The sequence below is a fragment of the Leucopleurus acutus genome (genome assembly GCF_964270905.1).
Source record: "Leucopleurus acutus genome assembly, chromosome: 9".
Classification (NCBI taxonomy): Eukaryota; Metazoa; Chordata; class Mammalia; order Artiodactyla; family Delphinidae; genus Leucopleurus; species Leucopleurus acutus.
Genome location: NC_139144.1, coordinates 59301120 through 59445298, shown reverse-complemented (window position 1 = coordinate 59445298; position 144179 = coordinate 59301120). Strand labels below are relative to the sequence as shown.

Here is a 144179-nt window from a genome sequence, read left to right as displayed (position 1 = left end):
GCAGGTGGATTCTTAACCACTGAGCCACCAGGGAAACCATGTTTTTCTTTTTAAACCTTGTCCATAAACATAAATGATCTGTATAGTTACAGTTTACTTACTTTGTGCTCTTTTTTTATTATAACTTTACTATAAACTTATTAGCACCTACTCTTTCTAATTTTCGTTTTTAATGACTATATACTAGTTTATCAGCTTGAAACACTATTTTTATTTAACAGTCCCTTATTGTTGGACATTCAGATTGTTTTCAAACTTTTGATTTTATGCTATTTTCGTTGCTGTGGATGCAGGCCTAATAACATTTTGGCTAGTTTTTGAAGTCCAGGATTAGCCTAAAAGGCATGTTCTTGTGTTAGTCCAGTGACCAACCACAGCTTCATGATGACATGGGACATACCAGATGACCTTGCAAAGCAGGGCCTTTAACACCTGGAGCTATAGCTGGTCCCAGTATCAGCACAATTAGGAGAGGCTAGCAAGGGCCTAGGTTGGGCTCACGTAGTCCCTGCATCTCTTGATTTACCTCTGCCACAAGAAATGGTCTTAAAACCCACTGCCTCTAAGACCCTCTCTAAAGACTCCCCATCATGTAGAGTTACCTATTAATACCACCAACCCCAGCCCTACCCCACCATGCTTGGTTGTACAGATTTTGCTCTGCACAACCCTAGGGGGTGCAATACAATGGGATACTCCCATTCTTACCACAAATCCAATCCCAAACTAAAATATATAGTTATGAGCTCAACTGTTAAATTATCTGTGTGGCCCCTACCTTGCAAGGAAATTAAAATCACTTAGAAATTTTTAAAAAAGCAGTCATGAGTAGGGGTTATGTAATAGGTGTTATCTATTTACTAATACAGACGGTCCCCGACTTAACGGTGGTTTGACTTATAATTCTTCAACTTTAAGATGGTGCAAAAGTGATACGATTCAGTAGAAACCATACTTTGAATTTTTTTTATTGAAGTATCGTTGATTTACAATGTTGTGTTAATTACTGCTGTACAGCAAAGTGATTCAGTTATACACGTACATACATATTATACATTCTATTTTTTTAAGTTACTGAATTTTTAAAAAAATTAATTTATTTATTTTTGGCTGTGTTAGGTCTTCGTTGCTGTGTGCGGGCTTTCTCTAGTTGTGGCGAGCAGGGGCTACTCTTCATTGCGGTGCGCGGGCTTCTCATTGCAGTGGCTTCTCTTGTTGCAAAGCACGGGCTCTAGGCGTGCGGGCTTCAGTAGTTGTGGCACGTCGGTCTCTAGAGTGCAGGCTCAGTAGTTGTGGCGTGTGGACTTAGTTGCTTCGCGGCATGTGGGATCTTCCTGGACCAGGGCTCGAACCCGTTGCCCCTGCATTGGCAGGCGGATTCTTAACCACTGCACCACCAGGGAAGCCCTAAATGCATTTTTGACTTAAGATATGTTCAATTTATGATAGATTTATTAGGACATAACCCCATAAGTTGAAGATCGGTACTTTATATCTTTAGTGTGTCACAGACATCTTTCTGTCAGTTATCTGTGATTTGCCATGGTGATAGTTGAGTGGGCAAGGAAAGGTGTCTTATTTTGTTTCTTTTTATTATGAAAATGATATGTGTCATGCAGAAAACACAGCGAAGAGAATATGGTTGTTAACTCGTTGCTTGTTTAATATATAACATGCCCTTGTGCTAAATACATTACCTGTATTTTTTCATTTAATCTTCACATCAATCTTATGAAGTAGGCACTGACATTATTAACATTATCCCCATTTCATAGATTAGGAAACTACAGCATAGAGAGGTAAAGATTAACTAGCAGGCCAAAAGTTATATAGTTGTTAAGTGGCACAGCTAGAATTTTTAACTCCAGACCTACTGGTTATATTATCCTATGAGGAAACACCTCCTGCTCTACCTGCCCTACCAAAAAATTCTCCTATAATCTCACTCCCAGTGACAATCACAATTAAAACTTCATGCATACCCCTTTTCTTCTTTAATGTATATTACTTAGTATTACATTACATATTCTATATATATATAGTGTAATACTCTATAGGTATAGTTCTATATTAGCAGTAGATCCATAACGTTTCTCAGTTTCAATGTTCTTCATCGAAATTCTTTCAAATGGTTCCATGAAAAGTCCATAATATATCTGTGTCATAATTTACCATTCCTCTGGTGTTTGACATTTTGCTCTTCATGTGCCATTTGAATTTTATTTTTATACCTCATTTAATAGTTTTATAGAAGTAGAAGTTCAATGTACAATTATTGAGTGAGTCGCCAACCCCCTGAAGACAAATGAGGGGAAGTACATAAGTGTTTTCTCTCCCCTTTATCTCAGCAGACATGCTCAACCTAGCATAGTTTCATGGGTGTAATGAAAAATTTTTGAAGATTATACAGATGTTAATACTTCATTAATAAAGAATAAACACTATAGGAGCCATCTAATGAGGTAGTATTCCTCCTTAAAGGATTATTCACTTGCTTGATTTTTTTGTCCTAGGTTTATTTATTTTTTCCCATGCTGATGTTCTGCTAGATTAGCAAAACTAACTTCATCCAGTTTTCTTAGAGTTCTCTCTGTGAAAGACAAGGAAGTCATCTGTATTAGTTATCTATTGCTGCATAACAAATTATTCCAAAACTTAGCAGTGTAAAACAGCAATCATTTATTATCTCATACTAGTTTCTGAGAGTCAAGGATCCGGGAATGGCTTAGCACAGTGGTTCTGAGAGTATCTCCAGAAGGTTGCAGTAAAGGTGTTGGCTGGAGCTGCCTTTATCTCCAGGCTCATCAGTCCAGTCAGAGAATCTGCTTCCAAGCTCACTCACGAGGTTGTTGGCAGCCCTCAATTCCTCACTGGCTGTCGGCTAGAAGCTTCAGCTCCTGGCCAGGAGGACCACTCCGTAGGACTGCTTACCACAGAGCAAGTGATCTGAGGGGGCAAGGGAGAGGGGTAATTTGAGAGCACCCAGACAGAAGCTTCAATCTTTTATAACCTGATCTTGGAGGTGGCATACCATCTTTTCTACTGTATGCTCTTGGTCACACAGACCAAGGCTGGTACAATTTGAGAGAGAACTACCTAAGGGTGTGAATGCCAGGAGGCAGAGTCCTTGGGGGCCATCTTGGAGGCTGGCTACCACAGCACCTAACCAACGCTTCCTGTCTCTGCAACCTGCCTATGCCTCATGAAGATCAGTAGAAACAGGGGAATATAATTTCACTTTTAAACAATGAGCTTCCTACTCAGTCACCCTGGGAATTGTAAGCTTACCCATGGTTCACCAGGCCCTATCTGGTTTGTAGAGGCGTATGTTGCTGGGAGTGGAAATTTCCTTGCTGTCTTGGTGGTATTTAATTGGCATTTTGTGCTTATCTGACACCCGGACGTTGTATACAATGTACTGTTGGTATTCGTTATTTTATCGTAGGTCTCTATTTCCTTACTGGAGAAACTAGCTTTATATAACATTTTACCAGTTCTTGACTTATAAGATTACTGGTGTTTTTTTTTTTTCCCAGAAGCTTTCTACCTTTATTTTAATAATTATGACATCTTTTCATAGAGTCTTTGTTTTACTGTGAGCTCAAATTCACATATTCCAGCATGTTTTAGAAAAGAAACACACATACCATTGTGGACATTGTGGGCATGCAGCTATATAATTTACTCTTATAGTTTCCTATACATAAATAAAAGCTTCTATTAGTTAACCTACAATTTAACTTAAAAATCTGTGGATGAGGACTTCCCTGGTGGCGCAGTGGTTAAGAATCCGCCTGCCAATGCAGGGCACACGGGTTCAAGCCCTGGTCCTGGAAGATCCCACATGCCGCGGAGCAACTAAACCTGTGCGCCACAACTACTGAGCCTGCGCTCTAGAGCCTGAGCGCCACAACTACTGAGCCCACATGCCCCAACTACTGAAGCCTGCGTGCCTAGAGCCCGTGCTCTGCAACAAAAGAAGCCACTGCAATGAGAAGCCTGCGCACCGCAACAAAGAGTAGCACCTGCTCACCGCAAGTAGAGAAAGCCCACACGCAGCAACGAAGACCCAATGCAGCCATAAATAAATAAATGTTTTTAAAAATCTGCGGATGAAAGGTATTTACAACTAACATTCTACAAAAAGGGATGAGAGATCATGGGAAAAATGCTAATACTTTTGCTTTCTCCTTGTGTCATAGGGTAATAGGCATTCTGTTTCTCAATAAAGGATACAAATGCCCAATAAAGGATATTAACTGTGATGGTAATGGTGTAAACTTAGGTAACTGCTCTTTACAGTTAAAAAGGAATTATAGATAGATATCCACATTTTATTTGTTTTATGGCTTAGTTTTCTTTTGCTTACTAGATTTTTGCACAATTCAAGCATTTCTGCACACTGTCCAAGGACGTACACCCACTGTTGCAGGACTGAGGGGATTCCTTTCTGGGCCGTTACGCAAATTGGAGGAATGACGACTTCTGACTTCTTTTCAAACAATAAGCTGTCCTCATTCCGGAGTTCTGGCTCACAGCTAGGAGTGTGCTGCTTTCTGCACTGGGGTGCCGAGTAAGATAGCCCACTCCTCAGAAACAGCCACACTCATCACTGACTTTTGGCCTTTCTGCCTCTCTCCCATTCCTACTTTGCGCAATAACATTAACAACTTCATCGCCCCTCTGCTCCACCAAATCCTCCAGGTGCGGGTGCCTGCTTTGGTCTTTTGCTTTGGTCTCCTTCGTCCTCCACATCCAGGCTCAGCAGGCCCCACCATCCTAACCCACCTGAGTCTAACTCAGATCTTCATTCCCTCTTCCCGAAGCCTCCATTGAAATGCAACTGCCTGCAATAGTGTTCTCACCAATATAACGTTCCTCTGACTCCAAACTCAGTCTGGCCCCTCCTTATGGCACAGCTGACACAGTTCATGCCTGTCTTCCTGCCACCACAGCGCTCATGTCCTCACTTACTATGATGGACACACAGCTTGGTGCTGTGTTTCTTGTATGTCCTCTCCCGTAAACTAAACCAGTCTCTTCAAAGCAAGAAGCATTAGGGAATAATGGTGGCCAGGGACTGTGGCAGACACTTTATATAACACCAGTAGTCCTCAACCAGGGGTTGTTTGTGCCCCCCAGGGGAGAATTGACAACATCTGGAGACATTTTTTGGCTGTCATAGCAGGAGGGGCTGTTACTGGCATCTAGTGGGTAGAGGCAAGGGATGTTATTTAACATCCTACAATGCACGGAACAGCACCCACAAGAAGAATTATCCAGCCCCAAATGTCAATAGTGGCAAGGTTGAGAAACCGTGCTATACACTGTCTCGTTTAGTCCTCACAGAAGCCCCACAAGGATATTATCCTCTTCTTCCAGATAAGGAGGTTTTCCGCTCCTCAGTTTCCTTTTCCAAGAAACTGAGGCTGAGAAGTTTTTGCCCTAGTTTCACCCTGTGGTGGGAGGAGAATTTGCATTCACGTCTTAGAAAAGCTATGGTCTTTTTTCTACTACCTCCTGCCTGGAGCAGGGCTCTCCTGACTGCCAGTCAGGAACAGCTGGGCAGGACTGAGCATGATCTATGGCAGCATTGTTCAAACTGCAGGCTCCCATCTATTAGTGGGTTGTACGTGAAATTAGTGGTGGTCTGGGACCAGCAAAATAATAATTATAATAATAAAAATTAGAAAACGTATTGTTTTGTGAAACTTTAATTTCAGGTATGTGTGTGGGTGGGTGTGTATACTTATGCTCATGTGACATTTATATCTTACTAAGATTTACCATCAAAATGTTTGAGAGTTGCTGAGTTGTGGGTGTAATATAGTTGCTGAGTTGTGGGTGTAACCCATTAAGGAATCCTTAGCTGTGATCCCTGAGGATCATGAAGCCAATTGGATCTAATCCATGAAGGATAGGAAGGGAAAGGTAAAGTTGGGTTAATTACATACTGGAGACACTATCTCCCCAGTAATCATTGGTTCATCAAATATTTACTAAGCATCTGCTCTACCTGGGCTTATTCTAGGTGGTAAAGGTACAGTGGAGAACAAAACAGTTATGCTCTAACAGAGCTTACCTTCTGGTGGGGGAAGGCAGGCAACAGGTAGACAAAAAGTAGAAATGACCCACCTAGTACAGACTGCAGTCACTTTCAGAGCTGCTATCTTCCTGGGAACTTCCCCGCCCCCCAAACTCTCCAGTCAGCCATTCCATTCACAGGCTCTACCCTTGTTTCTAGTGATTCCAGTTCCTATCTCCCTTCAGAATCAATGCAGTGATCAGCCTCAGCACACACAGAATTTAGAGACAGGAAAAATTAAAAGAAAAGGGCTGAAAATGAGTGAGAGATCGGATAGTGTAATCCCCAAACCTTATTATTTACTATAGCTTTTAAAATACTGTTAGGATGCTTCAGAGTTGCCATCAGGAGATGACAATAAATTGTAGAGCTTTTAGCCCTCTAGTTAAAAATATTATAAATTCAAGCAATTTGTCCTCCCTCCCAATTTGTTTTTTGAAGAGTGGATTTCTTTACAGCTTTTTGGGCATCTATTTCATGCTTATAGATAATGAACAATGGATTCTGTACATAAGAGCAAGTGAGCTATGAATTATTGATATGGAGTCAATAAATAATCAGACTAGTGCTTCCCTTGTTGCTGTGATACAGTAACAACTGTGTGATATAGATGTACTGTTACAATATGTTGGACATATTTGGAATTTCATAAGATGTTGTGTACATACATGAACTGCATCTGTCTAGGGCTGGAAGTGTCTGGTTTGTGAAGTGAGTTGAATTGTTTTGGTCAAAGGCGGGTAAGGACATTATGAAGAATAAACCTGTAAGTTTAGACGGAAATGGTCTTTAGGCTCTGGGAGCATGTGGATGTGTGTGGTGCTTGAACAGGGGTAACTGGTTGAGATTTTATTCACATCTTTGTCAAATGGTTAATAAGAACCAGTTGTGTGTGTGCTAGACTGAGGCTCAAACAGTGACCAGGACACAGTCCCTGTCGCCTAGGAGCTTGTCATAGGAAAACAGGCAAATGAACTAGCAATTACAATACCATGAGAGGTAAGAGGTGTGATGGGGGTAGAGACAGGAAGCTCATGGCAGGAAGTCTAACTCATAAATTTCTTTTTAGGGGAAAAATGTAAATTAGTAGGTAGAGGGTAACTGAAGGCAGAAAGAATCTGGTAAGAAATGGAGGAGGTAAGTAAAAGAAGGGAGAGATCACAGAATGGCAGGGCATGTCTAAGTCTATATGAGCCTTCAAAGGGGCACTTTGAGTCCTCTAGCCTACCAGTAATTCCAACTTTGTGTTTGGGTATCGTTTTTATGACACTGTTAAAGTGCACACATATTTAAAGGATGAGGAAGGAGGGCCAAAGTATTTCCTTAGTTTGCCTAAATACTGTGGAAAAACAGTATTTTTGGAGGAGGGGAGTGGGGAATATATAACTTTTTTTAACATAGTAATTGAATTCCACCACAGAAGACAGTGCAAGATTATTTCCCTCTTTTCCATTTAACAAATACAATTGAATAAAAATACTTTCTTTTGCAAGGAGACTTCCTTTCTTCCTTCTACGGATTTCATGGAAGCCCCCTGCGCCCACTCTGATGTAGCTGCAGCATCCACAGCTCCAGCTCCAGCTGTGTCCATATCCTCCCACACAAACCACCTTTCCCCTTTACGGAGAGGGCTGCATCTCATTTAACATGCCTGCAAATGTTACTTAGACATGGTTCTGAAAGATAGGAAACAGGATCTGTGGGTTTGCAAAATGCCGCAGAAAAGAACTGAAACAGTAGTCTTGAACCAACTTTTGGTTGTAGAATTAATTGAGAATATGTTCCAATTATGGGCCACTTCCCCAGACACACACACACACACACACACACACACACACAGAGTTTTGCATTAAATTCATGGGGTCTCTGGCATCAGGTTAAAAAGGCCCAGCTTAAAGCACAGGTGTGGATAGTCCCCAGTGGAGGAGAGCCGGGGCAGCTGTGGAGGAACCAGTGAGGGCACGGGGAATCTCGGGAAGTGAGGAGGAGGGACTCAAATAGAAATCTCACGATTTTCCAGACATTGGCCCTGGAAGGTAATAGTGTACGATGATTAAAAAAAAGCTATGCCACGCTGATAATGTAGGGTAAAGATTCTTAGCCATTCTTTTAGAGAGAAGGTTTATCCACACGCTTAATGCTGTAGAACAAGCATTGACAAACTACAGCCTTCAGGCCAAATCCGCCCGTTTTTCTGTGACCCAAAAGCAAAGAACGGGTTTTACATTTTTAAATGGTTGGGAAAATATCAACAAAAGAATATTTTATGACTTGTGAAAAATATATGAAATTCAAATTTCAGTGTCAATAAAGCGTTTTATTGGAACACAGCCACCCTCGTTCATCTATGGCTGCTTTCCTGCTACAGTGGCAGAGTTGGTAGTTACCACAGAAATCATATGGCCCACAAGAGCCTGAACTATGTACTATGTGGTCCTTGATAGGCAAAGTCTGCCATCCTCTGCTTTAAATAAAGCTAGTAGGCATCGGAAGACCTAAGCGATGATGTGAATTATTTGGGGCTAATATCAATGAAATAATTATTCTCATAAAAACAGATCATTGCACTTCTTATACACCAGTTGGACTAGAGAGATATTTTACAAAGATCTTTCTCATGTACTCACATTCATATTAATCCTTAGGGAACATATCACTAAAGCTAAGACAATTTAAAATATGCAATAAATCTACATATGAACTATTAATCTAGGGTGATTCCTTATTTAAAATATAGGGGAAAACCAAGGGATATAAAATCAAGGTATAATTTTAGAGTTAACTCACTTCACCTTCTACCCCCTTACTGGAATTGTCTGTTCACTGATTGGTATGGGTAGCCATTCTGCCAGACTGCAGTGCGGTCCTATTTATTTTAGCATCTCTAGCAACTCTCTATGCTACAAATACAAGTACTATGACAATCACAACTTAAAAAAATTCGTCTAAAATTTAGTTGACCACTTTAGTACAAGAATCCTTTCAGTGAGCATGAAATGTGACACCTCTCAGGAAAATTTCAATCAAGGACTCTTCTATGATCTGCAAACTTCTAGAGCCTTTATCCTAAAGAGATTTATTTCTTGTGTTTGAGAATTAAACTCCTGGCTTATTGCTGCATAGGAACAAATTGGTAATAATAGTTAACTTGACACATTAGGAGAAATTATTCCAAAAATTCACCAGCTTTTTTTAGTACTTTATTGTAGGGTTTTTCTTTGGGTTACTTTAGAAATTGCTTTGCATGTTGATTTTGGAGTTTGGTTTGGGGGAGGGGGTCAAGGAAAAATCAGTAAAAATCAATCAGTAAACAAACAGTAAAAAATGGGATATTTTTTAACTTTCTGTTGAAAACCTGCCAAAGCTCAAGAATTGTCAAGCCTACCTCAGCCTTTTCTTTAAAAGAAAAATAAACTATTGAGATATAATTTATATACCATAAGGTTCACCTGCTTAAATTGTACAATTCAATGGCTTTGAATATATTCAACTGGAGGCATGACTCTTAAATGTGGCATATTCTTTCTTTCGGCTGGCTGAACATGGTGTCACAATTGCATGTCTTTTATTCAATGCTTTATTTTCAGGCCAACCTGATTGGGTATTCTCACCAGTGTTCATCTTAAAATGTAAATGCCAGCAGGAAGAGAAGTATGCCTGTCTAAAATAGACCTGGGTCCAACACCTAGGACAGTACCAAGCAAGAACAGAGCAAATGGACACCACTTATTTCATAATAATTATACCATTTTTAACTGGAACCTGTTTGTTGGAAGGGATGATAGTGATTTCTGTGGTGTGTTCCAAGGACAAAGAACAAGATAAACTCAAAAGGTCGGAACAAAGAGTTACAGGACTCCTATTGCTCTGTCACAATGAGACCATTGCAATGTCCCAGAGCCCTCCGAAGCGGCATGCCTTGCTCCTTTCCCATCCCATATAAGGGTATTCATCCCACTGGAAACATGCAGACCCTACCCAATCGGCAGGTGACTCACAAGTCCCTTTGTTCCCTGGCTATAAAAAGACAAGCAACCCATGCTCATCATCGACTTTGCCTGGCTACCAGGAAGGTGACCCGCTGTTCTTGCAGCGACCGTTCTCTTTAATAAACTCTATCTTCCTTACATTCTGCCTTGTGTCTGGAAATTCTTTTCCAACCTGCGCTCAGACCATGACAGTTTCCACCATTGATTTAATTCATCCATGAAAATGAACATGTACTCACAATCTCTAAGTTCTTCTCACTTCTCCTCCTTCCTCTTACTTCTTTCAGGTCAAAATAGGACGATTTGAATCCAGTTTTCTTGGAATATATATGCTGAATGGGGAATGCATATTTGCTACGGAAGACAAATACGCTTTAGTTAGACAAATGAGAAGTAATAGAAGGAGAAATTATAAACAGTTTAAAAACACTGATAAGCACAAGGAAGGCCATTACAAATTACATGGGAGTAAATTCAAGTAGGCTTCATGATTCTGTAAAAAAAAGAGTGAACATTCCCAGATGTATTTTATTAATTCAGGCACTTGACTCACCCAAACGACAGCACTTTAAATTTTAAAATATATAATTTTGCCCTTTCCAGCCTTAATATGAGGTCCGTATACTGAGCTTGCTCTATTTTAGGGATTTACTTTATTTTTGCCTTTTTAAAATTTATTTATTTTTGGCTGCGTTGGGTGTTCGTTGCTGCGTGCAGGCTTTCTCTAGTTGCGGTGAGCGGGGGCTACTCTTTGTTGCGGTGCGTGGGCTTCTCATTGCGGTGGCTTCTCCTGTTGAGGAGCACAGGCTCTAGGCACGCGGGCTTCAGTAGTTGTGCCACATGGGCTTCAGCAGTTGTGGCTCACAGGCTCAGAAGTTGTGGTACACGGGCTTAGTTGCTCCGTGGCGTGTGGGATCTTCCCAGACCAAGGCTCGAACCTGTGTCCCCTGCATTGGCAGGTGGATTCTTAACCACTGCACCACCGGGGAAGTCCCTGCCTTTTTAAAATTAAATTAAATTAAATTTCTTTATTGAAGTATAGTTAATTCACAATGTTGTGCTAATTTTTGTCGTACAGCAAAGTGACTCAGTTATACACATACATACATTCTTTTTTTATATTCTTTTCCATTATTCCAGGAGATTGGGTATAGTTCCCTATGCTATACAGTAGGACCTTGTGGTTTATCCATTCTAAATGTAATAGTTTGCATCTCCTAACCCAAACTCCCAGTCCATCCCTCTCCCTCCCCTGCCTCCCACTTGGCAACCACAAGTCTGTTCTCTACGTCTGTGAGTCTGTTTCTGTTTCATAGATAGGTTCATTTGTGCCATATTTTAGATTCCATATATAAGTGGTATCATATGGTATTTGTCTTTCTCTTTCTGACTTACTTCACTTAGTATGGTAATCTCTAGTTGCATCCATGCTGCTGCAAATGGCATTCTTTCATTATTTTTTATGGCTGAGTAGCATTCCATTGTATATATATGCTGCATCTTCTTTATCCATTCATCTGTCAATGGACATTTGGGTTGCTTCCATGTCTTGGCTATTGTGAATAGTGCTGCTATGAACATAGGGGTGCATGTATCTTTTTGAATTATAACTTTGTCTGGGTATATGCCAGATTGCTGGATCATATGGTAGTTCTATTTTCAGTTTTCTGAGGAACCTCCATACTGTTTTCCATACTGGCTGCACCAACTTACATTCCCACCAACAGTGTAGGAGGGTTCCCTTTTCTCCACACCTAGTTTACGCGTTTACTCTTTTGGCAGATCCATTTTCAGTTTTTGAATGGTAAAAACACTATATTACAAGCCCAAATTTAAATCCAGGGCCCTCTCTCTCTCCATCACTCCCTTCCTCAAATTGATGCCAGGCCCTCTTGTAGGTACCAGGCACACTACAGTGGAAAAAACAAGTACTTGCTCCCATAGCACTTACATTCTAGAAGGGAGAAAGTAGAAGTTCAGAGTCCTCCTCTGCCCTCAGTTGCATAACACCCACCTGTAGAGAGATCAATATTCTATTTATCTATGATAGTATGAGAGAAGTGTAATTTAAGAATCCTCTCCTGTTAGGTGTAATGTTCTGGTGCTAGAAGGTTGCTGAGAGTGGCTTTCTCTGGAGAACAACTGAGATTTCAGAGTAAAACTGAGTTTTTCATTGTGTTACCACTCTGTATAGCAAACTGCAAGAAAGCTACAGCACTCGCTCTGCAAAATTTACAAACACTTATCCCTTTCAGCACATCAGAGATAAGTTTCTAGTACTCCGAAAGTTTTCCTGGTGTAGAGGAATCAGATATCCATGAAAGCTAAATAGAGAGACCATAGGAGTGAGGAGGTATAATAGGAGCCTCATTGTGACACTATTTGCTAGAAAGATGAATTCACTTTAAAGTGAGTCCACCTTGGGATCTATCCAAAGGTATTCAGTTTCTGAAATACCGAAAAAGCCTTGTTAAGTGCTAGCCTGGATCCTGAATGTAATATGAATCTTCTTTGGCTTACCAATCTCATTCTCAAATTTCTCCATGCCCATTCTCACCTAGATTTTTCCCCTGGATATCTGCCCCTCGTTTCTCTTCCCACTTGATTCTCTCCTACTGCTTATCAAAATGGCTAAGAGCTTTGAGATACTAAAAGTGACCTTGGAGCTCTAAAAATATAAGCTTAACTTATACAACAACCTCTTCAGGACATTGTTTTAGGGTGTTATCAGTATCCAATAAAGGCGTCAGGGGAAGAGGTAGGTAGGAGTTGGTGGATACCAATGAGCTTGATCTGTATAGTCACACTGAAATATCACAATAATGAAAAAGGTTGCTGTGCAAGGTCACAATATTAGTTTCAGTGTCATTATTTTCTCCTTTAAGAAGGTAAAATGCAGGACTTCTGAATAAGGATAAAATGTTGAATGTATGGTTTTATTTTTAAAAAGTGAGGAATGACGTCACCAAGATGGCAGAATAGGTCATTCCTGACTTTGGTCCCTTCACAAGAAGAACGACTAACAACCATTCAAGAACAAGACATCACTGAGAGAATCCTAGAACATAAGGCCCCTGCACCAGAGGGCCATGCTGAGAGGTCTCCCTTGAACCTCTAGTTCCTGCAGTGGAAAAAAAGAACCCAGGGAGCTAGTGGAGGGAGCTAACCCCTCTAGCCTTGGGTTGCTTTGTGGGACCCCCAACTCTGATTCACTCCACGAGGAGTGCTCAACAACTGTGAGACTCAACCACTGGGAATCTGTGATGGAGAAGAGGGAAGGGCTTGCAATAACCAGTACACAGATCTTGGCAGACCAAGTTCAAACCTGAAGTGCCCAAGTAGTAATCCCAACCAGCAGCTTTGCTCATATGCAGAACCAAGTCTAGGGTGCACTCTGACCAGGGAACTCAGCAGGGTGCAGCTCTGCCTGATTTGGATCCTCAAATGAGGAGTTTTGCTGGCCGTAGAGCTTGGTTTGCCCATGCCCAGGCAAAGAGCCTCATGCACTGTGAAGAGAGTCTTCCAGCTGCATCTGACCAGAGGGGCTGGTGACAATTTCCGGAAACTGTGTCCCAGTGCTGTTGGAGCTGAGAGGTGGGGGAGCACAGTCAGTTGCCTCCAGAGCAAAAGCCAGTACAGGGAGGGTTCCCATGCTATGAGTAGGCAGGGAGATTAATCCGTAGCCAAGGCTAAGGGTAGCTCCTGGCCCCTTCCAACCAGAGAGCTGGTTTGGGAAATTGAGAATAGCCTGGAGCAACCCCTCCCCCTCACACCCAGGAAAGGAAGCTGAGACATAGTCCCACTCACTGTGGAGAGTGTCTTCTGGCCCCCTGACCAGAAGGGCTGGTGACAACTCCTGGAAGCTGTGTGGCCCAGCAGTGCTTGAGCCCAGAGAAGGGCAGGCAGAACAGATAGTTTGCCAAGTAAAGCCGGTGGCCTTATCCCGCCAGGGAACTTGGGATTTGGGTTGGCTTAAGTTAAGACAACAGACAAAACTCTTCCTCAGCTTTAGAGATACTTCTCCTGTTGCACTGGGCAGGGAATCTAATTCACAGCCCCACTCATTGCTGAATACAGCCTTCAGCCTGTTTGACCAGGGAACCTAACACAGTTAGCTGCATAGGCCATTCAGCAGCCCTGTGTACTGTGGCACTTGAACAGAAAGCACAGCCTATGGCTTCCCTTGTCTGCAGAACAAAACCGGTAGCCTCACCCAACCAGGGAATTCAGTGCACACTTTGGCCTGATTGAGGTTCCCAAACAATGAGCTGGACCCTATCCTGTTGCCCTGCAAGGGCAAGGAAGCTAATTCATAGCCCATCTACTACTGAATATAGTGCCCAGTCCCAACCATGTAGTAAGCCTGACCAGAGAATCCAGGCAGCCACAGAGCTCATGCTGCAGCATCTCTTGGGTATGGAACCAAGCCAGCAGCCCTATTCAACTGTTCTCACCAGAGACACCCCACCCCCATCCTCAGAGCTTGAACAGTTGCCTTGCCCCAAAACAGACCATAATAGCAGGTCCCACCTGCCGAAGGACATTACCAGCAGGCATACCCAGAAACCCATACTGAGCTGACTGGTGTAGAACGGTCTCTGCCAGAGCAAACCAGTAAAGTCTAAAAGAGGAGGCTGATCATGAAAAATTAGGTAAATAGGACACCTCCAAAGAAATCTAATGAAACTCCAATAACTGACCCTGAAGAAATGAAGATCTATGAACTGTAGGACAAATAATTCAGAATAATCCTCTTAAGAATGTTTAGTGGGGGCTTCCCTGGTGGTGCAGTGGTTAAGAATCCACCTGCCAATGCAGGAGACATGGGTTCGAGCCCTGGTCTGGGAAGATCCCACATGCCACGGAGCAACTAAGCCCGTGCGCCACAGCTACTGAGCCTGTGCTCTAGAGCCCATGGACCACAACTACTGAGCCTGTGTGCCACAACTACTGAAGCTCACATGCCTAGGGCCCGTGCTCCTCAACAAGAGAAGCCACCGCAATGAGAAGCCTGTGCACCACAACGAAGAGTAGCCCCTGCTCGCAGCAACTAGAGAAAGCCCACGCACAGCAATGAAGACCCAACACAGCCAAAAATAAATAAATGAAATAAATAAATTTTAAAAATAATAAAAATAAAAAACTAAAAAAAAAAGAAAGTTTAGTGAACTACAAGAAAATACAGACAACAAAATTAGGAAAACAAGGCATGAACAAAACAAGAAGGTAAACCAAGAAATAGCAACCATAAAACAAACAAACAAAAACAGAAAACAAAAAAACAGAAGTCCTAGAGTTAAAAAATACAATTACTAAACTGAAGAATTCAATAGAGAGTTTCAAAAGCAGACTCAATCAGGCAGAAGAAAGAATCAGTGACCTTGAGGTTAGGACATTAGAAATCACCCAGTCAGAGGAGCAGAAAGAAAAAAGAATGAAAAAGAGTGAAGAAAGGGCTATGGGGATTATGGAACACAATAAGAAGAAACAATATTCACATTATAGGAATTCCAGAAGGAGAAGAGAAAGAGAAGGGGACAGAAAGTATATTTGAAGCAATAATGGCTGAAAACTTCCCCAACCTAGGGAGAAATGGACATTCAGATCCATGAGGCCCAAAGAACCACAAGTAGGTTGAACCTCTATAGGGCTACACCAAGACACATTGTAATTATCAATAAATTGCCCAAAGTCAGAGATAAAGAAGATGTCCTTCAGATACACAATATAAAAGACATGTAAATTGTAACAGCAATAACCTAAAATGTGAGGGGAAGGAGGAGTAAGAGTGCAAAGCTTATGAATTCTAGTGAAGTTAAGTTTTTATCAGTTTAAAATAGGATGCTATCAGTTTAAGATGTTTTATGTAAGCCTCATGGTAACCACAGGGAAAATCCTGTAGTAATTATCCAAAAGAACATAATAAACAAGTCAAAGCATACTTATACCAAAAGAAATCAAAACACACAAAGAAAGACAACTGGACAGGAAACAAAGAACAGTGGATCTACAAAATGACAATAAATCAATTAATAAAATGGCAATACAGGTTGTCCCTCAGTATCATGGGGAGTTGGTTCCAGGACCTACTGCAGATATGAAAATCTGCAGATGCTTAAGTCCCTTTTAAAAATTGGCATAGTATTTGCATGTAATGTACACACATACTCCTGTATACTTTAAATCAGCTCTAGATTACTTAACACAATGTAAAAGCTATGTCAGTAGTTGCAGTCCACTGTCAAGTTTGCTTTTTGGAACTTTATGGAAAATTTTTTTCCAAATATTTTTGATCCACATTGGTTGAATCTGTGGATGTGGAACCTGTGGATATAGAAGGCTGACTGTAGTAAGTCCTTACATATCAATAATTAAACATAAATAGATTAACTTCTCCAATTAAAAGACAGAGAATGGCTGATGTATATTAAAAACAAGATCCAACAATATGCTGCCTATAAGAGACTCACTTTAGCCTTAAAGACACATGTATTCTGGGAGTGAAGGGATGCAAAAACACATTTCAAGTAAATGGTAACAAAAAAAACCAGACAAACAAAAAAACACAGTTAGCTATACTTATGTCAGAAAAAATAGACTTTAAAAATAGTAAAAAAGAAACAAAGAAGGTCATTATGTAATGATAAAGGTGTCAATCCATCAAGAAGATATAACAATAGTAAATATTTGTGTGCCCAACGTTGGAACACATAAATATATGTAAAAACTAACAGAACCAACAGGAGAAATAAACAGTAATACAATAATAATTGGGGACTTTAATCCCCACTCTCAACAATGGATAGCTCATTCAGAGTATCAATAAGGAAACAGAGGATTCAAATAACATTATAGACCAAATGGACCTAACAGACATATACAGAACGTTTTATCGAACAACAGCAGACTACACATTCTTCTCAAGTGCACATGAAACATTTTCTAGGATAGACCATATGTTAGGCCACAAAACAAGTCTTATGTAGCAAATTCAAGAAGATTGAAATCATACCAAGTATCTTCTCTGACCACAATGGCATTAAAATAGAAATCAACTACAAGAGGTAAACTAGAAAATTCACAAATACATAGAAATTAAATAACACTCTTCTGAAGAACCAAAGGATCAAAGAAGAAATTAAAGAGGAAATAAAAAGTTTGAGACAAAGAGAAATGGAAACAGCACATCAGAACAAAATGTGTTGAAGCAAAAGCAGTTCTAAGAGGGAAGTTCATAGCAATAAATGCCTACATTAAGCAGGAAGAAAGATCCCAAATAAACAACCCAACTCTACACCTTAAAGAACTAGAAAAAGAAGAACAAACTGAGTCCAAAGTTAGCAGAAGAAATGAAATTATAAAGATTAGAGCAGAAATAAATAAAACAGAGAACAGAAAAACAGTAAAAAAGATTAACTAAGCTAAGAGTTGTTTCTTTGAAAAGATAAACATTATTGACAAACTCTTAGCTAGACTAGCCAAGGGAAAAAGAGAAAGAACCCAAGTCAACAAAAGTATAAATGAAAAAGGAGACATTACAAGTGATAACACAAAAATTCAAAGGTTCATAAGAGGCTACCATAAACAGCTATACACCAAAAAACTGGAAGACTACCAAGACTGAATCAGGAAGAAATAGAAAATCTGAAAAGACCAATTACTAGTAAGGAGACTGAATCAGTAATCAAAAATCTCTCAACAAAGAAAAGCCCAGGACCAGATGACTTCACTGGTGAATTTTACCAACCATTCAAAGAAGAATTAACACCAGTCCTTCTCAAACTCTTCCAAAAAATCTAAGGGGAGGAAGCACTCCCAAACTCATTTTATGAGACCAGTATTATCCTGATACCAAACTCAGAAAATAACACTATAACACTATTAGAAAAGAAAACTAGAGGCCAATATGCCTGATGAATATTGATGCAAAAATTCTCAATAAAATACTAGCAAACTGACTTCAGCAGTATTTTAAAAGGATCATTCATCATGATCAAGTGGGATTTATCCCTGGGATGCAAGGATGGTTCAACATATGCAAATTAATTAATGTGATCCATCACAGTAATGGAGTGAAAGAAAAGAATGATATGATCATCTCAACTGATGCAGAAAAAACATCTGACAAAAATCCAACATACATTCATGATAAAAAGTCTTAACAAATTAGGCATAGAAGGAACATATCTCAACATAATAAAGGTCATATATGACAAGCCTACAGCTAACATCGTACTCAATGGTGCAAGGTGGAAAGGTTTCCTCTAAGATCAGGAACAACACAAGGGTGCTCACTCCCACCACTCCTATTCAACATAGTACTGGAAGTCCTAGTTAGAGCAATCAGGTAAGAAAAAGGAAATGAAAGGTATCAGAATTAGAGAGGAAGAAGTAAAATTGTCTCTGTTTTTCTTTTTTTTAAATATATTTATTTTATTTATTCATTTTTAGCTGCACTGGGTCTTTGTTGCTGCGCATGGGCTTTCTGTAGTTGCGGCGAGTGGGGGCTACTCTTCGTTGCGGTGCACGGGCTTCTTATTGCGGTGGCTTCTCTTGTTGCAGAGCACCGGCTCTAGGCGCATGGGCTTCGGTAGTTGTGGCATGTGGGCTCAGAAGTTGTGGCTCGTGGGCTCTAGAGCACAGGCTCAGTAGTTGTGGTGCATGGGCTTAGTTGCTCTGCGGCATGTGGGATCTTCCCAGACCAGGGCTCGAACCCATGTCTCCTGCATTGGAGGTGGATTCTTAACCACTGCACCACCAAGGAAGCCCAAAATTGTCTCTATTTGCAGATGACATGATTTCATGTATAGAAAATCTTAAAGACTCGACCAAAAAACTTTAATCAATGAATTCAGTAAAGTTGCAGGATATAAAATTAACATAAAAAATCAGTAGCATTTCTATACACTAACAATGAATTTTCTGAAGAAGAAAGAAATTGATCCCATTTACAGTAGCACCAAAAACAATAAAATACCAAGAATAAATTTAACTAAGGAAGTGAAAGATCTCTACTCTGAAAACTAAAGGACACTGATGAAAGAAATGGAAGAAGACACAAAGAAATGGAAAGGTATCCTGTGTTTATGAATGAGAGGGATTAATATTTTTTAAAATTTATTTAAGTATAATTTATATGAAGTATAGTTGATTTACAATGTTGCATTAATTTCTGTTGTACAGCAAAGTGATTCAGTTATACATATATATATTCTTTCTCATATTCTTTTCCATTATGGTTTATCACAGGATATTGAATATAGTTCACTGGGCTATATAGTAGGACCTTGTCGTTTATCCATTTTATATATAATAGTGTACATCTGCTGATCCCAAACTCGCAATCCATCCTGTAATACCTGAAACCGTAAGACTCCTAGAAGAAGACATAGGAGTAAAGCTCCTTGACATGGTGTTTGTAGTGATTTTTTGGATATAACATCTAAAGCACAAGCAACAAAATAAAAAATAAGTGAGATTACCTAAAACTAAAACCTTTCTGCACAGCAAAAGAAACCATCAACAAAGTGAAAAGACAACCTATGGAATGAATAAAAATATTTGCAAACTATATATCTGATAAGGGGTTAATATCCAAAATATATAAAGAACTCATAGAGCTCAATAGCAAAACCCCACAAATAACCCAATTAAAAACTGGGCAAAGGACCTGAATAGACATTTCTCCAAAGAAGATATATGAAAGACCAACAGGTACATGAAAAGATGTTTAATATCACTAGTCATTAGGGAAATGCAAATTAAAACCACAATGATATCTCATTGCAGTTTTGATTTGCATTTCCCTAATGATTAATGATGTTGAGCATTCTTTCATGTGTTTGTTGGCCATCTGTATGTCTTCTTTGGAGAAATGTCTATTTAGGTCTTCTGCCCATTTTTGGATTGGATTGTTTGTTTTTTTGTTATTAAGCTGCATGAGCTGCTAATAAATTTTGGAGATTAATCCTTTGTCAGTTGTTTCATTTGCAAATATTTTCTCCCATTCTGAGGGTTGTCTTTTGGTCTTCTTTATGGTTTCCTTTGCTGCACAAAAGCTTTTAAGTTTCATTAGGTCCCATTTGTTTATTTTTGTTTTTATTTCCATTTCTCTAGGAGGTGGGTCAAAAAGGACCTTGCTGTGATTTATGTCATAGAGTGTCCTGCCTATGTTTTCCTCTAAGAGTTTGATAGTTTCTGGCCTTACATTTAGGTCTTTAATCCATTTTGAGCTTATTTTTGTGTATGGTGTTAGGGAGTGATCTAATCTCATACTTTTACATGTAGCTGTTCAGTTTTCCCAGCACCACTTATTGAATAGGCTGTCCTTTCTCCACTGTACATTCCTGCCTCCTTTGTCAAATATAAGGTGACCATATGTGCGTGGGTTTATCTCTGGGCTTTCTATCCTTTTCCATTGATCTATATTTCTCTTTTTGTGCCAGTACCATACTGTCTTGATTACTGTAGCTTTGTAGTATAGTCTGAAGTCAGGAAGCCCGATTCCTCCAGCTCCATTTTTCTTTCTCAAGATTGCTTTGGCTATTCGGGGTCTTTTGTGTTTCCATACAAATTGTGAAATTTTTTGTTCTAGTTCTGTGAAAAATGCCAGTGGTAGTTTGATAGGGATTGCATTGAATCTGTAGATTGCTTTGGGTAGTAGGGTCATTTTCACAATGTTGATTCTTCCAATCCAAGAACATGGTATATCTCTCAATCTATTTGTATCATCTTTAATTTCTTTCATCAGTGTCTTATAATTTTCTGCATACAGGTCTTTTTTCTCCTTAGGTAGGTTTATTCCTAGATATTTTATTCTTTTTGTTGCAATGGTAAATGGGAGTGTTTTCTTGATTTCACTTTCAGATTTTTCATCATTAGTGTATAGGAATGCAAGAGATTTCTGAGCATTAATTTTGTATCCTGCTACTTTACCAAATTCATTGATTAGCTCTAGTAGTTTTCTGGTAGCATCTTTAGGATTCTCTATGTATAGTATCATGTCATCTGCAAAGAGTGACAGCTTTACTTCTTCTTTTCCGATTTGGATTCCTTTTATTTCCTTTTCTTCTCTGATTGCTGTGGTTAAAACTTCCAAAACTATGTTGAATAATAGTGGTGAGAGTGGGCAACCTTGTCTTGTTCCTGATCTTAGTGGAAATGCTTTCAGTTTTTCACCATTGAGGACGATGTTGGCTGTGGGTTTGTCATATATGGCCTTTATTATGTTGAGGAAAGTTCCCTCTATGCCTACTTTCTGCAGGGTTTTTATCATAAATGGGTGTTGAATTTTTTCAAAAGCTTTCTCTGCATCTACTGAGATGATCATATGGTTTTTATCCTTCAATTTGTTAATATGGTGTATCACGTTGATTGATTTGCGTATATTGAAGAATCCTTGCATTCCTGGAATAAACCCCACTTGATCATGGTGTATGATCCGTTTAATGTGCTGTTGGATTCTGTTTGCTAGTATTTTGTTGAGGATTTTTGCATCTATGTTCATCAGTGATATTGGCCTGTAGTTTTCTTTCTTTGTGACATCCTTGTCTGGTTTTGGTATCAGGGTGATGGTGGCCTCGTAGAATGAGTTGGGGAGTGTTCCTCCCTCTGCTATATTTTGGAAGAGTTTGAGAAGGTTAAGTGATAGCTCTTCTCTAAATGTTCGATAGAATTCGCCTGTGAAGCCATCTGGTCCTGGGCTTTTGCTTGTTGGAAGATTTTAAATCACAGTTTCAATTTCAGTGCTTGTGATTGGTCTGTTCATATTTTCTATTTCTTCCTGATTCAGTCTTGGCAGGTTGTGCCTTTCTAAGAATTTGTCCATTTCTTCCAGGTTGTCCATTTAATTGGCATAGAGTTGCTTGTAGTAATCTCTCATGATCTTTTGTATTTCTGCAGTGTCAGTTGTTACTTCTCCTTTTTCATTTCTAATTCTATTGATTTGAGTCTTCTCCCTTTTTTTCTTGATGAGTCTGGCTAATGGTTTATCAATTTTGTTTATCCTTTCAAAGAACCAGCTTTTAGTTTTATTGATCTTTGCTATCATTTCCTTCATTTCTTTTTCATTTATTTCTGATCTGATTTTTATGATTTCTTTCCTTCTGCTAACTTTGGGGTTTTTTGGTTCTTCTTTCTCTAATTGCTTTAGGTGCAAGGTTAGGTTGTTTATTCGAGATGTTTCCTGTTTCTTAAGGTAGGATTGTATTGCTATAAACTTCCCTCTTAGAACTGCTTTTGCTGCATCCCATAGATTTTGAGTCGTCGTGTCTCCATTGTCATTTGTTTCTAGGTATTTTTTGATTTCCTTTGATTTCTTCAGTGATCACTTCGTTATTAAGTAGTGTATTGTTTAGCCTCCATGTGTTTGTATTTTTTACAGATCTTTTTCTGTAATTGATATCTAGTCTCATAGCGTTGTGGTCAGAAAAGATACTTGATACAATTTCAATTTTCTTAAATTTACCAAGGCTTGATTTGTGACCCAAGATATGATCTATCCTGGAGAATGTTCCATAAGCACTTGAGAAAAATGTGTATTCTGTTGTTTTTGGATGGAATGTCCTATAAATATCAATTAACTCCATCTCGTTTAATGTATCATTTAAAGCTTGTGTTTCCTTATTTATTTTCATTTTGGATGATCTGTCCATTGGTGAAAGTGGGGTGTTAAAGTCCCCTACTATGAATGTGTTACTGTCGATTTCCCCTTTTATGGCTGTCAGTATTTGCCTTATGTATTGAGGTGCTCCTATGTTGGGTGCATAAATATTTACAATTGTTATATCTTCTTCTTGGATCGATCCCTTGATCATTATGTAGTGTCCTTCTTTGTCTCTTCTAATAGTCTTTGTTTTAAAGTCTATTTTGTCTGATATGAGAATTGCTACTCCAGCTTTCTTTTGGTTTCCATTTGCATAAAATACCTTTTTCCATCCCCTTACTTTCAGTCTGTATGTGTCTCTAGGTCTGAAGTGGGTCTCTTGTAGACAGCAAATATATGGGTCTTGTTTTTGTATCCATTCAGCCAATCTGTGTCTTTTGGTGGGAGCATTTAGTCCATTTACATTTAAGGTAATTATCGATATGTGTGTTCCCATTCCCATTTTCTTAATTGTTTTGGGTTTGTTATTGTAGGTCTTTTCCTTCTTTTGTGTTTCTTGCCTAGAGAAGTTCCTTTAGCAGTTGTTGTAGAGCTGGTTTGGTGGTGCTGAACTCTCTCAGCTTTTGCTTGTCTGTAAAGGTTTTAATTTCTCCATCAAATCTGAATGAGATCCTTGCTGGGTAGAGTAATTTTGGTTGCAGGTTTTTCTCCTTCAACACTTTCAATATGTCCTGCCACTCCCTTCTGGCTTGCAGAGTTTCTGCTGAAAGATCAGCTGTTAACCTTATGGGGATTCCCTTGTGTGTTATTTGTTGTTTTTCCCTTGCTGCTTTTAATATGCTTTCTTTGTATTTCATTTTTGACAGTTTGATTAATATGTGTCTTGGCGTATTTCTCCTTGGATTTATCCTGTATGGGACTCTCTGTGCTCCTGGACTTGATTAACTATTTCCTTTCCCATATTAGGGAAGTTTTCAACTGTAATCTCTTCAAATATTTTCTCAGTCCCTTTCTTTTTCTCTTCTTCTTCTGGAACCCCTATAATTCGAATGTTGGTGCGTTTAATGTTGTCCCAGAGGTCTCTGAGACTGTCCTCAGTTCTTTTCATTCTGTTTTCTTTATTCTGCTCTGCAGTAGTTATTTCCACTATTTTATCTTCCAGGTCACTTATCCGTTCTTCTGCCTCAGTTATTCTGCTATTGATCCCATCTAGAGTATTTTTCATTTCATTTATTGTGTTGTTCATCATTGTTTGTTTCATCTTTAGTTCTTCTAGGTCCTTGTTAACTGATTCTTGCATTTTGTCTATTCTATTTCCAAGATTTTGGATCATCTTTACTATCATTATTCTGAATTCTTTTTCAGGTAGACTGCCTATTTCCTCTTCATTTGTTAGGTCTGGTGGGTTTTTATCTTGCTCCTTCATCTGCTGTGTGTTTTTCTGTCTTTTCATTTTGCTTATCTTACTGTGTTTGGGGTCTCCTTTTTGCAGGCTGAAGGTTCGTAGTTCCTGTTGTTTTTTGTGTCTGTGCCCAGTGGCTAAGGTTGGTTCAGTGGGTTGTGTAGGCTTCCTGGTGGAGGGGACTAGTGCCTGTGTTCTGGTGGATGAGGCTGGATCTTGTCTTTCTGGTGGGCAGGTCCACGTCTGGTGGTGTGTTTTGGGGTGTCTGTAGACTTATTATGATTTTGGGCAGCCTCTCTGCTAATGGGTGGGGTTGTGTTCCTGTCTTGCTAGTTGTTTGGCATAGGATGTCCAGCACTGTAGCTTGCTGTTCGTTGAGTGAAGCTGGGTGCTGGCGTTGAGATGGAGATCTCTGGGAGATTTTCGCTGTTTGATATTATGTGTAGCTGGGAGGTCTCTTGTGGACCAGTGTCCTGAAGTTGGCTCTCCTACCTCAGAGGCCCAGCACTGACTCCTGGCTGCAGCACCAAAAGCCTTTCATCCACAGGGCTCCTTGATTTGGGATGATTCGTTGTCTATTCATGTATTCCACAGATGCAGGGTACATGAAGTTGATTGTGGAGCTTTAATCCGCTGCACCTGAGGCTGCTGGGATTTCCCTTTCTCTTCTTTGTTTGCACAGCTCCCAGGGGCTCAGCTTTGGATTTGGCCCCGCCTGTGCGTGTAGGTCACCGGAGGGCGTCTGTTCTTTGCTCAGACAGGACGGGGTTAAAGGAGCCGCTGATTCGGAGGCTCCGGCTCACTCAGGCCGGGGGGTAGGGAGGGTCACGGAGTGTGGGGCGGGCCTGCGGCATCAGAGGCCAGCGTGACGTTGCACCAGCCTGAGGCGCGCCGTGCCTTCTCCCGGGGGAGTTGTCCCTGGATCCCGGGACCCTGGCAGTGGCGGGCTGCACAGGCTCCCGGGAAGGGGGTGTGGATAGTGACCTGTGTTCGCACACAGGCTTCTTGGTGGCGGCAGCAAAGGCCTTAGCGTCTCATGTCTGTCTCTGGGCTCCGCACTTTTAGCCGCGGCTCGCGCCCGTCTCTGGAGCTCTCTTAAGCAGGGTTCTTAATCCCCTCTCCTCGTGCACCAGGAAACAAAGAGGGAAGGAAAAGTCTCTTGCCTCTTCGGCAGGTCCAGACTTTTCCCCGGACTCCCTCCCGGCTAGCCGCGGTGCACTAACGCCCTGCAGGCTGTGTTCACGCCGCCAACCTCAGTCCTCTCCCGGAGCTCCGACAGAAGCCGGAGCCTCAGCTCCCAGCCCCGCCCGCCCTGGCGGGTGAGCAGACAAGCCTCTCTGCTGGTGAGTGCCGGTCGGCCCGACCCTCTGCGCTGGAATCACTCCGCTTTGCCCTCCGCACCCCTGTTGCTGTGCTCTCCCCCGCGGCTCCCAAGCTCCTCCACTCCGCCACCCGCAGTCTCCGCCACCCGCAGTCTCCGCCACCCGCAGTCTCCGCCTCCGAAGCTCCCCCACTCCGCCACCCGAAGTCTCCGCCCGCGAAGGGGCTTCCTAGTGTGTGGACACTTTTCCTCCTTCACAGTTCTCTCCCGCTAGTGCAGGACCCGTCCCTATCCTTTTGTCTCTGTTTATTTTTTTCTTTTGCCCTAACCAGGTACGTGGGGGGTTCCTTGCCTTTTGGGAGGTCTGAGGTCTTCTGCCAGCGTTCAGTAGGTGCTCCGTAGGAGTTGTTCCACGCGTAGATGTATTTCTGGTGTATCTGTGGGGAGAAAGGTGATCTCCGCGTCTTACTCTTCCGCCATCTTCCCGGAAGTCTCTACAAGAGCAGTTTTAAATATCAATGCTCTTGTCCTACTCTCTCAGGTCAATTTTTCCCCCAATACTTAAATTTAAGTAAAAGGGCAGATTTCAACCTTCATTTGAAAAGTAGAGTTGGTAGGAAGTTCCAGGGTGTTCTAATACACTGAAAATATTCACATTAGAAGTTTTCTAAAAGGCAAGAAGGACAGAGGGTATTTTAAGAAGGTGTTTTCAAATTGGCTGAAATCCTTTGCATTAGTTATACATTTTGTTTATATAAAATATCCACCTTTTTTCTGGAAAGCACTCTTCCGGTGATTGATCCAATTATATTTCTCCACACATTTGGTTATAGTTGATAGTTCCAGGGAGGACATCTGACCCAAGCCTAACAGACCTCTTAAAGGATTTTTGAATTGGACGTCAGAGAAAGAAAAACTCATCGTTTCTTTAGAGGCAGATTTGGAGATCTGGGAGCTGTCAGCACTTCTGTTTTTGATTTGCAGAGATCAGTTCCAGAGAAGAGAGCCAATAAACCAGAGATGGCAAGTCTTGGGGTTGTGCCAGTCCAGGGTTGCAGTCATCCTGAGGTTTACAGTGGAGATTGGTAATAATATTTATCTGGTCCTTATTAAGTACTGGAGATTCAGCTCTGGGTGTTTTTTATTTGACCTTGAAAATCCCATGAGATAAATACCATCAAGATCATCCTCCTAGTTTTATAGATGCAAATATTGAGGCATAGGGGTTAAGTAACTACAATAAATAGCTGAGCTGGGATGCAAACCCATGGGGTCAAACTCCAGAGCCCATGCTCTGAACCAGTTATTATTTTTTAAATAAATTTATTTGTTTTTGGCTGCATTGTGTCTTCATTGCTGTGCACAGGCTTTCTCTAGTTGTATCGGGTGGGGGCTACTCTTCGTTGCAGTGCATGGGCTTCTCATTGCAGTGGTTTCTCTTGTTGTGGAGCACGGGCTCTAGGCATGCGGGCTTCAGTAGTTGCTGCGCACGGGCTTAGCTGCTCTGCGGCATGTGGGATCTTCCCAGACCAGGGCTCGAACCTGTGTCCCCTGCATTGGCAGGCGGATTCTTAACGCTGTGCTACCAGGGAAGTCCTGAACCACTGTTATTTTGTCTCTAGGCCAGCAGTAATTTCCCTTATCAAAGCAGGTTTGAGTTGGTTATCTCCTACTTCTGGCCAAATTATGTAATGTGTTGTAAGCATACTAAGTAATATACTAATCAAAGGAATACCTCAGTATATGTCCAAAGCCACTTTAATATCCTCCCCTTCAAGGTTTCTCCTAGGTTCCCTTTCTCACTAAATCACATTTTCATCCATCCCAGAAAAAATGAATACTTGGGAGTCATTCTGGATCCCTTTCTTCCTGACCTCCACATCACCTCATTTTATATCCCAAACCACTTTATTCTACAAGCACATATTTGGGACTTACTATGGACAAAACCCTATCCTCAAACGAGTCCCCTTCTCTTTATTCCCGTAGTTAATGCTCTTGTTCATACAACTGACCTTGACCTTCTTCAGCCTTTTTGTGCCCTAGTTTCCTCACCTGTAAAATGGGGTCAATCATGCCTACTCTAGAAGGCTATTTTGAGGATAAATAAAATAAAATATAAAAAAGTATTCATCAACTGTTATTTATTCTACGAATGAAACAATTCTTATGTGTGATCATGGAGATTTTCATACTGTTTGCTTTTACAGTAAAAACATGGGCTGTAATGGGAAAATAAAGATTCCAAATGACCAGTTTCATATTTTTGTATTTTCCAGCTGACATGATTGCCTGCAGAAATCTTTTAACGTAATATAAATTCTTAAAACCCCACCAAAAAACCCAACAGCCCTAAATCCCCCCTCCTTATTCGCTATTAGCAGATATGCTGATGACTGTCATGTATCTGAATAGTGCAACACATTTAGAGGAGATACTACATCCATAAGAAGAATCAAGCTATGAAGATTGGCATCTACTACAATTTCCTTGATTATACCAAATCACCTACTGGAGCTTTAAGTTGTTAACATTGCTCTCCTTAATCAGTGAATACTCAAAGGTACAAATTCATTTTTTCAACAAAAGATGAAAGGGTCTATGTATCATATAGGTTACATACAAATATACTATTCATATTCAGCTTTATGTTAGAGATTTTTATCTTTTGCTCGATGCCAATATTTGTCCAGGTATTGAACACATTTCAGGCCTTTTATGAAAAAGAAAAACTTCAGTTTTATATGTTGGCCAAGTCTTTTTGTAGTGGCATAATGATTATCTTTGATCCATGAGATTAGGGAAACTGCTACCTACACATCTACTTCTTCAGAGGCACTGATGTCCATCTTGGGAAACAAAAGTCAGAAGCCTTCACAAACATATTCAACAAAATCTCAGATTAAAGACCTGACTATAAAAATGAAATGAAATGAAGAAAATGAAAATAGAAGAAATTTAAAAAGACTATCCATGTAACTTCAAAATGGGAGAGGTATTTTGAAACAAGACATGAAATCCAGAAGACATAAAGACTGACAAAGGTTGACCACATAAAATTTGGTACGACAAAATGGTTATCATAAATCATGTCAAAAAACATTGGCAGAAAATATTTGCAACACAAAAAATTAATAATTACATAAGGAACTGCTACAAATTAAAAAATTTGTAAAATTGGCAATTCATTTATAGATGAGGAAATGCAAATAGTAAGCATGAAAAGAATGTTCAATAAAAATATCACAGACATGCAAATTAAAACAAGATGCCATTGAATTGGCAACAAAATCAGTCTTAGTATTATTAATCTGCAGTACAACTAAGGATATGGGGTAATGACTACTGATGGAAGAATCATACACCAGTACAAGGCCGACTTCATTAATTTCTGGAAATCCATCTGTATCTACTTAAGTTTCACTATGTATTATGTAAAAGAATGTTCACCACCTTGCTCCCCTGGAGTCCAGTGGTTAAGAGTCTGTGCTAGCAACGCAAGGGGCACCAGTTCAATCCCTGATCTAAGATCCTTGGAACTAAGATCCCACATGCCTCATGGCATGGCCAAAAAAATAAAAATACCTAGTAATAAATCTAACCAAGGAGATGAAAGACCTGTACTCTGAAAACTATATGCCACTGGAGAAAGAATTGAAAAGACACAAAGAAATGGATGTTCACCACATTAATCTAACAGCAAAAAACTACAAACAACTTAAGTGTTCATACCCAGCAACTGATTAAGTTGGGGAACCTCCATACAACAGCCTACGGTGTCCCTACTAAAAATAGGTAACACACGTTGTTATTACCACATACAAGGCATTGTTCTAAGTGTCTCATATGCTTATATTTCATCTTGATTTACGTCTATTTTATAGATGAGGAAACTGAGGTAGAGAGAGGTGAAGTAATTTGTTGAGAGACTGTGCTATACTGGTTTTGAAGATGGAAGGGGCCAGGAACCATGGAATATAGATGGCCTCTAGGAACCAGCCTTAATACCTTGACTTTTTAAAATTTTTAGGCCATGCCGCATGGCGTACGGGATCTTAGTTCCCCGACCAGGGACCAAACCTATGCTCCCTGCAGCGGAAGTGTGGAGTCAACCACTGGACTGCCAGGGAAGCCCCAATACCTTGACTTTGTATTTTGGACTCCAGAAATAAATAAATTTGTTGTTTTAAGCCATTCAAGTTTGTGACAACTTTTTATAGCACCAGTAAGAAACAGATACAACATAAGGGGTATTAAAATACATGGACAACAGTTTCCAGAAATGCTCTCACTAAGCTAAAATTCAAGGTACAGTCATCAATTTCTGATCTGAACAAAAGGTTCTGTATTATTTACAAACCCACTGTTGAGAGCAGTGCTAGGTCTAAAAAAAATTGATAAACAGCTTAGTATAGATGATTTCCTTTTTTCTGTATAGATTTTGGAAATTAGAAGAAATACATCACAACAGGATCAATCCTATCAGAATACCTGTTTTTTTTTAAGATGGCAGCTTCAACAAACTAGAGTCTGGGTATCAAAATTTCACTTTAATGAAACAAGTTCCTCTTAGGCATCACCTGAAACTTATTTTTTTAAATAAATTTATTTATTTTTGGCTGCGTTGGGTCTTCATTGCTGCACACGGGCTTTCTCTAGTTGCGGTGAGCAGGGGCTACTCTTCGTAGCAGTGCGTGGGCTTCTCATTGCAGTGGCTTCTCTTGTTGAGGAGCACAGGCTCTAGGCACACGGGCTCAGTAGTTGTGGCACACGGGCTTATGTGCTCCGCAGCGTGTGGGATCTTCCTGGACCAGGGCCCAAACCCGTGTCCCCTGCATTGGCAGGTAGATTCTTAACCACTGAGCCACCAGGTAAGTCCCCTGAAACTCATTTTAACAAGAAAACCTTTTTGTGTTAATACATGTTCTACTTGAAATTCCTAAACTCAAAGGATCTAAAACAGGTACTCTAATGCCTTAGTGATATCACACTATTTACAAATATGAAGTTAATACAGTGAATGTGTTTCTACTCCCACTATAAAGTCATCAGATTAAAAAAAAAGTCTAATCAATCACATAAAGGAATATAAAACTATTTATTGACCACTGTTCACCAGTATTTACAATAAAGTAAACAATATACAGTTGAATAACATTCTGATTACTACAAAGTTATTGTTTTTCCTGGCTTCTGCTGAACCAGTAACCCAAAATACTGAGAAGACTGAGCCTACATGTAAGGAATGGGTTGGGGTAAAGTTTGAAAAAACATGCAGGTCAAGTTTAGATTAGAAAACTTTGTTCACTCATTTATTCCTGCAGATCCTAAACTGCCAACATCTCTAACCATCTGATTAGGTTTCCATTAACAAGTCTGAGACATTGCATGTATTACAGTCTTTCATTAAATACAGCACACGGATTTCAACTTCTTAGAATAGTTTGCCAAGAGGAAGCTTTAAATGTCCATTTAACTAAGTCTTGCTTGGCTAATGAAAACATACCAGAATTTTTCTATTTTTTTCATTTGGGTTGACAGAGATAAAATTTTCCTTTCAGGGAGGTTTTACATATAAAACTGCATTTATATGATGGTAGATATGGATGCAGATTCTGATAGGGCTGCTTTAAAAAATTATCCAATTTAAATTGTTTAATTTGTCTCATTACTTACAAAATTATTTAATTTGAAAGGTTAAGACTTAAATTTTCAATTTAAGTTGAAGTGATTTCTTATATTGCTCAAAATGATAGAACCCCAGAAACATGGGCTCATCCATGGTTGTGAAAGGCTGTTTTTGTTTTGGTAAATGTGTTTAAACAATAACCAAAAAAACCCCAAACCATTTACATATGTATTTTATGTATACACATACAGAAAACCCAGAATGGTCCTTAGGCATATATGAGTTAAATGCAAATTCTAAATTCTGATTGAGTAATGACTATGGAGATTTTCCCCAACATTTAGAAAAGCTGTTCTCTAATGCAGAGGAAATAATATACCATGGTATATTATTCTTTTCTGCTAAAGGAAGCAACTTTAGCTTGCTTTTCTTTTCTGCTAAAGGAAGCAACTACAGAAAGCTTTTATTTGTTCAAAGTAACCAGTGCTACAGATGCAAAAAAACCAAAAACAAAACCCCCCAAAACCCCCCCCAAAACCCAACAACTTCCCCAATACTACTTCAAAACGAACATATCAAACTTGACTTTCATTAGAATGTAGTTATTTCTTCACACTAATAAATCAAAAAACCAAGAACCAGATTTTATATATATATATAAATATATATAAAAAGCAATGCAAACAATTATTGAGCTTCATCTTCTGGACAAGAATGCCAAGTTAGTCTCTCCTCATAAAAAGCAATTACAATTTGAGGACACCTCATATTTGCCTCTTTTGCCAGCACCAAGTCCGCCTCATCTGAATCTTTCCTGTTATGAGGGAAAAATAAATTCAGTTAAAAAGTCTAAACTGTTTTTTGTCAATTGATAACCATTCACTTAAGGATCATAACTCAATCAAAAGGTATTGCTTCAGGGTTATGTGGTTACTTGTGGCTGTGTTCCAATAAAACTTAATTTTCCAAAACAGGCCACAGTTTGCCACTTGTTGCTTTAGCAAAGTAACTAGAATCATCCTTCTAGCAGATAATTACTCTCTACCTAATGATGGTCAACTATTTATAAAACCTAGGTAGATATGTTTTCTAAAAATTCACAAGTTTTAAAAAAACATTATCTATTCTGACTGTAAAATATAACAGAAATTACCCACACACTTACCATTTCATGAGAAACATTAATTCTCCACTGCTGTCTGTGGCACCAATTATTCGCTCTGGGTCAAGACCTCTGGCAAAACCTCTTGGTTTATCAGCCTATTTAAAAGAGGTTAAATGATTATTTACATAAATGTTCCCACACATTTTTTTCAGAGAGCAAACTAACAATGTTAACTTCCAATTTGTTTTCATGATATATAACTTTTAAATAAAAACCTTCTGATGGTGAAACAAATGACCAGAGCAAGAGCCCATACTTAGTACTAAAACACATATTAATTTCCATTAAACTTACAAGCAGAAAAAACAAATCTGGATGTCTAAAATATTCTGAATCATAAATTAAGAAAACAGACAAAACTTTCTTCATTCAAAGACACCAAAAGGCAGGAAAAAAACCCCAATCTCTTTTTTTCTGGTAATTCTAAATCAATTAATAATTATAAATTCTTGAAAGTCAGTATTTCAAATTACTTCTAGGAATCCTCTAAATTACCCACGTTATTTTTTAAAGCACACAGAAACTATCAACAGCAAAGTAATAAAAACTTTAAAATGAGACTAATCAGTATTGTAATCAATCTGAATTACAGTAAACCTTATAAAATACTTAGTATAAACCAAAACTGTGGCCTGAGGGACTCCTGGGGATGCCTGAGACCTTCTGGAGTATCTGTTTATCTGCAAGATCTCCTCTTTTCATGTATCTGTGACTTTAGATTGTCTTTGCATATTTCCACCAAACAACATAGCACAGCAAATCGAATACAGGACTAATGCCTTATTAAGACAGACACTGACAAGATTTGCAAAAATGTAAAATGCCACTCTTCTCATTTAAAGTTATTTTTCATGAAAAGTTATGAATAACATGTAATAGTATTCGTCATTCTTAACTGAATATACAAAACTGCATAAGTTTCTACTTTAATTTCTAATGCAGTTAGTACAGATAGTTATAATCCATATAAACAAGTTTTTTGGGATCCTCAATAATTTTCTAGAGTGTAAAGGGGGCTTGAGACCAAAAAAGAGAAGTGCTTACATAACAAATCCTTTCTCCCCATGAGACTTTTCACATCATTACCTCGAGCTCTGGAGTCAGACTGCCTAGGTTATAATGACGACTCTAACCTTCACTCGCTGTGTGGCTTTGGGCAAGTTAACCTCTTTGTGATTCAGGTTCACTTTCTATAAAATACATACAATTAATACTATCTGTTTCATAGAAAATTTAAAGTATATGAAAAGCAAATTAAGTCATTTAGAACACTGCTTGGCACATTACGAGGGCTCAATACAGGATGACTATTGTTATTAAACAGTGCTTCTGTTGAGCATGTGGTTGACTTCCAATTTACTTACAACTGATTCTTAAGATTGTTACCTTTTTGCCTTGGCTGCTAAAGTGTTCAGAACCAAATTTGTAGCTCACTTCTGTAAAAAATGAGGGTAATACCTATGATCTTGATAGAACTGTCATTAAGAGTTATTGGACTGGGATGTCCCTGGTGGCACAGTGGTTAAGAATCCACCTGCCGACGCAGGGGACATGGGTTTGAGCCCTGGGCCAGGAAGATCCCACATGCCTCAGAGCAACTAAGCCCGTGTGCCACAACTACTGAGCCTGTGGTCTAGAGCCTATGTGCCACAACTACTGAGCCTGCACGCCTAGAGCCCGTGCTCCGCAACAAGAGAAGCCACCGCAATGAGAAGCCCACGCACTGCAACGAAGAGTAGTCCCCACTTGCCGCAACTAGAGAAAAGCCCGCATGCAGCAAGGAAGACCCAACACAGCCAAAAAAATAAATAAATAAATAATGGACTGCGAAGTACTTAGCATCTAGTTCAAATGATCAAATTTTTTTTTTTTTGCGATATGCGGGCCTCTCACTGTTGTGGCCTCTCCTGTTGCGGAGCACAGGCTCCGGATGCGCAGGCTCAGCGGCCATGGCTCACAGGCCCAGCTGCTCCGCGGCATGTGGGATCCTCCCAGACGGGGGCATGAACCCATGCCCCCTGCATCGGCAGGCGGACTCTCAACCACTGCGCCACCAGGGAAGCCCCAAATGATCAAATTTTAAATCCAAAGTCCTTATCAATAAATCTGTACTGTATGTTTAGTCCCTAAGCCTAGATGTAATTTAGACCCAAGACCTTTTCCCAAATTGCCGTGTTAGGCCAAAAGGCAGGACAAGTATGTTTTAAAGTTGAGGGTAAAAGCAAGGATTTATGTAATTTGCTCAAAGCCACAAAGAAATCAACGAAGAAAAGATTGGCTCAAAATACACATGCAGTGAATGAACCAATTATCTCATTTTATGCTAATAAAAATTAATAAAAAAATTATTATCCAAGATTATATACTTCAAAATCAAAGTACTGTTTGGCAATACAAGGATCATGTGCCAAAGTTTTGGTCACTACCACTCACTAATGATCTATAATCAAAATGTGCTATGTAGATTGTTTTCACTGTATTGTAAGGGATTTTCAATGATCAATTTTGTATTGTTTTTACTTAAGACAACTGGTCTAGATCAGAGGAAATTGTCTGATCTGAAGTCAAATTCATCAATCTATCCAAAGTAACACTAGCACAATTTTAAGTGGTGTAAGCACTTACTAGACATTTACACAATGTAGGGTAAACCATGCCTATCCTTTCTGTCCCAAATATTAAATATTAAGTATTTAACAAAGGCCTTTTAATGATATTTTTAAAGTACTTGAGTTTTAAAAAGCATTTAAAAAATCAAGTCATCCTTTTACAAAAAGCCAGTTTGCTGGCCAATGTTTTATACGTACAGCATCTCTTTTCTTCTTTGATTTGCTATCATCAGATTCACTGTCAGATAAAGATTTTCTTTTTGTTCCATCTTTTTCTTTACCAGCTTTTTGAGAATTAAGAAATGCTTCAATTAACTCTGGACAATCTAAATTTTCTTCGGGTTCCCAAGTATTGTCTGCACTGTGTTCAGTTAAAAAAAAAAAATTCATTCAATTAAACATGGTTCATCACCATCATCCAGATCCATTTAATATATACCTGACAAAAAGTCCTCTGTACTGCAGATATTAATCATTTCCCCCCTCCCCTCACATTCTTTTGAGGAAATCTATACTTCCTTTTGTGTCTACTTTCACAGTTGATACTAAGTGGGCAACGTTATTACCTCCAAGGTTAACTGAATCTGACTCTAGCAGAATAACTGGAACCAATATTTTTCCAAGTTATGCGGACAACTCACTTTAGAATTCCTCTGGAAGAGCCTTTAAAAAAGGTGGATTCCTGGTTCCCACCTCAAATTACTTTATCAGATTGTTCTTAGGGTTGAGGCCTCCAATACTGTGTTTTAAAACACAGCAATTCAGAGGCGCTCTCAAATGTGAGACAGTATTTTCAATTTCTGCTGGGTACTCAAATTGGGAAGTGATATAAAACAGGGGTTGGCAACTCAAAGTCAAATCCAGCCTTTTGTATGGCTGGCAAACTAAGACTGTTTTTTACATTTTTAATTGGTTGGGAAAAAAATGTCACAGTAAAAGTCATATGGAATTGAATTTTGGGGCCCATAAACAAAAGCATTATTAGAACACAACCATGTTCATCTGTTTAACGTATTGCCTATTGCTGCTTTTGTACTGCATTCTCAGAATTGAATAGCTGTGACAGAAGCCCACAAAGCCTAGATTATCTACTATGTGACTCTTATTAAAGTCTGCCAATCCCTGATATATGGCAGAGATGACCATTTCCATGTGTTTTTCAGAAGGGCTGGAAAGAAAATGAATATCAATTACCAAATGTGAAAGTAAGATCACCCTACACCACTAGTTACAAGATTGCTAACTTTGTGTGCTCTGATCCAGAAAGCCTTTACAGAACTAGACAGAATGAAATAAATCATTTTAGAGATGCTAGGAAAGATACTTTTAACCTCTGATTACAACTTGGTCTATTGATGCCCAGATTCTACTTCTTAGAGATTAAGATACAGTAAACCTAGTGTAGGATCTGAATCATGATGAGCACTTCTGTTTAAGACCTACTAGTATACCTTACATAGCTTCATTATTTTTTAATGTTCTCTGTAGGAAAACCGTGTACATTAGGTATTCTTGGTAGTACAGTATCCAAAGACATTAAAAAGCAAACTGTACTCTATATTATATAAATTTGACTCTCCAAGGTAATCAACTAGACTCAAATCTGCTAGGTTACCACTGCAGGCAAAAGACATGGATGGCTCTTTTTAAACATACCTCAAACAAGATACCCTGGGTTAAAGGTGCTTTTAAATTTAAAGAAACTTACAGAAAATGGATAAAAACATCTTAGACTAAAAACAAATTTTAAATGTTACTTAAGTGCAGTTAAACATATAATAAAAGCACTGAGATCTCTTACTCTGTAAATCCCTTCCACTTCAGGAAATACTCCACCTTCCCATTCACTACACGTCGGTCCAGTACTTTTTCTACCACAAATTCTTCAGGTTCTGCCTCTTCGACTTTTTTACTTTTTCCATTCTGTTTCTTTCCCATTTTTTGCTAAAACAAAACAAGACAGATTTAAGAAATGTCTTTTTTTGATTTTTTCAGTACATTTTAAAGGCTGGAGTACTTATATTACCGTTGCATTTGACACCTAAATTTCCACTTCTATATCCCAGAGCAGATACCTTCTGAAAAGGTAAAAGTTAACAGATAATAAAATAAAGGAATTCTTGATTCTGTGGGTTTAACTCAAAACTATCACCCACCACCCTTCACTGAAATAATACAATCAAAAACATTCTTTGAAAGCACTGTTTTATCTTTTCCTGGTCTTATTTCTATGTAGTCTACAAGACCAATTTTTGTAGAGTTTTCACTCATTTTAACCACAGGACAGCAACAAACAACTATTAGAAACTACTAGAGAATGATACAAAGGAGAATAACTAGTAGTGACAGGTCTTATTAGTGAACCATAGACCCATTAAAACTACAGCCCCCAAACACTAAGACCCCCTTTCCCAATTGAAACACCGATGTTAAAAGCCTCGACAATTTAAGAGAAAAGAGAACTGCAGAACAAAAACATGGTTCAGAACCCTGATATCAATTGCAGGGTCAACCAATGAGACCATAAATAGGTTAAAAAGGACAAGATCATTTCCCCATAATCTCTGCACATAATGTCACTGACCATTCGGAACAAACCTATAATGCTGTCACTTTAAGAGGCCAAAATGCTGGATCATTTTAATTATCTAATGTGAAAAAATCCTTTTCTTGGCTTCTCAAGAGAAAGACTCTAAAGTGGTAGCCAATGAAACTAACTTACAAGTTTTTAGGTTAGATTTTTTTTTTTTTTTGGTATAACACTCTTTGAGAGAAGCAGGAGACCAAGCTCAACAGACAAATAACTCAAAACAGATTTGTTATTGAAAATGGATAAACTTTCAAAAAAACCCGGAAATGGTTATTAAGAGATTAAGGGGGGAAATCCCACATGTTATGTTCATCTTGGAATCATTTCACCTTAAAACAGGTGCTATTAAAAAAAAAAATTAATTGCTCAGTCACTAAAGTCATCCCTCCTAAAGCATGTAAGCAGAAAAATTAACAGCTATGCCTCAAGACTGCAAAGGACATTTAAAAATACGTAATCATTTAGAGGTGTACACACACATGTAAGAAATAAAAATCCTATGAAACTTAAATAATGCAGCAAACACCTGATTTTGTTGGATACCATTCCCCATGTCAGGTCTTATAACTTTCATTAGTCAAGATACTTGGGTACTGCACCCAGTCAAATAGCCTTCTGCCTCCGTACAGTACAAGGAAGGTAATGATGGTGGTAGTGGAAAGAGTGAAGAAAAACTGGTATAGACCAAAGCTTATCAGACACTGATCCTAAATGAAAAACAAAAAAAGTAGGTCCATGAAACTAAGAGGCTAACAGGGTAAACAGGAAAACAAAAACAAACACAGAAAATGAAAGCTAAAAAAAATTTGGTCAAAGAAATAAAGTATTTACTACTATGGCACCCATAAACTAGTTTCAAATGCTCATCCTTTTCTTTTTAAAAGAAAATCCACCCACTTTCCCATTTAAATTACAGCACACATTATCTCACAACACTAACAAAATTATTTTAAAATGCAGAGTTAGGTAGATTCTGAAGACTATCAAACTGTATGCAAAGCAATTTAATTTTAATAGAAGCATCTATTTGCTTTCTGTATCTATACTCATCCTCACAGTCTCAGGGACAGCTATTTCGTTTCCCATCCAATACTTCTGATACTGGTGATTGTAAAGCCAATTTAATTATCTACATTTTGGTTTACTGATTATGAAATTTGAAGGACAGTTCAATCCTGAGGAAGCACAGATTATGCTTTGTGCTTTTTCCATTGATGGCTTTGATGGGAATAAATTATGCCACCAGACAGGCTTTATATTTAAATGTTTCTCAGGATGTTTGACTTTAAAGTGCAATCTAATGATGAAACAAATTAAAAATCACCAACGTGCCCTTTATATTGCAAAACTCAAGGGGAGAATACACAAACCAAAACCATTTTGCTTTATTTAGATGTTTACACTCACCTTTATATACTTGCAATTGTTATTAACGCAATGTGTTAGAATTAAATACCGTGGGAACCATAACTTTGAATTTCGTGATTTTTATGTGAATATTCCAATGACTATGTTAAAACTCCAAAGTTGACATGGCTGAATACATACATGTCTACAGGTTTACAGAAGTTTTAATGAAGCCTAAGAATGCAAACTGTGGGTTTAAGAAAACTGCTGGAGAGAAGATGCAGAAGATCTAGTTTCCTCTTTCCTGGACGCATGTGTGATGTTTTTTCATGTCGTGTATTAAAAAAACCACACTGCAATGATTTAAAGACCCTTCTGTATTTTAGAATAAGCAAGTTTGAAATATGACAGTGACCAAAACAATTCGAAACATTCAATGACTTTTGTCTCCATCTAAGCGTACAAGGTAACCGTTCTTTAAACAGGGCAATGCTGAAAATACCTGCTTTCTCTAGAATTCAGTAGTGATTTCGAGAATAGTATGCCAATCAACAAGGGCTTTACTGCTTTGTCTGTGTATGCTTCTAACATTCTTCCAGGTCACATAACTTTTTGTATCTTTATTTCAAGATAAGAATACTTGGTAAAAATTTATTTCGTGCTACTCTCCCAAGATTAGGTTTCCCTAAACGAATCAAGACACTATTAAACCAAGTCAATAAATATCTCAATGTAGTAATTTCCTTTTTGCTCCTAACTCTCCCCATAATAACAGTGGGGAGAGAAGGGACAGTAAACTATATATGGATGTAAATTTCTCAACCACAGAGATGCAAAGTTATAATTTTTGAAGAAAAAGTTTGTGTTAGATCCTTAAATATTTTAGGTTGTCATTAACTTACCAATGTAGTTTTATTGGACGCCATTTTTTATTGCAGACTTGAAGAGCTATTACTAGAAAAATGCATGACAGTTAAAAAAGTTTGCAAGACACAAAAAAGTAGCTAAACATAAGCTTTGTTTGGATTCCAACCCCCACCTAGGTAACTCACGTTATCAAACATGTATACAAATCCACAGAGAAGCAGTTTTGAGATTCTGCACAAACTAGTGATACATGCCTAAGAGTATATCAGTGTTGTAACCAAGTGTACCTAGATAACCTTACCGGGCACGTTAGTACCCGAGAAAGCTTTAGGTAAAAAACAGACAATTTTTTTTTCCCAGTCCAAATCCCACTTATAACCATAGTCAGAATTTTAAAAAAATGGCCAAATAGTTTGGTTCAAAATCAAACGACTGCCCGAACGATCACAATAACCAATTATTGTGTATTTCTCCGCTACACTTAACAGTCCAAAGAGTCGCCTATGTAATGTAATCCCAACCTGGTTTCTTCTTAGCAACCCTCCCTTTCCAATCACTAGTTAAAAAATTAAAGGAAAAACACACCGAGATGTTCCAGTCCCATTTCGTGCCACTTTTGAAACCAAATCACTTCTTTTCTGCACTTTCATCCGCTCCCCTCAAGCCCCTGCCCCACTCGGCTTAACAAGGCCTTAGCGCCCGGCCCCCGCCCCGCCCCCTCCCCCCCCCGGGAGCGCGGGCCTCGTGGTCAGCGCACACGCGGGGAGAAACAAAGGCCGCGGCGCGGGGGCTCAAGGGCACTGCGCCACGGGGCCCGCGCCTCCCCCGACCAGGCGGCGGCCACGTAACGGAGCGCCCGCCGCAGCCTCCGGACATCGGGCCGCGCGGATACGGGAGAATGCACCGCCCTCCCTGGAGGCCCAAGTCGCCGACCGAGGCCGGGAGGGGAAGGAGAGCCCCTCTTCTTGATCCGGGATGGGGGAGGGGAGAAAGAAATGCGCTTTGTCTAGAAATAAGGCAGTTGTCGCCACAGCTTTCAACCTTGGGGAGGAGTCTCGTCCCCTAAACCAACTACAGACGCCGGCCCAGCGCCAGGCCCGCCGCGGGGTCTCTGTTCGCTTCTCCTTTCCTTCCCACCAGCTCCTGATTCAGGGTCGGGCGGGGAAGGGATGGGAAGCGGGGGAACTGGGGGCCTCTGGGGCGCATATGGTATCTTAAGCAACACCACCGAGTGAAAGCTAGAGAAAAAGAAAGACACCGACTTCACCGCCTCCGAGCTGCTCCGGGTCCCGGGTCTGCACCGTCTCCGGCCCTGCGCGCCTCAAGCTCCAGCCACATCCGAAGGGGAGGGGGCTGGGGAGCTGCGCGCGGGGCCGCCGCCGGGGGGAGGGGAAGGTGGCACCGCCCACGCCCGGCGGCAGCGAGGGGCGGGGTGGGCGCGCGCCGCGCAGTGCCCGCCGGGAGCCCGAGCCCGGGAGGGAGAGGGAGAGGGAGAGGGGGAGGGGGTGGCGACGGTGGCGCTTACCGTTCGTGGCGTGGCGCCTGGTGGTCCCCGGAGGGAGGGGAGGGAGAGGGAAGGTTGGGGGGGGGTTTGAGGGCCGTGACCGAAGTCTCGGCGGAGGTTTTTCCTGGTTTGCAGCAGTGGTGGCTGGCGCCAAAACAGGACTCCGCCCACTTCCTTGCCCCTGGGGTTGGGTGCCTCCGAACGCTGGGGGTAGGTGGCGGGGGGGAGGGAAATCGGGAAATAAAAACGAGCGCCCCTTTCGACTACCCGCGAGGTCGACCCCAAAAGCGTTGGACAGGGTTGGGTTGGTGGAGCGTGAAGTGTAATTTTTTGACTAGAAGCCGCTTCGGGTGTTTCCGGAAGGGGCCGAGTCGGTCCTCCGCGCAGAGGAGGAAGGGTGGGGGAGGGAAAAGGCAGTAGAGAAGGCTACTAGGTTTTTTTTAAGACGAGGGTGGGGGGAGATTATCAAAGTGTTGCTATAAAGACCACCTCCGGGGTTGAGGGGGCTGGACCTCTGGGCTGAAGATTAAGCTCCTCCCAACAGCGTTAATTTCAAAATGCGCGACCGTTTCTCACCTGCCCTGCGCTAAGGCGGGGGCTGGACCCAGTTCCGAGAGTCAAATACGCAGAACTCGAGCCTTCCACAATTCACAGAGCCCTTTTACGCAACTGACGTCAAGCACCACTACTGGCCGCAAGGGGGAGGGGCACGTAGTTGGCGCAAGGAGGTCGTAGAGCGTTCCCGCCATTGGCGGCGGTTAGGGCGTTTACGCAACGGCCTGACGTAGGGGAGGACGCGTTAGTCGGGGGGAAGGTTCTAGAAAAGCGGCGGCAGCGGCTCTAGCGGCAGTAGCAGCAGCGCCGGGTCCGGAGTGGAGGTGCTCCTAGCGGTGTTGTTTCTCGACCAGCGGCAGTTCTCACTACAGCGCCAGGACGAGTCCGGTTCGTGTTCGTCCGCGGAGATCTCTCTCATCTCGCTCGGCTGCGGGAAATCGGGCTGAAGCGACTGAGTCCGCGATGGAGGTAACGGGTTTGAAATCAATGAGTTGTTGGAAAGGGCATGGCGAGGCCGTTGGCGCCTCATTGGAAGTCGGCCATCCGCCTCCGTGGGAGAGCGGCAGCGAAATTGGGCCACTTCAGAAGCGGCTGGTCTCAGGATGTTTTTGAAGCGGGGTCGTTAGTGGAGGCCTGATTGTACAGCGCTTTCCCCACCCTCAGTCTCCCGGCGCCATTTCCCTTTGCTGGGGGTGGGGGATGGGGAGCTTCCACATGGCGGACGCAGCCCCACTTTAGTGAAAATGGGGCGCGGAGGCAGGAATTCTTACTCCCTTTTTACAGCACGCTGGTTTGGGGGCCCCGGCGTCTCCGCGCTTGAGCGTTTCGGCGGGCCTCGGGTCCTCGCGAGCGGGACTGCGGAGCTTCCCCTCCCCCCTCCCGGGAACCGGATTTGGCGGCCGCCATTTTCATTTCTCTCCTTCCTCGCAGTGTTTTCCTTTTAACTCTCTAAGTTCAACTAGTTTGACTCTTTTAACAAAGACTAGAACTGGTTAACTATTTTTTTTTTCTCGGACTGTTTTCATGCCGTTTCGAGGTGGACTCCTAGTGTCTCGTGAGCTCGGGTCTTTTAAGTCTTGCGCACCTCATTAGAGGCTCGCTCCCTTCCCCTCGATGAAATGGCGCCATTGCGTTCAGGAGCCGCACCGAAGGGCGGGGGGAGGGGGCGGCGTTCTCCAGGGCGGGTTCGCAAGGCTTAGGAGGTAAAACCGTAGAGGGTGTCGGGCCCGGTTTAAGGCGAGCGGTAGTATGAAGACCACATTTTGTTTTCCAGCCCTTGTTTATTTGAGTAACGGTTTTATCTGCGTCTGCGGTAACTAAAAAGGCAGTTGAATCGTAGGAAACTTAAGAAATGAAGAATCAGATTTAGAGCCATCAGCTTACTACCGACTGTGTGGGAGGCCGTGGGGGAAGGAGGTCTGTGGGGGGCGGTATTTGGTTCAGAATCCTTTATTTTCCTGAAGGATTCTCTTTGAAATGTAGTATTTGTATTTTAAATATTATTTTTACTGGGCAAGACTACAGGTATTTATTAGTGATAAGTTAGAAATCATGATGAAAATGAAATAAAATGACTTTATAGTTGTACTCTGGTTAAAACATGGTTCAGTCCTTCAATGCGTGTATTGCTGTATACAAAACTTTTAGGCTGGGCCCCTATGTTTTTGAACTTTGTCACTTGCTTTTCTCGTTTATGTTTGCAATCATGGTTGATGATTACATTGATAAGCATAAGGTCTCAAGCGAAGGGGGTCTACCTGGGTATTTTCCTTGACCCTAAGCACGCTTATAAAATAACTTTGTTTGTAATCGATAGTGGACAGCGGGTAAGTTTGGAAAATGAGGTAAGTAATGAGTTTTTGCCTTTGTTAGTGATTTGTAAAAGTTGTTGTAGATGTATTTTTTAATCTATTTAATTTATTTGGGTTTTAAAAGGCCTATTAACTGACAATATTTGGAGTAAATAAAATTTGCTTAAGAGTCCAAATATCAGTATGCTAAGTAACTTCTATAATTGTTTTTTAAGTGTCTCAGGAGCTAGTTTGATAATTTGTTTTCAAAATTTTCAGAATCCTGAAAAGTTATATAGGGAAAAAACTGAATTGCTTATCGCTGTATTTTCTGAGCTGTTGGGAGAATGTCATGCATGGAGAGAGGAACTTCATAGAACTATGGGTTGAAAGTTGTAATGCTGTTTGATAACAGTTGGTCACGGACATTGTGACTAACTTTCGTTTCTGAATATTCTTAGTTTTTCAACCTAGTCAACTGAAAACAATGACCCAGCCTGCTTTAACTCATAGCCCCAAATACAGAGCTGTTAATGCAACTTATTTGCTTGCTGGTTTGTAAGGATTGAGTTTTCAGCCCAGGCTCTTTTTCTTTTCACATGTGAAAGTTGTTTATGCTGTGTAATTTGCCAGAAGACCACTAAGTTCAACATGGTGAAGTGTAAATTGTAGTACTTTGTAGCTACGGGATAGTCACAGTGGTCATTTAAATATTTTTATGGCTTTGAAAAGTGAGATGATCACAGTGTCTTAACTATGTTTCAGCTTTTAAGCTCAGTAAAGGTTCAGATTGTTTCTGTGTTGTCTACATGTCAAAAACTAGCTATGTTAAAACTTTATTAAGTTTTAGGCACCGTTAATTATGAAAGTTATTCTGCCTTGGTCAGAAGAGAGGTAAATTTTACGGATATTTTGTTACCTACATTTGAACGCTTAAAATTTTCTGTAATGGAGAGTTGGTATATGGGGAGAGAACAATACTAGGTTTTTGAAAATTGCGTTGCATTAGAATCACCACCAGAGGGAGCAACGAAGAGAAACTCATTTTTCAAATAACTGAATCCTGAAATAAATGGCAACTCTTGGTTATAAAAAAGCAACAGTTTTTATATTTTAAAAATTTATATTTAAACGGAATATTTAAAAGTTCTCTGTTCTGGGTTATAGGATTGAATGCAGATTTTGATAAGAATCTTAACTTTTCAGTCACCAGGGAGTAGATTTGCTCCTTTTTCTTCAGAAAGTTTTTTTTAAACTAAGTTATGCTAGATTTGTTTAAAATAATTTAATGTGAAGTAAATTTAGATCAAGCGTTAATGATTTTGAAACTTGTGTAGTTCAGCTGAGGCAATTTTTTTGGTGTAACACAACTAATGCAGTTTAACATATGGTTTAAATTTGATGTAAGTTTTTTTTTTCCCCCCCAGAAAACTTTAGAAACTGTTCCTTTGGAGAGGAAAAAGGTACTCTGCCAGCAGGTCACCTCATATTTAAGAATTTAATTTCCTGCATACAAAGAGAAAATGTAAATAAAAATTGAAATGATGTTTTCCTTTGCAGAGAGAAAAGGAACAATTCCGTAAACTCTTTATTGGTGGCTTGAGCTTTGAAACTACAGAAGAAAGTTTGAGGAACTACTACGAGCAATGGGGAAAACTTACAGATTGTGTGGTACGTTAAGTGTGGAAGTGCTTAGGGATAGTCCTTCAAGTGTTGGGTTTCTCTGTTTAAAATAAGTGAATCATGGAGAAAATCACTTTAAAATTCATATTTATTATTTTAAAATGCTGTAAGTGATGAGATTAAATGGTAACATCACTCCTTTGGATTTAAAGGTAATGAGGGATCCTGCAAGCAAAAGATCAAGAGGATTTGGTTTTGTAACTTTTTCATCCATGGCTGAGGTTGATGCTGCCATGGCTGCAAGACCTCATTCAATTGATGGGAGAGTGGTTGAGCCAAAACGTGCTGTTGCAAGAGAGGTGAGCAAATACATAACTTGTTTGTTCAAACAGTTTTGAGGAAAATTCTATTTCGTTCTTGCTCAAGATTAGAAGTGACTTTTGAAAGAACAAAGTTATCTGTATTTAGCTCAAGGTGTTTTTGTTTCTTTAATAGAGCTTCGTTGGGTTTCTGTACTTATAATTTCCTAGACTTAAGTTATTTCAAAGATTAGGTTCTTATTCATAAGTTGCCTTAGTATTTGGTCATAGGGTAGAAGCCATGTATGTTACTCAGATAGTGTGCCTTCGTTTATGTTTGTGGTTTCTTCAGTCAGGATGATTTTTTCTGTTTCAGGAATCTGGAAAGCCAGGGGCTCATGTAACTGTGAAGAAGCTGTTTGTAGGTGGAATTAAAGAAGATACTGAGGAACATCATCTTAGAGATTACTTTGAGGAATATGGAAAAATTGATACCATTGAGATAATTACCGATAGGCAGTCTGGAAAGAAAAGAGGCTTTGGGTTTGTTACTTTTGATGACCATGATCCTGTGGATAAGATTGTGTGTAAGTGTCCATAAGTGCTAGGGGTGTGGCTTTTTCACGTTTTAAGTTTTGAGTATGTTAACACCTAAAACTTTGTTAAAGTAAAGTTTAACTTGTAACTTGGCTAATATTATAGGATGCTGACTTAATGGACTCTGAACTTTTCATTCCAGTGCAGAAATACCATACTATCAATGGTCATAATGCAGAAGTAAGGAAGGCTTTATCTAGACAAGAAATGCAGGAAGTCCAAAGTTCTAGAAGTGGAAGAGGAGGTAACTTCAATTCCATTTTTTTCTTAAGATTTATTTGTATAAGTGTTTGTTACTAACCAGGGTATTTATTGTAGGCAACTTTGGTTTTGGAGATTCTCGCGGTGGTGGTGGAAATTTTGGACCAGGACCAGGAAGTAACTTCAGAGGAGGATCTGGTAAGTCCGTCTTCTAAGTTTAGAAGGGTGAATGTGCTTGAAAACTATGAGTGAGTTTTAATTAGAATCTAGGAAATCCAGCCTAATTTTTAAAAAGTTATTCTTAAGGTCTAATGTAGGTTCTGTCCTGATGGGATATTCTGATTTGGCTAGGCAAGAGGTAACATTTTAAAAGTCCTGTAGTTATAGTCAAGGGCAAATAATTGCATAGATCCTTTATGGTTTTCAGTTTCTGGAAAAGTTAAGATAGTGCAGCCATCTTAAATTTATGAGGTATTCCTGAATAGTCGGTGGAAATACTGTAGAGGCTTATATGTGTAGGTTTGAAGAGGTCTGTGTCTTTGGTTTTTGCTTTGGGCTTTATATGTGGGTTAATCTGAATTAAAGTAGTGGGGTGCCAACAGAAATACTGCCCCTGTCCATTGTCATTCGTTTTCATAAATGAATATCTTAAGTGGAGGTTTGCCAAGTGCAAGCCCCAAATCAGGCAGTTATCCTGATGATGAAATGGAATCACATACTTTAGTGTATTTTTAACACTAAAATACAACATAAAATATACAGTAACACCAGTGTACAGCTTAAGGGGAATGGGTTCCTAATAATTCTTATTCATAGATACTAATAGATAACGTGGAGGAAGGGAGGGTAAGGAATTGAGTGGCATGAACCACAGGAAAATAATCTTCTTTTTCCTGCCCATAACAGATGGATATGGAAGTGGTCGTGGATTTGGGGATGGCTATAATGGGTATGGAGGAGGACCTGGAGGTCAGTTTCTTCTACGCGTCTTAAGGTTTAATCACACTGTGTTGTCCGTTTTTGAGTGTATACATGAAATTTTTCTTAATGTTTTACCTTTTGTAAAGGGATTAGGTGATAATGGTTCTGTTATTTGGATTTTTATTCTGATTTGCATCTTGTTGTAAATTATAAAAGGAAAAATATGGTTTGTAGGTGTTTGTACTTTTGCAAAATCAATTGGGTAGATTTTAAATGAGAATTTAAAAATGCTGTTTAAAGCTGTCCTGTTGTTTTTCAAGCAAGAGAATTGGAGATAGATGTGATATTTTGTATATTGTTTTCCTGAAAAAGTATAGAAAAGTGGTTACGAGCAAGATCAACATGTAAGGGGAATGTATATAAGAGCCCTGTGTTGTCTTAGCTCTTACCAAGATGAGTCCAGGAGGATAATGTTCCAAAAGTCCCCGAAGGAACTTTTCCAAAACATACACAAGTGTGCTTCTGTGTCTAGCTAAGGTGGTGAGCCACTGTTAAATTTATCAAGTGGTATGTTTTGTTGAAGTACAGAAAAGAGTGATACTTGCTGACAAATGTCTTAATAGAAAGGAACAAGACATTTAAAACTGATCTAAATAATAGGCCTTATTTCTGGTTTTGACCTCATTAGGCATGACTTAGGAGTCACATAAATCTCACTATTTCCAATATTGCTTTGAAATCCAAATATTGATTTGGTTTGAGAAAGATGAGTTTTTGTACTTATTGCAAGCAATCTGAGAATACCAGTTTAAGTTTAATTACATGTGCAAGTTTGCTAATTTCTGGTCCTCCCCCCCATTTCTACTCAGGAGAAGGGTGGTGGGCATTTTATTTAAGAGACATGGTAATTCACAAGGAAACATGAGTTGGGAACTTAATCTTTTGGACCAGCAGGAAGATGTGGTACTTCTACTTTGTTCCATTAGTCTACACATCTTGTCTGCCCCACCCCACCTACAACCTTACACAAAACATAAATAGGATTTCAGGATACCTTCCAGAGAATCCATGATGTGTCTTTAGTTTTAGGGGAGACCTGTGGCATTACAGGTATTTGTTTCTAAAGGTTTTATCCAGTTGTTAGTGGGTAGGCACTCCCCACCCCCAACCGTTTACCAAGGATGGATATTAGAATCTGCCCTTGAGGATTTTAGAGATTTTGTAGAACGAATATCTTACTTAAAAAATACGTGTTTTGGAAAGCTGGAAGTGGGTGTTCAAATGGCATTGAAAATATTAAGTAATTACTTAAAGGCTTATTTTATAATAGGTGGCAATTTTGGAGGTAGCCCTGGTTATGGAGGAGGAAGAGGAGGATATGGTGGTGGAGGACCTGGATATGGCAACCAGGGTGGGGGCTACGGAGGTGGTTATGACAACTATGGAGGAGGTAATAAATTCACCTGCATCTTTATGTGGGAATTTGGATTGGAATTAATGATTTTCAACACGTGAGATTTTTCATTTCATTGTTGTTGATGGTTGTGTTTTTAAAAAGTAGAATTGTAGATAGGTGTTTTGCATTTATTCTGATCTGTTTCTGTGGGAATTTTAAGTACTTAGCATGTACCACTGGTTTAATATTTGGTTGTGTTATGCGGTTTATTGTACAGAAATTTCCAAATTTTTTACAGGAAATTATGGAAGTGGAAATTATAATGATTTTGGAAATTATAACCAGCAACCTTCTAACTACGGTCCAATGAAGAGTGGAAACTTTGGTGGTAGCAGAAACATGGGAGGACCATATGGTGGAGGTAATTTATTAGATTTTTCAAATTTGTGATGAAAATATTAAGTGTTCCATGACTTTGAAGAAAGATAACTTTCAAGTTTATTTATGCTTGGGTAACACTTCCCATCAAATACAGTGTTATTGAGAGTAAATTTTTGGGAAAAGAAAAATATAACATCACTTGGGGGGGATTGTTGTGGTGGGATGTTCAGTGATATAAAATATTTTGGGGTTAGTGAAGTGGATTAGATGTTTTCAGTGGCTTTGGCTGATTAAGAAAAAGCCAGATAAAATTGCTGAGCTTATTGCAAGTGGTGTAAATTTTGTATGACTCTTAGAAAGCTAATTTAGTAAATCTGAACTTTTCGTTCAAATCATCGTTGAGAGTTGTTAGTGGGACAGAAATAGATTCCTTATGTTTCTTATGCTGGGTATACTTTCTTAAAAAATCATTTAAATGATCATGGAAGAGAGCCCTCTAAAGGAGAAGCAGTAGTAAAATGTTTTCAAGTTTAAAGGAAAAAATTGAAAAATCTGTGAATCTGGATAATTTAATCTTGAGTTAACGATGCTAACTAGAAACAAGTATGGTCTCTGATCTGCATGTTTTAGGGAGTGTATGGCTGTAAAATAAAATCAACTGTAGAACTTGGGAAATCAAAATAAGTTTGCTTTCTCTTGTTCTAATAATTCTAGGAAACTATGGTCCAGGAGGCAGTGGAGGAAGTGGGGGTTATGGAGGGAGAAGCCGATATTGAGCTTCTTCCTATTTACCATGGGTAAGTAGCTTTTAAGTTTCACGTTATTAATGTCTTGGGAGACCTAGCTGCCAGGAGTTAAAAGCTTTTTAGGATCATGTTATCTTTCCTTAAAATCTGGTTAGATGGATAATTTCATAACCTATTTTTTTTTTACTCTTTACTTCTGTTGAAACAGGCTTCACTGTATAAATAGGAGAGGATGAGAGCCCAGAGGTAACAGAACAGCTTCAGGTTATCGAAATAACAATGTTAAGGAAACTCTTATCTCAGTCATGCATAAATATGCAGTGATATGGCAGAAGACACCAGAGCAGATGCAGAGAGCCATTTTGTGAATGGATTGGATTATTTAATAACATTACCTTACTGTGGAGGAAGGATTGTAAAAAAAAAAAAAAAAATGCCTTTGAGACAGTTTCTTAGCTTTTTAATTGTTGTTTCTTTCTAGTGGTCTTTGTAAGAGTGTAGAAGCATTCCTTCTTTGATAATGTTAAATTTGTAAGTTTCAGGTGACATGTGAAACCTTTTTTAAGATTTTTCTCAAAGTTTTGAAAAGCTATTAGCCAGGATCATGGTGTAATAAGACATAACGTTTTTCCTTTAAAAAAAATTTAAGTGCGTGTGTAGAGTTAAGAAGCTGTTGTACATTTATGATTTAATAAAATAATTCTAAAGGAAATTGTGTAATTATAGACTTTTTATTTTAAATAAGTTAAGGAGTGGGTAGTATAATTAAGGTCCATTGCAAAGCTGTTGTTATATTTGTGTAAGATAAATGCTGGTCAGATACAAGTGTGTTGTCTGCAATTCATCAGGATTAAATTATCTAGATAACTTAAGGGATATCTCTGCAAGGAGAAACACCTTTTTAGATCTTTTAGATGCTGCTTCTTCAATGCAAGGAAAGGAAATAACCCCAGCGAGGTACTCTTCAGGGATACAGGTCTAGTACAAGAGAACTCTTGACGGCTACTAAGTTCAGCCAGTCTTAAGAAACTGTGCTGTTTCTACAAAGCTTTAACTACAGTAGTTTATAAGGATGCCAACGAAAGCTGAGGGTGTAGAGCAAAATAGTTCTAAGCTTCAGTTAAACTTCTTTAGGTAAGATCTCATTTACTTTTCCTTTCTTAATTTTCCTCCCCAAAAGATAAACTAATACTCTTTAATGGTCTTTCAGTATAGTGGTTCTCATGTAGTTTAACATAGCTATAAATTGAGTTTAACAATTTATAAACTCAAGAGAATAATTTTATAAACCCTGTTTTCCAATCTGTCATTTACTTAAATTATTTTGGTTGTTTTTTTCCCCCTTTTTTTCCTTCTTTCCCATCCCCCTCCCCCTCTATGAAGATTCAGGTGCTTAACATATCATTTTTTTCCCTGCTGGAATTTTAGCATTGATATGAACCATGGACACGTATATTCTGCTGCCACAAAGACTGTAAAGTGCTTCATTTCAACAGCTGAGGCAAGCCAAGTGATCATTAATAAAGCTTTTCTTGGTTCCTTCAGTGGTGTTGGTAGTGAAATGGTAGGTAAAAGTTAGGCTGCAAGTTGAATGAATCATGAAATTTCCCATCGTTACACCCTTGTGTATTCACATTTCTTGGATCAAGCATTTTGAGTGAACTAGGGATTTTTTTTTTATTAAAAATAAAGACGTTTTGTTCTTCTGTTATTTTGATACGGTTCTAGCTTTACATGCTTATCAGGATCAGGCTAAGGAGAAGGTAGGGCAAGATGGTTAAATCTACTTTCAGATAATTTATATTTATGAATAAAAGTGTCTACATTATAAATCTTGTATATATCCAATTCTAAATACTTAGGTTTAAATGTGGTAATTCTTTCCCAATCCCTAACCTATAGGAGAGACGTAGGTTGGCTGCTGAAGTTTCATTTCTTAGATGTCATCAGAGATTGATTGCCTGGCTTTATTGCCTTTTCAGGAATGTGATAATCAGGGCATATTCTACTGTATGCACCTGTGAGTCTTCTTTGATCCTAAGACCACCACTGAAATTATTTAGGTTCTTTGGACAAACATGATAAACTTCTTCAGATACTTTTTTTTTCCTTTGGCAGGAAGGTGTCTTGCTGCAGGTAACTAATGAAGAAGTGGTCAACCACAGAATCTTCAAGAAATAAGAAATTCTGTACCATCTGAAAGTAGTTCTTGTTGGTGCCTTCATTTTAAAAAGCACTCTTTAAGATTAAAGGGAAATGTTTTCTGATAAAATAACAGACTTCATTTAGTACAGGTTCTTAATATAAAACAATTACAAATTGAGTATTGTTTGTAACAGAGTAACATCAGTTCAGCTAGAGAGAGAAATGTATCGTGTTTTGAATTAGGTTTTGTGAGTAGACAGATTAAAATTCTATTTTAAATATAAAGTTTATTAAAATAAATACTTTTGTATTCAAATACTTGGTGTAATGTTTACACATAAAATGTGAATCTTGTTCTATGAACATTAAGTTGTCTAAAGGATTGCCATCCACTAGATTTCTAAAGCAGTTTCACAAAGCAATGCATATTGCCATTTTCCTTTCAATATGGATAGACAAACGAGAAAAGCACTGTGGACATTATTGGCTGTCCCTAATAAAATGCCATTCTTTATACACTGTATATTCAGCGTTTGAATAATGCTACAGATTTCTGGCTTTGCCTTGTATGTTTAACATTGCTGGTGGTGTTTTAAAAGTCATTACAGATTCTAACCAGCTAAAGTGGTCCAACCAAGTTTAAGTGGCTATGCAAAAGGCACTGAGACAAAATCTGTCATTAGTTTCTCTCAAATGTGAATTAGCTCTGTTTCGTTATACACTTAGTATCAGGTGGTTGTCTTGAAGGGTTAAACATGGTGGATAAAATTTAATAGCAAGCAGTGAGTTTCTTACTTGGATATTCACCTGAAATGATGAAAAACCAGAAAAATAGTAGGGGACAAAGTAAAGTTGACTTGTTCTAACTATCTCTTTTGGTTTTGATACGAGGTATCTCACAGGTAAGTCAAACTAATGATGGCTAACGGAAGATGAGCTTTGCGTCCATTGTCAGCTATAAATTTGTTTACATTTGGCTGTGGATTTACTAGGAAAAAATAATTCTTAATGTCTTAAAAATGTCTAGCTCTTCAAAGAAGTTAACTTCTGAAGATAAATCAAGTTGGTATAATACAACCCTAAAATACCCAGCATTTAACACTAGCACAAATAGGGGAAGACATCTGTATTACGTGTTGACGCGAAATGACATAGTTTATTGAAACATGCAATAGGTAATGTTGAGTATTTTGTGTGTGTATATGTTGTGTGTGTTGAGCTGCTAATTTTCTTTTAGAAATTGAGATTTAAGGACGGTTTTGTTCTAAAAGGAAATATTTTAGAGAACTTAAATTTTCACCTCACTGTTTTTGTAGGTCAGCAGTTTGGAAACAGCTTAGCTGTGCGATTTCTAGCTGAAACTTAGGGTTGTGTGTAAGTCAGGGAAAACATGACTTGGGCTGGAATATTTGAATCCAAAATGGCCTGCTGACAGGACTGAAGGTTGGTACTGGCTATTTCCTTTACCCATAGTGAAGCAACAAAAGAATCTTCAAAATACAACCAGTGTTTTTGTAAGTTATCATGTGATCACAGTGTGGGAGGGGAGGGTTTTACTCACATGACGACCAAAAAGCACGATATTGGGAGCCATCTTGGGGGATGGCTCCCATACCTGGAGTGTTTTCCTCTTTCGTAAAGGCTTTTGAAATTGGATCTTCTGTGTGGTTTTCAGTATTGCGATTAAGTGCATGAGTATGTTAAAGTTGGTCTGAAGTGATTCTTAATATTTAAAAGTACTGAGGCAATTAAGGGAGGCTTTAAAAGAATCGTGTCTTGGTTCCTTAGTAATGACAATTACTAGTTCAAACGTGTGGATATGTGGTGCCTTTGCAGAAGGTAGAAAACATCATTAATCTCAGTATACCCAAAGTGCGTGTGTACATTGTGGCTTAGTTATATTTTAAATCAGTCTAAAGTTCGGAACAAATATTCTCAGGTGGTATACCCAATGATTTTTTGTTTTTTGGCGGTACGCGGGCCTCTCACTGTTGTGGCCTCTCCTGTTGCGGAGCACAGGCTCCGGACGCGCAGGCTCAGCAGCCATGGCTCACGGGCCTAGCTGCTCCGTGGCATGTGGGATCTTCCCGGACTGGGGCACGAACCCGTGTCCCCTGCATCGGCAGGCGGACTCTCAACCACTGCGCCACCAGGGAAGTCCCCCTACCCAATGATTCTAATGCTGCTCTGCTATTACTGCAACTAAACTATTTAAGTGAAAAATATTTAAATTATTAAGCACTAATATGTACTCCATAGGATGACTTTGTTCACTTTGTTGTTCTGGCAGCTGGGCTGACTTCTTAACTGCTCCTGTATTCTAAAGGTCAGTGCTGAACTGGAGCCAGCCTAGAAATGGAACCCAGATATCCAAATCATATTGAGCACACGTTGCTTGAAGATTACACGCAATAGTTCTATTTCCCTGTGAGGATTTCATCATGGCCTGTTGTTAGCTACGAAAAGTAAATAAGGTTTTAATAGGAAAAGGACAAATGAGATGCTGAGCGCCTGTCGGAACCAGATTTCACTTTTAATTCTCAACTGATGTAATTCTATGACAAAGGGATGATTTCAGGAATAACAGTATTTTCTATAGGTAAGGAAGGTAAGACTGCTTTTATGTTGGGAGTAGCAAAAAATGTAAGTTTGGGCCAGTCCACTGAAATCAGGAGGGAAAATGATGCCTAGCAAAAAACATGCTTCAAAGAGGCCGAAGGCCAGTTATACAGACTACCAGATTTACAGGTGTAAAAACTGCTGATCTTACCTAGTTCTGTGGGTCCTTTTGCGGCTACAGTCTGTATTTAAACCCCCAAATACTTAGAGACACTTGGGAACTTAAGTTTATCATCCCCCTAACCTTGATTGATGGAACTGTTTCTCAATTCAAGTAAGTCTTGACTGTTTATCCATGTCTTGTTCAGATTAGCTGAAGAGTGATTTCACTATTTAAGGAATGGGTCAGATAGCTAACAGCTGTTCAACAGTCAGTAAAATTAAAATGCATATGGCTTCCATTAGAACTTGACATTTTGATCTGTTTATAAAAGCTTGAGAATCAAAATTTCTCAACACTCCACCTATTCCTTTCAACTGATAAAACCTGGCTTTTTTTTTTTTAAAGACTACTGAACTAGCAGAATATTCAATCTTGGTGTATCTTAATCTGTAAGTAGGGAGCTTAGGCTAAAATAGTGGTGTGAAAATTTCACTGCTGACATCAGTGATGGAAAGCAGTGTGGTATTTGTTCAAAGGGACTGTCCAGAAACTAGCCTATGGCAGATGAGATGAAACTGGCTGGTGAAAGCTGCATTCGTTGACCTTTGGTCACAGTGCACCAAATACCTCATGGATCTCAAATTTTCAGTTGCTGCAAATGTTTTGAATCCCAGTTGTCTCTGCTGTGCGCCTCTTTTTTGCCCGTTTGATGTTCTGGATATTTTCAGGGATTGGGGAGAATGGTGAGCCTGACAAGAGCAAGCACTGAAATTGAGCAAATTGGGATGCCTGCAGTTTCAAAACTTATAATTGGTTGTGGCATTTTACATTGTATGTAGACTTGAAAGAATGTGCCTTGAAGCTCTGTATTTAAGAAGCTAAGACATCTGAGGTGGGCTCCCTTGCAAAAAGCCAGCCTGTCACCATTGAAAAAGTGGTTATTGCACAAAACTGGTCAGAAGAGCGAAACTTGCATCTAGAAGCATTTTGCTACTACGTGGGGCTTGGAACAAATTCCTAGCTCCAATTTAAAGTATAAAGGTTTACTATAAAAACCCACACCCTGCATTTCTGTAACCCAAAATAACTTTGACTTGTGACATTTACGTTTTTCGGCAATTATAACCGCAGAAACATGTGACAACCTTGATTCTAATTTTGATATTAGACTATTCATGTTAATGTTCTCAAACCGTGACAGGGCAGTTGTCTTCAGAAAATTCTTGAGGTTTCATTTCAAGTGCCATTCCTATTGTCCTTTTTATCAAATGGCTGTCTTTTTGCCTCTGAATATCTTTCATTTTGCTTCAGTATTTTCATTTCTTTACAAAGTCTGTGCTTATCATCCCTTAGTGGTGGTCTGAGTTCTTGTAGGGCCTCCTGTACATGCTTGATTAAATCTTTCCATATTTAAGCAAGTTAGGGTTTTTTTTGGTGTGAGCCGTCAGTGTTCTAGATGTGGAGCTATCCCTACAGGCTGGCTTTTACTGTCAGGGAATTAGTCCTATTTTTGTATATGCAGGCAACTCTAGTTATGGGAGGCAGGGAGGCTCTTTGTCTTCAGGTGTTAAAGCCTAATGCAGTAATATTTTAAAGCTTCAGTTTGTTTTGTTTGGGCATCCTGGTGTAGAGCTTGGTCTATTTCATGTCATGTTTTATGTGTTAGGTCTAAGGGGGGGGGATTTCACTTGTCAGTTCAGTGTTGACTATATTCGGTTTGACTTGAGTCTGATCAATTTGTGTAGTTTTTAAAATTTAACACTGCTGCCTGATTTGCTAGATATTCACCTGTGTTTTTAAATGTGGGTATTTTGGAAGAGAAGTTTGCTTAGGATTTCTGTATAAAAGGGGAAAGTTAGTACTTTATAAAATCAAATACAAAATTTATTTCCACAGAAAAAGCTACATAAGTTTTCATCAATTAAGCTAAAACAGTTCTTGAAAACTCTAAATGAAAATATTTTAAATCATAAAAACATGTTTTGAAATGTGTTTGCTCTCTTTGAAGGGACCATCACGTCACCCTATTTCTACATTAGTTCATGAAACAGGCCCCCAAGTCTGATATTGAAGTCCTAAACTGGTCCATATAAGCTTCAAAATGTAGCCTTAACTGAGTGATTCAAGTAGCAGTAGATAACACTTGAGCTAAACTTCGAAGCAGATTCAATGGTTTTTGATCAGTTTCTGAACATTACGACTTTATGCGTATGGATGGAATCCATCTTCAATTTCTTCTCTCACTTTTTCGTTTTCCTTTTTGGTTTTCCTTTTTTTGGCCTGGGGTCACCAATTCCTTGGGTACAATCAAAACACTTCCATCACGGCTGCACTGAAGAGCATACTGGTTTGGATTGACTGGCCTACCTTCATCATCTCTTAACCTACTAAAAACATCATGATAGAGATCGTGCAGTTTCTGTTTCATTATATTTATAGCTTTGTGACACTGGGATCGCTCTCTCTTAAGGGTTTCCTTCTTTGCTTGCAAGTTACATACGTCATCTTCCAGATTCAAAATTACATCCAGTTTGCGCCTACGGCAGTTCTGAGCAGCAACTTTATTCTTCCCTCTTCGTCTAATATCACGGATGAGCGACACTTGAAAATCTGTCAGATAGTACCTGCTTAGCATGCTGTTGAAAGAATCTACAGGCATCTGGACAATTTCATCCACAGAAAAAGGGATGTGCAGAGCTTTAGCACGCCGTTCATCACGGCTTAAGTTTCTGTCTGTGTCATTGAGGTACCCACGCCTTATTTTCTGTGACTTCCCAGGCCATGAAAAAGATTCATAAGTGGATTCTAGTGCCCTTGGCTGTAAGTGGTAAGTGTGGTTATGTAATACGGGTTGAAATGCAAAGTCCCCATGAAAATGAGAATCACTTCTGTGATCCATGTGACAAAGTTTAGTGGGCTCTGGGTAGTAGCCTCCTACAGCCCCTTCTAAGTCACGGTGGGAAAGAGATTCACTACTAGAAAGTGAAGCACCTTCACATATAGAGTGCGAGGAGTTAGACTTGGTGACAGAGGTGCTATTGTGGCTTGAGTTTAAGGAAAGCCCAGAATCAGAATCTGGTTCTTCAAAAAGCTGAGAAATTTCCATTGGATCAAAACCTTCTTCTGTGGCCAAAGACATTAAATTTATCTCGTCAAATATGTTTACATCAAGGTCATACAGAAGGTCTTGGTTTGTTAGGTCCCTCACCTGATTGTCAAATGGAAGAAATCCTGTCAAATTAGTTCCAGAAAGGGTCTGTTCAGGATTGGTAAGAGGAGAATTTAACTGCAGAAATAGTTCTTGTGGCTGTGAAGTCCTTGCTACTGGATCCCTTCTAAATGTATTGTCAGGACACAACAACATGGCCTCATGGAGATTTACATCGTGACTTACAGCCTGGCTATAATTTGCATTATAATGTGTAGGAGAATTCATGCCATCATCGATACTTCCTGGGAGAGGACTGTCTCCCAGTGAGATGCCCTGAAAAAGGAAAGGAAAAAAGAGCACTATAAATAACATAAAACTATTTTAATAGCAGTTCTAGTACCTAATACAGTACTTGTTCTTCTCGTGTTAATTCCTCTATGTAAGTAAGGATATGCTGTTGGCTACGAATAACTTCCCTTAGTTAAATAATGCAGGCAATAGAATACATGATGTGAGCCCAGGTGAGAATATGCTATGTCAGGAAAGACCTGTTCTTTGAACATCATGGGAAATTAGATTTATGTTAGTGTGAAAGCAGGTCTTGTTATTCAAAAATTCTAATACCTTACTAGTGAAACAGTCTTAACTGCGAGGTATCTAAAAGCAAATTGGACCAGCATAAAGTGTATTGCTGCCAGAAAAACTAAGGTGTGCCTTAGTTTGTCAAGTTGTGTACTGCCGTTTTGATTCGATATGGATTTTATGAATTTGATTATATCTTTGTGATTATTTGGAAGGGGGAACTATACATATTTGGCTAATTCTCCAAAGAAGTGTTTCTATAAGAAGTAAATCTTAAGTCTGTGCTTAAATAATGCACTAGAAACCGTTATCTAAGTATTAGTTTAAACTGCTGTGTATCCTAGGTAATAAGGTTGTGTTTATTCACAGAGAGAGATCACTGCAGATATTTTTCCTGCAAGGAAAAAAGCCAAGATTCCCATTACCTCCAGTGGATTTTCAGGCTGTGATGAAAGCAACTGAAATAAGTCTTCCAGAGAGAAAACTGTGTCTGTTCCATTTCGATGTATCTAGAAAAAGAAGGTGCATGGTTCACTTAAATTAAGACTGAAGTGGTTGACTCGGGCTTTTAGGCTTAATCTGGAAAGGGTAACCAGGTGTTATATCCATGCTGGATTTTTATCTCTAGTTTTAAATTTTTACGTTCTATTCCTTTTTTAGTACTCAGTATTTTAACATCCTGCTGTAAACAACCTTTTAACTTGATGACTTCTCCATTCCTGCCCTAACCGTTCTTCATCTTATGTCTTTAGCTTATATCTTAGTTCCACCTTATTTGTCCCTCTCCAGCCAACTTTCCAAATTGATTACAAGATATTTAGAGTTACCAAAATTCTATCAACTTGTTATTGCTTTGTCTCCTGCCTTAAGGGTTTAAGTTTGTTGAAATAATTAAAGTGATAGTTTATCTCTCACGCTTAATGTTTTCCCTCAGCCCTGTCTTATGGCATTTATTACTAATATGCTATCGGTCTGTCATTTTATAACAGCTAATCTTTTTTTCCCTTGGGTAGTTTTAAAGATTTTTTTCTTAGTCTTTGTTGCCCTGCCATTTCACTGTGATATGTCTGGGATTTAACTTACTTACTCTGCTTGGGACTCTGTATTCCTCTAATCTGAGACATAAGATCATTTTAATTTTGGATATATTCTGCCATAAACTCTTTGAATACTGCTTCTCCTTCATACTTCCCTGCCTCTCCTGGGACTCCTATTAGAAATAATTTAGATTTTCATATTCTATCACTTTTTTCTTTCTTTATGTAAAGGTGAGCTCGTCTTTGAGAACAGTTTCTATAGCGATGACACATACCAAGGGTTTATGAACTAGGTTTTATACTTTTCTCTGCAAGGACCAGTTTTTGTATCATTTTCTAGACCTTTTCTTGACTCAGGATTCCCAATGGTGATGGTAGTCGGAATCCACACCATTTAGTGTTCTGATTTCTAAAGGTTGGATGGACAGCTTCCTTGCTGTCTCCTCGCTGGTGGCTAGGATTGTTCTATTCCTCATTTCCTGAACCAGAAAAGGCTTTAAACATTGAGCTTTAAAGCAGGGAACTCTCCAACTCCAGCCTCTGTCATGGCATCTGGATACAGTTCAGCCTTGGTGCCTGATTGTCTTAAATTCTGGATTTGAGTTCCCTCTTTGCTGCTTGTATCTGTAGAGTTCTGTGTCTTGCTTTTGAGTTCACTTATACATTTGCAGATACTATCCATTCTGTCTTATCCAGGATTTGTGCATCTGATGTGTCAAAGGGATGTCTTTACATGTTAGCAAGTTCAAATTCCTGACTCGTGCTGTGTGTAACTCCCATCCCCAACTTTTTACTTTAGGGGTTTCTCTGTCTGCAAAATACCTTGGGTTCTATGAAGCCATGTTTTCAAGGCTTCTATTTCTATGGATGCTATAGGACTTACTTAAGGTAAACTGGTGAATAATAAGATTTCTTGTTCTTCTTTAACTGGCAAATGACACATTCTTAGTGGGTAGCAGACTTCTTCACCAGTTGGATTATTTAAAATGATTCCTAGTTAAGAAATTTCATAAACCTGATTCATCAGTCCTGGCTAGCCATTGACCAAAATCTGCCTGATGGTCACAAGTGTGTGAGAATGAATAACAACAACATCACAAATCTGCATTCCTGCAAAAACAATCCTTAACTGTAGGTAAATAACACTTTGTAGAAAAGAAACCCGAAACCCTTAATATGCAGAATATGATATATGAAGATCATTCTGCTTAAAATGAATTATGGACTTATCCTTAGCTAGTCAAAGATGTGTTTTATTAGATACCTGTTTTCCTCTTCAGTGCCCCTGGAGATAGAGGTAAGAGATGGGAGGGTGCAAGGTGTGACAGAGTCCCTTAGACACCTCATCGAGCTGTATTTCTCCCCAGGTTCCTTTCTGCTCTTGAGGGTGGTATTGGCTGTGGTGGCTTCAGGTAACTGCTAGTCTATGGGGGGGCCTCCCTCTTCCTTTGTGTTTCCCTTAAACCTGCCTTCACCTCTTAAAAAAAATCTCATTCACTTCTCTTCAGAATCTCACGGGCTGGATGCCTTCTACTTGAGGGCTTTAACTATGGACAGCATTCTGTTTGCAGTCATCCTCCTTCCTAAATCTTCACATAAAATACAAACAGTTCTATTTTTCGTCAAGAATTCACTGCATTTTGAACAGAGATCACTAGGAGTTTATACCTTTTAAAAGATGAAGCAATATATAAATTCAGCTTGTCTTTAGTGAGAGGAAAGTATCTTCAGAGCAGTATATATATATTCCTATATATACTGTGTATTTTACTTCATTAACAGGTAGCCAAGTCCAGGCTTGCAGTGGGGCTAGAAAGAACTTACTGTTAAAGAGTGAATTATGTCAGTCATCCTAGGTATTTTCAAATGCTAGTGATTCACTTTGGTCACAGACAACTCCCTCCTAAGTAACATATCTCAGTAAGAGAGCAGACGCGTTGTTAGACGCTTCTACAAGAAATGTGTGTAATTGTCATGTCATGTTCTAAGTGATGTGTTTCTAGAAGGTTTTGTTCAAATTGATGTTTGTCTCAAGTCAAATTTTAAATTCTGAGGAAAGCTCCCTACTTCATCTATCTCTTCATTATTATTTAACCAGTGCCTGTTACCTAGCAGTGATAGTAACTACCTTAGTTACTATAGGTAATTCTAGAGAACACAGTTGCTACTTTTCTGGGAAGTCTGGTGAAGGGGTGTAATTGCAAAGACATACCCAAGAGAAAAATGAACCAAGAGCATAAATCTATACACAGTGAAGTGGTAAAGAGACTGGTAAAAAAACATCTTTTGCCTCAAAAAAGATAACTTGGGAGGCATTCAGGAAAGTGAGCTGAAATGTCTCCTTCAAAACAAATACGGTTCTTTCAGTGTTCACTGGCACTGATGTGTGTGTATAAGCAGGTGGTAAAGCCACAGGAAGGTACATGAATTACAAGGAAAACACAAGGCCTGGGGAGAACAACAGTGGGTAAGAGCAGAGGCAGATGGAAACACCTGCATTTCACAGAGAAATGCCAGGCTGCAATGGGATCCTCAACTGTAGGTCATAAAAGTGTTGAACAGCCTGAGAGGTAAAGTGAAAATGGGAGGGTTCCTTGGGGTGAGCTCCCCACTGTGAGACTAGCAAAAAGGGACTTAGAAACCACATAGAAACATGGTGTGTTTAGGTAACACAGCAGATATGCATCCAGAGCTTGCCTGAAAAATGAGGGCAAGAGGCCAAGCAAGGGTTAGGGAAGTGATTGGACTGATAAAGGAGGTGAGGTGCAGGTTTCCAGGACCAGCACGTGGTTGAGAGGCCACCTGGAGGTGGAGGTGTATGTGTCCTTGTGAAGAGAAGGGCAGGTGAAGGACTCCCAGCTGGGCGGTGGGGTGGGGTCTCCAAAGAACCTGTGAAGTGAAAGAGCCCATCCAACAGAGAAGCAGTTTTAAATAACATCCTACAGTCCAGGGAAAACAGTTTCAGGCTGGCACCAGTCAAGGAACACCTTTCCTAAGCTCCTACTACCCATCACACTCTCAGCTCCAAGACGGCTGGCTGTACAAGCAAGGGAGGAAAAACGGGGGAAAAAGAGAAGCTGGCCACACACACCCCTTTCCACTCAGCCAGGCTTTGAGGCTGCAGCAGGGATAGCAGGGGAAAAACTAAATTTCATTTCAGTTTTTGAGAATTAACACTGGCTATATTTATCAACTGCTGCACTGGGATGACGGGAGAGAAATTTTTGTCTGATTATCTAGAAGTCACAGGGTCTGTCCCAGGTTTCACCCAGCGTGTAGGGGAAGAACTAGTTCCCTAGAACAGCTTAGAACAGGCTGGAGGGGGTGGGGGCGTGGTGGGTGGGCAAAGGGAGCAGAGCTGTTTTCTGACTCCACTGTCAATCATGTGATGTTCGGTGTGATGTTACATAGGTAATAAGGCTACAATGATGGTGGGCTGTCTGAGAAGGGCCAAGGCATGGCCCAAATGCCACCTGGGGCAGTTCAGGGCTGAGAGAGACCCATCAGGGCAAGAAAAACCTGCAAGGGTGCCAGGGGAAGTGTCAAGTGGCTAAAGGTCTGTGGAACCTCCAGACCCGTCTGGAGCATGTTTGCCAGGCTTGTGGGCTAGGACCTCAGCAGGGCTGAGCAGAATTATGTTCCAAGTGAAAGAAGGGAGGAAGCACAGGCTACAGGAAGAATCCCTCCCTTCAGCCTAGCTTCTGGAGTTCATCTTTCTACACACCCTTTTCACTGCTGATGAGTGTGGTTATAGAGAGGAGCCAAGGAGGTTATCCTATTCGGCCTGGTCAAAGATGCAGAGTGGGCTCCTGGACTGCCCCTTCAGCATGGCATACCAGGAGACTGACTGAGGACTTGCGCCCGAGTCCCAGCTGACTGAGGGTGATAATGCCTGCAGGGGCCAACCTGGCTGCTTCTGCAAATGGTTGGTTGAGGATTCCTGGGTTCAGGATGCCAGCCATCTCTTTATCCCTTGCAAACACAACAAAACCTGCTAGCAAGTTTCTGGATGGGTGTCTGTGAGTTTAACCAGATACAATGTTCTGTGGACTGATTCCTTTGTCAACCAAATAACCACATCCACAGTTTTAAAAAAACATGTATTTTCATATATCAGGTTTACTTAACGGTAAGGCACACATATACAAAATTCATTCTCAACACAAACTATCAAAAGCCGTAAAATCTACCTTAAAGCCAAAATGGTACGGCCAGGATATTCTAACTTGCTTACCTCGTTTCTAGGTTCAGAGGTCTTTTCTGCCTCCCAGGCAGGTTTATCTGCTACTTTATTTTCTTCATTCTTCTGCTGTAGTGATTTCTCCCTCTGGGTTGATGCTCTTTGCTCATTTTCCTCATGCTGGGAACTGTGATCCACAGCTCTTAGTACCTCATTCTCCTATAAAAGGACCCCAAAATGTGCTAAGTACAAATCCACGTTTCATCAATTAAGTCAAATCTTTAAAACCGTTGTGTACTTAACTGCTCAGTGATCAGGAAAACCCACAAGTCAAAAGCTACATTATCAAACATTTAATTCTGAAACAAAGGTCAGTTTTGTGTCCTGTCCTTTTTAAGAACTCACTGTGAGACAGGCTTTTCTGATCTGGATAATTAAAATTATATGCATTTATAAAGCCCCTGGACTTCAGGGTGGGTTAGAAGAGCTGACTTCACTTTATACATTTCTGTACTGTTTGAATATTTTACAACAAACATGTATTTCTTTTACAATCAGGAAAAAGGTAAATATATTTTTATTTTGAAAAAATAAAGTTAACAATAAAGCTTAAACTAGCATCTCTGATATTTTCAACTATGCTTATTTACGCAGATGAGTCCTTCCACCTTTAACTGAGGAGACAAAAGGCAAGAGAATTTTTCTGAACATTCAAATAGTTATCATTTAGCATATACTGTATATTCTGATACTTTCAATTATATTAAAAGTTCTCTGTATAATGTTTCCCTATAACATAACATCAAGGCCTCTTAAATCCTTTCAAAGGATCTATTTTTAATTTCTTCCAGCAACAAAACACACTGGACTAATAACTCAAGGACAGCACCACTGCCCCCCACTCTAAACCACAGAAATGTTCATCTTAAAAAAAAAAAAAAAGCGAAGGTCAAAGAAATGGAAATCCACAGATGCCAGAAACAAGGAGAGAAATCAAAGCAAGAGCAGAAAAGGAAGTTGATGTGCTGGTGGCCCACTTGGTTTTACTTGCTTCTCTGTTCACTGTACCAAACTATACAACAAACTCAGCCTCCCTCTTGACACTGTGGATGCTAGTCTTCCTGCCTCAAATGATCTCTCCGTTCAAGTACTTGATCACAAGGAGAGCTCGTGTGCTCAAGAACATTGCTTCTGCTACCCTATCCTCTTTTCTGCGTCAAGTTGTTTTTTGTCTATCAGCTAATTCCCATCAGCCTACTAACACACAATAACACCTCCCATCTTGAAAAGTCCCTCCCTTGGTCCCACATTACTCTTTAGATCCCATCCCATTTTTCTGCTCCTCCGGAGAGCAAAATCCTCTAAAGAGTCATCCGGACTCTGCATTCTCTCTTGAACCTATTTCAATGAGGGTTTGTCTCCACCCCTCCACTGAAGCAGCATATCAGAGTCCCGCAAGGCTACAGTTCTCCGTCTTCAACCTATTTGACCCATCAGCAACATTTCACTGAGTTTACTCCCTTTTTCTGGAAACAGGTTCTTCACCTGGCATCCAAGTACCTTCTCTCTCTACTCTCCTGTCTCACCGACTACTTCTCCTTTGCTGATTCTTCATCTTCACCATATAAACATGGCAAATGCCCCAACGCTCAGCCTCAGGCACAGCAAGCACTCAACTTCCTCCCCCATTTCCCCGTTCCTGCTGCTTGTAAGGTGCTCCCTCTGCTCACCTCCCCCCATCTCTACCCCTCCCAGCGCCCCAGCCCCCCTTCCTTCAGGTCCCTATTCAAGTATCACCACCTCACTTTTCTTTCCTAAGTACTCTATAAAAAAGCACACCCCTCCCATTAATATCAGTCTCTTTTATCTTGCTTTATTTTTTTTCCCATAGCATTTAGCGCCAGCTGATATATTTGTTGTCTATCCGACTAGTATGCAAATTCCCTGAGGGCAGGGACTCTGTCTGCTTGGTTCTTGGTTCTTGCTGTATGCCCACTGCCTACCCCTGAGCCTGACACACAGTAGACCCTTAGTAACAGCTGTTGAATAGATGAACTCCCAAACACAACACCCTAAGACTTTGGTAGGGATCTGATTTCTGATGGGTGAGATACCACAGTCTTGCTCTTTCCTGGAATTAAAACACTGATTCCTATCTAAATTCAGGGAAGAAAGGAAAAGGTAGACTGGTCATCACTCTTTAACCTCAGTCTTTTGCCAAGGGAAGGTTTCTTTTGTTAAACCTTAAGAAAATCTAACTCAAAATTCCAGATTCCTGAGGCAGCTAACTTTGTTTACAAATAAATTTGCTGTTGGTGGGCACTGGAGCTGCTTATCTCTAATTCACATGATCTATTTTAGAGCCATGAAGCAGGGTCCCCTTAATCTGTAATATTTGAGTTAACACATGTGGAGACACACATGAACTTGCAAACATAAGAATGTTATCTTTAACAATATATAAATAAACAATAACAGAGGGAACAGGTGGCTAATACACAACTAGATCAAGCCCATAAGGAAACTGATCAAACTTTTAGAGTGTATGAGAGTTTGGTAACAAAAGTATGTAAGATGGGCCTGCCTAAAAACTTGGGAAGAGGAGAACGGAAGGTAGAGAAATTCTGTACGACTACAAATCACATGGCAAGAAGCAGTTAAAGGACTTGCCTGGTGGCACAGTGGTAAAGAATCCGCCTGCCAATGCAGGGGACACGGGTTCGAGCCCTGGTCTAGGAAGATCCCACATGCCACGGAACAACTAAGACTGTGCGCCACAACTACTGAGCCTGTGCTCTAGAGCCCGTGAGCCACAACTACTGAAGCCCGCACACCCTAAAGCCTGCATGCCGCAACTAGTGTCCCCATGCACCGCAACTGCTGAAGCCAACATGCCTAGAGCCCATGCTCCACAACAAGAGAAGCCACTGCAGAATAAGAAGCCCATGCACCACAATGAACAGTAGCAGCCCCCGCTCACTACAGCTAGAGAGAAAAGCCGGCGCGCAGCAACAAAGGCCCAACGCAGCCAAAAAATAAATTAAAAAAAAAAAATCATAAATGAACGCTAAAATTAGGGAATAAAAATTTGATGAAAATAAGATAAACAGTCTCAAAGCGTCACTCCACATATTACTTTTTAAACACAAAGAAAAAGATAATAATACTTTAGGAGAAACCTGGCAAACACCATCTAAACCAAGTGGTCAAATCTATCATCGCAATATGGCGATAAACCAAGATGCCTCCTGATACAATATGAAGGATACAATTCCACGTCTGTGGTATTCATCATCCCAATGTAATGAGGAAACATCAGATTTATCAAAATTGGGAGCCACTTTACAAAATAACTGATTGATGCTCTTCCAAAACTTAAAGGTCAAGAACTGAAATACCTTTTCCAAATTAAAGATGACTTACGAGATTTGAGAACTAAACGCAATGTGTGATCCTGGGTTAGATGCAGACTCAGGAGAAAAAGTAGTTTACACAGGACGTTACTGGGGCAATAGATAAAATCTGAATATGGACAACAGATTATAGTCTTAAGCTTATATTAAATTTTCCTGATTTTGATTAATTGGTCATAGAAAAAATCATTTTGTAGGAAATACTATACACAATAGCTTCAATTCATCCTTAAATGTTTCAGAATGAAATAATTATATGTGTATAGAGATGTAATTATAAATAGGTAACTCAAACGGGGCAAAATGTAAACAATAGGTAAATCTAAGTAAGGGATATATACTATTCTTGCAACTTTAAAGTTTGAAATTATATCTGATTAAAGCTATCCCCAAAATCCCTACACATAGCAAAATCACTTTGGCCAGGGCAACAGCAAAAGGTAGACTCAGGAAAACTATTCTTCCATTATAATTTCTGTTCATCTTTATTTTTCCTCCAAAGTATATATAGTCATATCAACTGCTTTACTAATTATTTTCACCTCTTCCTTCCCAACATTTAAATTTATTTCATTTTCTTGTCTAGTTGCTTTGATCATGCTTCCAGAATACTCTTCAATAACAATGATGATACCTGACGTAAAAGAGAACACTCTTCGCCCCTCTATTCTCAGTAGTCTACTACTTCACTACTTCACTTCTGACACCGGATGTGTGGGTCTTCCATACACCTAGCAATTCTGTGACATCAGCTGGGTGTCCTATAATTTAACTCAGTTCTGACACCATCTAATTGGGGATAATATCAGATCCCACAGCTTAAGGGCTCGGTCTCAAAGACGCCACCTCCCCCTTCAGAGGTCAATTCCAAGTCCAGGTTGTCACCTGTGCCTCCCACCAAGTGCCTATAAATAAAAGGTCCCCACAATCCCTCCTCCTCCAGTTTAATTTGCTAGAGTGGCCCACAGATCTCAGGAAAACAGTTTACTTACTAGATTACCATCTTATTACAAAAGGACAAAACTCAGGAACAAACAGATGCCTAAGAGCAAGGATTGTGGGAAGGGGCACAGAGCCTCCATGCCTTGCACCACTCTTCCAGCACCTCCACGTGTTCCCCAACCTGAAAGATCTCCAAACCCCACCCTTCCGGTTTTTTATGGAGGCTTCATTACACAGGCATGGTTGATCAAATCATTGGCCATTAGTGACTTAACTCAGTCTTCAGTTGCTTCCCCAGAGGTCTGGGAGGTGGGGTTTAAAATTCCAACCCTCTCATCACTTGGTTGGTTCCCCTGGCAACCAGCCCCCATCCTTAGGGGGCTCTCCAAAAGCCACCTCATTAACATAAGTCAGGTGTGGTTAGAAGGGGCATGTTATGAATAGGAAGACACTCCTTTCACTTTTATGGCTCTGGAGCTATTTCAGGAACTGAGGACTGAAAGACCAAATATTGTAACAAAAGTTGCTCCCATTGCTCTTAATGCTTAGGAAATTCCAAGGTCTTTGATAGCTCTGCCAAATGGGGACTGGGGGGGAGATGAGGACCAGATACACACTAAAATCACATTACCACACCTGACATTCTTTATTTCTATTTTAATGTTTCACCAATAAGGATAACATGCAGTTTTATTTGAGATTCAACAGTCTTTTTTAAAGTCGTTCATTCAATCAATACATATTAAGTGCCAAATATTAGGTTGGCCAAAAAGTTTGTTCGGGTTTTTCGTAAGATGTTATAGAAAAATCCAAATAAATTTTTTGGCCAACCCAATACTATGCTATTGATAGATGCTGGGGATACAATAGTGAAAAAAGAATTCTAGACTGCCCCTTCAGAGCTTACATTCTAAAGGGAGAGGGAGCTCAAAATACAAGTGAACTAAGAAAATTTGCAAGCTATGGCAAGTGAAAGAGAGAAGAGGGGGCCCTCCTTTAAAAGACTGGTTAGGGAAAGCCTCTCAGGGGAGGTGATATTTTAGCTGAGATCTAAAAAAAGAGAAAGAGCTGTGTACAGAGGAGAGAAATGAATACATTCCTGTTACCATAACGTATTTGATTAGTTTCTTAATGATGGATATTTAGATGTTTCCAGTCATTTCTTAAAAAAAAAAAGATACTAAAATATCCTCACACATACTACTTGGCATTCATGTGCAAGTAGAATAAATTCCTAGAATGTATGCTAGGTCAACAGATAACTTGTATTTTTCATTTGATGGAATGTTTGTGGTAACTTACAATAATCCTACCAACAAAAGTGCCAGTGTGATAGATGAAAACTGGCATCTCGCTGTAGTTTTAATTTCTATTTCTCTTATTATGAATGAGGTTGAACATCTTTCACAAGTTTGAAAGCATTTTTATTTCCTTTTCTGTGAACTATTTGTGGTCTTTTCCATTTTCCTATCCGGGTCTTAGTCTTGATCAGTAGTAGCATAAAATTTTTACTCACCTTCTCCCATTCAGTCTCCGATCGATGCACATATGAAACAAGTGGTGACTATGAAGACAGTAGGGGAGAGAATGCCTGAGTACGCCTAAGGATGGAGGCATGAGGAGCAAACGGGCCAAGGAAGGAAAGTCACAGTCAGAGCAGGAATCTGAGCTTCCTCTGCAGCCACACAGCAAGGGGCAGAAGAGGCAGCGTGAGAGCTGGGGCGAGTCACCCCAGTGCTGAAAGCCTGGTTTCAGAAGAGGGCCCTTTCTGACACTCCAAGCGACCGTGAATAAGTGGCTATATGATATATCACCCAAACCAGTCCATTTCTGAGAAGGTAAGAGGGTGCTATTAACAATTAAGCTGGACAACAGGCAATAAACCAAGACTGTCACAATGGCCACCCTACCTCCGAGGGCACAGGGGAAGACGACCGCGTGACTGTCAAGAATCTTGGTGGAAGAATAAAAAGCACTGACAATGCCAAAGCCCTGGGGAAGACACATACTTTAACTTGCACAGCCTCAGTTATTCAGTGAGTATTTTTTTTAGCTAGTCCTTCACTTATTCATTCAACAATCATTTACTGAGAGCCTACTATAAAGCCAACAGAAACAGGTGTAGTAAGAAGTGACGGACGAGAATTTCCCCAGGTCAGTGTAACGCACATGGTGCTGTGCAACCCAGACAGCCCTCAGCTGGGCCTTTACGGAATGTCTCGCCTACCCAGGGCCACCTCACCTAGGGCCACACACTTCCCAAGGCACCCACATCCAAGGACTGAGCAGGGAAGGCCCAAAGGCCTGGCCACCTCGGCCCATCACAGGATAACTGTGATATGCCACTTTAGCCCCACAGCTCCTGGCTTTGTCAGCCTGCTCCGCAGCTTCACTTCTGCCTCTGTCCAATGTGCTTTCTTATACTTCCTTCCACAGCTGTAAATCCCAAAGGTATTCCCTTAGAAACATCCTGCCCACTAAACTTGGGCTCAGAGTCCCCTTCCCAGAGAACCCAATTTGTGACAGTCAGTAATCTGCAGGGGGGAGAGGGGTGCAGACACCAGGATCTCAGCGCAGGAAGGGGTGGAGGGTCCAACATTATAATATTTCTATTTAGAAAGTGAAAACGGCCTATTGCACTTATAGTATAATTTGCACAGTCTGCAAGGCCCCACGAAAGCCTTGCGGCTAGGAAGGCTCAGGTCCAAAACAGGCTGAGTAAAAGAGGCCCAGCTATGTGACCTTGGGCCATTCTGACCCTCAGTTTCCTTGTCTGTGATGTGAAAGGGTAATATTTCTGATTCACATTTTAAGAAATTCGTTGAGGAAAAGCATTTTATACATTTTAAGATGCTATATAGACATTAATCACTACTCCTTTCTACTGCTTTTTGATTCTGAAGAGTTGCAATTAATGACTAACTGGTGACAACTCAATCAAAACCCCAAGAGAAAGTGAGTCCAGCCCTTAGTAGCCAGTAATTACTACCTCTTCGCTCTCTTCTTTTCCTGTCTTCCTCAACTCAGCGACATGGAGCTGAAATAGACGGTGCATGTGTTTTATTAGCACTGTTGTATATACTGGAGATTTATGGCCCATGCCCTTAAAGAATGGGTTAGCTAAACCCATTATTAGGTTACTTTTTATTTGTGTGTAGGTAGGTGATTTTTACTCTCGTGGGGCTGGGACTCAATTAAAAACAAAGGAGAAGAAGAAAGTTTCCACGCTCACCACAGGAAGCCATCATAAACTTGTGAGCTGGGGTGCTTCATCACAACTAAACACCCAGGGACTTGTACTGAACTGGCAGCTGCTGGTAAGGCAGGCCCTGCCCACCACAGCCCTGGCTGTTGGGAGCTGACCCACCCCATCCTCTGCATGGATACAGAACCTTCTCAGTTTGGGCCCCTTAGCTAAAACTGGGTTCTTCTGTCTCTAAAATCCCATGGCTTCTAGGGTTTCTCCTATGACATTTCTTCTACTCTATGTAAAATTACAATTATTTGGGTCTCTTCTTTCCTACTGGGCTGTAAACAGCTTTAAAATTTTTTTATTTTATTGGGTTGGCAAAAAAGTTCATTTGGTTTTAGGTAAAAATAAAACACACTACATTTTCACCAAGAACTTTATCGAACATATTCATTAACCAAACGAACTTTTTGGCCAACCCAATATATTATAGTTGATTAACAATGTTGTGTTCATTTCAGGTGTACAGCAGAGTGATTCAGTTATACATATACGTGTATCTATTCTTTTTCAAATTCTTTTCCCACTTAGCTTACTACAGAATATTAAGCAGAGCTCCCTGTGCTATACAGTACGTCCTCGTTGGTCATCTATTTAAAATATAGCAGGGTGCACATGTCAATCCCAAACTCCCTAACTATGCCTCCCCCCACCCTTCCCCCCTGGTAACCAGGGCTGTAAACTTCTGACACCTGTCCTGCAGCTGTGAACTCACCTTTGCCACCAACACAGGGAGCAGAGCTGAGCCTGGCATGAAGGTTTTCTGAGACAATGAAGGTAGTGGGAAGGTGAAGAAGGAAGCAAAGCTGGGCTTTTCTGCTGTCTTTGCTAAGTCTCTGAAGCTCCTGATAACTGACAACATGATTTCTGAGTCTGTACTTACTCTACTGTATTGGGACCTGAATAGTATGATGGAGAATTTGACCCTGAAAACACTCTTTGTGAACAGTCCCAGCTGGCTTAGCTGGGTCTTTCATTTAGTCATCTGGGGTAGGAAGGACTGAGACCTGCTGTGACCTTCAGGGCTGGATGAACCTTCAAAGACAAACAACAGTGCGGGGCCTATGAGAAGGATGACATCAGAGGGACAGGGGTGAAGGCCAAAGAATTCTCAGGCCCATCTCTAGGCTGGAGGCAAGCTGGAGTCATCAGGTCTAGAGAGAAGCAAGGAGCCAGGTAAAGAGAGACTGTGACCTGTTTGGCCCGGGTGGTATCTAGCAGCAGTTTATAATAATGAGAGCTCACACTTACTGAGCACGCACTGTGGGCCAGGCAACACATACATGATCTCACTTAAGTTGCTTGGCATCCCTGTAAGGTAGGTACTGTTGTTATGTCCTCTTACAAAGGAGGAAACTGAGGTACAGAGAGGTTAAGCAACTTGCTTTAAGTCACAGAGCTAGTAAGTGACAGGACCAGGGTTTGGCTGCAGGTGTTTTTACTTGATAGCCAGTGCTTGGACACTGTACTGATTCTTGTTTGCCCCTCCAGGTCCCCGCGTGTACCCCAGAAGCTGACCCCTGCAAACTCCAGGGCTCCCTGCAAGTTTCACCAATGGCAGGCTGTAGCAGGACACTGGAGGGGGCTGGGGAGAGGGGGGAGAAGACCGGGCATTCCTCCCCGTATGCCGGGCTCCGGTAGTCACCGGGTGTCCCAACATCCCGGTCCGCTCCTGTGAGGAGTCATTCACTGAAGACTCTTCATTTGAGCCACTGGGGTGAAGCGTGCCTTCGGCGGGGATGCCGACTGCACAACCACCCATGCTGGCTCCCACTTGCTTCACACAGTTGAGAACAGCAGAGGTGGGAAGAGCTCATGCCGCCCAAATAAAGCAAGTTCCTCTCTGTCTGAATAGCACCTCATCAGGCAGAACAGCTAGCAACAGTGCAAGGCGCTGATCTTACTTGGATTGCGTGTCCAACAAACCAATTGAGAAAAAACGTATCATGAGATAATTGGGGTTAAATACCGACTGGATATTTGGTGATAACAATTTTTTGTTGTCTTTTTTAGATGTGGTAATGGCATTGTGGTGATGTTTAGAAGAGTCCTTATATTTTAGGGATATACACTAAAATATTTGTAAAAGATTTTGGGAGTTGATGAAGGTTGTGGGAAGAGTGAGAGAGGAACAAAACCAGGCTTTCCTCTTCTCTTGGCTAAGTGCCTGCAAAGAGCTGGTACAAGAATCACAAGAGGGCTTCCCTGGTGGCACAGTGGTTGGGAGTCTGCCTGCCGATGCAGGGAACGCGGGTTCGTGCCCCGGTCCGGGAGGATCCCATGTGTCGCGGAGCGGCTGGGCCCGTGGGCCATGGCCGCTGAGCCTGCGTGTCCAGAGCCTGTGCTCCGCAGCGGGAGAGGCCACAGCAGTGAGAGGCCCGCGTACCAAAAAAAAAAAAAAAAGAATCACAAGAAATCATGTCTGGGACTTGTTTCAAAATAATGGGGGGCGGGCCGGGGGAGTGACGGTGAGCTAAGACTGTTAAGCTGGTGACAGGGACGGGACTCCATTATCCAATCTCCATTCTCTCCCCTTATTATATGTGCTGGAAACTTTCCACCATAACGTGATATAGACTAAACTCACTTCTGAAGGTCCCTGGAGAAGACAGGGAGGCAGCTAGAAAACCGACAGGCGTCCTCCACGTGGTCGAAACAGCCATGCAATGTGACTGCCCACCAGGAGAAGCTGAGTATGAAAATAACCAGTTTCTAAACAGGAGCCTCAACACCTAGGACACAAGGGCATGAACGCCAACCTGCAGGCTTTGATTTTAAAAGGAGCTGCTTCTCCCGCAAGTCACCCCTGGTGCAGGCTGAGGGACCGGGAGAGGGTGGGGCAGGGGAGCAACAGAGATTCACTTATGATTCATTTAAGGCTAGATTACTCCAGCAGGCAGGACAGGCCAACTGGCTTTCAAAATGCATGATGTTTTTGTATTTTCTTTATAATAGAAAATTTCAAGCACAGAAAATAAACAGAAAGCAGAATACAGTAAGCCCTCCAGGTGCCCATCACACCCAGTGGCAACAATTAACTGCCATTCTTATATCACTAATACTGCCACCCCGTCCCCATCACTCAATTATTCTTTCACTTTTTAGGCAGGATTTACACCGGCCAGAAATGCATAAACTTTAGCTGTACAATTCTGACAAAAGCAGGCACCCATTTAACTCCCACCTCAACTGTGAGGTAGAACATTTCTACCTCCCCAGAAAGTTCTCTGCTATTCTTACATTTTTACCTTAGCATTACCTGTTCTAGAACTTAAGCACGAGTTAATTTTAAACTGCACTGATTTGCAAGTTAGTTCTGCATTCATAATTAGTTTTGGGGGCAAGCTAGTTCCCCAACCCCAGCAAGGAACTAAAGAGATCTGGCTTTAACTTTAAAACAACAGCTGGCGTCTCGCAGTGAGAGACTGAGCGAGGAGGCTGGAGCTGCTGCTGGACTGTGCGCTTGAGGGATCTTGGTTCCCAGGCCGGAGGTCGGGCCCGAGCTCCTGTGGTGGGAGCTCCGAGTCCAAACTGCTGGACCAACAGAGAACCTCAGACCCCAGGAAATATCAGTCGGAGTGAGGCCTCCCGGAGGTCCTCATCTCAGCACCAAGACCAGGCTCTCTCCAACTGCCTACAAACTCCAGTGCTGGATGTCTCAGGCCAAACAACCAGTAAGACAGGAATACAGCCCCACCATCCCCCCCCCCAAAAAAAAAAGGAGTAACAAAAAAATTTGTCACAGATGAAAACAGCAAGGTAAAACCCTATAAGACCAAATAAATGAAGACAAATAGGCAACCTACCCGAAAAAGAATTCAGAGCAATGATAGTAAAGATGATCCAAAATCTCAGAAACGGGGCTTCCCTGGTGGCACAGTGGTTAAGAGTCCGCCTGCTGATGCAGGGGACATGGGTTCGTGCCCCAGTCTGGGAAGATCCCACATGCCGCGGAGCGGCTGGGCCCGTGAGCCATGGCCGCTGAGCCTGTGCTCCGCAACGGGAGAGGCCACAACAGTGAGGGGCCGCACATACTGCAAAACAAACAAACAAACAAACAAAATCTCGGAAACAGAATGGAGAAAATACAAGAAACATTTAACAAGGATCTAGAAGAACTAAAGAGCAACAAACAGTGATGAACAACAGAATTACTGAAATTAAAAATACTCTAGAAGGAATCAATAACAGAATAACTGAGGCAGAAGAACGGATAAGTGAGCTGGAAGATAAAATGGTGGAAATAACTGACAGGGAGCAGAATAAAAAGAAAAGAATGAAAAGAATTGAGGACAGTCTCAGAGACCCCTGGGACAACATTAAACGCACCAACATTCGAATTATAGGGGTCCCTGAAGAAGAGAAAAAGAAAGGGTCTGAGAAAATATTTGAAGAGACTATAGTTGAAAACTTCCTTAACATGGAAGAGGAAATAGTCAATCAAGTCCAGGAAGCACAGAGAATACCATACAGGATAAACCCAAAGAGAAACACACTGAGACACATATTAATCAAACCATCAAAAATTAAATACAAAGAAAAAATACTGAAATCAGCAAGGCAAAAGCAACAAATAACATACAAGGGAATCCCCATAAGGTTAACAGCTGACTTTTCAGCAGAATCTCTGCAAGCCAGAAGGGAGTGGCAGACCATATCTAAAGTGATGAAAGGGAAAAAGCTACAACCAAGATTACTCTACCCAGCAAGGATCTCATTCAGATTGCACGGAGAAATCAAAACATTTACAGACAAGCAAAAGCTAAGAGAATTCAGCACCAACAAACCAGCTTTACAGCAAATGCTAAGGAACTTCTCTAGGCAGGAAACACAAGAGAAGGAAAACACTTACAATAACAAACCCAAAACAATTAAGAAAATGTAATAGGAACATACATATCGATAACTACCCTAAATGTAAATGGATTATATGCTCCAACCAAAAGACAAAGAATGGCTGAATGGATACAAAAACAAGACCCGTCCATATGCTGTCTACAAGAGACCCACTTCAGACCTAGGGACACATACAGACTGAAAGTGAGGGGATGGAAAAAGATATTCCATGCAAATGGAAATCAAAAGAAAGCTAGAGTAGCAGTACTCATATCAGAGAAAATAGACTTTAAAATAAAGACTATTACAAGAGACAAAGAAGGACACTACATAATGATCAAGGGATCAATACAAGAAGAAGACATAACAATTGTAAATATTTATGAACCCAACATAGGAGCACCTCAATACATAAGGCAAATGCTAATAGCCATAAAAGGGGAAATCGACAGTAACACAATCATAGTAGGGGACTTTAACACCCTACTTTCACCAATGGACAGATCGCCCAAAATGAAAATAAATACGCAAACACTAGCTTTAAATGACACATTAAACAAGATGGACTTAACTGATATTTATAAGACATGCCATCCAAAAACAACAGAATACACTTTCTTCTCAAGTGCTCATGAAACATTCTCCAGGATAGACCATATCTTGGGTCACAAATCAAGCCTTAGTAAATTTAAGAAAACTGAAACCGTATCAAGTATCTTTTCCGACCACAATGCTATGAGACTAGATATCAATTACAGGAAAAAAACTGTAAAAAAATACAAAACATGGAGGCTAAACAATACGCTACTAAATAACCAAGAGATAACTGAAGAAATCAAAGAGGAAATCAAAAAATACCTAGAAACAAATGACAATGAAAACATGACAACCCAAAACCTATGGGATGCAGCAATGGCAGTTCTAAGAGGGAAGTTTAAAGCAATACAATCCTACCTCAAGAAACAAGAAAAATCACAAATAAACAACCTAACCGTAAACCTAAAGCAATTAGAGAAAGAAGAACAAAAAACCCCCCAAAGTTAGCTGAAGGAAAGAAATCATAAAGATCAGATCAGAAATAAATGAAAAAGAAATGAAAGAAACAATAGCAAAGATCAATAAAACGAAACGCTGGCTCTTTGAGAAGATAAACAAAACGGATAAACCATCAGCCAGACTCATCAAGAAAAAAAGGGAGAGGACTCAAATCAATGGAATTAGAAATGAAAAAAAAGTAACAACCGACACTGCAGAAATACAAAGGATCATGAGAAATTACTACAAGCAGCTGTATGCCAATAAAACGGACAACCTGGAAGAAATGGACAAATTCTTAGAAAAGCACAACCTCTGAGACTGAACCAGGAAGAAATAGAAAATATCAACAGACCAATCACAAGCACTGAAATTGAAACTGTGATTAAAAATCTTCCAACAAACAAAAGCCCAGGACCAGATGGCTTCACAGGCGAATACTATCATTCAGAGAAGAGCTAACACCTGTCCTTCTAAAACTCTTCCAAAATACAGCAGAGGGAGGAACACACCCAAACTCATTCTACGAGGCCACCATCACCCTGATACCAAAACCAGACAAAGATGTCACAAAAAAAGAAAACTACCAGCCAATATCTCTGATGAACATAGATGCAGAAATCCTCAACAAAATACTAGCAAACAAAATCCAACAGCACATTAAACGGATCATACACCATGATCAAGTGGGATTTATCCCAGGAATGCAAGGATTCTTCAGTATACACAAATCAATCAATGTGATACACCATATTAACAAACTGAAGGATAAAAACTGATGATAATCTCAATAGATGCAGAAGAAGCTTTTGACAAAATTCAACACGCAGTTATGATTAAAAACTCTCCAGAAAGTAGGCACAGAGGGAACTTTCCTCAACATAATAAAGGCCATATATGACAAACCCACAGCCAACATCGTTCTCAGTGGTGAAAGACTGAAACCATTTCCTCTAAGATCAGGAACAAGACAAGGTTGCCCACTCTCACCACTGTTATTCAACATAGCTTTGGAAGTTTTAGCCACAGAAATCAGAGAAGAAAAAGAAGTAAAAGGAATCCAAATCGGAAAAGAAGAAGTAAAACTGTCACTGTTTGCAGATGACATACTATACATAGAGAATCCTAAAGAAGCTACCAGAAAACTAAAAGAGCCAATCAATGAATTTGGTAGAGTAGCAGGATACAAAATTAATGCACAGAAATCTCTTGCATTCCTATACACTAATGATGAAAAATCTGAAAGAGAAATTAAGGAAACACTCCCATTTACCAACTGCAACAAAAAGAATAAAATACCTAGGAATAAACCTACCTAAGGAGACAAAAGACCTGTATGCAGAAAACTATAAGAAACTGATGAAAGAAATTAAAGATGATACAAACAGACGGAGAGATATACTATGTTCTTGGATTGGAAGAATCAACATTGTGAAAATGACTATACTACCCAAAGCAATCTACAAATTCAGTGCAATCCATATCAAACTACGGATGGCATTTTTCACAGAACTATAACAAAAAATTTCACAATTTGTATGGGAACACAAAAGACCCCAAACAGACAAAACTATATTGAAAAAGAAAAACGGAGCTGGAGGAATCAGACTCCCTGACTTCAGACTATTCTATAAAGCTACAGTAATCAAGACAGTATGGTACTGGCACAAAAAGAGAAATATAGATCAATGGAACAGGATAGAAAGCCCAGAGATAAACCCATGCACATACAGTCACCTTATCTTTGATAAAGGAGGCAAGAGTATACAATGGAGAAAAGACAGCCTCTTCAGTAAGTGGTGGTGGGAGAACTGGACAGCTACATGTAAAAGAATGAAATTAGAACACTCCCTAACACCATACACAAAAATAAACTCAAAATGGATTAAAGACCTAAATGTGAGGCCAGACACTATAAAACTTAGAGGAAAACATAGGCAGAACACTCTGTGACATAAATCACAGCAAGATCCTTTTTGACCCACCTCCTAGAGAAATGGAAATAAAAACAAAATAAACAAATGGGACCTAATGAAACTTAAAAGTTTTTGCACAGCAAAGGAAACCATTAACAAGATGAAAAGACAACCTTCAGAATGGGAGAAAATATTTGCAAAGGAATAAATGGACAAAGGATTAATCTCCAAAATATATAAACAGCTCATGCAGCTCAATATTAAAAAACCAAACAACCCAATCCAAAAATGGGCAGAAGACCGAAATAGACATTCCTCCAAAGAAGACATACAGATGGCCAAGAAGCACATGAAAAGCTGCTCAACATCACTAATTATTAGAGAAATGCAAATCAAAACTACAATGAGGTACCACCTCACACCAGTTAGAATAGGCATCATCAGAAAATCTACAAACAACAAATGCTGGAAAGGGTGTGGAGAAAAGGGAACCCTCTTGCACTGTTGGTGGGAATGTAAACTGATACAGCCACTATGGAGAACAGTACGGAGGTTCCTTAAAAAACTAAAAATAGAATTACCATATGACCCAGCAATCCCACTACTGGGCATATACCCAGAGAAAACCATAATTCAAAAAGAGTCATGTACCACAATGTTCATTGCAGCTCTATTTACAATAGCCAGGTCATGGACGCAACCTAAATGCCCATCGACAGATGAATGGGTAAAGATGTGGTACATATATGCAGTGGAATATTACTCAGCCATAAAAAGGAATGAAATTGGGTCATTTGTAGAGACCTGGATGAATCTAGAGACTGTCATACAGAGTGAAGTCAGAAAGAGAAAAACAAATACCATACGCTAACACACATATATGGAATCTAAAAAAAAAAAAGGTTCTGAAGAATCTAGGGGCAGGACAGGAATAAAGACACAGACGCAGAGAATGGACTTGAGGACACGGGGATGGGGAAGGGTAAGCTGGGACGCAGTGAGAGAGTAGTAGTGACATATATGCACTACCAAATGTAAAATAGATAGCTAGTGGGAAGCAGCTGCATGACACAGGGAGATAAGCTCGGTGCTTTGTGACCACCTAGAGGGGTGGGATAGGGAAGGTGGGAGGGAGACGCAAGAGGGAGGGGATATGGGGATATACGTATACGTATAGCTGATTCACTTTGTTGTACAGCAGAAGCTAACACAACACTGTAAAGCAATTATACTCCAATAAAGATGTTAAAAAAATAATAAAAAACAACAGCTGGCAAACCAGGGCACTAGCCCAGGTCCTGCTGCCGAAGCAGGTAACTCTGGCCCAGTCCATGAGCTCTTCTGGGCCTTCAATTCACAGAAAGGCAGTTTTCAGCCAGGCACCCCCTCCATTCACACGTTGCCGGGTAGTCAAAGGCCCTTGGGGAGGAACACGTGGCTGAGGTCAAGCTTGGGCAGCACAAGAATCACCTGGAGGTCTTCTAAACTGCAGAACCCAACCCAGGCCCCACCTGAGAGGCTCTGATTCAGCCAGTCAGGGGGTGGGCCCTGAAATCTACATTGTAACAAGCAACCCGGTAATTGATACAGTCACTGGGATGAGAAACTCAGCTCTAAAGAAAGGCTGAGAAGCTCTTCCTTCAGATGAGCCTTCAGGCTTCTGCCTCCCCAACACGCCCAAGGCCTCCTTCATGACCTAGAAGTCTTCCATTATGTCCTCTGGAAGACAGGACTTTCCTGGGGATTCAACCCCCAGCTCAAGGGCACTGAGAGCAAATCATCAGTTGAATATTAACATGCCAGGAACGGTCCTAGTCCTTTAACATACAGCATTATTTAATCCTCAAACTCTCCCAGAAAGAGGTTAATATTCTCCTTTTACAATCTGGATACCACGGCTCATGAAGGTTGCCCAGGAAGAGACAGAGCTGGGATGGGGCGACGACGAGTTTTAGGTGTCAGCGTGGCCAGGCTTTCGTACCTAGAAGTCAGTCGAACACTAACCTAGGTGTTGCTGTGAAGGTATTTTGTAGATGTGGCTAACAGCTGCAACCAACCAGGTGACTTTCAGTAAAAGAGATTAACTTCTGAATTCTGAGTGGGCCTTATTTCATCCAATCAGTTGAAAGAAAGCCTTTAAGGGAAAAGTGAGGTTTCCCCGAGTAAGAAATTCTGCCTCAAGCCTGCAGCATTACCTCCTGCTGGTGGTTTCCAGCTGCCCTAGAGTCTGGATGTGCCCAGCCTCCACAAACACGCTAGCCAATTCCTTGAAATAAGTCTCTTAAACACACACACACACACACACACACACACCCCTCATACTGGCTGTGTTCTCTAGAGAACGCTGGCTGATGCCAATGGGAACCCGGGTCCACCCAATCTCAAAAGGCCAGTGCCTTGCTTCTAGCCACTGCCCATACTCTGCCAACCACCACCTGCAACTCAACCAAAAACCACCCAGCTATGCACCTGAGGCCCAGCCTGCTCCAGCTCTCCAGAAGTGTATTTGAATATTAATGCAGATCCTTAACTAGATTTTGAGGATAAATTATTCATATCGAAAGGCTGCCACAAATGGGAGAAGCTTGTTTTTACGTTTTAAGTTTTGTAGTGGGTGGGAGGGAGGCATGGTTTACTCAGTGCTTAAGAACAGTGACTTGTGTATTCTGGGCAAGGTCACTAACTTGCTATATCACTTTAGGCAATCCTGAGTTTCACCACCTGATTAATTATGATGCCAACCTGCAAGTCTGCTTGCCACTGCCCCATCCGTTCAAATTGGCATTAAGTGGTCAGATGGCCCATCAGGATTTCGGATATGACCTACTTTCTGGTTGGGACTCTGGCCGTGAAGGTCCCAAGACATATTCAAGCTCACAGCATCTTGGAAGTTCTGCAGAGCCAACGTGGAGGATGGATGAGGGGCGCTCAACAGACGCTGGCTGAATTGGCCTGTGCTCCCAACCCCGTCCCTGGGCGCCATTTGCAGGTTAAAAGCAAAGATCCAGTTTCCACACTCAAGACACTGCGGTTCAAAGTAGAGGATGCAAGTCCCACAGAAGAAATGTCACAAAGTGCAATAGGGCTCAAAGGAAAGAACAGGAAGTGCTTGTAGATGAGGTGATAGTGGAGAGAAGTCAGAATTTAACAGTAAAAGACTTGAGAGGAATGAAAGGAGGCATTCTGGGCAAAGGCAACAAAGTAAATGGCAGGAAAGCACTGCTGTCTGGGGAAAAGGAAGGGAGAAAGTTAGAGCGGGAAAGTAGGCTACAGGTGGAGGATCAGAGGGAGATGAGCTCAGCTCGGGAGCCACACTGGCCAAACGGGGAGCCTTGAATGACAACATATCAAATTGGGAGGTAACGGGGACCTAGTGGAAGCTCCCCAGATGAAAATGGTAAGGACCAAGGCGTGCTCTGGAAACCTGCACGTGGCAACGGAACGCACAGGAATAAGTTGGGAAAGGGCATTAGAGAGGCCCTGCTGAATTAACAGCAGCTGCTAACATTATCGAGGGCTTACCACGTACCAACCCTGCTGAACCTGCGTGATCTCTTTTAATCCTCACGACAGCTCCTGAAGGTACTCTTACCATTCCATTTTACAGATATGAGAACCAAGGCACGGGGAGGTCAACAACTGTGCTCTGGGTCATATAACGAGTCAGCGGTGAGCTGAGACCTACAGCTACCCAAGCTGGTCTAACTCCAGGCCCGGCACACTGACCACTAGAACAGCCTGCCGGGGTCTGCTCGCCAGTGCAGATTCTGAGTTGAGCTGAGAAGCAAGGGGAGCAAAGAGGAGACTCATACACCGCAGCGATGACCTCTCCGTAACCTACCACTTCGGGTGAAGGGGGCTGACTGGGAAGAAGTCTGGAGTAAGGTTCCTGGGGGTTGTGGCACATCAAGCCAGCAAAAAACCCCGATTTCCTCATGAACTCATACCAAGTCCTTCTGCAAATGCCACTACGCATAGCCTAGCTGCTTCCAGGACGGCTGACTTCGTTTTCAACAACTGGAGTATATACTTGATAAGCAAGCCGAACACCCCAAGAGGTGCCAGGAAAGAGAGATGGTGACTGCATAACAGATTGGCTTGAGTCCCTTGAAATTCATATGTTGAAGTCATAGCCCTCAGTGCCCCAGAATGTGACCTTATTTGGAAACTGGGTCGTTGCTGACGTGATTAGTTAGGATGAGTAGGGTGGGCCCCTAATCCTATATGACTGGTGTCCTATAAAGAGGGAAATCTGGCTACAGACATGCGTACAGGGACAATGCCACGTGCAGAAGGCAGAGACTGGGGTGGTGCAGAAGGCAGAGACTGGGGTGATGCAGTAGAAACCAAGGGTTGCCAAAGATTGCCAGCAAACTACCAGAAGCTAGGAGCGAAGGAACCCTGCTGAGACCTTATCTCCAACTTTTTGCCCCCAGAACCGTGAGGCAATATATTTCTTGTTGTTTAAGCCACCTGGTTTGTGGTACTTTGTCGCAGCAGCCCTAGGACACTAACGCAGTGACCCATGCCATCCTTTCCAATAAGACGACCATAGGTGCATCTTCACTGCATATTTTAGTAAGTAAAACAAAGTCTACTGTGAAACCTTGTACTGCAACGGATGTAATTACATATAAGACTATCTCTGTACCATGGCTGTGAGCTGAAAACTGGCAAGTGTTTGATATTTCATCTATCTCCAATTGCCTGGGCATCAGGGACTATCTTTGATTTTGAAACAAAAACCAACTTTTACTTTATCATCAAGGAACTTCTTTCCCTTCCCTTTACTTTTAGAAGCAAATATTGACTGTATCAGATTCTTCCTGTGACCTGAAGAAACCAAGTCCAAAGGACAGTAAATCTGAGGTCCTGCTGTAGCCCTCTCCCAGCAGAGGGTCCCCGGTCTGTCCCAGGGCATGAAACCACATCAAGATGACCACAACCCCTCTCAGTTGTAAAGTGGCAACAGTTCTCTGAAATACGGATACTGGCTTTTAGCAGTCACCCCATCTTCATATATGCTCACACACACGATTCTGCAACAACTGTTCATTTCTTTGTTGAACCCATGCATGACTTTGAAGAACATGCGCTTCATGGGTTGGGAGTGAATGGCTGTGGTTAAGAAGGGAAGCTTGTCTACCCTGGGGAATTCCGCGTACTGTTTGCAGCTAATGATTAGCCCCACTAAGAAGTGACACCAAAGCTGTACTTCTTTTGATACTTGGAAAATCCCCTACTCCAAAACATTTTTGCACATGTACAAAAATTATGGAAAGTTACACTATAAAACTGGAATCTCCTACAGCTCAAATGTAAGCCACCAGAATTATCTATTTTAAAACAAAACAAACCTATGACGTTCCTATGGGGCACACCACTCACTCTTCAAAGTTAACATTTATTGAGCATTTAAGATAGGACAGGCGCAGTTCTAAGCCTGTTGCATGGAATGAATTGTTTAATTCTCACAACAACCCCCTGTGGTAGGCACCATTATTATTCCCATTGTGCAGGTGCGAATGAAGCACAGACTGCTTAAGAAATGGCCCGATGTCACACAGCAATGTGTGGTAGAGCTGGGATCCCAAACCAGGCAGTCTGGCTCCAACACACCGCACCCCCTTAACTAACAAACAAACAACCAAGCCAGACATATAGACAAACAAGACAAAAGGGAATAATGTGAGTGGGGACAGGTTAAGGAGGGTGGGTTGAGGATGGGAACAAAAGAAGAACAACGCACCGGGCTGGCACCTCACACGTGCTTTTCCTACTTCACTGGCACAACACCCTTGAGGGTAAGCATTACTTTCCCACTCAACAGATGAAACACTGAGACTAGGGGAGATTAAAGTAACCTATAATGAGGGCAGATTATTATGTGACGCCCCAACATGCAGCTTTGCTGACTGCAAAAACCAGTGCTGTTTTTTCAGCTCATGTTCTCCAGAGTCATGGTTTCAAACTGTAACTTTGGCATTACGGATGGTGCAATCTGCTTTTCAAAGTCAATCCAGCATCGGAGAGCAGTGGTGCTGGGGTCAGGAGTGGGGCGCATTGCCCCATTCCAGCTGCAAGCTTGCACAGAAAACCTGAGTACAGCGTAGATGCTTAATGCGCCAGCCCGGGAGCCAGGGAGCTCGGGGTCTAGACCCACTTCTGGCACTCATTACCTGTGTTGGTTTAGCCAAGCCCCCCAGCCTCGGTGGGCCTCTATTTTCCTTAAATACGAATTGGATATAAGGATGCCTGGCCTGTGGACCGCATAAGGGCATGTAAAAGGTGTTACCAATAAAGGTGAATTGGCTGCGAAAACTGTAAGATGCTCGACAGCTGATCATCGTCAGAATGAACAAAATCAGGTCATCCCAGCAGCTACCACGTCCAGCAGGTCCACACATGCCAGCTGGGGAAGGCAACACCAGAAGAATGGCCCAGCGTGAACCTCACCCTCTCCCCCAGGAAATCTGGGCTCAGGGCATCCGAGGTCTGGCTGGGCCTAGGTCCTCAGAGCTTCCCCCAAGGCAGGCTTGCTGGTCTAACTAGGTATCAACCAGGAGAGGCTGGGCCGGGGAGGGAAGTCCTTGAAGAGCGAACAGCCTCATCTCCCTCACCGCACATTTTGCAGGCCGGCTGGCATTCAGCAGTGATAAGGGCAGGGTGCCACCTGGGCCGGCAGCCCGCACTGGCTTTCATCCATGTATGTCGCAGGATCGGGAAAGGTAGCAGTGCAGTGCGTACCACTCCTGCAGGGGCAGGGGATGCAGGTGAGACCACCCCACAGGGTAGAGAGAGACTGGACGAGTGAGCTGAAAGAATCTTTCCCTCCTGGTGTTCTGAACAGACAGGAGCCCACCGAGACTCTCACCAACCCCCTCGCCATTAGTTCCGGCCCCAGGAAGAGGAAGGGATCAGATCTGCATAACACTGAATCACCCAGCACTTCGGCACAATGACCCCTCCAGGAGAGGGTGGAGAAGCTCGTCTGGCAACTGCCTACACAAACAGGGCAATTCTGAAGAGCAGCAAACAAACCAGTCTGGCCCCAATTCCCATTTTGCATAAGATTGCAGTCCACAAAAAACAACGTCCGAGGATCCCTTGTTGATCACTACCGACTGTCAACACTAAGGTTTGGGCCAAGAGAGAATGAAAAAGGCCCCTTTGAGGGAACTTTGGATAAGCCCATTTTGTGGAAATTGCTGTGCTGCGTCTTTAGACTCCAACTTGCCATTGGTAGCACCAGATGCTTCAGTCAACAGATCTCAGTGAACTTTGTTTTAAAAGAAAGTTACACTGAAAGGTTTGAACCTACAAACCAAAGGGGACTTGTTAGTCACTAGGTGACTGTCAGGATACCTGTTTTCTTTATGCTAAAAAGGGGTTACACGAGTTCCGGGGGCTGGAGGATTGTTAGGTGTGGGGGATGGTTAGGTACGAGCAGGTCCGTTTGTGTGCTAGCCTCGGAGCTGACACTCACCACAGCTGCTTAATCCAGGGACGCATCAAAACACGAACTGCAATGGGTTAAAATCCAGAGGGGGCCACCGTGTTGGGCCGGGTGCATGGTTCTTAAGAGAAACGTGCATTCTCCCGGGGGCCAAGGCCTCCTTCGGTTCCAGAAAAAGACATCTCAGCTTACACGAGGTACCGAACGAAGAGAGTGGGCCAGAAAATTTCCAGCATACCGTCTCCCCTCCCCACCCCCGAACTACCCTTGATCACCATCAAACACAGCTGAAAGGTGTTCTCTAAAACCTAACGGATGATTTCACGCACTTCATTCCCAAAAGCCTAAGAGCCACAGCGACAGCACTAAGAGGCTTCGTTCGGATTCACAAAAAAGGGAGGCGCACAGTCGTCCGCAAACCCGCAGTCCCCCGGGGGTGGAGGGTGGAAGAACGCAGGGGTGGCCCCCCCCAGGTCCCTCGCTACCCTCCAGGGCTCCCGGCCAGGTCCCCCAGCACCCCGCTCGCGTCCCGCTCTCCTGTTACCTCGCTCGCGTGTCCGCCGGCGTCCGACACTTGAGCCGTCGGTTCCGCGGGAGCCTTCTCCTCCTCCCCGGCGGCCAAGGGGCTACTCGGAGCCGCTCTGGGATTCCCGCCGCTACCCGGCACAGCCTGGCTAACGCCGTTCACGCCGGCGCCCACTCCTCCGGCCGAAGAGGCGGCGGCGGCGCCGAGCAGCGCGTGGGCCCCGTCGGCGTCCCCGGCAGCCACGCTGTGCACCAGCCACGCGTCCACTCGGGTGCAGGGAATGAAGGGGACCCCCAGCGCGCGCACCTCCCGGAGCAGCTGGCTCTCCGGCGGCGCCACGGGGTCCCGCTCCCGGCCCTTAGGGTGCAGGAGCTCGGCGCGCCTCCACCCCCCTGAGGCCGGGAAGGGGCTGAGCGCGTAGGCAGGGCTCGTCGGGCCTCCCGAGAGCAGAAGCTCATCTCCGAGCAGGGTCCGCGGCGGGAGCAGCAGGTAGAGGTCCAGGTCCAGGCGAAGCCCTGCCAAGCTAAGCAGGATGGTGAGGTGCAGGAGGCTGCCGCCGTCCGACCACCACGGCTTCAGGTACTTCATCCCCCGCCGCGCGCCCGGGGACGCCCCTGCCGGCGCCCGCGGGTCCCTGCGCGCCGGCCGCCGCTTGGGCACGTGCGGCCCCTGCGCGCCGCCGGCACCTGCCCGGAAGAGACAGAAACAATGGACCCGGGCGTGCAGCGGCCGTCGCGGGCCCCCGGAGCCGGGCACAAAAACAGTTCCACCGCAGCCGCCCAGGTGCCTGCGGCTCGGGAGAGGCGGAGGAGGAGGAGCTACCTACGCGCAGAGCTAGCCAGCTTAGCCGCCCCGCTGCCCCGCAGCCGCGCGCTGCAACCAGGCCCCGCCCCGGGCCGCGGGCGCCGCCGCCGGGGACACGCCCACTGCCGCCCCAGGCCTGCGTGGGGCGGGGCTCCCGGGCTCAAAGGCTCTTTATTTGGGGGGAACGCAAAGCTTTCTGGGAGCAGAAGTTGTTCTGAGCGCCAAGTGGCCCCCAACCCTGTGGCCGTGGGCTGGGCGGTTGTGGCTGAGTGCGCGGGGTGGGAGTAGGGGGTCCGCGGTAAAGGTGGGTGGGAATGGACCGGATGTGTAGACTGGGGGCGGGGGGGGGGGGGCCGAGGAGAGGGGGAGTCGAGGCACTGGGCAGCATGCAAAGGGCTTCCACCCACACGAGAACACTGAGCTGGCACAGTGGGTTCACATCCCAGCGCCACTACCAGTCGTGTGACCTTGAATAAGTTACTTCTCTGTGCCTCAGTTCTCTTATCTGTAAAATGGGGATAGTAGTACCTGTCCAATAGGGATGTGGTGAAGTCAGAGGAAATATTAAATGTAAAGCCCAGAATTTGACATATAGATTCCACTGCTACCGTAAGGATCAAACAGCACTGCTCTCCGTTCCCTCCCGCCTCCCCCAACTCCTGACCCTGTGCTCCAGCCTCACAGACTCCTCCCTGTGCCCTGGGCTACCCCTGCATGAGGCTATGCCTTCCCTCATGGTCTCCTTTGCTCCTGAAGTGACGGTTAAGAGCAACAGCGCTAGAGTTATCGTGCATGACTTCAAAGCCCCCTCCATTTCTTACTAGCCTGGAACCTTGGACAAATTGGTCACTCTCTGTGCCTCAGTTTCCTCACTGTGAAATGGGACTAATAAGAGCACCCCCTCAGCACACCTGTTGTGAGCCCCAAATGAGCTGTATGTATACCACCAACCACAGTACCTGGTAGGTAGGAAGCAGTCTCTGTTACCCATTATTTGTACTACCTATCCTCCAAGGCTTAACCCAAAGATAACATCCTCTGAATTTTCACCATTTGTGATTCTCTTCCCCCATCTGTTCTCCCACAGTGATTTCTCCATATGCCAACATTGCAACACTTGGCACTTTTCACTTTGCATTGTAGTTGAAATTGTTCTGATTTGCCCATTATGAATTCTTGAGGGCAAAAAACCTGTTTGGCTCACCTTTGTGCCCGCGTGGTACCCAGCACTGGGCCTTGCCATTGTAGGTTTTACTAACTCCCATTTCCTTCCGGGGCGGGGTGGGGAGGGCAGAGAGGCAGAAGGTGGTGATGCCTACCTGAGGGTTGGCAGTTGTGTAAGAAGTTGAGCAAGATTTGTTTTTTGTTTTTTGGGTTTTTTTGCGGTACGCGGGCCTCTCGCTGTTGCGGCCTCTCCCGTTGCGGAGCACAGGCTCTGGACGCGCAGGCTCAGCGGCCATGGCTCACGGGCCCAGCCGCTCCGCGGCATGTGGGATCCTCCCGGGGCATGAACCCGTGCCCCCTGCATCGGCAGGCGGATTCCCAACCACCGCGCCACCAGGGAAGACCCAAGACTTGTTTCTAAAGGCCCCTTCCTCCACCTGGTTTTCTCCTCTGTCTTGGGCCTACTGTAATGAGAACTTCACACCAGATGTCAGTTTGCCCCGTGAGAACCAGGGGAGCTGAAGCAGACTTCTTCAAAGTCGCTTCCGCTTTAAGCCTTGGGGGTGGGGTTATGGGGTGGTGAAGAGGCTGGAAGAGAGACACTCGCGGGGTTAGTGAGATTTGGGACAGTAGCCCTGTTCACAGCATTTAGTCCCTGGACAGGGATTCAGGTTCTGGGCTTGGTTAACGTCTGCTGAATTCAGATATTTACCTCAGTTTTTACTGAGGACCCACTGAGCTGCCTAACACTGTGAAGGATAGGATATGATTTCATTAGGGCCGGAAAGAATGTTCTCAAATGCCTAAATATTTTGGAGATATAAATGACTATACAGGAAGTGCCGTAACCCAGGTGAGAACAGAGATGGTACCTTCTTTAAGGTGGTATCTCCTAGAACCTTGCACGCAGTCGGAGCTCAAGACATATTTTTTTCAGTTGAATTGAGGCATTTACACTTGAGATGCGTTTTGAGGGATCCTAATAGACTAGGAACAGGAAGGACCTTCAAACTTCCTTCCTAATGTGGTTGGCGATAGAGGTTGACCCTCCACCTTTAAAATGTGAGCTGATAATCACAGTATCTGTCAGACTGCTCAATTCAAATGTGTGGATTATGGACTGGTGAGAAGGGGGGCACAGAAAGGACCTTGAGGCCAAATATGAAACAGGAGACTCATAATCAGTCCTACACACCTTTGACCTTCAACATAACAGAAGGTCCCATTTTTAGCAAGGCAGAGAGAGTGGAGTGAGGATGGGTTTTTTTGTTTGGTTGGGGTTTCTTTTTTGTTTTTTCTTCTAGAATACCTCCACCATTGCCTTGTAAAAGTCTTGAAAAGTCATCTATGTTTATTAAAATCCTTAAATCAGTGCTACTCAAAGGATAGTCCAAAACTGGGATCAGTCCATAACTGTTTGTTTCTGGTTCAGATGAGGAGAGTAATAGAATTGAGAGTGTTTAGAAATGTTTATAGTAATTTGACATTGTTGTAACAACCAACCCATGATCAGTGGGTTTGCTTTTGTATACTTTTGTTACTTAATTTTTCTAGAAATGAATTTTTTTTTAATTGTACGGAATTACTGACCTATAACAAATTGGGGAAAAAAAGCTGGTCCTTCACCAGGATTAGTTTGAGATGCAGTTAATGCATTCCTGTGAGGTAGGCAGGTTCCAAGATGACTTCTAGTCCTCCCCTTTCCTCGAGTGTGGGCTGAACCTGGTGACTTGCTTCTAACAAACAGAATATGGCAAAAGTGATGGGATGTCATTTCCAAGATTAGGTTACAAAAAGACTCAGCGTCTTCTGTCTTGCTTACTATCCTAGTCGGGCTGCTATAACAAAATACCATAGAACTGTGTGGCTTACAAACAGCAGAAATTTGCTTATAGTTCTGAAGGCTGGAAGTACAAGGTCAGGGTGCCGGCACGGTTAGGTTCTGGTGAGAGCCCTTGTCTGGGTTGTAGACTGCTGGCTTCTGATTGTGTCCTCACAGAGAGGAAGGGGCAAGGGAGCTTTCTCAGCTGCTTTCTTAAGGGCACTTATCCCATTCATGATGGCTCTGTACTCATCACCTAATCACCTTCCAAAGGCCCCACCTTGTAATACCATCACCTTGGAGGGTAGGTGTCAACACATGAGTTTTGGGGGGATAAAAGCATTCAGACAGCACTACCTTCTCTCTCCATCTCTTGCTCTCTCCCTCTTGGAGAGGGCTGCCGTGCTGTGAGGATCCCTATATAGAAGCTCACGTGGCAAGGCACTGGTGTCTTCAGCCGACAGCCAGTGAGAACCTGAGGCCTGCCACAGCCATCTGAGCGAGCTTAAAGCAGATCCTCCCCTGGCTGAGGTTTGAGATGATGGTAGCCCTAGCCAACTCCTTGATCGCAGCCTTGTGAAAGACCCAAGCCAAAAGATGTATCTAAGCTGCACACGGATTCCTGACCCAGAAATGACTCTAAGATAATAAATGTTTCAAGCCACTAAGTTGTGGAGTTAATTTGTTACACAGCCTAGTTAACTAACAACCTGTGTCAGAAGTGGACATCAGACAAGTGGAAGGAAAAACTAAAAATGCAACTGCAGTTGTGTAGTATGGTTAGTGACATTCTCCATGAATCAGTTATAACTGTGAAGTAACATTACAGTAGTACATTCTGGGTCCTTCATGCAATAATCTGGCTTACCCCTATAAATATAAGATTGTAACTTGGCATGAAAGATATCACTAAAACACTGGCACTGTCGGCTGGTGTGAGGTGACCACAAGCACCAGCATCTTCTCCCATGGCAATTGCTTTTATCTATCCAAAATAAGCAAGAGGGCTTCCCTGGTGGCGCAGTGGTTGGGAGTCCACCTGCTGATGCAGGGGACACGGGTTTGTGCCCCGGTCTGGGAAGATCCCACATGCCACGGAGCGGCTGGGCCCGTGAGCCATGGCCGCTGAGCCTGCGCGTCTAGAGCCTGTGCTCTGCAACGGGAGAGGCCACAACAGTGAGAGGCCCGCGTACCACAAAAAATAAAAACAAAACAAAATAAGCAAGAAAGAAAACAGGTCCGAACATTGGCATCCTTCTTTTAGAAAGTTTCTGCTAATATTAGCTACAAGAAATTTAAATTCGTGGTAGAAATTCCAGGGTTAAGCAAAGAAAAAAATTCCAGGATTAACAGCATATTAAAAATCTAAGACATAAATTAAGATATAAGTCATATTATCTAGGAGGAAGAATTAAGCATAGCTAGTTTCAAAACAGGCACAGTCACTAGAATTTAAATGATTCTGCAACTGTTGAGACATTTTGCCAAAGGCTTCTGCAAAATAGGTTCATGAATGGCCTAATTTGCAATCTAATATCTAACAGTCTTGGTGATGATGAATCAACTGATACTTCGTGAAGAGGAAGACTTTATCCTCATTCTCTTATCAGTCTATAATCTTCTGAAAGTTGCTCTGGACTTTGGGATGGTGATGCTCACCATCTGTGTGTTCACACATGGCATTCATTGGAGGAGCTGCGACGTACTGAACCCTGCTCTGTGCTGGGACCTTTCCAGGCACAATCTCATTTACTAGTCACAGCAACTCTATGAAGTACGTATTACCTCCATTTTTTATTATCTAGATAAGGACACTGAGGTTCAGCGTCATGATACCCTGTGCCCACAGACATGCCGGTGGTAAATGGCAGAGCCAGAATTCAAATGCACAATCTCTCCACTTTCCACTGCAGTTCACACCTCCTCTGTGCTGTCTGGCTTGTTTATTCATGACTCAAGCTCCTGCTCCTGCAGGAGAGAATGCCCTTCCTCAATCACTGCATTCTTCCCACAACTTTTGAAAGTGTAAAATCTGCTCGCAGTTTATCTTCTCTGCAGAGTTTCAGGGGAACTGAAGTACTGGTTTTGTCTCTCTGTACGATGCTCCACCTTCTTGATCTTTTACACAAAAATAACCATCTCTGTATTTAGAGCAGCCTGTGCGGTTCGGTGATCCCTGCACAGTTTTCACTCCTCTGGATCCACGTCAGCCTCAATTACCGTCAGTGACAAAGCAGGCACCCATTTGGTGACAGTCATTGGGATACAAAGACATGTAAGACAAGAGCTTACAGTCTTATTAGGGAAGCAGGATGTGCACAGGGTGAAATGCATGCCACTGATCTGGAGGCATAAGACTCCTCATGTGAGAAGTATGTTTAAGGCCAGGCCTGTGCCAGGGAACTCACAAGCTAAACAGCTTTGCTGCCCGCCACCTAGTCTCGATGGTGTGAATTCTTACATTCAGGTCAAGGTTCCAAAGTCTGCAGTTGCTGTGTGTGTGTGTGTGTGTGTGTGTGTGTGTGTGTGTGTGTGTGTGTGTGTAAGGGGATTGCAGGGACAGAAAGGAAATTAAGAAGAGAGGTCTAGGGGACATTGGAGTGAGGCCGGTGGGCAGGGAATGGGAAATCTACAACAAGTTTGCAGTAGAGACATTTGGGAGCAAAGGGGAACTGCCATTGCCAACCCTCGTCCTGTCTATCACATCCAGAATGCTGGACCCCTAAGCTAGCGTGGGCCTGTTCTGTTTAACCACAAACCTAGTCAGTGTGGCGAACCACTATAATAAACAACTCCCAGACTCAGTGGCTTAACCCAATGAAAGTTTACTTTCTTATTTCACAGTCCAGAAGAGGGTTTACGATAAGGGGAGTCTGTGCTCTTTGGGGTCATTTGAGGACACAGGCCCTCTTCTTATGTGGCTCTGTCCTCCTCTGGGTCCTCAGCATCCTCTCCATTCAGCTGGCATATGGAGAAAGAGAGTAAAGAGCAAGCAGAGGAGGATTTTATGGGCCAAACCCAGAAGTGGCCGTCATGACTTCCGCTCACATGCCATCGGTCAGAACTTGGCCATGTGGCCTCACCTAAGTGCAATGGAGGCTTGGGAGGTGGGCCTAACTGTCCTCCCAAGACCAAAGGGAAAGGGTGGATACCTGTCTTTGCCACATCTGTCCCTTGGTCTTATTTTGCATTCTATACATTCAGAAACCATTTACTCAGCACTACTGGGTATCTAGGTCTTTTTGACTAAAAATATTATTTTAGCCACTCATAGGCAATTAGCACACAAATGCAAAACTAGAATGGCTTGTTCAAGGCAGAGCAGCACTTTACACTGACAGTCTGAGTGTTTAAGAAATGCTGACTGAAACAACATGGATGGACCTAGAGATTACCATACTAAGTGAAGTAAGTCAGACAGAGAAAGACAAATATTATATGATATCGCTTATATGTGGAACCTAAAATATGACACAAATGAACTTATCTACGAAACAGAAACAGACTCACAGACATAGAGAACAGACTTTTGGTTGCCAAGGGGGAGGGGGTTTGGGGTTAGCAGATGCAAACTATCAATATTATATATAGAATGGATAAACAACAAGGTCCTACTGTATAGCACAGGGAACTACATTCAATATCCTGTGACAAACCATAATGGAAAAGAATATGAAAAAGAATGTATATATATGTATGAATCACTTTGCCGTATAGCAGAAATTAACACAACATTGTAAATCAACTATACTTCAATAAAATAAAATTAAAAAGAAAACAGAAATGATGCCTGATGAGAATGGTCAAAGCCGATGGTACATATGTGGCGAGAGCTTGGGATTCCCCAGTCTAATCCCAGTTTGACCCAAGCAAGTCATTTTGGGAAGGGCACCTATATCTCTGGACGCTGCACCTCTCACCTGCACAGTCAGAACTTGAACTGGACAGGTTTCTAAGTTCCCTTCTCACCTGGAGTGTCCCTGAAAGTCCTGGTGACCACTGATGACTATGTTAGATGACTACTAAATTCAGGCACTCGGCAGTGACCGCCGCGCAGACCGGACTTCAGCTCGCTCGCAACTCACTCTGCTTCCTCTGCAACCGTGTCTGACAAACCCGATATGGGTGAGACTGAGAAATTCAATAAGTCGAAGTTGAAGAAAACAGAAACGCAAGAGAAAAATCCACTGCCTTCAAAAGAAACGATTGAACAGGAGAAGCAAGCAGGTGAGTCGTAAATGAGGCGTGCACTGCCAATATGCACTGTACATTCCACAAGCATTCCCTTCTTATTTTACGTCTTTCAGCTGTTTAACTTGGTAAGATGCAAATAGGTTGGATCAAGTTTAAATGACTGTGCTGCCCCTTTTCACATCAAAGAATGGAGAACTACTAACAACAAAGGCCGCGCCTGCCTCTCCCGTCCTTCCCCCTGTCTGGCTGGCAGGGAAGGAAAAGAACTTGCATGTTCGTGAAGGAGGAGGCTGGGTGGGACGACAGTGAAATCTAGAGTAAAGAGCAAGCTGGTCCACAGTGTCCTGCGGGCTGTAAAATGCAGTTTAATCAGAGTGCCATTTGTTGTTGTTCAAATGATTTTAATTAGTGGAACGCACAATTTTTAAAAATATGCAAATAAAATGTTTTAAAACCTGAAAAAAAATTACTACCAGGTCTGTGTTCTCACATAACTATGAGGCTATCAGACCTAAAGCACCACCACACAACTTTAGAAAAGAAAGCAAAAGACAATACACTCCACTCTTAACCATCTCCAACTAGAAGAAGAATCTGAAAGGCATCTCTCTCTGACAAGTTTGCATCTTTGTGATGCATCTTCCTTACTTTTTTTGCACATGCCCCGTCTGATGACATTCTGAAAGTCTAACACTCCAATTGATCTTCACTCTCCAACTTTACACTATTTGATGATAGGGAAGCAGCACATAAGTTGGGTTGTGGGGAAAGTCATTGATCATTCACGAAGTAGAAAACCCAAGCAACCACCACTGAGAATTAATATAAGTACAGTTTACAGAGGACTGATGTATTGCTCCTTTGCTATAAGAAACTCGTTTTGAGGCCAGTGACCCTGATCATTATTCAATAAGGTTGACAGTTTTTAAAAATTACCTAACGGAGGTTTCGTTTAGCACCTGAACTCTCTCATTTGCTTAATCATCTCCCTTAAGCATATTTGTAGTTTTGATAGCAGCTATAATGTTCTCTTTACTGATTCACATCATTAACCAGTTCCTGCCTAACTGTTTCTTTGTCCCTGCTGGTTTTCTCTAATTCCTAGTTTTCTCTTCCTGAATTCTGGAATCTCTATCTGATCTTAACTCAGCAGCAGCCTTCTGATTGCCAAACTATTGATACAAGAACAGAAGGCGGGGCTTCCTGGGCCATCTAGATCTGCTTCTGAGCCCCTGCCAACCTCTGCCTGCCTTCGCCCACCTTTTAAAAAGGTATATACTAGTCATAGTTTCTGCTTGCTGACCAAATGTTGTCTATGATATTGTAGTAGGTTGGATAGACCCCCCTGATTTCATGTCACCACACAAAACCTCAGACTGTGACCTTTTTTGGAAATAGGGTCTTTGCAGATGTAACTAAGGTAAGGATTGAGGTGACATCATACTGAATTAGGACGAGCCCTGAATCCAATGTGAGTGTCCTTTTAAGAGACAGACAAGGACACACATACCTATAGAGAAGGAGGTGATGCGAAGACAGAGGCAGAGATTGGAGTTAATGCTGAACAAGCCACCAGAAGCTGGAAGAAGGCAGGAAGGATTCTCCCCTTGAGCCTTCAGAGGCAGCACAGCCTGCCCGCGGTTTGATTTCAGACTTCCAGGTCCCTGGAACTGTGAAAGAACACATTTCTGTTGTTTTAAGCCACCAAGTTTTTGTGTCATTTGTTATGGCATTTCTAGGAATGTAATACACATAATTTTACAATTTTCCTTCTCTTTTTGTTTTGTGATTGTTATTATAGAAGAACGATTTTTGTCCCTGCGTAAAGACTGGGATACTCTGGGTACTGTCACGTTCATGGCAACCTCAGAGGCAGGATAGAGGAAGGAGCGTCGCTGAAACAGGAGTTACGACATTAGCACTCAGGAGGCCTGTTCAGGGAAGGGCAGATGGGTGGGTGGCTCGTCTTGGAAACCACCTGAACCTTGGGCCTCATCCTTGTGTCTTACCTTCAAGGCTCCATCTGCACTGACTCTTGTCCTGTCCCCCACCTCTCACCTGCTGGGAGGCCCCAGCAAAACACTGCATCAGGCTTTTGTAAGAGCAGTTGATAAAAACTTATCTGTGACTTCCTTCCTACAAACTTGAAATAACTTTCAGTTTTCCTCCTGATGATAGAAGTAATATGTGCTCCTTGTAAAACAACACCAACAGATAAGAGAGAAAGGAAATAGGAACTTGAAATCACCTAGAATTTCCCCACCCAACATAGTATACACACCTGTATTTATATTATTTTTATTAAAATAATTTTTATAATTTATATATACCATATGTAAGTTATATAACAATTTTTATAAAAATAATTTGTTTTTGTAACAAATTGTTTTTGTTACTGCTTTTTAAAAAACACTATAAGCAAATATAATTCCACACTGTCATCTTTATAAGCTGCAAAATATCCCAGAACACAGATGTGCCTTGATTTAGTTAAAGAGTTTACTACTGATAAATTTTAGGTTGTTGTCATATATTTTCACTATTATAAACAATTTTACAATAAACTTCTTTTAGACATAATTTTGGGCACATATCTGATTATTTCTATAGCATGAATTCCCCCAAATTTTTGAGTGAAAGAATATAAGCTTTTAGAGGAGTTAGATATAGTCTGCCAATTACTCTCCCGAAAGGACCATGTATGATGACTTTCAGTCCTTTTCATCAATATATCCTAATTTTGAGTTACAGTAAATATTCCCTAATTTTCTGAATAAAACTATCATAACCTTGCTGTTACTAACATCTAGATTAGAAAGGATCTTAAAAAAAGGAGTTTCATACTGTAACTGGAAATTTTTTGGAGTGCATTTTCCTTCAGTTGTCTCCTTTCTCCCTTTCTGTCTTATTTCTGTTTGAAAGTGCTTTGTGATCACAGTGTGTTATTTACTACTTTGTGACTCTTACAAGCATCAATTAACCATGAACATGACTCACCCTGATGTATGTCTTTCTTAATTCAGTGGTAAGTGCACTTTCCCAATTCCGTTGCACTAAATATCTCCAAACCTTCAGGACTGCCAGAATGAGTTAGGAAGAAACAGTATCTGGATCTGTTTCCTACAGAAGTGTCAATATGTGCTAAAACAAAGAGCTGGGACTACCCCCAATGGAACGCCATCTGTCCTTGTCTTTGAGAGGCTGCAGGAAAATCCTTTCACAGCCAAGAGATGGTTATTTGGCAGAACTGATACTGAAATTCAGCAAGGTGGCTTTCAGAGGTGAAACAGGCCGATAAAGAGAGACTTTGCTGTGTGAAAACGGGAAGTTTAGGAATGTGTTTCAGTTTTGAATCTATAAACTAAGGATTATTTACTTTACCAAAATATTTCCCATAGGAATCTTTTAATCAGCACGATCACCTAGCTGACTTAAACATTCCGGTCATGAACATGTTATTTTCTTGTACAGCTTTTCAGGAAGTAAGCAGCTGGTAAGATGAGACACAGCTTCCTTCTCAGAGTCTCATTATTTCAACCATGCTGCTTCTTAAGCAGATAAGCTCCCTACTTTGTTCTACGATATATGGAAGCTCAGTTCTGTTGCAGTTTTAGGGTGGAGGCATAAGACACAGAGTCCAGCTTCTGAAGTATGGTTAGTTGCCTGACTCGGGTTCCAAAGGAAACCTGGTCACCTGGCTTCCTTTGGAGAAAACCCAGATTCCTTTGAACAGCAACCTGAAGAATAATTGAAGAGATCATCTCAGGTTGGAGTGAAATTCTTCAAAATACATTCGACGGCTTTCAGGGCCCAGTCCTCCTCCAGAGCACTGCTCAGTGGGATGTTTGCCACTTAGAATTTCAGTCCATCTGTGTAGTGTCCAGCTCTCCCCTGAGAACACATTTATTTGGGAACCTCGAACATTCCATAACATTCTTATGATTCCCCACTTTATCCAGCTATGTCACTTCTTCCAAGTTTATTTCCAGGAGATGCCGCCCTCAGTGGGCCTTCACCTAATCTCATTCTTCTCAGGAAAAGAGCAGTCATCCCAGCCCCAAGAGGGCTGTAGGCCACCTCCTCTAGCTGTCCCTGCTGTAGGCTGGAATGAACCAGGAGGGCAGATCTTCCCACACTGCTCTGCATCTTGGACATCTTGGCCCAGGTTAACTAGATCCAGCTAAACCAGAGGGTCTTGGCCACTATGGAAACATGTATTTCAGCCCCAAAAGATACATGGGTATGTTTCTCTAATGGCTTTTTATATGGACTAAATTTATGCATTCATTCAATAAATACTTAGTGAACATTACTATGCGTCAGGCATTGTTCTGAGAACATGTTTCTGTGAATAAAACAAAGCCCCAGGTTTAATGGAGTCTGTAATCCACTGGGGGCAGACAGACAATAAATAATTTATCAGAGGGTGATACAAAAATAAATAAATAAAGCAGGGAAAAAGGGTTGAAGGGGAGGAGAGTGATGGTGGGTGTACGGTGCACACACCCGTGTTACATAAGGAGGGAGACATGGAAAGTCTGACCTGCAGGAGGTGAGGGAGAGCACCAGGCAGTTCAGTGGGGAAAGGCATAACCCAGCTAGTGAGAACAGCAAGGTCAAAGGCCCTGAGGCAGAAGAGCACCAACTGTGTTCAAGGAATAAGGGGAGGCCATGCAGAGGAAGGGAGAGCAGTATCCGGTGCCAGCTCACGCTGGACATGACAGCATGGTGAAGATTCTGTATTTTACTTTGAGTGGGATGGGAAGCCAACAGAAGATTGTGAACAAGAAATTAATACATGTAAGACACTTCAAACACTGTGCACAGTAAGTACTGAAAATTCTAGCTTTTGTTTTTACTTTTCTTGACTCTAAAGGTAACTAACCTCCATTCTGCATTATGAGAATGATAATTTTTAGCCTAAAATATGGTACAAAGGATAGAAGTCCTGATCTGACAGATCAGATTTGTGGTTACCAGTGGCCAGGGGTGAGGGGAGGAGAAATTGGAGGAAGATGGTCAAAAGGTACAAACTTCCAGTTACAAGATAAATAAGCACTAGGGATGTAATGTACCACATGATCAACATAATGAGCACTGCTGTGTGTTATAGATGAAAGTTGTTAAGAGAGTAAAGCCTACAAGTTCTCATCACAAGGAGAAAATTTTTTTCTATTTCTTTAATTTTGTATTCATATGAGATGTTTACTAAACATATTGTGATAATCACTTCACCATGTAAGTAAATCAAATCATTATGCTATGTATCTTAAGCTTATCTGTATAAGTGCTGTATGTCACTTATATCTCAATAAAACTGGAAGAAAAAACCTCATTAATATTGAAAAATCCTGATCTTACAAACTTTAGGTCCAATTTTAACATCCTACATTTACAGAGAGGATTGATGATTAGAAAATTACCTCATGTCCAAGACTAGGTTCTTTTCATCTGCTGCTTGGCAATTTATTTTCTTTCTTTCTTTTTTAAAATTTATTTATTTAGTTTTGGTTGCGTTGGGTCTTTGTTGCTGCGCACGGGCTTTCTCTAGTTGCAGCGAGCGGGGGCCACTCTTCGTGGCAGTGTATGGGCTTCTCATTGCAATGGCTTCTCTTCTTGCGGAGCACGGGCTCTAGGGGTGTGCGCTTCAGTAGTTGTGGCATGTGGGCTCAGTAGTTGTGGCTCGTGGGCTCTAGAGCGCAGGCTCAGTAGTTGTGGCGCACGGGCTTAGTTGTTCCGCAGCATGTGGAATCTTCCCAGATCAGGGATTGAACCCATGTCCCCTGCATTGGCAGGTGAATTCTTTTTTTTTTTTCATAAAGCAGAAAAATCATTCTTATTTTTATGCAAATACAGCATATTATAACTCTCCATTCTACACCGTATTTTTCTTACTTATTGATGTGTCTTAGAGTCCTTCCCTATTAGCACCTTTTTTTTTTATATACAGCAGGTTGTTATTAGTCATCCATTTTACACACATCAGTGTATACATGTCAATCCCAATCTCCCAATTCATCTCCCCACCCCCGCCGCTTTCCCCCCTTGGTGTCCATACGTTTGTTCTCTACATCAGTGTCTCTATTTATGCCCTGCAAACCGGTTCATCTGTACCATTTTTCTAGGTTGCACATATATGCGTTAATATATGATATTTGTTTTTCTCTTTCTGACTTACTTCACTCTGTATGACAGTCTCTATCTAGATCCATCCACGTCTCAACAAATGACCCAATTTCGTTCCTTTTTATGGCTAGTAATTTTCCATTGTATATATGTACCACATCTTCTTTATCCATTCGTTTGTCAATGGGCATTTAGGTTGCCTCCATGACCTGGCTATTGTAAATAGTGCTGCAATGAACACTGGGGTGCATGTGTCTTTTTGAATTGTGGTTTTCTCTGGGTGTATGCCCAGTAGTGGGATTGCTGGGTCATATGGTAGTTCTATTTTTGGTTTTTTAAGGAACATGCATGCTGTTCTCCATAGTGGCTGTATGAATTTACATTCCTAACAAAAGTGCAAGAGGGTTCCATTTTCTCCACACCCTCTCCAGCATTTGTTGTTTATAGATTTTCTGATGAAGACCATTCTAACTGGTGTGAGATGATACTCATTGTAGTTTTGATTTGCATTTCTCTAATAGTTAGTGATTTTGAGCAGCTTTTCATATACTTCTTGGCCATCTGTATGTCTTCTTTGGAGAAATGTCTATTTAGGTCTTTTGCCCATTTTTGGATTGGGTTGTTTGTTTTTTGAATATTGAGCTGCATGAGCTGTTTATATACTTTGGAAATTAATCCTTTGTCCATTGATTCGTTTGCAAATATTTTCTCCCATTCTGAAGGTTGTCTTTTCGTCTTGTTTATGGTTTCCTTTGCTGTGCAAAAGCTTTGAAGTTTCATTAGGTCCCATTTGTTTATTTTTGTTTTTATTTCCATTACTCTAGGAGGTGGATCAAAAAAGATCTTGCTGTGATTTATGTCAAAGAGTGTTCTTCCTATGTTTTCCTCTAAGAGTCTTATAGTGTCCGGTCTTACATTTAGGTCTCTAATCCATTTTCAGTTTCTTTTTGTGTATGGTGTTAGGGAGTGTTCTAATTTCATTCTTCTACATGTAGCTGTCCAGTTTTCCCAGCACCACTTATTGAAGAGACTGTCTTTTCTCCATTGTATATCCTTGCCTCCTTTGTCGTAGATTACTTGACCAAAGGTATGTGGTTTTACCTCTGGGCTTTCTATCTTGTTCCATTGATCTATGTTTCTGTTTTTGTGCCAATACCATATTGTCTTGATTACTGTAGCTTTGTACTATAGTCTGAAGTCAGGGAGTCTGATTCCTCCAGCTCTGTTTTTTTTTCCCTCAAGACTGCTTTGGCTATTTCGGGTCTTTTGTGTCCCCATACAAATTTTAAGTTTTTTTGTTCTATTTCTGTAAAAAATGTCATTGGTAATTTGATAGGGATTGCATTGAATCTGTAGATTGCTTTGGGTAGTATAGTCATTTTCACAATATTGATTCTTCCAATCCAAGAACATGGTATATCTCTCCATCTGTTGGTATCATCTTTAATTTCTTTCATCAGTGTCTTATAGTTTTCTGCATACAGGTCTTTTGTATCCCTAGGTAGGTTTATTCCTAGGTATTTTATTCTTTTGTTGCAATGGTAAATGGGAGTGTTTCCTTAATTTCTCTTTCAGATTTTTCATCATTAGTGTATAGGAATGCAAGATATTTCTGTGCATTAATTTTGTATCCTACAACTTTACCAAATTCATTGATTAGCTCTAGTAGTTTTCTGGTGGCATCTTTAGGATTCTCAATGTATAGTATCATGTCATCTGCAAACAGTGACAGTTTTACTTCTTCTTTTCCAATTTGTACTCCTTTTATTTCTTTTTCTTCTCTGATTGCTGTTTGCTAGGACTTCCAAAACTATGTTGAATAATAGTGGTGAGAGTGGACATCCTTGTCTTTTTCCTGATCTTAGAAGAAATGCTTTCAGTTTTTCACCATTGAGAATGATGTTTGCTGTGTGTTTGTCATATATGGACTTTATTATGTTGACATAGGTTCCCTCTATGCCCACCTTCTGGAGAGTTTTTATCATAAATGAGCGTTGAATTTTGTCAAAAGCTTTTTCTGCATCTATTGAGATGATCATATGGTTTTTATTCTTCAATTTGTTAATATGGTGTATCACATTGATTGATTTGCATATATTGAAGAATCCTTGCATCCCTGGGATAAATCCCACTTGATCATGGTGTATGATCCTTGTAACGTGTTGTTGGATTCTGTTTGCTAGTATTTTGTTGAGGATTTTGCATCTATATTTATCAGTGATATTGGTCTGTAATTTTCTTTTTTTGTAGTATCTTTGGTTTTGGTATCAGGGTGATGATGGCCTCATAGAATGAGTTTGGGAGTGTTCCTTCCTCTGCAATATTTTGGAGGAGTTTGAGAAGGATGGGTGTTAGCTCTTTTCTAATGTTAGCTTTTCTAATGTTAGCTTTTCTAATGTTAGCTCTTTTCTAAATTCACCTGTAAAGCCATCTGGTCCTGGGCTTTTGTTTGTTGGAAGATTTTTAATCACAGTTTCAAATTCATTACTTGTGATTGGTCTGTTCATATTTTCTATTTCATCCTGGTTCAGTCTTGGAAGCTTATACCTTTCTAAGAATTTGTCCATTTCTTCCATTTTATTGGCATAGAGCTGCTTGTAGTAGTCTCTTAAGATGCTTTGTATTTCTGCAGTGTCTGTTGTAACTTCTCCTTTTTCATTTCTAATTTTATTGATTTGAGTCCTCTCCCTCTTTTTCTTGATGAGTCTGGCTAATGTTTTATCAATTTTGTTTATCCTCTCAAAGAACCAGCTTTTAGTTTTATTGATCTTTGCTATTGTTTTCTTTGTTTCTATTTCATTTATTTCTGCTCTGATCTTTATGATTTCTTTCCTTCTGCTAACTTTGGGTTTTGTTTGTTCTTCTTTCTCTAGTTCCTTTAGGTGTAAGGTTAGATTATTTATATGAGAGTTTTGTTTCTTGAGGTAGGCTTGTATAGCTATATACTTCGCTCGTAGAACTGCTTTTGCTGTATCCCACTGGTATTGGATTGTCGTGTGTTGTCATTTGTATCTAGGTATTTTTTTATTTCCTCTTTGATTTCTTCAGTGATCTCTTGGTTATTTAGTAACGTATTGTTTAGCCTCCATGTGTTTGTGTTTTTTACATTTTTTCCCCTGTAATTCATTTCTAATCTCATAGCATTGTAGTCAGAAAAGATGCTTGATATGATTTCAATTTTCTCAGATTTACTGAGGCTTGATTTGTGACCCTAGATGTGATCTATCCTGGAGAATGTTCCATGCGCACTTGAGAAGAAAGTGTAATCTGCTGTTTTTGGATAGAATGTCCTATAAATATCAAGTAAATCTATCTGGTTTATTGTGTCATGTATAGCTTCCGTTTCCTTATTTATTTTCATTTCGGATGATCTGTCCATTGGTGTAAATGAGGTGTTAAAGTCCCCCACTATTATTGTGTTACTGTCGATTTCCTCTTTTACAGCTGTTAGCAGTTGTCTTATGTATTGAGGTGATCCTATGTTGGGTGCATATATATTTATAATTGTTATATCTTCTTCTTGGATTGATCCCTTGATCATTATGTAGTGTCCTTCCTTGTCTCTTGTAACATTCTTTACTTTAAAGTCTACTTTATCTGATATGAGTATTGCTACTCCAGCTTTCTTTTGATTTCCTTTTGCATGGAATATCTTTTTCCATCCCCTCACTTTCCATCTGAATGTGTCCCTAGGTCTGCAGTGGGTCTCTTGAAGACAGCATATATATGGGTCTTGTTTTTGTATCCATTCAGCAAGCCTGTGTCTTTTGGTTGGAGCATTTAATCCATTCATATTTAAGGTAATTATCAATATGTATGTTCCTATGACCATTTTCTTAATTGTTTTGGGTTTGGTTTTGTAGGTCCTTTTCTTCTCTTGTGTTTCCCACTTAGAGAAATTCCTTTAGCTTCTGTTGTAGAGCTGGTTTGGTGGTGCTGGATTCTCTTAGCTTTTGCTTGTCTGTAAAGCTTTTGATTTCTCCATCGAATCTGAATGAGATCCTTGCTGGGTAGAGTAATGTTGGTTGTAGGTTCTTCCCTTTCATCACTTTAAGTATATCATGCCACTCCCTTCTGGCTTGTAGTTTCTGCTGAGAAATCAGCTGTTAACCTTATGGGAGTTCCCTTGTATGTTATTTGTTGTTTTCCCCTTGCTGCTTTCAATAATTTTTCTTTGTCTTTAATTTTTGCCAATTTGATTACTATGTGTCTCGGCATGTTTCTCCTTGGGTTTATCCTGTATGGGACTCTCTGCACTTCCTGGACTTGGGTGGCTATTTCCTTTCCCATGTTAGGGAAGTTTTCGACTATAATCTCTTCAAATGTTTTCTTGGGTCCTTTCTCTCTCTCTTGTCCTTCTGGGACCCCTGTAATGCGAATGTTGTTGCATTTAATGTTGTCCCAGAGGTCTCTTAGGCTGTCTTCATTTCTTTTCGTTCTTTTTTCTTTAGTCTGTTCCACAGCAGTGAATTCCACCATTTTGTCTTGCAGGTCATTATCTATTCTTCTGCCTCAGTTATTCTGCTATTGATTCCTTCTAGTGCATTTTACATTTCAGTTATTGTATTGTTCATCTCTGTTTGTTCTTTAATTCTTGTAGGTCTTAAACATTTCTTGCATCTTCTCCATCTTTGCCTCCATTCTTTTTCGGAGGTCCTGGATCATCTTCACTATCAATATTCTGAATTCTTTTTCTGGAAGGTTTCCTATCTCCACTTCATTTAGTTGTTTTTCTGGGGTTTTATCTTGTTCTTTCATCTGGTACATAGCCCTCTGCCTTTTCATCTTGTCTATCTTTCTGTGAATGTGGTTTTTGTTCCACAGGCTGCAGGATTGTAGTTCTTCTTGCTTCTGCTCTCTTCCTTCTGGTGGATGAGTGTCTCTAAGAGACTTGTACAGGTTTCCTGATGGGAGAGACTGGTGGTGGGTAGAGCTGGCTGTTGCTCCAGTGGGCAGAGCTCAGTAAAACTTTAATCTGCTTGACTACTGATGGGTGGGGCTCGGTTCCCTTCCTGTTGGTTGTTTGGCCTCGGGCAACCCAACGCTGGAGCCTGCCTGGGCTCTTTGGTGGGGCTAATGGCGTACTCTGGGAGGGCTCCCGCCAAGGAGTACTTCCCAGAACTTCTGCTGCCAGTGTCCTTGTACTCTCGGTGAGCCACAGCCACCCCCTGCCTCTGCAGGAGACCCTCCAACACTAGCAGGTAGGTCTGGTTCAGTCTCCCCTGGGTTCACTGCTCCTTTCCCTGGGTCCCGATGCGCACACTACTTTGTGTGGGCAGGCAGATTCTTAACCACTGTGCCACCAGGGAAGTCTCCTTGGCAATTTATTTTCTAAAAAACTTCTTATTATGGACATTTTCAAACTTAATACAAATTAGATAGAATACCCAGTTTCAAGCAATTATCAATTAATGGCTAATGTTGTTTCTTCTGTATTACTATTTTCCTCCCCCTCCTCACACTGAATTACTTTACAGCAAATCCCAGACATATCTTTTCATCTGTGAACGCCTCAGTACATAGCTCTGAAAATAAAATCTTTCTGTTTTGCTTTACCATAAGATCCTTATCACACCTACAAATTTAATGGTAATTCCTTAAGATCATAAAAAATCCAGTCAGTCATCAGATTTTCCTGGTTATCTCGTTAATGCTTTTTAAAAATAGTTGATTTGTTTAAATTGGGATCCAGACATGCACGTTGCATTTGGGTGTTAGGTCTTGTAAATCTTTTAAAATCTGACTATTCGTCCTTCCTGTTTGTTTTCTTGTCATTTATTTGTGAAGAAACTTGGTCTTTTGTTCCTTAGTTGTCCCTCATTTTGGATTTTGCTGAATTCCTCCCCACGGAGTGGTGAATATGTTCCTCTTTCCCCTTGTTTTTCCTGTAAACTGGTAGTTGGCTCTAGAGGCATAACCAAGTTGGATTTTTTGGCAAGACTACCTCATGGGAGGTGCTGTGAACTTCCTGTTACACCCCATCAGGAGGTATGTCCTGCCTCGCTTTCTCTATCTCTTATATTTGGTAAAATACACATAACATCAAATTTACCCTTTTAGCCACATTGAAGTGTACAATTCAGTGGTATTTAGTACATTCACCATGTTGTGCTACTACCACCACTATCTAATTCTGGAACTTTTCCGTCACCTCAAAAAGAAACTCTGTACCCATTAAGTAGTCATTCCCCATCTCCCTCTCCCCAGCCCCTGGCAGCCATGAATCTACTTTTTGTCTCTCTGGATTTTTCATATAAATGGAATCATGTTAATACGTGGCCTTTTGTATCTGGCTTCTTTCCCTTAGTATAATGTTTTCAAGGCTCATGCATGTTTGTAGCACGTGTCAGTACTACATTCCTTTTTGAAAATAATTAATTAGTTTTTGGCTGTGTTGGGTCTTTGTTGCTGCGCGTGGGCTTTCTCTAGTTGTGGTGAGCGTGGGCTCCTCCTTGTTATGGTGCATGGGCTTCTCATTGCGGTGGCTTCTCTTGTTACGGAGCATGGGCTCTAGGTGCGCGGGCTTCAGTAGCTGTGGCACACAGGCTCAGCAGTTGCGGCTCACGGGCTCTAGAGCGCAGGCTCAGTAGTTGTGGCACACGGGCCTAGCTGCTCCGTGGCATGTGGGATCTTCCTGGACTAGGGCTTGAACCTGTGTCCCTTGCATTGGCAGGCAGATTCCTAACCACTGTGCCACCAGGGAAGTCCCCTGCATTCCTTTTTATGGCTAAATAATATTCCATTGTGTGGAATTTTATTTATCTATTCCTCAGTTGATAGACATTTGGGTTGTTTCCACCTTTTGACTTCTGTGAATAGTGATGCTGTGAACATACACGTACCATTTTGCTGGAACACCTGTTTTAATCCCTAGGAGTGCCTCTCTTTTTGTGGTGTTAGGACTCATCGGTGGGTTCGGTTGGCCTCAGCCTGATCCATATATGATAATGTTCCCTGTGGGCCTTTCATCTATTGATTTTAGCCACTATTGATGACCACTGCCTGTTCCAATAGGGTTCCAATAGCACGCTTCTCATAGAGGTCGAGGTGGTCTAACCATTTCACTTTCAGTTAACATTAAAGCAGCACTGTTCTGGGCAACAAAGTTCATGCATTCCTATGAGGGGAAGAAAATGGGGGGCAGGGGGGCTGGTGACCAAAAAGTGTGAGAAAAGCTGCATATGATGGATGCCCTTGCTGCAGACTGCAGTGCTCACTCACATGCTAAGGCCCCTGGGAAGCTGTGTAGTCAAAAAGCCTGTTTAACTTTAACTCTGTATTTCCCAAGTTTATTTGACTATGAATATTTTTTTCTCTATACTTATTCTAATTATCCATTGCAACATGCTTTGGAGAATATTGTTTTAGTGTCTAGGTTACTTAAAATACTACTAATTAATTTATACCTATGTGTTTCTTAGCTGTTTGGAACTGACCTGACAGTCCCCAGAATCTTCTATTATCACTTAGTGGCCATAAGTGAACCATATTCTTGCAAAATCCCTGGACAGCAGGGTTGGCAATATTTCTGGCAAAGCTTCACCTGGAAACTCTGAATTGAGATTATGTCCTTGGGAATGAATGCTTGAGTCAAAGAAGCAAATATCAATTTCACCCATCACCTCCATCTTAAGTGTTTGATGGACACCTGTGATAAACCTTAGAGAAGCACCATACTGATGTGTAAGCCAGAGCTGCTTATCATTCCTCTCTGCTCTTCATTGCTTTACTCGGCACGGCCCCCAAACCATGCCGAGGTCCCCCTTCATGTTTCCCTGGGTCACACTGCTGGGGGCTCTGTCCCACCACCCACACGTCAGCGTGGTTAGATAATGCTAAACACTGAGGTCACGTGGAGAGAGGGTCTAGCAGACTCCTTGGTTGACTTTCTAAGGTCAGGGATTTGACAGAACTCCTTTCCCGTGGTCACTTAAATGCATTTCACTTACTAGTTTGTTTTTAAAAGTTTTTAACCGGTCAAGCAGCCATGCAAAATGCTGTGATCTGCACCTTTGAGGCCAGAAGAATGGCACAAAGGTGGTGCCTGCCCTCACCATTTAGGTGGGCTCAGCAGGGTAGCAGGGGCTTGTGGGGAGTGGGAGGAGCTGGTAGGAGGAAGAGTAGTGAGCAATCCAGTGCGGGGAAAGTGGAAACCCTGGGCCATTTCACTGTTAGAGAGAGGACCCAGCTCTGTGAAGTGTGTGCTGTAACTGGGGCTTCTAGGTAGAGGCGGTAATGAAGGTCAGCCGGAGTATAGCGTGGTTCCAGGTCAGAGATTTGCTGGGGATACAGGGGAAGGGGCCTGGCCAGAGTTGGGCAGGGTGCCGGGACACTGGAAGTCATCTGCCTTGGTCCTGAGGGGCTCAGGAGTTAAGCAGGGCCAAGTATGCTTGCGGGAGGCCTCACTGGCCTAACCTAAAAATTAACTTATACAACCTAACATCCAGCATCCTAGGACAGGCTGGCATTGAGAGGCAGGATAATGGAGTGGTTGAGAGCACAGATGTCGGTGCCAGACTTCCAGGGTTCAAATCCTAGCTCTGCTGCTCACTAGCTGTGTGACCTTGGGCAAGTCACTCCACCTCTCTGTGCCCCTGTCTTCCCAGGGAGGAATAAAAGTAAGACCTACCTTATAGGGTTGTTTATGAAGATTAAAGGAGCTAAGATATGCAAAAGCACTTAGAACCATGCCTGGCGCCTAGTACAGTGCTGCGATTTACCTGTTATGATTAAACGGTGGGCTTAGAGGACAGATCCGTGAGCTGCTGGGCACTGAGAGCTGCTGGGGTGCTGGGTAAGTAGTGGGGAGGAGGGGGCTCCAGGGCAGGTGGGCAGGAGCAAAGGAGAGAGGGAAGGGACTCTGCCTGTGGGCAAGCCAGGGAGGGGAGAGCTGGATCTTGAACTCACCAGACACCCCACCGTTTTTGGAACAGGGAAGCTTGCAGAGCCCTGTTCCGTGCCAATAGGCCCAGATCACAGTTTGCTCCTGTCTCCCTAGGAAAAAGGGGGTCATGGCCATGTTCACATCCCTGTCCCTAGGTTACCTGAGTTCCCCTCCTGGCCTCCTTCTCCAGTGGTTCCCATGTGTCTCTCATCTGTTCTCTTTAGAACAGTCACAAAAGTTTCAACTGAACTTAGTATCAGGTTATAATTCTTTTTCCTGATGACTCAGCTTGCTTTTCCTTTTTATTTTCTGCATGAGAAAAGGGAAAACCTTCCCTAGAATCACTGAACACAGCCTTCCTTTCTCTTGATAATAGCCTGGTGAAGGTGGGGAGGGGGTAGTGCGCGGAAACTGCCAGGCAAGTAGAGCTGACTGTCCACACGTCAGTGTCCAGAGGCTTCCGTGTCCCCGTGTCCCCTGCTACCTGGCCTGTCGGCACTGGCTCCAGGGGGCTCTGCATGCTCACTGGCCCAGCTTTCAGAACCAGGTCCCCAACAGCCAGCCTGGTGGGGGGCTCCAGCTCCATCCCCCCATGGTGACGTGGGATCTGTTTCATCTCAGTATATAATTAGCTAACACTAGACCAAGTCACTGCTTTTAACAGCCCTTTTGCCTCCTGATCTTACCCACTCCCATTTTTGTTTTGGAAGGATCTTCCTTTCCACTTCAGGGTCCAGAAATATACATTTGGTTTTGTTTAAACATTGTTTTCTAAGAATATCTATGCGACCGCCTTACTCTCTAACTTTGCCAGCACCCTCCTGCCTCTGTTTCTTACCTGTGCCATTTCCTCTCTAGGTCATGTCCTCAGCCTTGTGTTTGGGCATGAAAGCATCCTGGACGTTGGGCATCTAGGTCTTCTCTCAGCACCACCTCTGGACCAGTTCGGTGGACCCCAGCCCTTGGTTCAGACCTTTCTGTTTTGGGGTCACACGGCAGCTTGGTGTGTTAAGGGCAAACCTCACTGGCATCTAGGTTTCCCCATACATTGCTTTGATGTTCCCTCGTCAGCAGCAGCCTCAGTCTCTGCGTCACACTGAGAGCCAGCCCCTATTTCATAATCATTAACTTTCAAAAGTAGGTCCCTATTTGGCACTGCCCACTCAGCACGAGGTGCTAACGTCTGCACTATTCACTGCTAAGTTCTTTGTGCGTCTGAGTCAGCTCCTTACTTCCCCTACTCCGTCTCTAAAGGTGGCCTCTGCTTCTTTTCCTGGCTTCACACTCTGGGTGAGGAGAAAGGTAGTGAGATGCTCCTAAGACCAAAGTCATGATTGCTCCCCTTTCCTGAGGGTCTCCAGACACAGGTTCAGGGGCACGTGTAGGTAGTGTAGGTTTGTATGTTCTGAGGGGAGAAGTGATTCCACAACAGAAAGAAGTGGCCTCACAAGAATGAAAGGACAACTTCAAACGTGCTGTCAGTAACTCATCAAATGACAGCGATGAAGTAACCCTTCAGGTCACGCCTGGCAGCCAACTGATCCTGGGCAGGGGAAACCAATGGCCAAAGAAAGGAGGAAGCACACCTGAGCCAACCTGCTCACAAGCTGCAATATGTAAACGTGGGTACAAAGCGGTTACTTAATTCCTGCACCTGTTCTGACTCAGCACACGCTTGAAGTACCTTTTTTTTTAATTGTAACATCTTTATTGGAGTATTATTGGTGTACAATGTTGTGTTAGTTTCTGCTGTATGATGAAGTGAATCAGCTATACGTATACACACTTGAAGTATTGGGCCAGGATTTGACAGGATGCCAGTGCTGGCAGCACACGCAGAAAATTTCATGGTGACACCACCCAGATGGTGCCAGGAAAGGGACACAGAGCCCAGTGGGCTCTGCCTGCAGCTCTGGAGGAGAAGCCTTCCTCCTGCCTGCAGGGAAGACTTGGGCTGATGCCTGGCTCCCCTGGAGTAGCCTGCAAAATAAACTAGCATGGACCTGACATTTAAAAATTCGTCAGCTGTAGATTTTCAAAGTGTATCAATGGGGTTTGGGTTTCATGATTGCTGCTAAAAAAATGTGAGCAACTCTCATGACTATATTCAATTTTCACTGATTTAATTACTGCTAAGAAAAGAAACTGCCAGATGGAAAAGACATCGGCATCACATTTCTCACGGTGTTCAAGTTGGCATCAGCATTGATCAAAACCTTGCAGTGGCCTCTCGTTTCCATTCGTGGTTTTAAAGTGACTGTACTTAGCTGACTTATTTGTGATCCCCTCTTCATTACTGTGTCTTGGACAGTATCAAAACAGACCTGCCTGGGGCTTCCCCGGTGGCTCAGTGGTTGAGAGTCCGCCTGCCGATGCAGGGGACACGGGTTCGTGCCCCGGTCCGGGAAGATCCCACATGCCGCGGAGTGGCTGGGCCCGTGAGCCATGGCTGCTGAGCCTGCGCGTCCGGAGCCTGTGCTCCGCAACGGGAGACGCCACAACAGTGAGAGGCCCGCGTACCACACACACACACAAAAGACCTGCCTGTGGCTGTTTATATAAATCTTTTAAGTTCAGTATCTTGTGAGCTTCCAGAACTTTTGTTGGCAGAATATGGTAGTGCTTTATAAATGCATGTGGGAGAAAACCTTGAAAAGATGGTAGACTCGTTTATAGAAGAGGTAGCAAACACTGACCTTTCTGGAACATAGAAAAAAAAATATATGCATCTGCTTTAAGCAGCTTTTTATTAGTGAAATGCATGGCTTACGTTATAAGTAGTAAAACCTAAGCCTTGGCAGCAGTTTTAATTCTCCAAGGAGCACAGATTATGTTCAAAGGGCTAAGATGGTTCATGGTAAGATCAGAATGGGTTACGGAACAATTAGAGAGAAAATTCAACTCAAAATAAATGTCGACCGAGTGGTTCTAGGACTGAGCATTTTTACTGGCGGGTGAGGTGTCTAACATTTGGATGCATTTGAATTATCGTCAGAGAGTGAGAGAGGACCTTAGCTGTCATCTTCTCTCTTTTCCCCAGCCTCCAGTCCTGGAACCTCTGACAGCCGATATGGTTGACCTTGCCCAGGACCTCACAGGCAGCCTACCTCGTGGATGCTTGCCCAGATCTAAGCTCACACGGTTTCCCTGTGGCCTCCAAATACCCAGCTTCCTCTCTGAATGGCCCACAGCGAATGCATGTCTGTAAGACAGGTTTGCTAATACCTGAAGTTAGGTCTCAGGTGTCTTCCAACTTGGCTTTTCCTTTTTCAGGCTGATTCTGTGGATCTGCATCCTTCGTGAGGTGGCTCACTTAACCAAAGAGAATGAACTTCCTGGAGAGAAGAGAAGAGTGCTTCAGCCAAGCAAAGCTTGTGTAGCTGTGCTTCTAAACCAGACTGTCCAAAAAGCCCATGAGCATTTTCTAGACCAGCATCCCATCTCATTCAGCCTTTCCTCCCTTTCAGAGTTTCCAGAACTTTCACCATCCTGGAGGTCCAGCACTAGCTGGTATCAGTTAACCAATGGTCTTAAAAGAGATAATAATATTCCATTGTATATATACATATATACACACAGCATTTTGTCCATCTGTTCGTCCATTGATGCATGCTTGGATTGCTTCCACCTTTGACTCTTGTGAATAATGCTGCTATGAACATGGCTGTACAAATATTTGCTCAAGTCCCTGCTTTCATTTCCGTGGGGTATATACCCAGAAGTGGAATTGCTGGATCATATGGTAATCCCATGTTTTGAGGAACTGTTATGCTGTTTTCCACAGGAACTGCACATGATCATTTTTTTTTTTACTGCATATGCTATAGTATAATTATAACAATTTATTAGATATTGCCAAACTTTTTTCTAAAATTATATATATATATACACACACACACACCCCTACCAGCAGTGACCCAAATCTTTGCCAACACTATTATCAGATTTCTTAATTTTGGCAAATTTAATGGTTTTAAAATGATTATTTTATCATGGTCTTAATTTTTATTTCCCTAATTACCACTGCAATTACTCATTTTACATGTTTGTAAGTTTCGTTTTTCATATGGAAGTCATTAATCCATTAAGAATTAATTTTGGGGGCTTCCCTGGTGGTGCAGTGGTTGAGAGTCCGCCTGCCGATGCAGGGGACACGGGTTCGTGCCCCGGTCCGGGAAGATCCCACATGCCGCAGAGCGGCTGGGCCCGTGAGCCATGGCCACTGAGCCTGTGCGTCCAGAGCCTGTGCTCCGCAACGGGAGGGGCCACAACAGTGAGAGGCCCGCGTATCGCAAAAAAAAAAGAAAAAAAAAAAAGAATTAATTGTTGTGTACGGTGTATGATAGAAATCTAATTTTACTCTTTTTTTTTGATTTATTTATTTATTTTTGGCTGTATTGGGTCTTTGTTGCTGTGCACAGGCTTTCTCTAGTTGCAGTGAGCAGGGGCTACTCTTCATTGCGGTGTGCAGGCTTCTTATTGTGGTGGTTTCTCTTGTTGCGGAGCACGGGCTTTAGGCATGTGGGCTTTAGTAGTTGTGGCTCTTGGGCTCAGTAGTTGTGGCGCACAGGCTTAGCTGCTTTGTGGCGTGATCTTCCCGGACCAGGGCTCGAACCCATGTCCCCTGCATTGGTAGGCGGATTCTTAACCACTGCGCCACCAGGGGAGCCCTTCACTCCTTTTTATGTGGATAACCAAGTGTCCTGGCTCCATCCTTTTCCCATAGCCACCATCTCATATGTCAAGTTTCCATATATGGTTGGTCTGCCTCTGAGCTGTTTGTTCATTTGGTTACTTTGTCAACCTACGTTAATGGCATCTGTTCTCTTTATCAGGAGGGGACAATGAGGTATTGAGAGAGACTGATCCTGGGTTAACTGGGCACTTACTGTCCGGCATTGTAATTGCACCTGGCTATGGACGAGGCGGTTGGAATTGGCCTGCTAGTTGAATAAAGTCCATGCACTCATGGAGCTCAAAGATACACATATTTAAATCCCAATGATGTAACGTGGTAAGTGTGGTAATAGAGGAATAGCTGACATGATATAAGAAAAAAACAGCAAAGAAACAACTAGTATTTGGGTGTCCAAGAAGGTAACGGGGGGGGGTGACCATTTCAAATGAGCTGAGGTCTAGAGGTACACAAATTTAATATCAAATCCCAGTGCTCCTACTTACTAGCTGTGTGACCCTGAAAAATTCTCAAGACATCGTTGAGCCTCAACTTCCTGTCTATTCAACAGAGGTAATAATAATACTTACCTCAGAAGGTTGCTGGGAACATTAAAACAAACCATATATCAGGAGCACTTAGCCCAGGGCCTGACACAGTGGAAGTACTCAATAAATGTACACCTATCGATTCATTCATCCAATAATATTAACTGAGTACCTACTATGTGCCAGGCATGGTAATAGGCTATAAGTACAAGTGTGAGAAGGCAAATGGTCTTTGCTCTCATGTAGCTTTTGGTCAACCAGGATACACATATGCTTATAAAATATTCACACAAATATATCATTACAGATTTGATGAGTGCTATAAAGGGAAATTATAGCATGCTAGGACAGAACAGAAGAGGGAAACCTGATTTATGATGAGTGTTTTTATTATCACTACACATTTCTGAGCTGGGACTTGAAGGGTGGATAGGAGTTTATGAGCACAGCAAGCAGGGATGGCCATTCCAGGCAGACTAGACTTCAGAGGAAAAGGCATGAGATGCAAAAGCTTTTCTCTAGGTCAGGGGCAAGTGTCCCCTCACTCAGGACCCCCCTCACTGCCCAAAGACTTAGAGGGATTCCTCATGTCCACCTTTTCCAGGGAACAGGCAGGAGAAGTTGAGTGCCTGTGGCCCCCAAACATGTCTGGTGGCTCAGTGAACTCTGATCTTTTGTCAGTGTGATAAACTGTTCTCAATCCACTGACCAGCTCCTTGGTAATACTGGGTTGAAGATAAATGGTGAAAATGGCTTAGATGAGCTGGATTACAGTGAAGTCCTTTTGATGTTAATGTTGGTCAAAAATGTATTTAGGACTGACCTCAGTTTGGCACTCCAAAGCTCAAAGATAAAAAGAAGTGCTCAGAGAAAAGAAAGTAAAGTGATTAAAAGATTTTCCAAGACGTATGTGAAGTATTCTTACAAGCTAACGGTGCATACTGTTTGCCATTTAGAGCAGATGGGACAAAGAGTTATATTTGCAAGAAGGGAAATACAGATGCTTGTGAGGAGGTTTTCTGGAACAAGTACAATTCAGTAGTTCTCAAATTGCAGTGTATATCAGAGTCCCTCCAGGAGCCTGTTAAAAATTTAGACTCCCTCTGCAGTGATGGCCATTGTCAATGTGCTCAGGAGTCTGCATGGGTTCTCTCCCAGCTGGAGAGCCCTGGCTCCGCCCACTCCACACCACAGCTTAGCGCTAGGTCTGGGGCAGACGCGTCCTGGGAGAAGTTTGCCACAGAGGCAGCCCAGATCCCAGGAGGCAGCACAGCCACCTCAGTTCCTGCAGCCACTATGCCCCGACCCCCAGCCCCAGGCTACTCCACACCAGAGCCTTGCACTAGATCTGGGACAAACACAACAGAGAAAGGGTTGGGCAGCTTCTGAGCAGAACTGAAGCTGCCTGTGTGGGCAGTGCATAGGTCCTTACTTGCTTCAGCATCACCTCCTTTGAGGCAGGGCTCACACTCACAGGCAATGGATCCTACTGAACCCAACCCTCAGGCTTCTAATCCAACAACTGGGGGGGGGGGGCAGACCCCACCCCTGCCAGGGTGGCAAGAGAGGAAGCCCCATCTCATATCCTGCACAGGCTCTAGATACTACAACACGTACCACACCCCCTGTCCAGGGGATAACAGCCAGCACACCCTGAGGAAAGACGTGACTGGTGTCCATACTGAAACCAGCCCTTGCATGAAAACGCGGGACATACGTAGTCTACACAGGGATGTTCTCACATAAAAACACCCTTTCAAGACCACAGCAGATAACTGTTTCTCTTAAATTCATAGAGACAGAGAAAGTTAAGTAAAATGAAAAGGCAGAGGAACTACACCCAATCAAAAGAACAAGAGAAATCCTCTGAAAGAACAAATTATGAAACAGAGCTCATCTGTCTACTAGACCCCAAGTTCAAAAAGGTGGTAATAAAAATGCTAACCGAACTAAGAAAGATTATCAATAGAAACACAGATCACTGTAACAGGAACTAGAGACTATAAACATGAACCAATAAAAAATAGACAATTCCATTGCTGAGATAAAAACCAATCTAGAAGCAATGAATAGCAGACTAAATGACACAGAAGAATGAATAAGTGATCTGGAAGATAGGATAATGCAAATCACCCAATCAGAACAGCAGACAGAAAGACAAATGAAAAAAAAAAGAAAGAAAGCAACATATAAGATCTATGGGATAATATAAAACATGCCAACCTATGCATAATAGGGGTTCCAGAAGGAGAAGAGAGAGGGAAGGGGATCAAAAAATGTATTTGAAGAAATTATGGCTGAAAACTCCTCAAACCTAAAGAAGGAAACAGATATCCAGGTACAGGAAGCACAGAGAGTCCCAAACAAGATGAACCCAAAAAGACCAAGACACATTATAATTAAAATGGCAAATGTTAAAGAGAGGATTCTAAAGACAGCAAGAGAAAAACAAAGAGTCAGTTACAAGGGAAGCCCCATAAGGCTATCAGCTGATTTCTCTGCAGAAACTTTGCAGGCCAGAAGGGAGTGGCATGATATATTCAAAAAACCTGCAACCTAGGATATTCTAGCCATCAAGATTAGCATTTAGAATAGAAGGAGAGGTAAAGAGTTTCTCAGACAAGCAAAAACTAAAAGAATTCAGCTATACTAAATCTACACTAAAAGAAATATTGAAGGGTCTTCTCTAAATAGGAAAGAAGGGCATCCGGCTGCAAGATTGGCCTGTCCATCCTCAACAGCAACCTGGACAGTTTAGGGGCCGATTACCCGCACCTGGATGCATTTTGTTCCCAACATCACCTCTGGTCACCCTGTGGTAGAAAGCCTCCTAAAGCAGCTAGGCCAGGACCCTTTCTTTCTTTCTTTTTTTTTTTTTTTTTTTTTGCGGTACGCGGGCCTCTCATTGTTGTGGCCCCTCCCGTTGCGGAGCACAGGCTCTGGACGTGCAGGCTCAGCGGCCATGGCTCACGGGCCCAGCCGCTCTGTGGCATGTGGGATCTTCCCGGACCGGGGCACGAACCCGTGTCCCCTGCGTTGGCAGGCGGACTCTCAACCACTGCGCCACCAGGGAAGCCCAGGACCCTTTCTTTGACATGCACATGATGGTGCCCAGGCCGGAACAGTGGGTAAAACCAATGGCTGTAGCAGGAGCCAATCAATATACTTTTCATCTCGAGGCTACTGAGAACCTGGCGGCTTTGATCAAAGACATTCGGGAGAATGGAATGAAGGTTGGCCTTGCTATCAAACCAGGAACTACAGTTGAGTATTTGGCACCATGGGCTCATCAGATAGATATGGCCTTGGTTATGACACTGGAAGCTGGGTTTGGAGGGCAGAAATTCATGGAAGATATGATGCCAAAGGTTCACTAGTTGAGGACCCAGTTCCCGTCTTTGGACATTGAGGTTGATGGTGGAGTAGGTCCTGACACCATCCATAAATGCACAGAGGCAGGAGCTAACGTGATTGTATCTGGCAGTGTCATTATGAGGAGTGAAGACCCCAGATCTGTGATCAACCTGTCAAGAAATGTTTGCTTAGAAGCTGCTCAGAAACGTTCTCTCGATCAATGGAACCACAAGGAGTCCAGTGTTTCTGCTTACGAGATCTAGTTTTTACTGGAAAACAAGAATATTACCTACCAAATCATACCACAGTTCAGGCAGTGCTGCTTTTCTGAGCAATTATTCATTCCAGTGACTAAAATCCATTTTGCAGAATGTTCCAAGAGGTTAGAAATTGGTGTGTATTACATTTTCAGTGATGCAATTTAAAGATTAGTGTGGTAAAATACCATTTTTACTGGGAGACTTGATTTTTATAAAGAGTAAAAATATGGCTATATCAAGGTTATGAACAGAAATGTGTCTTAATGCCTAAGAAAGGCATATTAGCTACTATGAAAAAAATTTTTTTTCTGAATTTCTAAAAAGAATTTTCTTTGCTTCTTGGCTTTTCTGAAAGCAAAGGAAGTCCAGTTTTTCCTGTTTCATGTCATTTTTGACTTGTGTATGTGCATGATAACTAAGTTGGGATCTGGCTGGGATGGCTCTTCTAGCTTCAAAAACATCTATTTTTTACTTTGCACCTTATATTTGATACATTAAAAAAACAATGTATTATGAAGTCCAGGGATTTTCAGGTGGTCTGTTGTAAAACGCACGCACAAGTTTTATCAGGGTGTTTTCTTTGTTAGCTTTGCTCTAGGGGCAGGTTATTCAGTGGTTCTTCCCCCAACCCCCACCCACCCTCCACCAACCCCATTTCCCCTTTTTCTTAATCACACCCGCTATTCTTAAGTACATAAGATGTTTTGCTAGCTCTATGCTAAAAGGAAAGGAAGGCCTCTATTTGGAAGTAATATTAAATTGAATCCTGACTCTCTTCCCCTTTCTATTTGTTTGACCTTAGCAAACCAATCCAACCAACCTCTCTGAGCTGATTATTAACTGATTTATATATTGAATATAATCATAACAACAGTGGGGGGTTGTGTTGAGGATTAAGAGATACTATTAATTATATATGTAAAGCTTCCACTACTATTCCTAGAATTGTAGGGTAGGAGAATTTGAGGATGCTCAATACAAAGTAGCTATCATATAAATTTATGCTTTGTAGATTATAAAGTATGTTGATATAATCTCATTAAACTTACAAATCAGTCCTAAAAAAAAAAAAAAAGGAAAGAAGCAAGACTCTATAAGAAAGGGAAAATCACAATAGAAAAGGTAATATATGAAAGGATTGAAGATCACTTAAATAAGCCAGTACCAAGATTAAAAAATAATTAAAATTACAAAAGAGGTTATAACCACAATAAACAGTAAAAGGATAAGCATGAAGATGTAAAATAGGATGTCAAAATCACAAAATGTAGGAGAGGGGAGTATAAAATGTAGATCTTTTAGAATGTGTCTGAACTTAAATGACTATCCATTTAAAGCAAGTAGATATAGTTATGGGTCAACATACTTGAAATCTATGGTAAGCACAAATGAAAAACATACAATAGCTTCACAAAAACCAAAAAAGAAAGGAACTCAAGTATACAAAAGAAAATCATCAAATCACAAAAAGAAAAACAAAAAGAAGAAGAAATGAAAAAAGAACAACTACAAAAACAACTGGAAAACAAGGATTAAAATGGCAGTAAGTATATATCTATCAATAATTACTTTAAATGTCAATGGACTAAATGCTCCAATCAAAAGACACAGAATGGCAGATTGGATAAAAAAACAAGAACCTACAATGTGCTGCCTATAAGAGACTCACTTCAGGGCAAAAGTTACACACAGACTGAAAGTAAGGGCATAGAAAAATATATTTCATGCAAATGGAAATGACAAGAAAGTGGGAGTAGCAAAACTCATATCAGACAAAATAGACTTTAAAACAAAGGCCATAAAGAAAGACAAAGAAGGCATTATATAATGATAAAGCAATCCATACTAGAAGAGGATATTACACTCGTTAACATATATGCACCCAATATAGGAGCACCTAAATATATAAAACGAATACTAACAGACGTAAAGGCAGAAATTGACAATGATACAATAACAATAGGAGACTTTAACACCCCACTAACATCAATGGACAGATCATCCATACAGAAAATCAACAAGGCAACAGAGGTCCTAAAAGATACAATAAACCAGTTGGAATTAATTGATATCTACAAGACACTACATTCAAAAAACACAGAATACACATTCTTTTCAATTGCTCATGCAACATTATCTAGGATAGACCACATACTAGGTCACAAAATAAGCCTCAACAAATTTAAGAGGGCAGAAATTATTTCAAGCTTCTTTTCTGACCACAATGGAATGAAACTGGAAATCAACCACAGAAAGAAAAATGAGAAAAAAACGAACATGTGGAGACTAAACAATATGCTACTAAAAGAAACCAACAGGTCAGCAGTAAAACCAAAGAAATCAGAAAATACCTCAAGACAAATGAAAGTGAAAACACCACTTTACAAAATCTATGTTTTGCAGCAAAAGCAGTTCTAAGAGGGAAGTTCATAGTGATACAGACCTTCCTCAAGAAACAAGAAAAATCACAAAGACCACAAAAGACCTAGAATTGCCAAAGCAATCCTGAGGAAAAAGAACAAAGCTGGAGGTATAACTCTTCCAGACTTTGGACTATACTACAAAGATACAGTTATCAAAACAGTGTGATATTGGCACAAAAACAGACATATGGATCAATGGAATAGAACAGAGAGCCCCAAATAAACCCACACATCTAGGATCAATTAATCTATGACAAAGGAGGCAAGAATCTACAATGGGAAAGACAGTCTCTTCAGCAAGTGATGTTGGGAAAGCTGGACAGCCACATGTAAATCAATGAAATTAGAACATTCTCTCACACCACATTCAAGAATAAACTCAAAATGGCTTAAAGATCTAAATATAAGACATGACACTATAAAACTCCTAGAAGAGAACACAGGCAAAACATTCTCTGACATAAACTGTAGCAATATTTTCTTAGATCAGTCACCCAAGGCAAAAGAAATAAAAGCAAAAATAAACAAATGGAACCTAATCAAAGTTAAAAGCTTTTGCATAGCAAAGGAAACCATCCAAAAACAAAAAGACAACCTACAGAATAGGAGAAAATATTTGCAAACAATATGACTGACAAGGGGTTAATATCCAACATATGTAAACAGCGCATACAACTCAAAATCAAAAAACACAAACAACCCAATTGAAAAATGGGCAGAAGACCTAAATAGACATTTTTCCAAAGACATACAGAAGGCCAATAGGCACATGAAAAGATGCTCAACATTGCTAATCATCAGAGAAATGCAAATCAAAACCACAGTGAGGTATCACCCACACTGGTCAGAAAGGCTTTCATCAAAAAGTCTACAGATAATAAACGCTGGAGAGGATGTGGAGAAAAGGGAACCCTCATATACCATTGGTGAGAATGTAAATTGATGCAGCCACTATGAAAAACAGCATGGAGGTTCTTTAAAAAAACAAAAATAGACCTACCATATGATCCAGCAATCCTACTCCTGGGTATATATCTGGAAAAAACAAAAACTCTAATTTGAAAAGATACATGCACCCCAGTGTTCATAGTAGCACTATTTACAATAGCCATGACATGGAAACAACCCAGTGTCTATCAACAGATGGTTGCTTTAGGAAGATGTGGTATATATACATGTATATATGGACTATTACTCAGCCATAAAAAGAATGAAATATTGCCATTTGCAGCAACATGGATGGACCTAGAGAATACCATACTAAGTAGGTCAGTCAGAGAAAGACAAATAATATATCACTTATATGTGGAATCTAAAAAATAATACAAATGAATTTATATACAAAACAGAAACAGACTCATAGACATAGAAAACAAACTTATGGTTACCAAAGGGGAGAGGGAAGGCGGGGGAGGGATAAATAAGGAGTATGGGATTAACAGATAAACACTATTATATATAAAATAGAAAAGCAACAAGGATTTACTGTATAGCACAGGGAAGTACTCAATATCTTATAATAACCTATAATGGAATATAATCAGAAAAAATAACGGAATCACTTTGCTGTACACCTGAAACTAACACAATATTATAAATCTACTATAATTCAATTAAAAAACAGGGGAGAGGATCAGCAGGTGGTAGGTCCATTTGTGCCACAATCTATAAACACTTAATAACTGAATAAAAACATTTCTAATAAACTTCTCGGGATGTAAAAAATAATTTAGACTCCCTGGCCATTCCCAAGGCTCAGTAGGTGTTCCCTGGGCTCCATATTTTTAACAAGCTCCAGAGAAGATTCTGATGCTTGAGGACACCCTTTGAAAAACCTTGTAGATTTAGCATCTTAAACTTTTCCCTTTTTTTGTCTTTGATTGCAAATTCTTCTTTAGAAGAATCTCAAGAATTGCTCTTTCTTTTCCATTCCCCCTTCCCCTGCCTCATCGTCAGCTGCGGGTCCCGAGCACAATTCCCGGGGCAGGTTAGCTGTCATGTCGGTGTCACTGCCCCTCTGTGGCTCCACTCCGAGATAGAGCCTGCTCAGAGACCCTTCTCTTTCCACCCCAAAACAGAAGGACACTCTTTTCAAGCAACAGTGTTCTCAGCCAGCAGTGGACAGTCTGCACTGAACGTGATGAACGTGCACTGAACTGTTCCAAGGGGCTGGGCTGGGGGCAGCGGCAGGACACACCCCATGCAGGTGTCTTTCTCTTTCTCCTTTGTCTTGAAATAAAGCACACAGATTTCAAATTTCCTGTATCCTAGATTTCTCTCTTCTGGAGACACTCTCCAAAAGAGTGGCTTTCAGGGGCCGAACCTCGGGTCTGGGGGCTTGATCTTTGATCCCCAACACCCTTCCCTTTCCTCCCGGGAAGCCCAAGGTCTTTAATGCACTGCGCCCTCTAGAGGCCTGCTGTGGCATGCCAGTTAAATCCCGCGGAGGTTCTCACTACATCTTGACGCCAAATGAAAAACCCGGCGTAAGGAGCCCGTGGTGAAATGGGTCAGGGAAATGGGGAAAACGTTTTAAAGTCGCTGTTTCGCTTAGAAGAAAAATCTTGGCCTTAACTCTGACAACCAGTTTCTCTGGACAGCTCCCAGTTTCTTTAGTACATTTTCGCGTGAAGTTGGTCTGCCCTGTCCCAAAATTTTCTGAGATGCCCAAATGCCTAATTTTCAGTCTAGATTCCTTGTTTGTATGAATCTCTCCATAAGTTTGTCAAATCCAGGTTTTCTAGGCTGACTTGATTTTATCCTTTACAAAAAATCTTACTCAATTTAGGATGGGAGAAAAAAAAACCATGAGAAACATCCACACTGCATGGATGCGTTTTCATAAATTCACCTACTGTCTGCAGATAGTTTTTGTGGTGGTCTTGATGAATTGATGAAAGAGAAGAACCTGAGGTTTTGCAAGGTTTTCTGCAGGAGGAAACTGAGAAGGACCTGAACTCTCTCCTGCCTGCACGCGAGATCTACAGACGTGGCCTTTTCTGGAGAGCCCGACGTTTCACAGGACCAAGACTCAGCAAAAGAGACTCGCAGAACTGCGCATGGGAGCCAGAGCCGGAAGACCACATGAAGTGGCCTACCCCGGGGAGAAAACATGCCCTGGTGTTCTTAGTTAAGAGGTTGCTAACACTCACCTTGAGGGAGAAATTCACATCAGTTTAACCAACCTTGTATGCTTCCAATTCAATTCAAAAAACCTGATGTTGCCAAATAGGAATGTAGGCCCTTATGCATTTCTCAAGTAGAATGAAATAAAATTGACTGTCTATAAAATATTTAGCAGATCTAGGCTGCTGTTTGAATTATAATGTCTCCTGCAGGCTTTAAAATGTCCTCTCTCTGCTTATTTCATTATTGATTAGGCAGACAAAATTTTTACTTAATGCAGTCAGTGACTGTAATGTGTTTACTGGGATTAATTTACTCACTCTCGAGGATTAATTTAATTCTTTTATGATGGCAATTTTTCCCGGGACTTTTTTTCTCGCCCAAAGGGTCACATCCAAATTTATTAGACTGTTACATGGTTCACAATAATCTGGATATAACTGAATAATTTATGCCTGTGTTTGCCAAGCCTGGCTGCCCATCAGAATTATCATGAGGAATATATTTTTTTCTTTAATATTCATTTTTATGTATTTATTTGGCTGTGCCAGGTCTTAGTTGCGGCACGTGGGATCTTCGTTGCTGCATGCGGGATCTTTACTTGTGGCAGGCGAATTCTTAGTTGCGGCATATGGGATCTAGTTCTCTGACCAGGGATGGAACCTGGGCCCCCTGCATTGGGAGTGTGGAGTCTTAGTCACTGGACTACCAGGGAAGTCCCTTTTGGGGAGTATCTTATAACTATTTTTTTGATTTTTGGCTGCGTTGGGTCTTTGTTGCTGCGTGCGGGTTTTCTCTAGTTGCGGTGAGCGGAGGCTACTCTTCATTGCGGTGTGCAGGCTTCTCACTGCGGTGGCTTCTCTTGTTGCAGAGAATGGGCTCTAGGTGTGCAGGCTTCAGTAGTTGTGGCTCACAGGCTCAGTAGTTGTGGCTCACAGGCTCTAGAGCGCAGGCTCAGTAGTTGTGGTGCACGGGCTTAGTTGCTCCGCGGCATGTGGGATCTTCCCGGACCAGGGATCGAACCCGTGTCCCCTGCATTGGCAGGCGGATTCTTAACCACTGCGCCACCATGGAAGTCCCTTGGGGAATATCTTAAAAATAGAGATTCCCAGGTCTGACCCCAGAGCCAGTGAATCAGAATTTCTGGGGGTGCGGCTGGGACATTCTTCCATTTAAAGATGCTCCCCAGTGATTCAGGGGCAGTAGCCGAGCCCCTCTTGATGGACTAGGGTTTGGGAATTGATCAATACAGTTTAGTCTTGGGTAATTTTAAGGTTAAAATGTTACTAACTTTAAATGTAGAATTTTCTGCTGGTAGCACACATGTCCTTATTTCTTTGCATTTTCCCATTCACTGGAATTACTCAAGCACCCCTCAGTATATTAGAAGTGAACTTCAGAGGAGGAGGATAAAGGAGGTGAATGAGGTTCAGAGTGGAACCGTGTTGTCACTGGCAGTAGTCAGTGTGGGTGAGGAGGCAGCCCAAACAAGTGGAACAGCCACCTCATGGGCTCTCTCTCTCCCTCCTGCTGGATTAAGCTCTTTGGGTCAGTGTTGCTCCATTAGACTGGATCCCTAAAGATCCTCAGGAAAGCTAGGTGGGTCCCAGGTTATGTGCCAGGGGAATTCACCATGTTCAGTGATGTGAATTGGTACCTGGACACAGGACTTGAAGAATACTGACCTGTAAAGTCACTCGATGAGTAGAGACACAGTCAAACCATTTCAAAGCTCTCAAGACTAAAACACTCAATTATATCTCAATTAAAAAAAAAAGGGCTTCCCTGGTGGCGCAGTGGTTAAGAATCCACCTGCCAATGCAGGGGACACAGGTTCGACCCCTCGTCCGGTAAGATCCCTCATGCTGTGGAGCAACTAAACCCGTGAGCCACAACTACTGAGCCTGCGCTCTAGAGTCTGGGAGCCACAACTACTGAGCCCATGTGCCACAACTACTGAAGCCTGCACACCTAGAGCCCATGCTCCACAACAAGAGAAGCCACCACAGTGGGAAGCCCGCACAATGCAACGAAGAGTAGCCCCTTCTCGCCACAACTAGAGAAAGCCCGTGCACAGCAATGAACACCCAACACAGCCAAAAAGAAAAAAAAACCAAACATTAAAACATGACAAGAAGAGATTGGTTCAAGATGGCGGTGTAGAAGGATGTGCTCTCACTCCCTCTTGCAAGAACACCAGAATCACAACTAACTGCTGAACAATCATCGACAGGGAGACACTGGAACTCACCAAAAAAGATACCCCATATCCAAAGACAAAGGAGAAGCCACGATGAGATGGTAAGAGGGGCGCAATCACAGTAAAATCAAATCCCATAACTGCTGGGTGGGTGACTCACAATCTGGAGAACACTTATACCACAGAAGTCCACCCACTGGAGTGAAGGTTCTGAGCCCCACGTCAGGGTTCCCAACCTGGGTGTCCAGCAACAGGAGAAGGAATTCCTAGAGAGTCAGAATTTGAAGGCTAGTGGGATTTGATTGCAGGACTTCAACAGGACTGGGGGAAACAGAAACTCCACTCTTGGAGGGCATACACAAAGTAGTGTGTGCATCAGGACCCAGGGAAAGGAGCAGTGACCCCACAGGAGACTGAACCAGAACTACCTGCTGGTGTTGGAGGGTCTTCTGCAGAGGCAGGGGGTGGCTCTGTCTCACCCAGAGGACAAGGACACTGGCAGCAGAAGTTCTGGTAAATACTCCTTGGTGTGAGCCCTCCCAGAGTCCGCCATTAGCCACACCAAAGAGCCCTGGGCAGGCTCCAGTGTTGGGCCGCCTCAGGCCAAACAACCAACAGGGAGGGAACCCAGCCCCACCCATCAGCAGACAAGTGGATTAAAGTTTTACTGAGCTCTGCCCACCAGAGCAAAGGCCAGCTCTACCCACCACCAGTCCCTCCCATCAGGAAACTTGCACAAGCCTCTTGGAGAGACTCATCCACCAGAGGGCAGAGAGCAGAAGCAAGAAGAACTACAACCCTGCAGCCTGTGGAACAAAAACCACATTCACAGAAAGACAGACAAGATGAAAAGGCAGAGGGCTATGTACCAGATGAAGGAACAAGATAAAACCCCAGAAAAACAACTAAACGAAGTGGAGATAGGCAAGCTTCCAGAAAAAGAATTCAGAATAATGATAGTGAAGATGATCCAGGACCTCCGAAAAAGAATGGAGGCAAAGATGGAGAAGATGCAAGAAATGTTTAACAAAGACCTACAAGAATTAAAGAACAAACAGAGATGAACAATACAATAACTGAAATGAAAAATACAGTAGAAGGAATCAATAGCAGAATAACTGAGGCAGAAGAACAGATAAGTGACTCGGAAGACAGAATGGTAGAATTCACTTCTGCAGAAAAGAATAAAGAAAAAATAACGAAAAGAAATGAAGACAGCCTAAGAGACCTCTGGGACAACATTAAACGCAACAACATTCGCATTATAGGGGTCCCAGAAGGAGAAGAGAGAGAGAAAGGACCCAAGAAAATATTTGAAGAGATTATAGTCGAAAACTTCCCTAACATGGGAAAGGAAATAGCCACCCAAGTCCAGGAAGTGCAGAGAGTCCCATATAGGATAAACCCAAGGAGAAACACGCCAAGACACATAGTAATCAAATTGGCAAAAATTAAAGACAAAGAAAAATTATTGAAAGCAGCAAGGGAAAAACAACAAATAACATACAAGGGAATCCCCATAAGGTTAACAGCTGATTTCTCAGCAGAAACTCTACAAGCCAGAAGGGAGTGGCATGATATACTTAAAGTGATGAAAGGGAAGAACCTACAACAAAGATTATTCTACCCAGCAAGGATCTCATTCAGATTCGATGGAGAAATCAAAAGCTTTACAGACAAGCAAAAGCTAAGAGAATCCAGCACCACCAAACCAGCTCTACAACAAATGCTAAAGGAATTTCTCTAAGTGGGAAACACAAGAGAAGAAAAGGACCTACAAAACCAAACCCCAAACAATTAAGAAAATGGTCATAGGAACATACATATCAATAATAACCTTAAACGTGAATGGATTAAATGCTCCAACCAAAAGACACAGGCTTGCTGAATGGATACAAAAACAAGACCCATATAAATGCTGTCTACAAGAGACCCACTTCAGAACTAGGGACACATACAGACGGAAAGTGAGTGGATGGAAAAAGATATTCCATGCAAAAGGAAATCAAAAGAAAGCTGGAGTAGCAATACTCATATCAGATAAAATAGACTTTAAAATAAGGAATGTTACAAGAGACAAGGAAGGACACTACATAATGATCAAGGGATCAATCCAAGAAGAAGATATAACAATTATAAATATATATGCACCCACATAGGAGCAACTCAATACATAAGGCAACTGCTAACAGCTGTAAAAGAGGAAATCGACAGTAACACAATAATAGTGGGGGACTTTAACACCTCATTTACACCAATGGACAGATCATCCAAACAGAAAATTAATAACGATACACAAGCTTTAAAGGAGACAATAGGCCAGATAGATTTAATTGATATTTATAGGACATTCTATCCAAAAACAGCAGATTACACTTTCTTCTCACGTGCGCATGGAACATTCTCCAGGATAGATCACATCTTGGGTCACAAATCAAGCCTCAGTAAATTTAAGAAAGTTGAAATCACATCAAGCATCTTTTCTGACCACACCGCTATGAGATTAGAAATCAATTACAGGGAAAGAAATGTAAAAAACACGAACACATGGAGGCTAAACAATACGTTACTAATTAACGAAGAGATCACTGAAGAAATCAAAGAGGAAATAAAAAAATACCTAGATACAAATGACAATGAAAACATGACGATCCAAAACCTATGGGATGCAGCAAAAGCAATTCTACGAGGGAAGTTTATAGCTATACAAGCCTACCTCAGGAAACAAGAAAAATCTCAAATAAACAATCTACCCTTGCACCTGAAGGAACTAGAGAAAGAAGAACAAACAAAACCCCAAAGTTAGCAGAAGGAAAGAAATCATAAAGATCAGAGCAGAAATAAATGAAATAGAAACAAAGAAAACGATAGCAAAGATCAATAAAACTAAAAGCTGGTTCTTTGAGAAGATAAACAAAATTGATAAAGCATTAGCCAGACTCATCAAGAAAAAGAGGGAGAGGACTCAAATCAATAAAATTAGAAATGAAAAAGGAGACGTTACAACAGACACTGCAGAAATACAAAGCATCCTAAGAGACTACTACAAGCAACTCTATGCCAATAAAATGGACAACCCGGAAGAAATGGAAGAATTCATAGAAACGTATAACCTTCCAAGACTGAATCAGGAAGAAATAGAAAATATGAACAGACCAATCACAAGTAATGAAATTGAAACTGTGATTAAAAATCTTCCAAGAAACAAAAGTCCAGGACCAGATGGCTTCACAGGTGAATTCTATCAAACATTTAGAGAAGAGCTAACACCCATCCTTCTCAAACTCCTCCAAAAAATTGCAGAGGAAGGAACACTTCCAAACTCATCCTATGAGGCCACCATCACCCTGATACCAAAACCAGACAAAGATGCTACAAAAAAAGAAAATTACAGACCAATATCACTGATGAATATAGATGCAAAACTCCTCAACAAAATACTAGCAAACAGAATCCAACAACACATTACAAGGATCATACACCATGATCAAGTGGGATTTACCCCAGGGATGCAAGGATTCTTCAATATATGCAAATTAATCAATGTGATACACCATATTAACAAACTGAAGAATAAAAACCATATGATCATCTCAATAGATGCAGAAAAAGCTTTTGACAAAATTCAACGCCCATTTATGATAAAAACTCTCCAGGTGGGCATACAGGGAACGTACTTCAACATAATAAAGTCCATATATGACAAACCCACAGCAAACATCATTCTCAATGGTGAAAAACTGAAAGCATTTCCTCCAAGATCAGGAACAAGACAAGGATGTCCACTCACACCACTATTATACCACAGAGTTTTGGAAGTCCCAGCCACGGCACTCAGAGAAGAAAAAGAAATAAAAGGAATACAAATTGGAAAAGAAGAAGTAAAACTGTCACTGTTTGCAGATGACATGATACTATATATCGAGAATCCTAAAGATGCCACCAGAAAACTACTAGAGCTAATCAATGAATTTGGTAAAGTTGTAGGATACGAAATTAATGCACAGAAATCTCTTGCATTCCTTTACACTAATAATGAAAAATCTGCAAGAGAAATTAAGGAAACACTCCCATTTACCATTGCAACAAAAAGAATAAAATGCCTAGGAATAAACCTTCCTAGGGAGACAAAAGACCTGTATGCAGAAAACTATAAGACACTGATGAAAGAAATTAAAGATGATACCAACAGATGGAGAGATATACCATGTTCTTGGATTGGAAGAATCAATATTGTGAAAATGACTATACTACCCAAAGCAATCTACAGATTCAATGCAATCCCTATCAAATTACCAATGGCATTTTTTACAGAAGTAGAACAAAAATTTTTTTTGCGGTATGTGGGCCCCTCACTGTTGTGGCCTCTGCCATTGTGGAGCACAGGCTCCGGACACGCAGGCTCATCGGCCATGGCTCACGGGCCTAGCTGCTCCGTGGCATGTGGGATCTTCCCAGACCGGGGCATGAACCTGTGTCCCCTGCATCAGCAGGTGGACTCTCAGCCACTTCAACAGGGAAGCCCACAAAATCTTAAAATTTGTATGGAGACACAAAAGACCCCAAACATCCAAAGCAGTCTTGAGGGAAAAAAAAGGAGCTGGAGGAATCAGATTCCCTGACTTCAGACTATAGTACAAAGCTACAGTAATCAAGCCAATATGGTACTGGCACAAAAACAGAAATATAGATCAATGGAACAAGATAGAAAGCCCAGAGATAAACCCACGAACCTACGGTCAACTAATCTATGACAAAGGAGGCAAGGATATACAATGGAGAAAAGACAGTCTCTTCAATAAATGGTGCTGGGAAAACTGGACAGCTACATGTAGAAGAACGAAATTAGAACACTCCCTAACACCATACAAAAAAAGAAACTCAAAATGGATTAGAGACCTAAATGTAAGACTGGACACCATAAAACTCTTAGAGGAAAACATAGGCGGAACACTCTTTGACGTAAATCACAGCAAGATCTTTTTTGATCCACCTCCTAGAGTAATGGAAATAAAAACAAAAATAAACAAATGGGACCTAATGAAACTTCAAAGCTTTTGCACAGCAAAGGAAACCATTAACAAGATGAAAAGAAAGCCCTCAGAATGGGAGAAAATATTTGCAAATGAATCAACGGACAAAGGATTAATCTGCAAAATATATACAGCTCATGCAGCTCAATATTAAAAAAACAAACAACCCAATCCAGAAATGGGCAGAAGACCTAAATAGACTTTTCTCCAAAGAAGATAAACAGATGGGCAAGAAGCACATGAAAAGCTGCTCAACATCACTAATTATTAGAGAAATGCAAATCAAAACTACAATGAGGTATCACCTCACACCAGTTAGAATGGGCATCATCAGAAAATCTACAAACAACAAAAGATGGAGAGGGTGTGGAGAAAAGGGAACCCTCTTGCACTGTTGGTGGGAATGTAAATTGATATAGCCACTATGGAAAACAGTATGGATGTTCCTTAAAAAATGAAAATTGAATTACCATATGACCCAGCAATCCCATTACTGGGCATATACCCAGAGAAAACCATAATTCAAAAAGACGCATGCACTCCAATGTTCATTGCAGCTCTATTTACAATAGCCAGCACATGGAAGCAACCTAAATGCCCATTGACAGACAAATGGATAAAGAAGATGTGGTACCTACATACAATGGAGTATTACTCAGCCATAAAAAAGAATGAAATTGGGTCATTTGTAGAGACACGGATGGATCTAGAGACTGTCATACATAGTGAAGTAAGTCAGAAAGAGAAAAACAAATATCGTATATTAACGCATATATGTGGCTCCTAGAAAAATGGTACAGATGAACCAGTTTGCAGGGCAGAAATTGAGACACAGATGTAGAGAACAAACATATGGACACCAAGCAGGGGAAGCAGCGGGGGTGGTGGTGGTGGTGGTGTGATGAATTGGGAGATTAGATTGACATGTATACACTGATGTGTATAAAATCGATGACTAATAAGAACCTGCTGTATAAAAAAAAAAAGAAATATGCTGGAATTAGATAGTGGTGATGTCTGCACAACCTTGTGAATAAAAACCCCTGAATTATACACTTAAAAAAAAACACAACAAGAGCAAGCACAACAGTGACAACAAAAACACTAAAAAAACTACAGTGTTGTTTCTTTCCCCCTCCTGTAAATCAATAGGCTTTTCTTTACAGAACAAAGCTCATCCATCTATTTATAGATCAAGGATTTCATGAAAATAAATGTATCTACTAGAAATGGTCCAAACTGCCGCCCCCTCGCCTCCAGGGGTTGTGCCAGTTTACCAGTCACCGAGAGCATATGAGAGTCACCTTACTGAATGCTCTTTTGTCTGTAATAGTTTTTCTGTTGATTTTCTGTTTCTGTGTTTTTCCAGTTATATAGTTCATCATCCCAGATAAGGATAATTTTACCTCCTTATTTACAGTTTTTTTTTTTTTTTTTTTTCTGTGGTACGCAGGCCTCTCACTGTTGTGGCCTCTCCCGTTGTGGAGCACAGACTCCGGACGCGCAGGCTCAGCGGCCATGGCTCATGGGCGTAGCCGCTTCGCGGCATGTGGGATCTTCCCAGACTGGGGCACGAACCCGTGTCCCCTGCGTCGGCAGGTGGACTCGCAACCACTGCACCACCAGGGTAGCCCTATGTCCAGTTTTAATACCTCTATTTCTTTCTTTTTCAATGACTACTAATTCTAGAGCAATACTAAACCATAATGGGGAGAGTGGGTGTCTTTGTCTTTTTCGTGACTCTAATGGGAAAACTTCTATTATTTCCTTAGTAAATAAGAAAATCTTGAAACTTTATTTTCTTTACTGAGAATTTTAAAAATTGGATATAAAATGTTAAGTTTTATCAAATGCCTTTCGGGAATCTATATAAATTATTTATTAAAATAATTTTTTTATATTAAAATAAGATTGCCCAGGAAATCTAAGACTTCTGATTACCCTGACTCTATCAAAAAAATGTTATGGTGACAACATTACTTGTCATACAGCACAAAAACAAAAATCTAGAAACTGTGAAAATGTCTCTCACTGGGGAAATGGTTAAATATATTATACCACTTTCATATAGTGGAAAGTATATAGTGATTTACCTCTTAAAAAAATCATGAAGTAGATTATATATGCCAAGATGGCTCAATCTGCCATCTGAAATCAAGTAAAAGCGGCAAGCACAATATAGTGTGTGTCCTCATTCGTGTAAACAAGAAAAAGGGACATGCACATATCAATATGCATGTATATACAAAGGAAAATTCTGGAAGGACGTGGAAGGAACTATCAGAAATGTCTGCTTTTGATGAAGGATATGTGTTTCGGGATCTGAGATAATATGCTGTGTTTCAATATTTTTTAAAAAAACAAGCATTATTCCTTTTTCAATGAAAAAAAAAAACAAAAAAGTAATGATTAAAGTTATTTTAGGGCTTCCCTGGTGGCGCAGTGGTTGAGAGTCTGCCTGCCGACGCAGGGGACACGGGTTCGTGCCCCGGTCCGGGAAGATCCCACATGCCGCGGAGCGGCTGGGCCCGTGAGCCATGGCCGCTGAGCCTGCGCGTCTGGAGCCCGTGCTCCGCAACGGGAGGGGCCACAACAGTGAGAGGCCCGTGTACCGCAAAAAAAAAAAAAAAAAAAAAAAAGTTATTTTAAAAGAAAAAAGGGAGTTCCCTGGTAGTCCAGTGGTTAGGACTTGCTGCTTTCACTGACACAGGCCGGGGTTCAATCCCTAGTTGGGGAACTAAGATCCTGCAAGCCATGCAGTGTGGCCAAAAAAAAAAAAGAAAAAAATTTTTGTTCATGTAAAAGGTTTAAATGCTAGTAACTAAAAGGCGAAGGATAAGCAATATTAAACATAACTCATTATGGGTCAAATTTGTCATGTAGAGGTTTTCGTTTTTGTGCTTTTTGGTTGTTGTTTTGTTTTGTTTTTGCTCGTGAGGTGGGCACCTCTCTCCTCTTACCTTAGTCCCAGTTCTAGGATGGAGCTCCGGCTTCTGGAATTTTCCACAAGCCCCTAGGCCCTCTGCAGTGGGTGCTTATTCCAGCTGAGTTGGCCTCACTCTCGGGGAGTCATGTAGAGCTTTTATAGTAAATGTCCTCCAAATAGAATTCCCAATTCCATTCTTAATAGAAAATGGAAGCTTCTTTGGCTTTGTGCTAACAGGGGCTCTTGCAACCTGAATTAACAAAAGGAAAATGAATTACTAAGTTAGGGCCAACAATATGATGACATACGCTTTTGCAAAAATTATGATTATGAAACTTGAAACGGGAAAATGCCTGCCACAATGATAAGTGAAGAGAGCAGACAAACTGATCACATATACAATATTATTTTAACTTTGCAAAAATAAAAGGAGGAATAATTTGATAAAGTAGCTTTGGTAGAGCAAAGTGGTAAAGTGATGGGTTTTCCTCAAACATCTTTTTAATATTCATATTACATCGGTATATTTTATTTAAAAATTAAAAAGAGGTGGCAAAATAAATTGTTTTTGAAATCCTGATATGAAAAGAGGAAACATATTTTCTTGTTTCCTTTTAATGCCCAATACGGAGAAGGGAAGTGCCCAGGCTCAAGGTCACACATAGCTAAGACATTTAAGACAGCAAGTCAGGGAGGACTTCTTATTGGCATTTCCAAGCAATCGAATTGAGTTTCTGGCACAGCAAGGCTGGGCACAACTCTGAGCATGAAATCCCATTAAGGAGGGATTCCCCTTTGGAGCTTCCAAGGCTGCCACCATGGTTATAGTTTATACCAGCATGACTGGTCCTGCTGCTCATTTATCACTTGCAGGTGATCTGTCTCACCACCAGACTCGCTTTTGGGGGGATCTACCCTCCTCCACTGCCCACTGTCAATCAAGGGTGGTAGGGAGGCAGGATCTGAGACCCAAGTGGGCCAATCAGACTCTTCTGGGAGTTTGGATCATGAGTGAAAATGACATCAGGTCGGGAAATCAATTCAAGTCCAGTGAGGCACCATTAATTCCCACTACTTAAAGTAGCATATGGAGGAAGCAGTGTAGCCTTCAGAGTATGGTATGTGGAGCTAGGTTGAGTGAGAAACCCAGCTCTGCCACTTTCTAAGCTAATGAACCTCCTTATGCCTCAGTTTCCTCAGGTTGTAAGCAGGGGATAATAGTACTTTCCTCACAGGGTTGTTACATGAATCAATGCAAGTGTATCAGGCAGAGCTCTTGTCAGGAAACAAGAATCACTCTGCATATTTGACGCAGAAAAGGAATTTGATGCATGGAATTAGGAACATAAAAATCAATGAAAGCCTAGAGCAGAAGGCTCCAGGCTGCAGGAATGGCTCTGGAACACACTTCCAAACTGGCCTGCCTTTTGTGTCACCATCAGGAAGGCGGACCACTGGACCATCACAAGGACTGCTGACTTCAAGAGCTCAGTCCCACAGCTGTGCCCCAGGGACCAGGATGGCACTTGGCTGTTACTGTGCCCACCTCTCGTCACTCAGGAAGTTGGGGACTGGACAGTGAATAGGACTCTACCCAAGTGCATGAAGATCACCAAGGTTTAAGTTTGAAACGATGGCTGCTACTAAAAGTGCTTGCATTTGTAAACAAGTGTGTAACTTGTAACCGAATGATCTAACTTTGAGGACACTTTCATCTCTGTAATTTCATAATTCCCAGGTCACATGCAAAAATCAGTGTCATTAACTTGTAATTATGCTTCATATCTTCTGTATTGCAAAGAGAGAGGATGGTAATTCATGGGCCCTTTGGCAGAACAGAAGCTTTTATCGCTTGCCTCTTCCTGACTCCCTTAAAAGTCAGGTCTAATGGCGTAATTCACTTTTGTAAGAGTGGCCTGGTGAACTGGAGACTTCAGGGGTGCAATAGCAGATGCGGTTGAGGCTTTGACTGAGCCAGAGGAGAAGCACCTGGACTGCAGCATTGAGAACGTGGCAGGAAGGAGAGAAGGAGGGTGAGGAAGCTGATCCTGCTAGACAACCCCCAGTCAGGGGTCAGCTGTGGGGGACAGTGGGGGGACTCACCGGCACTGCAGAAGTGGTTGGGGCAGGGCTGGGCTGAGCAACACATTGGGTTCAAAGACAGCCAAGTCAGCTGTGACTCCGGCTTCCATCTACACCAGGAGATCTGACCTAAGAGCAGACTCCTTCACAGGAGTCGAGGCACTGGGAATGTTAGGGACCTTGGTGAAGTAGATGAGTTCAGGGGTCTGTGCACAGCAGGACCTCCCTGGGGAGGACTGGGGGCCGGAGTGTGAGGAGAGGGACATGTGGGGAACAGGGGGACTTGCAGAGCTAAGCTGGGTATCAGAGCCCCTTCCTCATGCAAAGTCACCACTGAGATTTAGGCTGGGTGCCAGTTACCCTGAGCAGAAACCACTAGACCAGGATTTCTTTCACTTGGATAGACTACAGACTTTTTTGTTTGTTTTTTTGCCAATCAAGAAGGAAATTCTATGTTAACTAGACTTACTGTGGTGATCATTTTGCAATATATACAAATAACAAATCATTATGTTGTACACCGGAAAGTGATATAATGTTATGTCAATTATTCCTCAATAAAAAAAGAAATTCTCAGAAGTTGAGTATTGGATTAAATGGTTTTTATTGTAACTACTAAGTATGTAAAAATATGAAGCTATGTAAACTTTTGCACAGTGTTTACATAATTCCATATTTCTATTTGTGTATGTAATATATATGGGTGATCCTTGAACAACATGGGTTTGAACTGTGCTGGCTCACTATGCAGATATTTTTCAATAAATACCCACCTCAGTATTATTATTCAGTACACGATCAGAGGTTGGTTGAATCTACAGAGGGCTGACTATAAAGTTATAAGTGGATTTTCGACTCTGCAGGGGGTTGGCACCCCTAACCCCAACATTGTTCAAGGGTCAACTGTATGTTCCATGCCATGCTAGTCCCTCTATGATATAACTGTAAAACAGTACACTGCTGTGGTTAAGAACACAGGCTCTGGAGCCAGACCCACTTGGATTCAAATCCAAGAGCCACCATTTCCTTGGCGGTAACCTTAGGCAAGTCAATCTCTCTGTGCCTCAGTTGACTTATTGGTAAAATGTGGGTAATAGGACCCATCTCAGAGTTGTTGTGAGGCTTAAATGAGCTAACCCATGTAAAGTGCTCAGCACAGTGCCTGGCCTGCAGTAAGCTCTCCATAAGTACTAGCTATTATCACAAAAAAAGAGCCCATGTATGAGTGAAGCACAAACACATCTGCAAAACCAATCTTATTCAAGTAAGCCATGGTCGTTTAACATAACAGATGCTGCTATTGTTCTGAAACTAACTGGTTGTGCTGGGTTTAACAGTAGGAGCATGTGGTCTGAGGTCCAGTTCTGTATTTATTTTGGCCTTTGGGTTCAAGGCTAAAGCAGAGAATGCCAGTTAACCAGGCCTTATTTGCTAGTGCAGGATAATTAGACCTCATAGTTAATTAAAATTCTACCCTTTGAGCATTCCTGAAATGCCAATTTTAATGAAATGCCACTTGATAACTCTGTGGAATCATCTCATTCATTCATAGGTAAGGTTAGCACTGCCACATCCTGGAAATCTGCATTAAGTGAATGTCTAATTGCATTATTGCCACAGTGAGGAACAGAAAAGTTCTTCATTGTTCATTTACGGCTACATTCACAATAAATGAACTTTCACAAGCTTGTAGGTGCAAAATAGACTCTATGAACAGAATGAGAATGTGGTTCTCACTACTACAAGCTTTCTTTCAGTTTGGACACCAAAACACTTGGCATTCTAACTACTTAGATTATTCAAATTCTTTTGGATCCTTCATTGTTCATCATAACATGGTATCATTTGGCGTTCACTTGATGAGAATATATTTATGAATTAAACTCTATATGGCAGAATATCAATTAAAAAAAGATTATCAAAATGAAAACAGAAAATTGAAAAAAACAACCACCACCAATACTCATTTGGAGAACTGAAGTCTTGGGAGTCCAAGGACTTTCTCACTTTGGTTACTCAGTGCCTGGTATACAGCAAGTACTCAATAAATATTGGTCTGATTGAGGAAAAGAGACTAGTAAGGGAAATGAAGGCAACAGCCATTTCTGTGGTCTGGGTCGATATGGCAAGGTGTGTAAGATGCTGGGACTTAAGAGATCGGTGGACCCACAGGGCTCACTTCTGGCACTCTGGCTCGGGGCATCTTCAGGGAACAAGTAGGAGCTGGGCTGGTTGGGCCCAGGATGTCAGGTCTGGAAAGGATGACCTAATTATCAGTCACCACGGGTAGAAGGTGGGGCTGAGATCCTGCCGTTGGGATTACGGCAGAAACTGGGAGTGCTAGCCCTGCAGCTGGGGCCCGTGTGTAAGACAGAGTCTGGGAAAACCCGTCCAGGGTACAGGCAGGGAGCGAGAGAACCTCCACCCATAGACCACATCTCAGTGAACAGCGGACAAACCACACCAGATACCTGTATATGAAGACTGTCAGTGCCTCTATTTTGTTCAACTGGAGAAGAATTCATTTTAACCGGACGTTCCCTGCAAACAGGATCCAGGATGCAACAGTTTCTGAAGTAGATCAAGATGGCCCACATCCACAGCAGTGCAGTCCAAAGGGTGATTCCTGGGCCCAACCCTAGAGCTCAGGATTCCTTCTGGCTCTTCTGGAGCCTGGTATCTGCATTTTAAACAGGCTCCCACGTGATCCTAATGCGGGAGGGCCATTTCCTTGAAGGCACAGGCAGACCTGGTTTAGCTAAATAAGCTCCTGGGTTAATTAAACAGCCAGCCAATCTTTATTGATTGGCTACCCCGCGCAGGGCTCTGGGGCTGTGTCTCCGCAAGAGGCGATTGTTCAACCGTGTCCCCAGTCCTCCCCTCACTGTACGCCCCACACTGCGCTACTGCTGTCTTTTTCCTGGAATTAAGCCTCCCTCTTGTGCCCTGGTTTTTTCACTGGCTACCCGTATTGTTCCCCTGGGCCAGAATCTGTGCTATTTGTCTCTTTGTTCCTCTGGGATCGAATTTCCTGAAGCAGCAGGAGTCTCTCAGGTTTGGGGAACTTGCCTGTCCTGAGCCCCACTGGCCAAGGAGCCACGCCAGTCCCACGGGTTCCGTTCCCTCTTCAGCCATGCATGGCCCATTGGATAAGTGACTCAAGGACACCATTCTGCTTGGGCTGGAGGTGTGTGCTGCTGGGAGAGATGAGCTGGTTCTTGGGAATTTGGAGTCTAGTGTCGTCACAGACCATGAGGAACTTCGGTGCCAGTTTTGTAGATTTGTTGGATTAATTTTGAAGTTGTTTAATTTATGCCTAGATTTGAGGAATATAATCAAAACGACAGACAGTAGAAAGAAGAGTAGCCAGTTCTCAGTTGTGGCAATTCTAAACGTCCTGAGATCTGGCTGCCTTTCCTGGGACCCTGGGCATGTGTGTCCTGTCCATATGCCTTGTTGTGGACAGGACCACAAGTCCTGACTAGCTCAGCCCACCTGCCTGCCACCCCGAGCCAGTGCATCTCACCTGTGTCTATACTGAGCATCCCTCCCTACCTGCATGGACGACCCCCAACCTCAGTCAGCACTCTCCGTATTACTTTATTGCTCTTACTCAGATGGACTGCCCTCACCTGTGTGGGGCGTGGCCCCAGGGTCTCAGGCACCTCATTTGAGGAGTCTATCCCATGACCAGCCGTGCTCCTGATGTAGCCTATATTTAGACTTCAGAGTAAAATGTTAAGTTTTAATTTCTGATCCATTCTTGCTTTTTAGAAAAGAAATATCACTTCCTAATTTTTTAAAGACTGGACCTTCTCTATTTCCATCTTTTCATCTAACATCAGAATTAACTGAGGAAAGAAATGTGATTTAAAAGGAAATGACAGGGCTTCCCCGGTGGCGCAGTGGTTGAGAGTCCGCCTGCCGATGCAGGGGACACAGGTTCGTGCCCCAGTCCGGGAAGATCCCACATGCCGCGGTGCGGCTGGGCCCGTGAGCCATGGCCGCTGAGCCTGCGCGTCCGGAGCCTGTGCTCCGCAACGGGAGAGGCCACAGCAGTGAGAGGCCCGTGTACCGCAAAAAAAAAAAAAAAAAAAAAAAAAAAAAGGAAATGACATTTTTCTTTCAGGAGGCCGGAATTTTTACTTGAAGCCCTAATTATGTAAAAATCCTGGCACAGCTTTTTTTTTTTTTTTGTAGGGGGGACTAGAAAACAAAATGGTTCCTAATTGTGATTTCTGATGTAAAAATTGCTAACTTTCATGCTTTCTATATCCTGCTATTGCAAAGTGACAATCCATAAAATTATACTTGTTCTTTTCCTTAGCAGTTTGCAGGTACCTGTCACGTTTCATGCTCCTAGAAGTGATTGCTGATGTGTAGTTAGTGCATACCTGTTTTTGATTCTAGAATGTATCTGTTCCCCATTTCCCCCACCCCCCTTCTCTTGCTAGAGTGTTCATCTCTCCAGAAATTGAAGCAGATTGTTCCTGAAACCAGGAGTGTATCTCAGTGTCAAAGTCTGCATCTGCAGAGGCTGCTGCCAGCATGGTTGTGGCATTTATGGAGCTCTCTGAATTCTCTCAAGCTGAAAGGCAATGATATTCAAGAGGCTATTTTCCAGCTCTGGGACTTCCGCTTTTGTTGGAGATGAAAGATAGCACCAAAGTTCATGTTGGAGTGTGTTCTTGTTGAATGTGCTGGAATATAAGAAACATTTATTGGGAGTGAACTAACTGTAAGGCCCCGTGCTGGGTGCTATGAATAGGGCAACAATAACTTTTATTCTAGGATCTTTTACAATAATAAAAGAGAAAAACCACTTACAAAACTGACTTCTGGGGCTTCCTTGGTGGCGCAGTGGTTAAGGATCCGCCTGCCAATGCAGGGGACATGGGTTCAAGCCCTGGTCCGGGAAGATTCCACATGCCACAGAACAACTAAGCCCGTGAGCCACAACTACTGAGCCCATGTGCCACAACTACTGAAGCCTGCGCACCTAGAGCCCGTGTTCTGCAACAAGAGGAGCTGCCGCAATGAGAAGCCCATGCACCACAACGAAGAGTAGCCCCCGCTCGCCACAACTAGAGAAAGCCCATGAGCAGCAACAAAGACCCAACACAGCCAAAAATAAAAATAAATAAATATTTTTTTTAAAAGTAGGTTGTAAAATAATATTAAAAAAATGAATTGTGAAAAAAAAGGAAAATGAGATCCAATAAAATATGTATACACATTAAAAAAAATGACTTCTGTAGGACTGCAAAATTCTAGAGTCAGCAGGAAAGTTAGAGATGATCTAATCTGTTGGCTTTAAATGTTTGCCTGCAACCCACATCAAGCAATAAATTCGACATTGAGATCTGGTAGACATGGACATATATAATTGAAACATGCTTTACAAACAACACTTTCCTGCCATGTGCAATGTCCTCTAGTAGTTTCTATTGGGTTGGCCAAAAAGTTTGTTCGTGTTTTTCTGTAACATCTTATGGAAAAACCCGAATGAATTTTTTGGCCAATCCAATACTTGTTTTGTTCTGTTTTATTAAAAAAAATTAAAAGTGCTGTTCATACCATAAAACTCCTAGAAGAGATCACAGGCAAAACATTCTCTGACATAACTCGTACTGATGTTTTCTTAGGTCAGTCTCCCAAGGCAACAGAAATAAAAACAAAAAATAAACAAATGGGACCTAATCAAACTTACAAGCTTTTGCACAACAAAGGAAGCCATAAACCATAAAATGAAAAGACAATCTATGGAATGGGAGAAAATATTTGCAAATGATTTACAAAATATACAAACAGTTCATACAACTCAACAATAAAAAAACAAACAACTCAATCAAAAAATGGTCAGAAGACCTAAATAGACATTTCTCCAAAGAAGACATATAGATGGCCAATAGGCACATGAAAAGATGTTCAAAAGATGTTCAACATCGTTAATTATTAGAGAAATGCAAATCAAAACTACAGTGAGGTACCACCTCACACTGGTCAGAATGGCCATCATTAAAAAGTCTACAAGTAAATGCTGGAGAAGGTGTGGAGAAAAGGGAACCCTCTTACACTGCTGGTGGGAATGTAAATTGGTGCAGCTACTATGGACAACAGTATGGAGGTTCCTCAAAAAACTAACAGTAAAGTTGCCATATGATCCAGCAATCCCACTCCTGGGCATATACCCAGACAAAAGTATAATTCAGAAAGATACATGCACCCCTAGGTTTATAGCAGCAGTATTTATAATAGCCAAGATATGGAAACAATCTGTCCATTGACAGATGAATGGATAAAGAAGATGTAGTACATATATACAATGGAATATTACGCAGCTATCAAAAAGAATGAAATAATGCCATTTGCAGCAACATGGATGGACCTAGAGATTATCATACTAAGTGAATAAGTCAGAAAGAGAAAGATAAATACCATATGATATCACTTATATGTGGAATCTAAAATACGATACAAATCAACGTATCTACGAAACAAAAACAGACTCACAGACATAGAGGACAGACTTGTGGTTGCCAAGGGGGTGGGGGGTGGGGGAGGGAAGGAATGGGAGTTTGGGATTACTAGAGGCAAACTATTACATATAGGATAGATAAACAACAAGGTCCTACGGTATAGCACAGGGAACTATATTCAATATCCTGTGAGAAGCCATAATGGAAAAGAATATGAAAAAGAATATATATATGTATAACTGAGTCACTTTGCTGTACAGAAGAAATTAACACAACTTGTAAATCAACTTTACTTCGATAAAGTTAAAAAAAATAATAGTTCCAGAAAAGAAAAAAAAATGCTGTTCATAATCCAATAAATTGATTTCATGACCCATGAAAATCAAATTATTGTCTGGTGTTTGAAAACTATGATGTGTAAGTTCCTTACTTACACTTGATGGCCCTGAGGCCCAGGGTGGCAAGTGCGGTATGGCCCAGGCATCATGGTGAAGTTGGGGCCTAGAAGTTGCCTTCGTTTTCTTCTCTTAACCTGCTAGGTCACAAGCTTGGGAAGATTAGTCTTTGGAGGTGAGCACCAGACAAATAGACAAGATGACCTGACAGATGATGTCAGGAGAACTGTCTTCGATTCCTCATGGGCAGCTGTAATATATCTTATGGTCTCAGATGGGCACCTATTTCCTGTGATCAATGATTTGCTCTAATTTGCCTGGAATTGAGGGATTTCTTGGGATGTGAGACTTCCAGTGCTAAAACCAGAACAGTTTCGGGCAAACGGGGACAGTTAGTCACAGTAGGAGACATTTATGTCCTATCACTCATGGAAAAGGAATGGATGCCATTTAAATTCCACGTGCAAACGGCTATATGCACGAAGAGAGCTATTATTTTGATCTTGGTATGTATTTTGACAACCACTGGGGAATGACTTGTCTCTTCAAGGTAATACTAACCCAGTGCCATAGACTTTCCCATGTGCACCAGTCTACCTGGTGCCACCAGAAAACACTACTTAAATCCTCACCTCCAATAGTTTCCAAAATTGTCCTCGGGGAGTGTTGGTGGCCTAGAAGTTCTTCTGGTTGCTCACAGGCATCTTGTAGGTTGTAGATATTTGATGCCACAATTATGTCTGGGTGAAAAGGATGGGAGGTAAGAGCTGTTAAGAAATGATGACTCGGGACTTCCCTGGTGGTCCAGTGGTTAAGACTTCAAGCTCCCAATGCAGGGGGCCTGGGTTCCATCCATGGTCAGGGAACTAGAT

The 144179-nt window shown here is 41.7% G+C and overlaps 4 protein-coding genes and 1 pseudogene across 11 annotated transcripts; 3 read left to right on the top strand and 2 right to left on the bottom strand.

Annotated features, from left to right (window-relative positions):
* Positions 1-30485: 30485 nt before the first annotated feature.
* On the bottom strand, positions 30486-40980 carry CBX3 (chromobox 3). Of its 2 annotated transcripts, none has more exons than XM_082846133.1 (6): positions 40871-40980; positions 39644-39695; positions 36606-36748; positions 35003-35165; positions 32196-32290; positions 30486-31844 (listed from the first exon to the last, which is right to left on the bottom strand). In XM_082846133.1, exons 2-6 carry the CDS (start codon positions 39665-39667, stop codon positions 31718-31720), a joined length of 552 nt encoding a protein of 183 aa, XP_082702259.1. In that variant the 5' UTR covers positions 39668-39695; positions 40871-40980; the 3' UTR covers positions 30486-31717. The 2 variants fall into 2 exon arrangements, with proteins under 2 accessions (XP_082702259.1, XP_082702260.1); XM_082846134.1 differs by lacking the exon at positions 40871-40980 and adding an exon at positions 40194-40212.
* A 941-nt stretch (positions 40981-41921) lies between these two features.
* On the top strand, positions 41922-52280 carry HNRNPA2B1 (heterogeneous nuclear ribonucleoprotein A2/B1). Of its 5 annotated transcripts, XR_014326477.1 has the most exons (13): positions 41922-42135; positions 44885-44920; positions 45018-45128; positions 45293-45439; positions 45756-45966; positions 46119-46220; positions 46295-46375; positions 47084-47146; positions 48429-48548; positions 48793-48915; positions 49590-49672; positions 51050-51185; positions 51740-52280. XR_014326477.1 is itself a non-coding variant. In XM_082847021.1 (12 exons), exons 1-11 carry the CDS (start codon positions 42130-42132, stop codon positions 49649-49651), a joined length of 1062 nt encoding a protein of 353 aa, XP_082703147.1. In that variant the 5' UTR covers positions 41922-42129; the 3' UTR covers positions 49652-49672; positions 51050-52280. The 5 variants fall into 5 exon arrangements, 4 of the variants coding, with proteins under 4 accessions (XP_082703147.1, XP_082703146.1, XP_082703148.1 ...); XM_082847021.1 differs by having other exon boundaries at positions 51050-52280; XM_082847020.1 differs by lacking the exons at positions 51050-51185; positions 51740-52280 and adding an exon at positions 49830-51041 and having other exon boundaries at positions 41923-42135.
* A 128-nt stretch (positions 52281-52408) lies between these two features.
* Positions 52409-87400, bottom strand: NFE2L3 (NFE2 like bZIP transcription factor 3; the record flags this gene model as incomplete). 2 transcript variants are annotated; one of them, XM_082847018.1, is made up of 4 exons in its annotated part: positions 52409-57972; positions 58647-58730; positions 63493-63657; positions 86831-87400. In XM_082847018.1, 4 exons carry the CDS (start codon positions 87398-87400, stop codon positions 56716-56718), a joined length of 2076 nt encoding a protein of 691 aa, XP_082703144.1. In that variant the 3' UTR covers positions 52409-56715. The 2 variants fall into 2 exon arrangements, with proteins under 2 accessions (XP_082703144.1, XP_082703145.1); XM_082847019.1 differs by lacking the exon at positions 63493-63657.
* A 7314-nt stretch (positions 87401-94714) lies between these two features.
* LOC309966209 (thymosin beta-4) lies at positions 94715-94840 on the top strand (the record flags this gene model as incomplete). The annotated part of the gene is made up of 1 exon (XM_082846181.1): positions 94715-94840. Exon 1 carries the CDS (start codon positions 94724-94726, stop codon positions 94838-94840), a length of 117 nt encoding a protein of 38 aa, XP_082702307.1. The 5' UTR covers positions 94715-94723.
* Positions 94841-99467: 4627 nt separating this feature from the next.
* LOC309966622 (ribulose-phosphate 3-epimerase-like) lies at positions 99468-118646 on the top strand (annotated as a pseudogene). The gene is made up of 3 exons: positions 99468-99596; positions 117724-117872; positions 118105-118646. The product of its transcript is annotated as a ribulose-phosphate 3-epimerase-like (transcript).
* The last annotated feature ends 25533 nt before the right edge of the window (positions 118647-144179 follow it).

Excerpts from the sequence above, each read along its gene's own strand:
- CBX3 (XM_082846133.1), bottom strand. The coding sequence starts at position 39,667 with ATGGCGTCCAATAAAACTACATTG. Across the intron at positions 32,291-35,002 it reads CAAAGAAGAAAAGAGATGCT|GCTGATAAACCAAGAGGTTT; the intron begins GTACGTATAAAA and ends TCTTTTAAATAG. Across the intron at positions 31,845-32,195 it reads TTAATGTTTCTCATGAAATG|GAAAGATTCAGATGAGGCGG; the intron begins GTAAGTGTGTGG and ends CCCTCATAACAG.
- HNRNPA2B1 (XM_082847021.1), top strand. Across the intron at positions 46,221-46,294 it reads TTCTAGAAGTGGAAGAGGAG|GCAACTTTGGTTTTGGAGAT; the intron begins GTAACTTCAATT and ends TATTTATTGTAG. Across the intron at positions 48,549-48,792 it reads TTATGACAACTATGGAGGAG|GAAATTATGGAAGTGGAAAT; the intron begins GTAATAAATTCA and ends AATTTTTTACAG.